At 32.4% G+C, this 144179-nt stretch overlaps 11 protein-coding genes and 1 non-coding gene across 22 annotated transcripts in view; 5 read left to right on the top strand and 7 right to left on the bottom strand.

Annotated features, from left to right (window-relative positions):
* Positions 1-8019: 8019 nt before the first annotated feature.
* LOC150025203 (uncharacterized) lies at positions 8020-12131 on the bottom strand. Its single transcript, XM_090295666.1, has 6 exons — positions 11747-12131; positions 11322-11594; positions 9665-10122; positions 9365-9526; positions 8688-9293; positions 8020-8412 (listed from the first exon to the last, which is right to left on the bottom strand). The coding sequence occupies exons 1-6, from the start codon at positions 12129-12131 to the stop codon at positions 8020-8022; spliced, it is 2277 nt and encodes a 758-aa protein (XP_090151792.1).
* A 3633-nt stretch (positions 12132-15764) lies between these two features.
* LOC137823229 (small nucleolar RNA R71) lies at positions 15765-15864 on the bottom strand. The gene has a single exon (XR_011083088.1). It is a non-coding gene; the product is annotated as a small nucleolar RNA R71 (small nucleolar RNA).
* Positions 15865-52064: 36200 nt separating this feature from the next.
* LOC137820845 (dehydration-responsive element-binding protein 3) lies at positions 52065-53170 on the bottom strand. The gene has a single exon (XM_068625127.2). The coding sequence runs from the start codon at positions 52880-52882 to the stop codon at positions 52298-52300; it is 585 nt and encodes a 194-aa protein (XP_068481228.1). The 5' UTR covers positions 52883-53170; the 3' UTR covers positions 52065-52297.
* Positions 53171-65103: 11933 nt separating this feature from the next.
* Positions 65104-68429, bottom strand: LOC137821659 (uncharacterized). The gene is made up of 5 exons (XM_068626359.2): positions 68240-68429; positions 67885-68075; positions 67371-67496; positions 67194-67264; positions 65104-65513 (listed from the first exon to the last, which is right to left on the bottom strand). The coding sequence occupies exons 1-5, from the start codon at positions 68391-68393 to the stop codon at positions 65261-65263; spliced, it is 795 nt and encodes a 264-aa protein (XP_068482460.1). The 5' UTR covers positions 68394-68429; the 3' UTR covers positions 65104-65260.
* Positions 68430-74134: 5705 nt separating this feature from the next.
* On the bottom strand, positions 74135-77983 carry LOC137821747 (putative glycosyltransferase At5g03795). 3 transcript variants are annotated; one of them, XM_090295817.1, is made up of 5 exons: positions 76910-77983; positions 76686-76816; positions 75533-75881; positions 75140-75184; positions 74837-75028 (listed from the first exon to the last, which is right to left on the bottom strand). In XM_090295817.1, the coding sequence occupies exons 1-4, from the start codon at positions 77621-77623 to the stop codon at positions 75164-75166; spliced, it is 1215 nt and encodes a 404-aa protein (XP_090151943.1). In that variant the 5' UTR covers positions 77624-77983; the 3' UTR covers positions 74837-75028; positions 75140-75163. The 3 variants fall into 3 exon arrangements, with proteins under 3 accessions (XP_090151944.1, XP_068482589.1, XP_090151943.1); XM_090295818.1 differs by lacking the exon at positions 75140-75184 and having other exon boundaries at positions 74135-75028; XM_068626488.2 differs by lacking the exon at positions 75140-75184 and having other exon boundaries at positions 74135-74979; positions 76910-77982.
* Positions 77984-88021: 10038 nt separating this feature from the next.
* On the bottom strand, positions 88022-92406 carry LOC137820981 (putative glycosyltransferase At5g03795). Of its 7 annotated transcripts, none has more exons than XM_068625344.2 (7): positions 92105-92406; positions 91804-91984; positions 91576-91712; positions 90196-90970; positions 89967-90097; positions 89223-89571; positions 88022-89052 (listed from the first exon to the last, which is right to left on the bottom strand). In XM_068625344.2, exons 4-7 carry the CDS (start codon positions 90961-90963, stop codon positions 88387-88389), a joined length of 1914 nt encoding a protein of 637 aa, XP_068481445.2. In that variant the 5' UTR covers positions 90964-90970; positions 91576-91712; positions 91804-91984; positions 92105-92406; the 3' UTR covers positions 88022-88386. The 7 variants fall into 7 exon arrangements, with proteins under 7 accessions (XP_068481445.2, XP_068481448.2, XP_068481450.2 ...); XM_068625347.2 differs by having other exon boundaries at positions 91804-91978; positions 92105-92402; XM_068625349.2 differs by having other exon boundaries at positions 91804-91861; positions 92105-92379.
* Positions 92407-98694: 6288 nt separating this feature from the next.
* Positions 98695-104040, top strand: LOC137822788 (carotenoid 9,10(9',10')-cleavage dioxygenase 1). Of its 2 annotated transcripts, XM_068627786.2 has the most exons (13): positions 98695-98918; positions 99024-99161; positions 99268-99370; positions 100560-100819; positions 101368-101547; positions 101637-101715; positions 101827-101908; positions 102445-102507; positions 102609-102747; positions 102864-103116; positions 103228-103292; positions 103359-103523; positions 103610-104040. In XM_068627786.2, the coding sequence occupies exons 1-13, from the start codon at positions 98808-98810 to the stop codon at positions 103760-103762; spliced, it is 1791 nt and encodes a 596-aa protein (XP_068483887.1). In that variant the 5' UTR covers positions 98695-98807; the 3' UTR covers positions 103763-104040. The 2 variants fall into 2 exon arrangements, 1 of the variants encoding a protein (XP_068483887.1); XR_016515862.1 differs by lacking the exon at positions 103228-103292.
* A 9940-nt stretch (positions 104041-113980) lies between these two features.
* Positions 113981-118726, top strand: LOC137822744 (carotenoid 9,10(9',10')-cleavage dioxygenase 1). The gene is made up of 12 exons (XM_068627728.2): positions 113981-114307; positions 114372-114474; positions 116370-116629; positions 116716-116895; positions 117012-117090; positions 117168-117249; positions 117316-117378; positions 117473-117611; positions 117727-117976; positions 118090-118154; positions 118228-118389; positions 118489-118726. Exons 1-12 carry the CDS (start codon positions 114008-114010, stop codon positions 118597-118599), a joined length of 1794 nt encoding a protein of 597 aa, XP_068483829.2. The 5' UTR covers positions 113981-114007; the 3' UTR covers positions 118600-118726.
* A 7708-nt stretch (positions 118727-126434) lies between these two features.
* On the top strand, positions 126435-127798 carry LOC137823016 (putative RING-H2 finger protein ATL12). Its single transcript, XM_068628086.2, has one exon. The coding sequence runs from the start codon at positions 126519-126521 to the stop codon at positions 127722-127724; it is 1206 nt and encodes a 401-aa protein (XP_068484187.1). The 5' UTR covers positions 126435-126518; the 3' UTR covers positions 127725-127798.
* A 5060-nt stretch (positions 127799-132858) lies between these two features.
* On the top strand, positions 132859-134356 carry LOC137822739 (protein JINGUBANG). The gene has a single exon (XM_068627721.2). It carries the CDS (start codon positions 132947-132949, stop codon positions 134294-134296), a length of 1350 nt encoding a protein of 449 aa, XP_068483822.1. The 5' UTR covers positions 132859-132946; the 3' UTR covers positions 134297-134356.
* A 2522-nt stretch (positions 134357-136878) lies between these two features.
* On the bottom strand, positions 136879-138180 carry TIP4;1 (tonoplast intrinsic protein 4;1). Its single transcript, XM_068627727.2, has 3 exons — positions 137721-138180; positions 137410-137648; positions 136879-137338 (listed from the first exon to the last, which is right to left on the bottom strand). Exons 1-3 carry the CDS (start codon positions 137845-137847, stop codon positions 136964-136966), a joined length of 741 nt encoding a protein of 246 aa, XP_068483828.1. The 5' UTR covers positions 137848-138180; the 3' UTR covers positions 136879-136963.
* A 4365-nt stretch (positions 138181-142545) lies between these two features.
* Positions 142546-144179, top strand: part of LOC137822742 (lactoylglutathione lyase GLX1) — a 3272-nt gene continuing 1638 nt past the window's right edge. Inside the window, exons 1-6 of one of the 2 annotated variants that reach the window (XM_068627725.2) lie at positions 142546-142750; positions 142849-143026; positions 143113-143237; positions 143344-143408; positions 143805-144017; positions 144104-144151. In XM_068627725.2, the coding sequence (XP_068483826.2) occupies positions 142639-142750; positions 142849-143026; positions 143113-143237; positions 143344-143408; positions 143805-144017; positions 144104-144151 (741 nt within the window). In that variant the 5' untranslated portion in view covers positions 142546-142638. The remainder of the gene's footprint in view (positions 142751-142848; positions 143027-143112; positions 143238-143343; positions 143409-143804; positions 144018-144103; positions 144152-144179) is intronic. The other variant, XM_068627726.2, reaches the window with a different exon arrangement.

Genomic DNA, 144179 nt, shown 5'->3' with positions numbered 1-144179 from the left:
TGTCTAGTACGGTTCTAACACAATTTTAAAAAAGAAAAATACATTAATTTTCTAAAAATTCAAACTTCATTGTATAAATTGTTATTATGATTATAAAAATAAGAAACAAATCCTTGTGACCAGTCATGAAAAACATCTTTCTGCTTCAAAAAATAATCTGGAACATACTTGTACACATAAATCTTTATTGTCAATTTATATAATTCATAATTATATAATATATAGATCCGTGTCCTCGTGTCCTACATTTTAGAGATTTTACGTATCTCCATATCCGTGTCTGTGTCATATCAGTATCTGTGCTACATATCTTGCAACTCTTTAACATATATTTTGCTAAAATAATTAATTAAAAACTTATTGAATAACTGAGTAAATATTTTTGTTACTCAAAGTCAATTTTTATAAATATTAAAAAATTCCAATTTTTTTTAAAAAAAATAATCTAATTCTACATTAAAAAATGAAAATATGATGAAATAATATTGTTAGATGAATTACAATATTTTAGATATAATCTGTTTAAAAAATTTAAACTTTATTATGATCTTCACCTTTATCTCCTAAGTAAGTAATACGAGAGTATATTGAATATATTAGAATATTTTATATATAATTTGTAGTTTAAGAAAAATAAAACTATATATTTTTTATGTATGTTGTAAACTATCTTCACAATAGATTAACTTAGATGCTATATTGAAATAAATTAAAAAGAACTTATGAATATATAATGTTATTTTTATAAGTTTCGTTCATATTTAAACAAGTGTCAATGTCATAAGTTTAAACATTAGCGCATGATGGAACTAGTTTAAACTGTGTCAATGTCTTCTGGTTTTAATTTTATATTAAAACAAATAAATAAATATATTTTTTTATATAATTTAGAGTCAATTCTAGTAATTATCCAAATACACACTAAGAATTTAGGAGATACTTTAATAGTACCTATCACAATCATTAGAAAATAAAAAAATACGAAGAGTAATATATATATATATATATATATATATATATATATATATATATATATATATGAAAAATGATATATATAACTCATTTTAAAGTTTTTTGTTGCTTTCAAATTTATATTCTGACACTTTTTCTTGGAAACATAAGGCCATAAAGTTCGTGTGGGTGGAAATTTGCATAGACAACTATGAGAACAGTTGATAATGAATATTAAAATATATATATTTTTTATACAGTTGTATATTTTCATTGGAACCATTTCTAGGTACGAATTCAGCCTTGCCAAAATCTGTTTCCACAAATCCTTTATCATTTTTGTAACTTTCAAAAAAATTATTAAATTATACATAGTTATTATTGTATGTAATATTATATAATATTTTACGTAATTATATATAATTAATTTAATAATAATAAAATATTATGATTAGTGGATTTTTACTTAATTAATTTGTAATTTGAATGAATAAAGTCCTCTATAGTAATAATAAAATATTATGATTAGTGAATTTTTATGTAATTAGCTTATAGTTTAGATGAATAAAGTCTTCTATAATAATAATAAAATATTATGATTAGTAGATTTTTATCTAATTAATTTGTAATTTGGAAGAATAAAGTCTTATATATTTATTATACATTGAAGTGATGTAATAAGAGAATAAGAAATATTTGTTTTCTTATAATTTTTTTATATATTATTTTTTCTTATAAGCAGGTTTGTATTTTAAGGATTTCTTTACATAATCGTATGAAATTGAACATCATTTTCACATTTAATTATTTAGACCTGTTCACTTTATATCATATTCTTTTGAACTGGTTATTAAAATGAATAATCATCTCTTCTTTTGAGAGAAAAGTTAATAGATAGATTCACTATTAATAGGTTATGAACAAAATTATAAAAAAAATTACAATACTAATTCCAATTCAAAATTTAAGATAATAAATATATAACTTTTTATATTGCTTAACTTTCTTATAATCATATTTGCATTTTTATTATTATGACGATCAACACTTTTTTTTTTTTTCAAACAAATATCTCAACTTAATGTTATCTTTCTTTTGTCATAATTTTCTGTTTTTTTTCATTACCATGACCTTTATTAATGTACTTTTTGTATTGATTTCACTGAAATTAGGGTTTAGTGTTGATGAGATTGAAATATTGAATTCCGTAGCAAAGCATACTGCGACATGTTGGAGTATTTATTTTGTTCCGTAGGAATTCTAAAACCTGATTTTTCTAACTTGTCGTACAAACAAAACTTTCAATCACATCAAACACAACCATCAGAAGGGCCACGACTTGACTCAATGCCTCCTCTTTCTATTTTCATGATCGGACGGATAACAACTGTTGGATTATTCAAGATGCAGCAGCATCTGATTATCGACATGCACCATCACAATCATGATCCATGACCCACCATGCATTCTCATCATATATATATATATATAATAACCCAGATGGTGTCTTGCCTTCCATGTCTCTATCCCAAAAAAGTTTTTAATTAATAAATATTCTCTGGTTACATCTGTCATAAATTTTATAAAAATTAATTTATCATATATATATATATAATAATTAAACAGCCCTTTCTTCTTGTAACAATGTAATTAGTAGTAGAATAAATTTAAATTACAGTCATTATTATCACTACTAGTAGTGTTTTATTTTTTGGGTGTATATAATTTCTGTATGTTTCAGAGTTAGAAAAAATCATATTTGTTTGTTAAAAAGATTCATAAATGAATTTGTCTTTTGGCTCCAGAGGCTTGTCTAAGAAGAGCCAGACTGGCATGTGCATTTACTCCTGGATCAAGATTCGTTACCCAGACTGGGGCCCATTGGGCTCGAAGCCCATAATACAAGACACGGTTAATTTAAAGAGTCAACACTTCTTATACCGAAAATAAACCCTAATAGATAAGCTGTCAGTGTCATACGTATATGTATAGCATAAATGGGTTGATAAGAACTTGTGTGGTTCAACTATTACCTCTAATTCTCACATCTTATCAAACTTTCAGATTACAACCTACATTATTGTTCTAACCCCAATAAGAGAATTCAATTATTTTCTCACTTCTTATATCTCCATAACTTTCCTTTAATTTCCAAGAGATTAATCCATACACAAAATTTTTATTTCATTATCGTAATGGATCGTCATTCATAACTTTAACATGAAATTAATAAAGGTTAGATATATTTTTCGTTAATTCAAACTTTAGATATTCTAAATACGTGTAGTAAAAAAATTATTTAAATGAGTTTATTGTCACTTTTTTTACGTGATAAATGATGTTAAAATGTTTTATACTCATCATTACCATGAATGTTATAATATTATAATACAGTTTTTGCTGATTTTTTTTTTAAAAAAATATTAATAATATTCTAATAGTTTTCTTATTATAGATAAAGTTTGAATTAAAAATAAAAATCAAATTCGCATTAGTAAATCAACTAAACCCAACTAATATTGAGTGAGTGAAAATATTTAGGAAAGGAAAAACAACTTTTCAGTTCATAAATTTTATTACGTTAAGAGATTATTTTTTTAAAAAAAAACAACACTTGAAAATTATATAGCTCATTTCTAATTACTTATATAAATTTATTAGTTTAAGAATTAGTTAGAATAAACTATGATACCTATAAAAATTAAATCTATAATTTATTTGAAAACTACTCACTTTTTTTTTATTGTAGACTTAAACTATTACTTTGCTAGAGCCTTGGAATAAATGTTTAAAAAATTAATGAATAAAATGTGTTTCTGAAAATTATTATACGATTACTTAAAAATTTACAATAATAATAATAATAATAATAATAATGTGTTTGTAATTATATCTCTTAGTTGTGTATCAACTACGAAATATTTTCATGAACCACTTTATCTCAGTAAACAATAAGGTAGGATATGTATATATATCCTCATGATTAGGGTTAATGAAATAATTTGTAAAAGATTCTTTGATTATTAACCACTCATGAACAGAGGATGTGACACGTCTTATATATCCAATCATCGACTTAACTATTAGTTATTATTCTTAAATACCTAACTACCTTAAAACTCCAAGAAAGAAAAAAGAAAAACCAACATTGAATAATCATTGTAAGAGTGATGAAAAGTCATAAAGAAAACTTAAAAACCTAGTGATGGAGCTAAGATAAGATGAGAGAAACAGTTAGATGTTTTGAACAGATAATCTTGGACACTGACATAAGATATAGTATTGTAACGAAATAGTAATGTTTGACTATAGGAAGATTTAGACAGTTACTAATGTGAATTAACTTAATAGATATACATATATGCATGCTGTGTATGCAAGCATGAAGTCCTAGAGTGAAGAAAAAATTGCACATGCAGTGACCGAAAGGATAAGCAATAATTGTTGGTGAAGGAGTAGTTTTGCTGAGCATTAATTGCGCCCAATGTCATGTAGTGGCCTTCATTAATTGTGTTCCGAACAACCGAACGAGTTTTGGCTAGGCAAATTGTTCAAAGCAAGGAGAAAATACAAGAAATCTACGTTTTCCTCACACCTACTCTATATTCTCCCCTCCATCTAGCAGAGTACCAAATCCTATTCAATGCAAAGTATTTAATATCCTTTCCCTCTCATTATGGTACAAATGCAGGTGGGTGCTTTTGATCGTGATCTTTGGATGTAAAAGGCAGACAATATGACCATCCATTATAAATTTGCATTTGCCCAATCTATTTATCATCCCTCCCTATATACCTATATACCTTTCTCACTTTATTCTCCCCTCTTACCCTTTACATAAATTATTCACTATGAACTCTTTATTTGTAAACTACTACAACACTAACATAACATTTCATGTTTAAGCTTAAGCATTTCTCTCTCGCTTTCATCAGGAGTTTTTCTTTCTTATTTTAAGATAAAGAGATTCTAAGGAAGAACATTTGTGATGTGAAAATAGTTATCTTTGATTTTTGTGTTGAGATAGTGGGTTATACAGCTGTTGTGTTATTTATAAAGAAGATTTTTATAAGTTCTTCTAGTTGTTGGTGATTTATACTTGGTGGTTTATTTATGTTTTATGTTTTTTTGGAGTTTGTTGTGATGGTATACTCTGGCTGCTATCAAGGGTGGATTCTTGTGGATGTAATATTCTTGGGATAAGGGTTAGTTGGTAGCTTTTGTTGGAGTTTGGATTAGGTTGGAGTGTGATGTCCTATCTTAATTTTCTTTTTATTTATTTATCTATATTTATTTATTATTTTTTACTGATAAAAAAAATTCTCTCTCGCTTTCATGTATTATACTTCTACCATATATGCAAGTCATTAAACAACACATTTGTTGGAAATTCAACGTCGACTAGAAGTAAGGACATTTCAATATAGTATATAAGTAAGTGAAATTTCATCTTATAAGCTAGTTTTATAAGATTGACTTAGTAAATTCACTTTCTAACATGATATCAAAGTCATTTAGAATTTATCATAAAGAGATAGTTTGTTGAGTTTATTAGGTCATCCATTATTGAGTCAATATCGGATCACTCATAAATATATAGTCTCACACACGAGTTGTCAGTCTCGACGTGAGATGTGTGTTGGAGATCATACATTAACTAGAGATAAAACATTTGATATATATATATATATATATATATATATATATATATATTACCTCATCTTATAAGTTGATTTTATAAAATTAAGTTAGATTTAAAATTTACTTCTTAATCACTTCTCATTCATCTTTCAGCTTTGTAGAGACAATTAATTAATTGTCACAACTACAATCGATCAAGAGTTTTTCGTTTAGATAATTGAATGGATACAAAACTCTAAAGCTCACTATTAAGTCTAAAGCCTATTACCTTCTTCAATTTTCCTTCGTGTCTTCCACTCAAAGTAATGGTATGATGGATTTTTCATCTTTTGTTTGAGATCCCACATCGACTAGAGATTAGAGCCTTTCATTGTATATAAGTGGGTGCAAACCTCAACCCTATGAGCCGGTTTTATGGGGTTGAGTTAGGCTTAAAGTCCACTTCATAATATGGTATCAGAGCCATTTCGAGCCTATCCTAGCGAGTGTTTGTGTTGGGCCTATCGTGCCACCCGCTATTGGGCCGCTATCGGACCACCCAAAATATATAGTCCCACGCACGAGTTGGCAGTCTCGGCGTGATGAGGTGTGTTGGAGATCCCACATCAACTAGAGATGAGAGTCTTTCATAGTATATAAGTGGGTGCAAACCTCAACCTCATGAACCGGTTTTATGGGGTTAAGTTAGACTTAAAGTCCACTCTTTCGTAATATCTTTGTTCAATTTGCAACAATATTGACGACAGATGGTGTGAGTGAATACATGTGCTTCGAATTTTTAAATAAAAAAGTCAAGCTTAATCTTATAAATTAGAAAAGTTATTAAATAAGTATTGAAAAAAAAATCATTCAAAATTATGAATATGACAAAGATTAGTTATAATCACAACTAACTAATATTGTATATTAATAACATAATCATGAGAAAATTAATATCAAAATGATAAAAATGGAATAGAGTTTGAGCGTAGAGATTGTAAGTGCATAAAAGAAAAAATATCACGTATCTCCTCTTTCCTCAATAACAGTTATAATGACATAAGCAAACACTCTTATAGAAGAAGTTAAAAGGAATTAATATTCTCTTTTATTTATTTCAATGTTTAAAAATTTAAATAAGAGTTATTTCATAAAGTAAATATATATATTGATTTTTATATTAACAAATAATTCAGTTACGTTATATATATTTTTTTTACTTTTTCTCTCAAATCATACTTTATGATAAACGAAAAAGCCAAATGAAAGGTAACCGTGTGGGCAAGCAACAACATTTAAAATTGCATGGATCTACTATTTAAACAAGTTTCTTGTTAAAAGCAACTTCATTAAAGTGTGATTTTCACTTGCTTTTTTTAACACGTTAGCAAACAATAAATCCTTGTCGAATTGACAATAGGGTAAATTCCAATTAAACTACTTTAGTGGTATTAAATACACACACTTTTTCTAATTTTAAAATTTGCACACTTTTTTTATATGTTTTTAATAAAATAATACATATTTCATTTTTAAATAAATATTCATATTTTTATAGTTTTAATAAAACAATATTAATATTATTTATTTTATTTGAAAGTAACATAACTTCAGGAATGATACAGTCCTTATACAAATCGACATATCGACAAATCGACATATCGACAAATCGATAGAGACCTCCAAAATCTTCTTCTAAAAAAACAATTTTAACTTCCTACCAACAACAACTAACAAAACACCTGCAAACATCAAACCACCAACCAGGAACCTAACCAACAACACTAGAACATTACTTAATCAAATTCATACAAACCAGAATCAAGACACCAATCAGAATAAAAGAAGCAAGTAGAAGGTATCTTGGAAGTTACTGATTTATGGCATAAGCGCCCCAGACATCCTTCTCCGACGCGTCTACAACTTGCATCTTCATTATTATCTATCAATAAAAATCTCATTCTATTCATAATAATTGTAGTGTTTGTCCTAAAGTAAACAGTCAAGACTACCCTTTTCTTTAGGCACAATAAAATCTCATTATGCATTTAATTTATTGCATAGTAACATTTGGGAATTAGAATGAGATCAAGGCATAGTAATGCTTCTTGAAGAAAGATGATGAACAGTGATCGTGGTGAAAGGTACAACAAGAAAAATAGGGATTATGAAAACCCTATTGCAGCAATGTATCGCACAGCAAGTGAAGAAGCAAAGAAAAGAAAAATGTTTATGATTTCTCATTTATTAAAAGGAGGGTACAAGAATATATATATATATATATATATATATATATATATATATATATATTACTTAAAGCGGTGCCAAAAGGGAATGGGCTGCCACTTGGTTACAATAAGAAGAGCCTAAAATAAAAACTATAACTAAGAAACAGTAACTAAAACAGAATAGAAAACAGAATAGAAAAAACATAAAAAACAGAACATGTTAACAGCCCCCCTCAAGCTGGGAGTATATATTTTTCATTCCCAGCTTGGAATGAATGAACTTGAATGTGGTTGGAGGTAAGGGCTTGGTGAAGATGTCTGCTACTTGCATGGTAGATGATATGGGTAGCAGTTTGAGAAGACCAGCAGTGACTTTTTCACGAACAATATGGCAGTCAATTTCTATGTGTTTGGTTCGCTCATGAAAAACAGGATTAGATGCAATTTGTATTGCTGAACGGTTGTCACAATATAGAGTAACAGGCTTGACGTAAGAGACATGAAGGTCCTGAAGGAGATATGTTAGCCATTGTATCTCACAGGTGGTGGTAGCAAGAGCCCTGTATTCAGCTTTTGATGAACTCCGAGAGATGGTTTGTTGTTTCTTAGATTTCTAGGAAATAAGTGAATTGCCCAGATAAACCGAGAATCCAATTATGGATTTTCTTGTGGTGGGTCAGGTTGCCCAGTCAAAGTCACTAAAGGACTTTAATTGGACAGTATTAGAGGTGTGGAAGAAAATACCATATCCAGGAGCAGATTTGAGGTATCTCAGAATTCGAAAAGCTGTTTGTTGGTGAGCCTTTGTAGGTGCAATAACGAATTGACTTAGATTATTAACGCTGAAGGTGATGTCCGATCTGGTGTTGGTGAGGTATAGAAGATGACCAATGAGTCGTCGGTAGGCAGAGGACTCCATTTCAGATATTGGTGTGCCTTCTTCAAAGATAGCCGAGAGGTATGAATCATGGGAGTGGGCATAGGTGCACAGTCAAGCATTCCGGTTTCATGCAAGAGATCCAGTGTGTATTTTCTTTGGCTTAGGTGGATCCCTGTACTGTTGTGGGCCACTTCAAGTCCTAAAAAGTACTGTAGGCCCCCAAGATTCTTTATTCGAAAGTGTTCATCCAACAGTTTGGTAATGTGACAGATTTCCTCAGCATCATTGCTAGTAAGTACAATGTCATCCATATACACAAGAAGAGAAGTAGTGTTAGTGCCATTGTGTTTTAGGAAAAGTGAATAATCGACAGAAGAGATGACATAATTTTGTGAGATTAAAAAGGTGGACAGTTTAGCATACCATTGTTTCTCTGCTTGCTTGAGGCCATATAGAGATCGGTTCAGTTTGCATACACTAGTTGTGGTGGGAAAGGAAATTCCCGGTGGGGGTTTCATGTATACATCTTCATCAAGGTCTCCATGCAAGAATGCATTATTGACATCAAGCTGTTTGAGATTCCATTGGTGGGCAGCAGCAAGTGCAGGCAGTAGCTGAAGAGTGGTTAGCTTTGCAACTGGAGCAAAAGTGTCTAAGAAATCCAACCCTTCAAGTTGGGTGTAACCTTTTGCAACCAAGCAGGCTTTGTATCTTTCGATAGTGCCATCAGAATGTTGTTTGATTTTGTATATCCATCAACATCCAATGCCCTTCTTTCCAGGGGAAGAGAGGCAATGGTCCAAGTATGGTTTTCCTCTAAGGCATTCAGTTTTTCTTGCATAGCATGCTTCCAACATAAGTGTTTAGAGGCTTCCTCATAGGTTTTTGGCTCCATGTTAGATAAAATAGAAAGAATTTTTTTTTTAAACTTTGGAGATAGAGATTAATAAGAAATGAACTTAGAGATGAGATATTTTGTACTTACGTTTTTTGTTGCTGCAGAAGCTGTGTGAAAGTCTTCCAGATGAGCTGGAATTTTTCTTTGTCGCATAGATCTTTTAGGTGGTGTGGCTGTTATTTCTTCAATATCATCAATGTTCTCAGTGAGATGCTCTTCAGATACACCAGCAGTGATTTCATTGGTGGTATGGTCAGTGCCATGGTTTTCATCTGCAATATCAATTTTGTTGTTGGTATGGTCAACCACATGGTTCTCATTAATAGTATCAATGTTTACAGTTCCAGCAGTATAATTTTCAATAGTAAGATCATTAACATTGTCATAGTTAGAAGGAATAGGGAGAGATAAAATGTTTGGACCGTTATGAACATCATTTATTTTGTAGGGAAAGATATTTTCATGAAATACTACATGTCTAGAGATTTCAAGTTTATGATTTTTCAGATTTAGAAAAAGGAAACCTTTAGTGTTAGGTTGAAAACCTAAAAAAGTGCCAGCAATAGAGCGATCATCAAATTTTTTTCGGTTAGCAGTTATAGTGCTAGAGTAGCACAAGCAACCAAAGACACGTAAGACAAAGATATCACACAATTTTGTATGTAGTTTTTCATAAGGTGTTTTATTATTTAAAAGAGGAGTAGGAGTACAATTTATTAAAACACACGACATGAAGGATAGCAAAATTCCAAAACAAAGGTGGTAAGTTTGCTTGAAAGAGTAAAGCACGAGTCACATTAAGAATGTGCTGATGTTTTCTTTCAGCTATACCATTTTGCTCTGGGGTTTCAATACAAGTAGTATGATGTATAATGCCTTTTGAAGAGAAATAGTCTTTCATGGCAAATTCAACACCATTATCGGTTCTTATTATTTTGACATTGTTTTGAAATTGATTTTCCGCATAAGCAATAAATTTGAGAATGTGAGTTCTGGTTTCAGATTTATTATTCATGGGGATAATTGATGTTAAGCGAGAAAAATCATCTACAATGGTTAAGAAGTATTTATGACCATGCATAGAGGAAATAGAGCAGGGACCCCAAATGTCCATATGTAACAATTCAAAATTTTGAGTAGCCCGAGTATCACTTAAAGCAAAAGGAAGTTTCTTTTGTTTTGCACGGTGGCAAGTATCACATACAACAGTTTTATGAAATGAAACCTAAGGGTATTGAGAACTCAAAACACCTAATCTTTCATCAGAAAGATGCCCCATTCTATAATGCCAAAGATTAAAGTTTTTATCAGGACAACTGATGGAAGAGACAATAGTTTTGGCAGCAGTATCATAGAAAGTAGCAGAGTCAAAAACATATAATCCAGCGATGGCATTAGCTATACCAATCCTCTCGCTGGTTACAATGTCTTGTATAACACATTCATTGGAGGAAAAAATTAATCTACAATTGAGATTAAAAGAAATTTTTGAAACAGAAATAAGATTGAAGGCAAATTGAGGAACATATAGAACATTACTGAGGTGAAGTTTGTAGTTCAAAACAACAGTTCCAGAGTAAATTTGCAAACACTTTGTTACCATTGGGCAGATTGATCAAAACAGGTTTAATGCATTTATAAGAGACAAAATTAGCAAGGGAGATGCAAATGTGATCAGTGGCTCCTGAGTCTAAGATCCAACAACTTTTTAGGTATTGTAAATTATTATAAGAAAGAAGTTTACCAGTTGAAGACGGGTCAGCCACCTTGTGACTATAATCAGCCGAGAAAGATCCTATTTGGTTCACCTGTGCTTGACCCACATTACTGGTTTCAACATTGTTTTGACTTTGTTTGAAGAGATCAACAAGAATCTGATACTGCACTGGGGTGAGTTGAATGTTCCCATTATCCTGTTCTTGTTGGCATTTCTCAGAAAAAACAGTGTCAGTAGCAACAATACTATGGACTTGAGTGGGTTTACCATTAAAAGATTTGTATCCAGGGGATAACCATGCTTTTTGTAACAGTTTTCAATCGTATGACCACTCATTCCACAATGAGTACAAATCTTTCTATTATTGTTGCTTTTATAAGTCCCTTTTTCTTTGTTGGAAAACCATTCTTCTTATAACAAACATTAAACATTCTCGGTGTGCCCCACTTTACCGCAAAAATTACAAGTAACAGAAGTGATGCTAGAATTACGATTAGAACTAACACTATTGACATTGGCGATCAACACATTATTGATCAATTGACGTTCTTGTTGCACCAAAAGAGAGAAAATTTTGGTGATAGGCGGTACGGGTTCCAAAAGAAGAACATGAGACTTTATATTATGATATTGATCATTTAGCCCTCGTAAAAATTGCATAACCCTATCTTTAAGTTTTCTTTGATTGATAATAGTCATAACAGAACAAGAACAAGTTATCTTGCAAGTGCAAACAGGATTAGGCCTAAAATTCTCGATTTCATCCCAAATAACTCTAAGCTTGGTAAAATACTCAATTACATATTGATCCCCTTGACACAGGGTGGCAACATCCATTTGTAAATCAGAAATTCTAAAAAGATCCCCTTGTGAATACCTAGTTTTTAAATCATTCCAGATATCTATGGCTAAGTACATCCAAATAATGTTTTGCCTAATAGGGACCGAGACATAATGTACTAACCAAGAAACAACCATGTTGTTACAGCGTTTCCATGCCGAGCATTTTGGGTGATTTGCAGTAGGGCACGGATGCATCCCAAGGATGAATTCGATTTTGTTTTTCGCGCTCAATGCTGTCATCATCGATCGACTCCAAGAATGATAGTTGGTAGAATCTAGGATTGGCGATACCAACGAAATCGCTGGGTTTTCTTTTGGATGTAGAGAGAGGTAGGTCTAGTCTGATCGTTCCTCTCCCATAACTGAAAAGAAGAACAAGAAGAATAAAAAAGATGAACAAGAAGAAACTGTAGAAGAAAAGAACAAATATCAGAGAACGCAGCAGAGCTCTTCAATTGAAGAGATCAAGGTATAGTAATGATTCCTGAAGAAAGATGATGAACAGTGATCATGGTGAAAGGTACAACAAGAAAAAGAGGGATTATGAAAACCCTATTGCAGCAATGTATCGCATAGCAAGCGAAGAAGCAAAGAAAAATGTTTCTGATTTCTCATTTATTAAAAGGAGGGTACAAGAATATATATATATTACTTAAAGCGATGCCAAAAGGGAATGGGTTGCCGCTTGGTTACAATAAGAAGAGCCTAGAATAAAAACTATAACTAAGAAACAGTTACAGTAACTAAAATAGAATAGAAAAAACATAAAAAACAGAACATGTTAACATTTGGTCCTCATAAAACCCCAACTCATTTTAGAAAATGTTTTTTTTCTCACTATAGTCGATGACTTTACTAGATGTACTTGGCTATTTCTTATGAATCACAAATCTAAAACCCAACATCTCTTAGAATGATTCATTACATTTGCACTAAATCAATTTCAGGTAACTATTAAAACTATCCGCGTTGACAACAAATTGAAATTTATTTCAATGCGTAACTTTTTTCTCAAAAAAGGTATTGAATGTCAATGCACTTGTGTCTACACTCCTAAACAAAATGGAGTAGTAGAACGCAAACATAGACACACATTTTAAACACAACAAGAACCTTCCTATTTCAGTTCCATTTACTATTAGAATTTTGGGGGAATGCGTTTTAATCGCCACATATATCATTAATCGTTTGTCATCACCTTTACTAAAAAATAAATCACCTTTTGAGCTGCTATATAATCAACCATCTTCACTTTCTCATCTAACAACTTTTGGTTGCCTATGTTACACAACTATTGTTCCACCTAAGCAAAAATTTGATTCGCGCGCTCGAAAATGCATTTTCATTGGTTATCCTCACAATAAAAAAACATACAAATTATTTGATATAGATGCAGACACTATTTTACAAGTCGAGATGTCAAAAGTGTTTTCCCATCCTGTTGATAAGTGTCTAATTTCAGTAATATTTCATATTAAAATATAGGCACTTATGAGAATTTATTGCTAATTTACATATAAAATAATCCCTAATTTATGAATTTATACCTTTTTACATTTTTTATGATCTTTATTTGAATAAGAGTATTTTATTCCCAAATTTGGTGTTAATTGTAGATTTCTAAGGAAGATTGGAGATTTGGATTAAAGATGAATGATTTGAGCCAAAAAGATAAAGATAGAAGGTCCCATAATGAAAGAAAAAAAAGAAAGAAAGAAAGATTGGGCCTTTTTATGTTTTTATCATTTAGCCCATTAGCGCGACACAATAAACAACCTAACCCTAGAAAACTAGGATAAATAGAGGGCTAGAGGCTCAACCTTAGTGTGTCAGATTGAGAGGAAAACACCATAGAGTGAATTGTAACCCAATTGGGAGAATGGAAGGTGATAGAAGTATGCGTGGCTAATTCTATCCTTTGGGATTGGGAGTAATCTGCTCAAACTCTTATGCATTGAGGTGATATTTTATATATTAATATTCAGTTCTTGATTGATTATTGGTATTGTTGTTTTACTTTTAATTTTCCGTGACAAATTGAGAATCTTAAATCTGACCGGGAGGTATTTTTAGGGTTCGGACCTAAACAACAATACTTAACATATTTGAGTGCTAGGAATAGACTTGAAATGTTAATTGCTATTAAACGTCTGAGCTTCGTTCTAAGTTGTTCTTATAATTATGCGAGGGATCGATAGTTAGGGGACATTCTTAAGGATTTTATATGCGAGGAATCGATATAAATGATTTTTATACGGGCATCAATTTCAATCAAAGAACTTAATATTGACATGCTAATCAAAATACTTGAGAGTGAGAGAGATGAAACTAATCCTTATTTTTCCAATTGAAACAACTAATTCTTTGTTTGTTTGTTTTCTTATTATCAGTGCCAACACAATTAATTCAAAACTCTTTTAATTGTTTTGTTTTTATATTTAGCGATTATTGTACTCGATAATTCACTGTTTCTTGTGGGATCGATATCCGTCCTTAGGGACAATTATTACTGTTGACAAACGCGGTGCACGTGCCGTAAAAAGTCATCAAGTTTTTGGCGCCGTTGCCGGGAAATATATTTGATTTGTTGAGTATAATTTCCTAAATATTGTAAATTTTTTTTTATTTGTTTTGATTTTGTTTATTTTATTAAAATTAGATTTGATTTGATTTTAGTATAGATTTGCTATTTAAAAAAAAAAAGTTATTGATTTTATATTATTTTCTTTTCTTCTCTTTACGTTATTTAATTTAGTTTATTTTTATTTTATTTTGTTTTGATTTTGATTTTGTTTTATTATATTTTATTTTAGTTTTTTTAGGATTAGTTTAGGTAGTTTTATTTATGTTTACGTAACTGTTATTTATTTATTTTAATTATATTTTATTATTAGTTTTAGTTTTTATTTCTACTAAGCTAGTTAGTTAGAATATTAGTTGTTTACAATTATAGTTTTCATTTTTTTTTTAATTTTATTTTATTTTATTTTATTTTCTTTCTAGTATTTATTTTATTTTTTATTTTTTTTAGTACGTTATTTTTTGTTTTTAGAGTTTTCTTTTATTCTGTTTTTAGTTTTTATTTTATCTATATTTTTTTTTGAATATTTTTGTTAATTTTCTCTTAACGTCATTTTAGTTTTTTTTTTGTTATATTTATTTATTTATTTTATTTTTATCTTCAAATTTATTTTATTTTATTATTTTTAAAGAAAAAAAAAGTTCTCTGTTTTTTTTTCTCTCCACTAATATCCTTTTAGGAAGAAAGCAACATGACAGAACAACAAGCACCACCTACTAAGAAGACACTTGGAGATTATGTCATGTACCAAGGACCAAGACATTTTTCTAGTATTGCAATACCTACTACTACCAAGGCCTTGGAAATAAATCCCGATTTTCTCACTCCCATCCGTGCTTTGGATACATTTTATGAATTGGTAGGAACAATGGGTTTTCAATCAGGTGATCTTGAAAATGTTTATATGCGCTTGTTTTCTTTTTCATTGGCAGGAAAGGCTAAGGAATGACTCAAATCACTTCCAAATCAGAGCCTCATTAGCTGGAAGGATGTAGAAGAAAAATTTTTGCAAAGATTTTTTCCAATTTCTCGCTACATCAAAGCAAAGTCTTAAATTTCTATGTTCAAACAAGGAGCAAATGAAGTCTTTTATGATACATGGGAAAGATTTAAGATGATATTGAGAAAATGCCCAAATCATGGGTTTGAAGATATTTCTCAACTGAGCATATTCCTGAATGGTCTCAGATCTGACATAAAGATGCTCCTAGATGCTGCAGCTGGTGGCACAATGATGGCCCTTGATGTAGAACAAGCGACAATAATTATTGATGCATTGGCATCAACTGATTATAAAGCCCAACATGATGGACAAGATCTTCAAAATAAAGGGTTGTTAGAAAATGCACTCTTGGCTAAAAATAAGATTCTGACACAGCAGATTGAGCAACTAACTGCACAAATGGCTAAATTGTCCCAACAATTATATGTTGTTCATTCATCTCAAAGCCAAAGTCAGTCAATCAGGTGTGATTTTTGTGGAGGTGTTCATCCTAATGGTCACTGTTTTTATCAGAACAATTCACCTGAAGTTGAGGATCCATCCATGCTTGAAAGAATGAATAAAGTTGAAGACGCTCTAACAAAGATTGTGAGCGCGCAGGACAATATTGTGAGAGCGCAGGACAATAGCATGGCCATGATTAGGAGTATAGATCCAGATGAGACAGCTGACCAAACAAATTGCACAAATTATGGAGGAACAAAGTGGCCAGTTTTCAGTCAATAGGCAAACCAATTCAAAAGAGCATTGCGATAATGTAGTGGCTGAAAAAGAAGAAAAAGATGAGATAGAGGGGAAGAGAGATGAGAAAGAGAGAAGTGAGGAGGAAAAAATAAAGAAGAAAAGTGAAAATAAGGAGAGAGGAGTTTTTGAAAAAGATTTATCATATCCTCATTCTCCTTCAAAAAGCGAGAAGGAAAGAAAATTCTTTGATAAATTTCTCCCTAAAAATTATTTTACAGGAAATTTGAAGCAATATTCAACATTTGAAAGATTTCGAAAGAATAGGAGCTATATTGAAGAAAAAAATATAGAGTTGGAGGATAGATACAGTGTCATTATTCAAAAAGGCTTGCCTAAAAAATTCAAGGACCCAGGGAGTTTTAACCTTCCCGTGTCTATAAGTGCTTTATTATTAGCCAATGCTTTATTGGATTTGGGAGCAAGCGTAAATATAATTCCTTTGGCAATGCTGAAGAAAATAGGTGATTTGGAGATTAAACCCACCAACATGACTTTAAAGTTAGCTGATCAAGTAACCAAGTATCCATATGGTGTGGTTGAAGATGTTCTCGTCAAGGTGGATAAATTCATATTTCTGGTGGATTTTGTTGTGATGGACATGAAAGAAGATGAGGAGGTTCCCTTGATACTTGGAAGACCCTTTATGAAGACTGCTAGAATCATAGTTGATGTCGACAAAGGAGAACTTCAAGTTAGAACTCAAGATGAGGAGGTAACTTTAAATCTTTTTAATGGTCTTAAAAATTTTAATGCAGGGGAAGAATGTGTACAGAAGGATGGATCACAGAGATATTCCACCTTGAAATAAACAGGCGTCAAGCTAGATGACGTTAAACGAGCGCTTACTGGGAGGCAACCCCGTCCACATTTTAGTTTTATGTTGTTACCTTTGTTTATTTTATTTTTCAAAAAAAAAAATCTTGTATGCCTCCTAATCATTTTGCAGGTTATGTATTTTGACCTGAGGACAGGTTCTATTATTCAGGGGGCAGATCCAGCAAATGAAGCAAGACTGTAGATAAAGATTTTAACAAAAAGTTGGATGACTTCTTCAAAAGAGAGGATTGAGCAAAAATATGGTTTTATCTTTCTAATTATCTTTTCTTTTCAATTATTTGAATTTTGTCTTATTTTATTTATTTTATTTTTCGATTATTTTGTTTTCTGTTTATTTGCTTATTTTTTTAGTTTGTTTGTTTATATTGCTTATTTTGAATAAATTTCATGTTTTGTTAGTTTGTTCGTTTTAAGTCTTGAATTATCTTTTTTGAATGAACTTCAGTTTTAATTTGTTTGTTTTCTAGTTTATTTTTTTCAAATAAAAAAGAACTAGAATATTAATTTTGAATCGTGGAAAAAAAGAATTTGTGTTTAAATATTAAATAATGAGATGAATTAGACACATGTTAGAAAAGAAAATATGATTGAATCCTTATTCAAATGCAGTTAAAAGTATGATACATAAATTTAACAGGATGATTGATTAGGACAGATAATGACAAGAGAAAAAGGAATTAGACCAATTAAACCAAGTGAGTGTGTGAACCTTAAACCGTTTGAGAGTTTTACTGATGAATTGACAGTTGTGGTTGCTTAATTTTTATTTTTGTTGCATCATAAAAGAGCATGAAGATGATTGAGGCATTTGTTTGTGTTAATTAGGAGCCAGGGCCAAAAAACCAACCTTTATATTAGAATTCCATTTTTTTTTATCCCCTTTGGGCCAAGAACTTTTTTGTTAATATTGCACCTTAACCTTTATTGATATAATTTCCTACCCTTTAGCATGTTTAAGGAAGGAGAACATAGATGCAATACATATAGAAAAGGGAATGGTTGGTTCTAATTGTGAAAGTCAAAAAGTTGAAAATAGGAAGAATCTTTTCCTATTATTGAAAAGAAAAAAAAAAGGAACAGGAGAAGAAAAATAAATAGAAAAGAAAGATAGAAAAATTTCATGAAAATCATGAAAAGTCAGAAAGAAAATGAGGGAAAATGTGACATCGAAAGAAAGTGGTAATTAGATAACATATATGTTCTCTATAATTGAATTGTAGATATGTTCTTCTTCTTTAATATGTGCATTTTGTTATCTAAGAAAAACCAATATTTTTTGGAAGCCCAACCTCATTACAACCCTGGAAAAGACCTCAAGATTCATGTTTCTGATATGTTTGTGATTTGAAGATTAAATGAAAAGCAATTGTGATTTGTTATGATTCAGTGAAAATAGAGAGAAACAAACACTTACCCGTGAGCATATGAGAAGACATTCCTTGATGAATTGTCATTTATTTGTTTTGATTTGATTCTGGAAATTGATTGTGTCTATAATTTTCTATATTTGAATTTGGAAGCATCATAAGTTTCTAATTTGATCTGTTGTTTAGCGATTAAGCTGTTTGATATTTAAATTCAAATATATTCATTTACTTTGCTTGAGGACAAGCAAGATTCTAGGTTGGGGAGAGTGATAAGTGTCTAATTTCAGTAATATTACATATTAAAATATAGGCACTTATGAGGATTTATTGCTAATTTACATATAAAATAATCCCTAATTTATGAATTTATACCTTTTTACATTTTTTATGATCTTTATTTGAATAAGAGTATTTTATTCCAAATTTGGTGTTAATTGTAGATTTCTAAGGAAGATTGGAGATTTGGATTAAAGATGAATGATTTGAGCCAAAAAGATAAAGATAGAAGGTCCCATAATGAAAGAAAAAAAAGAAAGAAAGAAAGATTGGGCCTTTTTATGTTTTTATCATTTAGCCCATTAGCGCGACACAATAAACAACCTAACCCTAGAAAACTAGGATAAATAGAGGGCTAGAGGCTCAATCTTAGTGTGCCAGATTGAGAGGAAAACACCATAGAGTGAATTGTAACCCAATTGGGAGAATGGAAGGTGATAGAAGTATGCGTGGCTAATTCTACCCTTTGGGATTGGGAGTAATCTGCTCAAACTCTTATGCATTGAGGTGATATTTTATATATTAATATTCAGTTCTTGATTGATTATTGGTATTGTTGTTTTACTTTTAATTTTCCGTGACAAATTGAGAATCTTAAATCTGACCGGGAGGTATTTTTAGGGTTCGGACCTAAACAACAATACTTAACATATTTGAGTGCTAGGAATAGACTTGAAATGTTAATTGCTATTAAACGTCTGAGCTTCGTTCTAAGTTGTTCTTATAATTATGCGAGGGATCGATAGTTAGGGGACATTCTTAAGGATTTTATATGCGAGGAATCGATATAAATGATTTTTATACGGGCATCAATTTCAATCAAAGAACTTAATATTGACATGCTAATCAAAATACTTGAGAGTGAGAGAGATGAAACTAATCCTTATTTTTCCAATTGAAACAACTAATTCTTTGTTTGTTTGTTTTCTTATTATCAGTGCCAACACAATTAATTCAAAACTCTTTTAATTGTTCTGTTTTTATATTTAGCGATTATTGTACTCGATAATTCACTGTTTCTTGTGGGATCGATATCCGTCCTTAGGGACAATTATTACTTTTGACAAACGCGGTGCACGTGCCATAAAAAGTCATCACCTGTCAACACTCTTAGGCGCAATCTTCACCTCCATTATAAGATATTTTGTCCGCCATTGACATTGACTTACCCACTCCTGTCCAACATTCACTTGATCCACCATCTTCTCCTACTCGTCACAATGCACCTGAACCTCCAACATACCAACTTTCTTCTCCCACGCCAGGAAGTCTTGCACCATTACCGAACCTTCTCCATCCAACTTTCCTTTTCGACGATCAAGTTGCACATCAACCCCACCTTCCTGGCTTCAAAACTACGTAACGGGATCCCAAGCCAATCATTCGACCTCTACCAAGATAGACCGGATGGAACCAGGTATCCTATGCATAATTTTCTTTGTACTTCACGATTTTCTTCTACACATAGTGCCTATCTTGCTAACATCACAACTACCAAAGAACCTTACACTTATGCTCAAACTATCCTTGATCCAAATTTGCAAAAGACAATGGACGAAGAGCTTTCGCCTTGCAACTAAATCAAACGTGGACCTTGACACCGTTACCTGCCGGGCAGAAACCCATCGGATGCAAATGGGTCTATAAAATAAAGTACAACTCAGATGGCAATGTCGATAGATATAAGGCGCGCCTTGTCGCAGAGGAGTACACTTAGATTGAAGGTGTCGACTATTGTGAAACTATTTCACCAACAATGAAATTAACAACTTTGAGGTCTCTCCTCACCATTGCAGCAATCAGAAATTGGTTTATTCACCAGCTAGATGTGCAAAATGCCTTCTTACATGGCAAATTGCATGAAATTATTTACATGGACTTGCCACTCGGGCATCATCGACAGGGGAGAATATTGTATGTCGATTCAACAAATCCTTTATGGTCTCAAACAGGCATCCCGGACATGGTTTTCAACATTTTTTTCATGTGATTAAATCCGCAGGATTTCAAGAGTCCAAGGCGGACTACTCTCTATTCACAAGACAAAATAACTCATCATTTACTGCCCTTTTTATTTATGTGGACGATATTCTTTTAACAATAAATGATTTGACAGAAATTCAGCGTGTTAAAGACTGTATATTACAACAATTTTGCTTTAAAGATCTTGGAGACTTAAAATGTTTTCTAGGGATTGAATTTTCCTGTTCTAAAACTGGTATTTATATGTCATAAAGAAAATATGCGCTTGATATTTTGCAGGATACGAGACTCACAGGTGCTCGTCCAGACAAATTTTCAATGGAGCAATACCTAAAACTCATACCAGACGATGGACGGTTATTAAAACATTCAGTCAAATACAGGCGACTTGTGGGATGACTGATATACCTCATGGTTACTCGACCTGACATAGTATTTTCGGTTCAGACCCTAAGTAAATATATACAAGCTCCATGGAAACCTCATTGCGATGCCGCAATTTGAGTCCTAAAGTACATCAAAGGATCATCAGGACACATATTGCTATTGTCATCCGAGAACAATCTGACATTGACAGCTTATTGCAACGCAGACTGGGGAGGTTGCCAGATAACTCAGAGATCAGTATCTGGTTATTGCATTTTTCTTTGTTCTTCTTTTGTCAAAAAAATAGACAAACGTATCAAGATCATCTGTGGAAGCAGAATACCACATGATGGCCAATACTTGTTTGGAGATAGTTTGGTTACGACATCTATTGCAGGACTTAAAGGTGCCATGTAACTTGCCCGCTCAACTTTCTGTGACAATCAAACGACATTACATATATGAGCAAACCCATTATTTCATGAATGCCCGCCACATTGAGATAGACTTCCACATTGTGCAAGAAAAATTAAAAGTCGGGATAATCAATCCTTCATATGTACCGACACAACACCAGCCCGCACATATTTTTATGAAGACACTGGACAAAACATTTTTTGACGTTGCGACACAAGTTGGGGGTTCATGATCTTCATTTACCAACTGGAGGGAAGTATTAAGGAAATAATAATTATCAAATCATACGCAATTATTGTATGCAATTATTGTATGTTATTGTATGATATTGTACGTTATTATACGTAATTAATTTAATAATGATAGAATCTCATGATTAGTGGGTCCCTACATAATTAGCTTGTAATTTAGAAAGAGAAAGTTTCCATACACTTGTATATATTTCCTATACATGAAGTGATATAAATACAAACACAAGAGAATAAAAAATCTCTTTTTGTTATCATTTTCTTATATATCATTTTCTTTTACACTCCTAACTAAGTAGATGTTGGAAAAAATCAGAATTAATTGTGTAGATACAAAATGAGTACTTGCGGAAGCAATAAAGAGATAATAGAAAATAGAGCGAAATAGAATAATGTACTGAGATTTTTTAATGTGGAAAAACCTTCTCAACTTGATAAATAAAAACTCACGAGACCTAGTCCAGAAAAAGTCTCCACTATAAAAGTAGGATTACAATATTTGTTTCTCTCACACTGAGGATAAGACTTAATCTCACCCAATAAGGATGAAATACAATAACTGTGTAGCCTCTTACTAGGATTTCTAATCTCACACTATGGTGGATATCTATTCTCTCATTTACTCTCTAGGTTGATCTTCTCACTTGCTTGCATTTCTCTTCCTTACAAGTTCTCTTTATATAAAGAATGAGATGAAGACTTCTTCATAAAGAGATAATGGAAAGGCTGGCTACTCGTACGCAGCTGGCTCGAAGACCCCCGGTTCTGGAAGGCACATGAGTCCGAACGCTATGTTAAATGTGTGATCGACACTACACTACGTAGGTACCTGTGCAGGCGAGGCGTCGGTCGATCCTAGAAACGGCGACAACGACGCGAGGAGTTAATGACCGGACATGCTGCAAGCTAGGGATCACCAGGCAACTCTTTCGCTCTATAGGGATTGGGAGGGCATATCACAATTCTTCTTGGAGGAGGGTTGGTTTGCCCGGATTAATGTTTATCACATCTTCAAAATACTTTGAAAAATATTATTTTCAACTTAAGTTGAGATTCATAATCTACAAGATAGATATAGTTTAGAATTATAATCATTAAATATATTAAATGATTTTAAATTAAGAGGTACTCTCGCCACTAATTAATTATCTTCGATAATAAGATCACTGAACTGAGGAAACCAACATTATATAGTCTCCCATCACTAGTCCTTCTCCTGCACCAACATAAGATTCTAAAATAGAATTAAACTTTGCAGACACTTTTTCATCTCTATCCTAAGCAAATCCTTTACTCTGATCTACACAGCAAACATCAAATATAAAATAAAGCAGAGAAAAATATCAATTTAACCTTTTTTTTTTTGACAAATTTTTATTATTTAAACAATACAGTTGTAAAATGAAATTCATACATATTTAATCAAATATAATTTTTTTTATGTCGTAACAGTCAACGTACATACTAACATGTAAGTCCCGAATTATTTCATGAGGCAGTATTGTGCAAGTCTTTGATTTTGATTTGGACAAAGAATTTAATATTGGGGAATGATTTTTCATATTGCATATTTGGGTGAACAAACTGAGTATTTTTCAATGGTTTATGATCATTTGTGTGACCTCAGTATTGTTTTGTATTTGTATTGAATAGTGTCAGAGTTTTCAATTGATTGATGATTTTTATAACTTGATTTAGTTATTCGATTATAATGACAATAGATAATTGAAAGAATAGTTATTTGGGATAAATCTATTTGAGAGAAAAAAAAAATGCATTGAATTCATGCGTTAAATTTTCTTTTAAAAATATTATGTTTGTTAAAACATTATTTTGCCTAATCCTTTTTAGGTTCTCTTATGTTATGATGTCCTATGTGGAAGTAACATTGTAGGGGAAGCCGGCTTAGCGGGTTGACAAATGACGCGTGTCACTTCAGGAGAGTGCCGACAGTCGGTATCAGAGTAAAGTGTGAGCACAGAGAGAAAGAGTGTGACCCGATGCGAAGTTGGTGGCCGGTGACACTCCTATTAATAGCTATTATTTTATAATTATTTAATATGGGATATTTTATAGCTCCAGCACTGTTCCTTACTTCCTTTTCACCCCAACCGAATGGATAGGGTACCCATGTCTTCATGTTGGTCATAGGCTTTTAGGTTCCATCATGATTCATACACACAAAACTACCTATTCTTTTCAACTCTCATTTTTTCTTTCATTTCTTTTACACACCTACTTCCTCACTTCTATTCGATTTTTTTAAATATCTTGTTTTAATAAAAAAATTTGATTTATTAAATTTTAATTTTCTTGTTTGGATAAAGTATTTCTACTAAATTAAAAACATTTAAATATAAAATAATCGTTAATAATTAAAAAATATATGTGATCTTACTTTATGTTATTTTTTTTGTGAAACTTTGTTAAAGATTTTTTAGATTGATCCTACTTTATGAAGTTGTTGGTTGATTTTTTTTTCGAATTTTTGATCGGTGTCAAATGAATTAATTTTTGGCCTACATTAAAAAAAAAAAATCCTAATTAATGTTGATGGAAAGTTTTCCTAGTTTGCATTAGAAAAATAATTTAAATAAACTATTGATAAAAAGTAACATTAGTATTATGATAAAACAATCATTGTAGACGTACTGGTTTCAGACTCAAAGTAACATTAATCTAAAGCAAAAATTAATAATGACCAAAATCAATAAAAAAATTCTAATCCACATGAATTAAAAAAATAGGCATCCAAGTAATGTCTTAGTATTAAGCAAACAACGACATCCTAATCATAATCAAATAAAAAATATCCCAAACATAATCAAATAAAAAATATCAAAAGAAGACATAAGAATTTGATACTATAAATAATTTTAATTTGAAAGTCTTTAATATTAATTGAGTAATCCCACTAATCCTATAAAATTCTAAAATTTTAATTTCTTTTAATATTTTTACCCAAAGACCATATTCATTATCCACAAAAACTATATAAGAATGAATTAGGAGACTTTCTAACTCATTTCTCTCTTCTTCATTTTTTGTACCACTTTCAATTCACATTTTCCTTTCTCTTCAATGTTTAAATTTTCATTTTTTTTGTAGAAGAAATGTACTTAAGTTAAAGCATTATATTACACATATAGGTCCTTTTAATAGAGAGAGTGAGACCGTGAAAATGAAATATCAACGGTTCTAATCGTGAATTACGCAATCAATAAGATATTAGACAGAGTATAACATTAAGGTTACACCAATATAATATTATATATTATCAAATAAGATTACATTACTAATGTTCTTAAAAGTAGCTGATTTTCATATTTAAATACTATTGAAATTAAGTCAATTTTATTAACACTAATTAGTTAAATTTTTAATGGGTACCAACCTTCTTATTTAAACCATATTTAATCAAATGCATCTATGGTTTAATTTCTAAATAATTTGATGTAGAAACACTTTGCAATTATCACTTTCTATTCTCACTCTTTTAATGTAGTGTTAACACAAATAATAGGTAAATTTATTTTTTTTATCATCAATAAATAAATAAAATAAAATGAGACACTACAGTATGTTCCAACCCTTATACAGTAAATTGCTAGGGCCAACCTGCTAACACTTGACCTACAGATATCCATCAGACTCTACAAATCAACAAACCAACCTCAAAGATACATGAAAAGAAAAGATAGGTCCCATCAAAAGAATTCAGTAGTCCTCATAATAACCTATCAAGGTCCTTATAACCAATATTCAGTCAAAAGAGGGAAAACACAATACACACAAAACATCCCCTAGTAACAACTGAAAACTCACAATGACATTACTCCATATTACATACAAGACAATCAAATATCCTCATCCAACAAGAGGTCACAAAGAAGCCTACTCAACAAGAGAGTATGCTTTCTTCAAATCTATAATCTTTACCTGCCATACTAACCTGACCGAGAGTCACATGAAACAAAGAATCGGCATAAAAAATCCAACAATCCTGGACATATAGTTAAAACAGTTTGCAAAACATATTTTTTTTCAAATACTTTATACAACACAGGGGATCCAAATATCAATCCAAACAATAGAGTAAATTTATAGTGACGAGAGTAACTCAAAATCAATTTCTCACTAGTTTGTGTAAAACACACAAAATGACAAATATATAGGATAAACACATACAATAAAAATAATTTTGAGAGTGACAAGTACAATCATATTAATGAAATAAGAGTAAAAGGGTGTCGAATCAAAGATAAATGAAAATGATGAAAATTTGATGTTTAGATTGGCACAATAATTTTATTTATTTTTACATTACAAAATTAGAATTTGAAGAGGGAATTCTCATTCTCCTTCTTTTAATCGTATAAATATCAATATATTTTTCTCTTATGTTTGGATGTATAATTTTTTTATCTCGATTTCTAAATCATTGTTGGTGTTTTATAAATTTAACAACAGTTTAAAGTGATCTTACATCACAATTTAAATTATCTACCATAAATTTAAATATAATTTACTTATTGTTGGTATGTCATTTTAATTTAAAAGTATTAATTTATTACAACACTGAAACTTGAAAAATAGTTATTTAAAAAAAATCAACGCGTTAACAATAAAATTCATTTAAATATTTACGAATACATATTTTTAAGCGCGAGGGACTCTTGACATGATAAAAAAAATACAAATTCTATGTTTTTTATTAGTTAAACCTTTAACAAACTATAACTTAACGTTTCTATTAAAAATTAATATTAAATAACTTTTTTTTTTCTAATATAGGACTTTGTTAGTATTAAAATTTATAAAATATCGTCTTCTTCACGTACCATCCAAATTTGTGTCAAGTTTATGCTATATGATGTACGTACTCACGAAACCTTCATTAAGATTTGTTAAGAGATTATTGTGTAAATTTTCATTTGTCCTTTTATCATTCTCTTTATTCCGTATATGAACCATTTTTCAGCTCCAATGATTAGCCGACAATTTTCACTGTTCCTCTGGCGTCTGTCCTAGGGATGATGAAAGAAAAATTTAGTTTTCTAATAACAACTTGAAATTGAAATTAAAAATATATAATAATAAATTAGGCATAACGAAATAAGAAATTGAATAGGAAATAGAAATTTAATGAATAATATTATTTGATTATATTTTAAGAAATAAGGATTGAATAATTACTTAACTGAGTGTATGCATAAAGTTAATAATTTTGATTAGAATTAATATATTGAGCATAGGGTTAGGGTTTAGAGGTGCAGTGATGATGGATAGGTTGGCATAATTTAGTAAAAATAACAAGAGATGGGGCCATGGGTGATAAGTGTATGGACTAAAAGTGTTAAGGGAAAGAAAGTGGGAATTGAAATGGAATACTGATTGATGTGTACATTGTTAAACTTGGAAAGGGTTTTGAGAAATGCAAAGCAAAGCATGATGATGATGATAATGACTGTGTAACTAATTTCCCCCTTACTCTTCATTTGCTTCTTTGCAATTTGCTTAACCTTCAACGATAGCTACTACTATAGTGTCTTAATGTCATCCAAAATATTCTCTTTTGTTTCTTTCTCCCTTTTGTTTTGACTTTTCAAGATTTGCTTCGATATATTGCGCTAACAAAGTAATATTTTTTTATTCATATATATATATATATATGCATTTATTCATTAAGCATCTTCTTTTAATCATCTTAATCAAGAGTAAATTATACTTACCATTGCCGTACAATTAATTACCATAACATTTTTATTCTCAAATTAAACGTGTATTAGACTAATGGTCAAAAACATTAAATGTTGAATTTTTTTAGTAACGTACAATTATGAGTTTTCTTTTTGTTTGATGAGCCTCAAAGTTACATTTAAAAATTAATATTAAAAATAATTTATAAGGCTTAATTAAGTTTTTTTTAAGACCTATACTTTTAATGACTTTCATATCATATTAAGAAGTGTAATTTAAGTCTAACTCAACCTTATAAAGCTGGTTTATAGGGTGAGGTTTACACCCGCATATATACTATAAAATGTTCTTGTTTTTAGTCAATGTGAGATCTCTAGCAGTGGAGGATAAAAAAACTTATAACCAACTTGCTTACATTTGACTTTAATTCTTATTATGTTGTTATTGTTTGCTCCACCCCATGCTTGTTTTGCATTCTTTTAGCACCATGTTTAGATTTTCGTTTTTGTTTATCCTCATCCAACAACAAAGTCACATCATATTAATCGCAAGATTACATCGTTTAATATTAATACAAAATAATATGTGAAGACAACTACAAGGTGGAAGATTATGCTCATGTCATCTAATTAACAGAAGAAACTAAATGATTGAGATTCAATTGAAAAATATTAAATTTTTAAGTACTTAATATACCTAATTTTTTTTAAAAGGGATTCAATTAAAAATATTCAAATTTACAATGAACTTGAAACCTAGTTAAGTAAATTTATAAATATTATTTTATAATAAAATCGTGAGGTTATTCAATGTGGCTATGTTCGATAAATAGATTTTGTGTTTGGGCTCAGACAAGGATGGTTTGTGGAAAGAGGTTATCGAATCGAAATACGGTGGTTGGAGGAGCTTGAAAGAGAATAGGAGTTCCTATAAGGAGTCTCTCTGGTGGAGAGATCTGAAGCTTTGAAGAGCAGATTTTCGAGATTGTTCTCTTTAAGTAATAGCAAAGACACCTTTTTGGATTCTTTTGGGGAGTGGCCTTTCGGCTCTTGGAATTGGGATATAATTTGGAGAAGACTCAAGAACTTCAACTTCTACAGGTGCTTCTTGGCTTTCGACTTGTCTTGGGTAAGGAAGATTGCTGGGTGTGGATGGACGACGTGACCTCGGGGTACTCGATTAGTTCGGCCTACAATATTTTAAGGAATTCTTGTGATTGAGAAAGTTCATCCTTGTTCGATAGTTTTTGGAAGATCAAAGCTTTGCCTTTTGCTCGCTTTACAACTTGGAGGGTGATGGGTAATACGATCACTTCTAAGGCCAATCTTGTAAGGCAAGGGGTCACAATTGATTATATCCCTTGTTGTATGTGTTGGGAAGAAGAGGAGACAATAAGGTATTTGTTTTTTTGACTGTAGAATTGCTTGGTTAGTTTGGAATCAGTGTTATTCTTGGCTTAGGGTAACGTCGGTAGATCATATTGATTTTGGTTCACATTTCTTACATTTTAATTTGTTTAATGTTTCAGGCTGTGTAAACGTTGCTTGGAGAAGTGTTTGGATTGCAGTCATTAGTGATATTTGGAGGCATAAAAATAAACACATCTTTAAAGGTGAAGTGATTCATCATTATGAAATTTTTTTTCTTTGTATCAAATAAAGGTTTGGTGTTGGATTGCATCTAATTTTGCTTTTGCTTGTTTTTCCTTTTCTAATTGACGTCTTGATCGGTTGACTTGTTTGCTTATGATCAAAAGTCTTTGATAGTTTGTTAGTTTGAGTAGTTTGGTTTGATGGTGCTGTTCTTTTAGGTGTCTTTTTTGGTTTTGAGTTGGTAGATTCTAGCAAGGTTACATGGTTTCTCTTTTGAGTGGAGTTGTTGGTATGTATATGAGTTGAACCACCACTCAAGTTGGTTCATATTTATTTATTCTTTGTGCTGATAAAAAAATAAAATAAAATAAAAATTTATACCTAGTTCTTTATACTAGTAAACTTAAATTAAAATCTCTTTAATATTATTTAAATTCGTCCTACGCTTGTGTTGTTTGTTGAGTAGAAGATGTTGGTGTGTTTACCTATAACATAGGTATGAGTACATTGATGGATGACACCTTCCTAATTTTCTTTCATTTTTTCATTTTTTATTCAATTAATTTATTCATTCATTTATTGGTGAGTAATAAGTCACAATTTAAATTAAAAATTAAAAAAAAAAATAGAAACACAAGTCTATAATCTGTAATTCTCACACTAAAAATCGTATATTATATTTATATTAATTTCTCTTTTAAATACTTTCATATAAAATATCATAGTCCCGAATGATATGTAAATGAATAGTCATGTGCTTCTACAAAATAATATATATTATGGACTTTTTTTTATCAAAATAATTAAACTTTTAAAAAATTACCAAAAAACAGATTTTTTTAAAAAAATTAAACTAAATTTGTATCAGAAACATAACATTAGTTTGATTAAAGTTTTACTTCTTCGTATGGTTTAATTAATTTTTTTCTTTGCCGATAAAAAAAAAAGCAATATTATTAATTATAGAAAAGATTAAAATAGATTAAAAGTAGTTATAATTTTTTAATGTTTTAATTTGTATAAAAGAGTATAATAAAAAATAAACCAACAACAAGAGACAAAAAAGAAAAAAAAAATTGAACAAATATCTTCAAACACAGTGACGACACCAATGACTTCTTCTATCTTAACATATATATCACAGATAAAAGAAGGCTGAGCCTACAAGATTATCTCTGATTAAGAAAAGGGCAAAGCACGTGGTGATAAAAAATTACGCAGGTATAATGCAGTGAATACGTCATCATGTTCACAGTAATTGATATTGATAAAAAGGACAAAGATCCACCACTTCTTAAACAATTGGATCCCTCATCCTATCGCAATCTATAAGCTGAATCACTCTAATGATTTTCTTTCAATATTTTTTTCAAAAACCACTACCAAGTGCTCTTACCATGATCATCATAATCATGAAGTTTTTTTTTTGTTTGTTTCGAATTAATTCAGTTCCTATCTCGCTCTGCGGATTCTCTTCCCAAAGACACAATTTGATATCTCCTTTTTTTCTGCTGCATTGCTATTCCCCTTTAACTTAAATCAATCCAACAAACACAAAGGTTATGAAAAATGTTAAACTTCTATATTATAATATTATAATATTAAAATACAATCTGTGTCTGGTTTGCGGTTGAAACCTACGAAATGAAAAACATCTTCTTTTATCTAACTTTTATGTTTAGAAAAGGGGGTTGTTGTGCTGAATATCGAGGATTGTTGTGCAGGAGTTTGCATTACTGAAAAAACAACAGTTAATCAGAACGTACAAGTTTAAATTAATAGTGACGTGAAACTGGTTATCCGAGTTATGAAGTGGGGGACAAAAAAGAAGACAAGGAAGGAGAACAGGAAAATGAAATAATTAAATCCTTTATGTCTTCTAAAATGATACTTTCTTAATCAGTGGGACAAGCAGGATAAAACCAGGATTAGGATGTTATAATAACATTGTACAGTGGGCATTTAGTTTGATAAACTAGGTTTTGTAATTTTGTGTATGTGATGCGGGGAAATGGGTGTCTATTTGAGGATATTGGTAGACAGCGTGCAATTAGATGGAAGGCAGAAGAAGAGAGAAAACAGCGTTGAACTAGAACTTACGTTCAATGATCATAGACTACGTTACGTATAACATTATTCATCTTTGTTTGTTGTTGGTCGGTCATGCATGTAGCAGATATGTCAACGTGAATAGAAGGAACAACCATTCCTGTTTATCAAACAGTGATATCCACAAAGCAAACAAAAATGGAATGGTTCTTCCCACAAAGCAATTTCGCTTTCAATTATTGAGCTTCTTAAGCCCTTATAAAAATATATGGTATTCTTTATCTGACATGGTGTATATGTGCTTGTGCAAGTTTGTTGAGACAACAACAAGTGAAAAATGTTGACCAATGAACGTAGATGAAGACCAACATGCACAGGGAAAATTAATATATATGTTTAAATAATAATATCAAAGGGTGTAGGGTACTCCTTCCATGAATTTATTAACGTTAGGGGACCATATACAAGACCTTTATATATTCAATGATAAAATTGAATGACGAATTTGTGGCAGACACTGATTGTGATATATTTTGACCCCTCTGCACCATGGTTGGAAGCTCAGCGAACCAACTCTGAAAGACTGATACTACTTGTCACAGGTACAACTTCGACAGACAAATTTCCTTCCACAGGATGGGTAAAATGTCAAAATTTCTCACCACAAAATTAATCAAAATTCACTGTGTCAAATTTAAATCAAATGATAAGTAGTTTTTGAGAAATAAAGGTATTCTTCATGGCAAACTTAATATAAGCGCTGGTGTTTTGAAGAAGTAAAAAAAGGAGATGAAGAGGGTTTAATGCATGTGTTGCAAGAAAACCAGAAGACATCAATCATCAAACATGAAGTATATATCCACAAGGGTTACAACTAATCACTCTTCCCTGCATAAAGTTAAAGTTCCACTGTCTCAATTTTCACTAAAGTTTCAGTACATATATAATTACTATTAGGTGTTGGGGGAATGGGTTGGTAATATGGGTAAAATTTGGAATTATAGGAATATGGTTGTTTTTAAGAATGGACGATTTACTTGAGATTTTTACTCTGGTACAAAAGAATACGTAGTCTTGGGTTACGGTAAAACAAAGATTGATTGATTCCTCTTATCTGGATTGGTGTTTGGAACCTTTATGTTGTATGTTAGGTGATTTATGTTAGGTGATTTAGTGCAAGTTTTTGGCTTCTAACACTAAATGCTTTAAATGTATGGGTTATGGTCATATTGCTGCAAATTGTCCTTCCAAACGAAGTATGTACATGCATGAGGGCATTGTAGTTAGTGAGCATGATTCGGATTCTCCAAAGCATTCATTGCATTCTCATGCATCTAGTGAGGAAGAGAGCGAATGTCCACTTGAAGGGGACTTGTTAGTTGTGAGAAGACTTCTTGGACAAGTTTCACAACCTTTTGATGAAAGTCAAAGGGAAAATATTTTCCATACAAGATGTCTTATTCAAAATAACATTTGTTCCTTGATAGTGGATGGGGGTAGTTGTGCAAATGTGGCTAGTACAAGAGTAGTAGATAAGCTTGGATTGCCTACTATCTCTCATACAAAGCCCTACAAGTTACAATGGCTTAGTGAAGTAGGAGAAATAATTGTTAATAAACAAGTCCTCATCCATTTCTCCATTGGAAAATACAAAGATGAGGTATTATGTGATGTTGTGCCCATGGAAGCCACTCATGTTCTTTTGGGAAGGCCTTGGCAATTTGATAGAAAAGTTTTACATGATGGCTTTACCAACAAATTATCTTTTGAATTCCATGGTCACAAGGTTACTTTAAAATCTCTCTCTCCAAGAGAAGTCCATGAGGACCAAGTTATCATGAAGAAAAAGAGGGAGAGTGAAAAAGATAAAAAAGATAAGAGTTCTAAGCCTACACTCCTTGTGTCTAGGCGTGACATTGAAAGGGAAATAATGGCTCATCATCCTCTTTTTTTAGCCATCCCTAGAACTCTTAGCATAGAATCACTTGTTGATAGTCCTCATTGCTTGGAAAATTTGGTAGAAGAGTTCAAAGATGTGTTTCAAGATCCTCCAAATGGACTTCCACCTTTGAGAGGGATTGAGCACCAAATTGATTTGATACCGGGCTCTTCTTTACCAAATCGTCCCGCATATAGGACCAATCCAAGTGAAACCAAGGAAATTCGCCAACAAGTTGAGGCTTTGATTGAGAAAGGGTGGGTGCAAGATAGCATGAGTCCTTGTGCTATGCCTATCATCTTAGTGCCAAAAAAGGATGGCACATGGCGAATGTGTTCGGATTGTAGGGCCATCAATAACATAACCATTAAGTATAGGCATCCCATACCTAGACTAGATGATTTGTTGGATGAATTACATGGTTCAAAAATCTTTTCAAAGATTGATCTTAAAAGCGGCTACAATCAAATCCGTATCAAACCGGGTGATGAATGGAAGACGGCTTTTAAGACCAACTTTGGTTTATATGAGTGGTTAGTTATGCCTTTTGGTTTAACTAATGCACCAAGTACCTTCATGCGCCTCATGCATCATGTTCTTAGACCTTTCATTGGTAAGTTTGTTGTGGTTTACTTTGATGACATTCTCATTTATAGCTTATCTTTGAATGACCATAGGTTGCATGTTAGGCAAGTTTTGGAAACCCTTAGGAAGGAACATTTGTATGCTAACCTTGCTAAATGTATGTTTGCTCTTGACCATATAGAATTCCTAGGGTTTGTTGTGAGTTGTAAAGGGGTCCATGTGGACAAAACAAAGGTGGTGGCCATTCAAAATTGGCCTACACCGAAATCTTTGAATGAGGTCCGAAGTTTTCATGGGCTTGCTTCTTTCTATAGAAGATTTGTCCCAAACTTTGGTACCATTGCCGCACCACTCAATGACATAGTGAAAAAGGATGTGGTCTTTCATTGGGGAGAAGCACAACAAAATGCTTTTGATACTTTGAAAGAAAAATTGACTAATGCTCCCATCTTGGCCCTTCCTAATTTCACTAAGACATTTGAGATTGAGTGTGATGCTTCAAGCATAGGTATTGGGGCTGTTCTCCTTCAAGAGGGCCACCCCATAGCCTATTTTAGTGAGAAATTGAAGGGAAGTCATCTCAACTATTCCACCTATGATAAGGAATTATATGCACTTGTTATGGCTTTGTTTACTTGGCAACACTATCTTTTTCCCAAAGAGTTTGTGATACATAGTGATCATGAATCTCTTAAATATTTGAAAAGCCAAAACAAACTTAACAAAAGGCATGCTAAGTGGGTGGAATTCATTGAGCAATTTCCTTATGTGATCAAACACAAGCAAGGCAAAATAAATATTGTGGCGGATGCTCTTTCTAGGAGATACACCTTGCTAAATCTTTTAACCTCTCAATATCTTGGTTTTGATCACATTAAGGAACTTTATCATGATGACCTTGATTTTTCTCTCCTCTATCAAGAGTGTCTTAAGGGAGGACACAAAGACTTTTTTATTCAAGATGGCTTTCTTTTTAAAGGAAAACGTCTTTGTGTTCCCCAATGCTCTATTAGATTATCTCTTGTTAGAGAAGCTCATGAGGGGGGGCTTAATGGGACATTTTGGGGTTGCTAAAACTTTGGATGTGTTGCATGAACATTTCTTTTGGCCTCATATGCATAAACATGTTCATAGTTTGTGTGATAAATGCATAGCTTGCCGCAAAGCTAAATCTAAAATGCATCCCCATGGTCTTTATACTCCTCTTCCTATCCCTTCAATGCCTTGGGTAGATATATCTATGGATTTCATCTTAGGCTTACCCAAGACATCAAAGGGAAAGGACTCCATTTTTGTGGTAGTGGATCGTTTTTCAAAGATGGCTTACTTTATTCCTTGCCACAAAGTGGATGATGCATGCCACATTGCAAACCTCTTCTTCCAAGAAGTGGTTCGCTTGCATGGGATTCCTAGGTCTATAGTGTCCGATAGAGATCCTAAGTTATTGAGTCACTTTTGGAAGACCTTGTGGGGCAAGCTTGGAACTAAGCTTTTATTTTCTACCACTTGCCACCCACAAACTGATGGTCAAACCGAGGTGGTGAATAGAACTTTGGGACAACTATTGAGATGCTTTATTTCGGGGAATCCTAGAGTGTGGGAGAATTTACTACCCCATGTTGAGTTTGCATATAACCGAGTAGTAAATTCTACCACCTCTCATTCTCCTTTTGAGGTAGTCTATGGGTTTAATCCCCTAACACCTCTTGATCTTCTTCCTATTCCCCTTCTTGAAGATGTCTTGTGCAAAGATGGGGATGAAAAGGCTTCTTTTGTGAAAACTTTGCATAAAGACATCAAGAAGAGAATTGAGAAGAAGGTTGGCAAGTATGCTGAACTTGCCAATAAAAGGAGAAAAGCATTGTTGTTTGATGAGGGCGATTGGGTTTGGCTTCATTTGAGGAAGGATCGTTTTCCTACTCAAAGGAAGTCCAAACTAATGCCTCGAGGGGATGGACCGTTCCAAGTCCTCAAGAGGATTAATGCCAATGCTTATGAGTTAGATATGCCTGATACATTCTTAGGTAGTCATACTTTTAATGTCAGCGATCTAACTCCTTTTTCTGTAGGTCTCCAGAATTCGTGGTTGAATTCTCTCCAACTCGGGGAGTATGATGGAGATCAAGCTCAAGAGAACATGGAGGCCACTCATCAAGCTCAAGAAGAGGTGGAGGCACAAATGGAGGACGCCCATGGAGGTCAAAGTCCACCTCAAAGGATTACAAGAAGCATGTTCAAAGCTTTGGGAGCTAGAGGACATTTATTTTCTCTTTTTGTAGTTTCTTTAGTTGAAGGTGCTTAGAGGGAAACTTTAGAAACCTCTTTTGTTATAGCATCTTTTAGGCTTTAGTTAGGAGCTTTAGGGGGGTGTATTAGTAGATAGGTGTAGGAGTAGAATAGGGGGTGCCAAAGTGAAGGAAAGGATCACACCTTCCTTGCTTTGCAAATAGGCGCCGGTTCTAGTTTGATTTGGAGGGAATTTTGAATTGTTTTAGCTTTCTTTTTTCAGCACCTTAGGCTATAAATAGAGGTGCCTTCCTTGTAAAATTCAGATTTGAATTCATCTAAAGAAACTATACTCAAAATTGGAGTGAGCATTTGGAGAGCTTTTGAGCCTTCTACTCTAGTCTTATCTTGAAGGACCATGGTTTCCTCAAGTGGCGGCTTGCACACTCATCTAGGAGCATCCATACTTCTAGTGGCGTGATCATCCAACCATTCTTCCATCTTCATGAGCATTCTCTTCTCCTTCCTTTCTTCTTTTCAATTGTTCTTGTTGCCTTGTGTTTTTGATTTGTTTTGGTTCGGCTATTCCAATTTTCCAGCACCTATGTTCTGTTTTTGTTTTCAATTCCTTTTATGTTCGGTTCATATGTTTTCTTGCCTAATTCTGTTCGGTCAATCCATTTTATAATTCCTTTGTTGATTCAATTTGACAATATTTGGTTCATCCAAATGAGTTTGGGATTTGGTACTTGTTATTGGTGAGTTCTTGACTTAGAACCATGATCCAACTCTAAGAAAGTGCCTCTATATTTTCCAGCTCAAGGTGATTCCTAAAAATGTCAAGAATCTTGTTCTATGTGGCTATTGGAATCACATCAGTAGTTTTCTTGCAAGTTTGGGTTGATATTTATGACTTTTGGATGTTTGATTTATTTCTGCTTGCTGGCAAAGATCCTATTTAGTTGTTGGAAAATGGTATTCTGTCTTGTGTTGTGAGAACGTGTCTCCTTTAGAGGGATGATATAATTGTATTTTGATGCGATCATGACTATATCAGTCTTGTCATGTTTATATCACTCTGGTTGATGCTTTGTAAAGTATGTTGGATCCCTAGTTGGTTGGGTTGTCAAGAATAAAGTGTTGGGTCTATTAGTGTCTAAGTTCAAGAGGGGAGGGGTGAATTGAGCTTATAAAATTTTCGCAAGAACACACAATTTTTCAGTATTCCAGAGGCAAAAAGAACAGATTGATTTTACATGAAATAGATTGATTTTTCAGAGCAGTATTGGCACAATCTGAATTTTGTTCACTGTAAAATTGTGATCAACAGAGAATCAGAACAGAACCAGATCAGCTTATTATTGTGAGGATAAAGGATATAGCTATGCTTAGAGATCAACCAAAATTACACAACACAAGATCTAAAAAAAAAATGTTCCTTTCACAGGTTTTAATGAATGGTCAGTTTGTTCACAATTCACTTAAGCCATTATATGCAGCAACCTAGTTTATGATCAGAAACCTTTAACAAGACAAGAAGAACAATTTTCACTTAACCCAGAATTAACAGATTCAATTTAAAAAGAACAGATTTAGTTCTTGACAGGATTAAGCAAAGACAGAAAAGAGTGCAGGGATGAGAATGCAAGATACACACGTTTTTATACTGGTTCACTCATACAGAGCTACATCCAGTCTCACCTTACCCCAAGGTGGAATTCACTAAAAAACAGTGCCAATTACTTACAAAACCAGCAGTTCTTGAACCCTACAAGAACACCACATACAATGCTGAAAAACCCTATTTCAGCACACCTTGCACTCCAAGAAACCCTATCAAGGAGTGACTAACACTTACACCTTTACAAAACAGAATAAAGGAAAGATTACACCTGAAAAGAAGATGCAAGAACTCAAAACCAGTAGTTCAATTTGCTGCAGAAACTGCACCAGCACCTTCACCAAGATTCAAGGTTTCCTAGAACAAGCACACTTGAAAATCTCTTTGGAAACCTTTCAAAAACTCTTTTCAATCTTTCTTCTCACATGGAAATTGTTTGATCTCTGTCAAAAGCGTAATTCCTCAGCACTTGTTCATGTGAGAGAGACATTGTTTATATAGAAAACAGTTTCTAACTTCTTTTAAAAAAACAGTTGAAAAGCAGTTAAGAAAACAACAGATTCAGTTTTGAATCTTAACAGATTTATTTGTGAAAACTGCCAACTCAGCTTAACAGAAATAACTGTCTGAGTGGTACCTTTGGAGCCCTAACTAACTTGTGAAAAACCTTTCAACTCACCAAGGAATAAACCTGTTCTTTCACAGTGAAACAGATTAAAGTATAACGCACAGGCCAGCTCAGCTTAACTGAAATAACGAACTGAGCTTTCCCTTGGTGCCTTAACAGAAATTTAGAAAAGCCTTTTAACAGAGAAGAAATAAACAGATTCTTTCTCCATAAAACAGATTTATTTGTGTACTGTTTTAAAACTGTTAAAAACATTTCAAAAAGCTTTTCAAAAACTATTTAACGAAAGCCTTTTTAACAGAGAAGAAATAAACAGATTCTTTCTCCATAAAACAGATTTATTTGTGTACTGTTTTAAAACTGTTAAAAACATTTCAAAAGGCTTTTCAAAAACCATTTAACCACATCATGTGCTTGATCTAGACTTGGTTAGGCATCTAGGATAGGTTACACAGCAAAAGGCAATCATACACACTTACAAGCCTAATTACAAATGAATCTAAAAACCTATTACAATCTTCAAAGCTCTCAAGCCATTTTCTTCATCAAACACACATCAAGCCTTGGTAGGGAAGAAGCTTCCTCCAGCTTCAACATAAAGAGATTGGTTTCAAAATGGAATGATTTCTCATTAAAGGAGTGTGGTATATATATGAGTTTTTGACCATGATGGGGTTATTTTTTTTGTTTTTTACCAAAATGAAGTCCGTTTAAAAAAAATTACAAATTTAGGCAAGTCGTGCCAATTTGGCACAACTTCATATGCACAACTCGTCCTAATTAGACACGACTCTGCCATGTCATACTGAATTTTTATTTTTAATTTTATTGTTTATATATTGGGTAGTAAGTTATGTAATGTTAAAAATTAATTTGATTATCCAACAAAAAATTGGATAATCAAATTAATTTTTAACATTACATAACTTACTACCCAATACATAATAACTAATTATATCATGTGATAACTGATATATAATTTCCTTAATAACTAATCAAAGTCTTAATGACTAATACTATCATATGATAACTGATATATTCTTTAATACTCCCCCTCAAGTTGGAGAGTGCAAATCAAGAACTCCCAACTTGCTGCATAAAAATTTAAATTGCTCTCTGCCAAGCGCTTTTGTAAAAATATTTGTCAAGTGCATCTTTGTATAAACATAACATGGATGAATCTCATCTGCTTGAAGTTTTTCCTGAACTATGTGACAATCAATCTCAATGTGTTTTGTACGTTCGTGAAAAAACTGGATTAGCTACAATATGTAAAACTTCTTGATTATCACAAAATAACGAAGTCGGTTTGTGCAATTCAATCTTCAAATCCCGAAGTATATATCTCAACCAAGCCATTTCCAGACAAGTATTTTCCATTTGCTTTATATTCTGCTTTTGTCGACGAACGTATACATTCGTTTGTCTCTTCGATTTCCAAGAGATGAGTGATTATTCGAGAAAAACACAATAACCAGAAACAAAACACCTTTTAGTACGACATCCTCCCCAATCTGAATCACAATATGCATTAAGAGTTAAATTATTTTCATATGGTAGAAAAAGTCTTTGACCTGACGTCCCTTTAATATATCTAAGAACCCACAACGTTGCTTCCCAATGTGGTTTTCGGGGTGTGTTCCTGAATTGACTAAGGGTACATACTGAATATACTATGTTAGGTTTGGTAACTGTCAAGTATATTAATCTTCCAACCAGTCTCTGATACTTGCTTGGATCATGAAGTATTTTGCCATCTTCATCTGTCAATTTCTAGTTTTCCTCCATTGGAAATTTTTCTGGCTTCACACAGATAATCCCATGTCTTATAAAATATCCAATGCATATTTTCTTTGAGACATAAAGACCCCTCTTTTGGAACGAGAGAATTTTATCCCCATTCACCGAGGTCTTTAATAAGAAAATGTTTGACAGCAACTTGATTTCATGTAAATCATTACTAGTTAACAGGATGTCATCAACGTATATGGAATAGAAGTAAACTTTTTACCTTGAGAATTAGTAAAAAGTGAATAATCTGCCTTTGATTGTATGTAACCAGTATATTTAACGGTAGTTGCAAAAGTTGAGAACCAATTTCGTGATGCTTGTTTTAAACTTTCAATAGATTTGTGAGCCGACATACCAGATTCTCCCCATATCGCCGAAGAACAAGAGGTAGAGTCATATACACCTCTTCTTGTAATGTCCCATGAAGGAATGCATTGTGCACATCAAGTTGATGGGTATACGAGTTGCGGGAAGCAACAACAGTTAATAAACAACAAAGAGTGGTGAACTTTGTAGTAGGAGAAAAAGTTTCCTTATAGTCTATACCTTCAACCTGGGTAAAGCCCTTGGCGACCAAACGAGCTTTATATCGTTCAATGGTCCCATCAATAACCGATTGGTTCGTGCTCTGGTGGAAGAGAAAACATTTGTCATGTGTTGTTGCGTTCTAGAGCTTGAAGTTCAACAAACATGGGTTGGTGCCAAAGTGGATCATGGTCAACTTGCTCGAAGAAAGATGGTTCTTTTTGTACGGTTAGGAGGGCTAAAAAGGCACGATGATGAGGAGAAAAACAAAAAATAGACAAATGAGAAGAAAAAGGATACCTTGTACCTTTACGAGAACTTGATTGCGTCGAAGAATGATTAATGTAGGAAGACATGTCATAGTATTTTTTCCATGCAGGAGGTTGAATATGATGAGTGGAACGACGGAGAGGAGGTTCATCAAGGGTCAAAATTGGTGACAAATTGGAAGGTTCTGACATCGCGGAAGGTGAGGAAGAAGAGTAGGCAATGGAGAATAAGATGAGGATGATATGGTTGTTTCTAGGGATGAGGTTTCTGGAATAACAACATCAGAGGAAGGTGATAAGAGCCTAATTTTCGTAATATTTCATATTAAAATATAGGTACTTATGAGTATTAATTGTTAATTTACATATAAAAAAATTCCTAATTTATGAATTTATACATTTTTATGATCTTTAATTGAATAAAAGCATTTTATTTCCAAATTTGGTGTTAATTGCAGGTTTCTAGGGCAAAATGGAGATTTAGACTAAAGAATAATGATATATGCTAAAAGAAGAAAGCTGGAAGGCCCAGAACGCACAAAAGAGAGAAAAAAAGTCCAACTGAGCAGCGAGAACGTGTCAGATTAATTGGGCTAATTTTATGTTTTTATGAACAAGCCCAAAGCACAACACAGGAAGTCACCTAACCTTGGCAAATTATGTTAAATAGGGGGCTATAGACACAACCCTAGTGTGTCAGATTGAGAGGAAACCACCATTGAGTGAATTGTAACCAATTGGGAGAGTGGAATGAGCTAGAAGTATATGTGGCTAAGTCTACCCTTTGGAATTATGAGTAATCTATTCAAACTCTTGTGTATTGAGGTGATATTTAATTATGATACAATATTTTGTTCTTGATTGATTATTGGTATTATTGTTTTGCTTTTAAATATATTTGTGACATGTTTGAGGATCTTAAATCTGACTGGAAAGTATTTTTAAGGTTTTGACATAAGTAACAATACTTAACATACTTGAGCGCTAGGAATAAACTTGAAATGTTAATTGTTATTAATGTATGTGCTTGATTCTAAGTTGTTCTTATAATTATGCGAGAGATCGATATTTAGGAAACATTCTTAAGAATTTTATATGCGAGGAATCGATATAAATGACTTTTTATACGGGCATCAATTTCAATCAAAGAACATAATGTTAACATGTTAATCAAAATACATAAGAGTGAGACAAATGAAATATAATCCCTATTTTTTTCAACTTCAAGCAACAAATTCTTTGTTTGTTTTCTTATTGATCATCGTCAACACACTTTTAATTGTTATGTTTTATATTTAGAGATTATTGTACTTGATAATTCATTGTTCGTTGTGGGATCAATATCCGTTCTTTAGGAACAAATTATTATTTTTGACAACATGGTTCACTTGTCGTAGAAAGTCATCAGAAGGTGTAGGTGATTCAGGATTGTGATCAAGTAAGAAGTGTAGGTATAAGTCATTTAATGACTAATAACATCATATGATTACTTATATATTCCTTAATAGGTATTAAAAAATTTGGTATGAATTTTTGTATAAGAGTTGAGACACCTCTGAAATATCTCATTTTATTTTATTTATTCTTTGTTGATAATATATATATATACACACACGAAGTCTTAGTTTATTTTATGGTAAATTCGGTTACGTCATCTTCTCACTTTTAAGATTTTTTATTTACTTCATTTAATTTTTATTTTATTTTATTATTAATTATTGTGAAAATAATTCATTCATATTTATTGGTATAAAATATTTCTTTGACATAAATTTTTTTTTTAATGATACTTTTTTTCTGTGACTGGATGTCCTTATTTAAATAAAATAAAGAAATTTTTAGGAACATGAAATATATTTGAATGAAGGAAAATTACTAAAATTAATTTGCCTTAAATAGTTTATTCTCACTTTTATGTATTCTATAGTACAATGAGAAACTAAAGAAAAAAAATGCATAAATATATTTTAAAAACTTATACACAATGTCTTATAATTTTATTGTTGTTTTTGTTGTAACTTCGACAATATGGTGATTCCACCATATTGAGAAAATAATCAAAGAATGCTTGTATAATATTTTGAAATAATTAAAAATGAATGATAAAAAAACAAAACACCTAAAATAGTAATTTAAAGCTTTCACATGAAACACACAGAAAACAAACAGAGCCCACCACTGTATCGCGTATGATAACGAAGGAGTGTATACGTTACGAATGACGTACGTAAAACCGTATACGGATATAAACGTGTGGTGGATTGAAAGACAACAATGCTGACGTTTATAAAACTGGAGTAATTGAATGGTGAATGATAGTTTTATGATTCCTTATTAATTTATGAGGTGAATATAAAAATAATATAGAAGATATGTAGATGATTTGTTGATAATGGTGTTTATTATTATTTGAAGAAGTGCAGTGTAGAAAGGTATACCTGAAAATTAATTTAAGTAGGTAGCAAGAAACGAGCCAAACCACAAAACAAAGCAATCATAGCATAGGTACGTCCACTGAAATTATTGCCTTTTATAGTAGAAACATGTATTATTATTAATTCATAGATACCAGCTTTATCACATCTTTCTATTCTGGTCAATAATATTTTAGGCCATTTGATTAAAGAAAGAAAAGAAAAATGTATGGTTTTGTTCTTAATGTTTAATATAATAAAGGTGGAAAACAATGATGGTTGCCATACCTGACAATTAATATTAATAAGTAACCACCTCGATTAAACAAACAAACACCAAACTGCATAATATGTCTCAACTTCTTCCCATTTTTGTCTACTCATCTCACTGCGTTCTTTCTTCCAATCATCTTCTTTTTATATATAACCGCCATGGCGGTTGCTCCATGTTCATCATTAGTTGCTTCTGCCAGATTTATAGTTAAATACATATACATTCATTTTTAATTAAATAGTTGTAATTAATTATTTCTGTTTTACAATAAGTAAGACTTTTGCCTAATATGTTTACACATGGTGTGTGTCTGTGGAGAAGTAACCGTACAAATAAGAGTTATTTTTTATTCTGATTCTTTATTTTTCTTAATATAAATGATTCTAAAGAGTAATTGATTTTTTTAGCATTCAATTCAAAAAAGAAAATTTAGAATTAATTCTCCCTGAAGTAGATACAAGATGAACACTTGTGAAAACAATAAGCAAATAATACTATAAGAAAATCATGAAATAAAAACTAATTTTTAGATACCAAAATAATTAGTTACAATAGAAATTAAATTAGAGACCATTTTAGAGACTAAAAGGAAATTTGGTTTCTAAATTAGTTTCTATTATTGTTAAATAGTTTCTAAATTGGTATCTAATTAGCAATCAAGGTTTTAGAGATCAAATTTAGAAACTAAATAATTGGTAGTTAAAACTTTGCCATATAAACTATTTAACAATAATATAAACTAATTTAGAAACCAAATTTTGTTTTAGTTTCTAAAATGGTTTCTAATTTAGTTACTATTGCAACTAATTATTTTGGTCTCTAAAAATTGGTTTCTATTTCATGATTTTCTTGTAGTGAATAATTAATTACTATATTGACTAAATTAAATACTATTTTAAAGACTAAAACATTTTTTGATATCTAAAGTAGTTTCTATTATCTAAAGTAATTTATAAATTTTATTAATAATAGAAACTACTCTAGATACCAATAATTTTTTTAGTCTCTAAAATATTATCTAGTTTAATTAATATAGCAACTAATTATTTTTTTTGTCTATAAAATTAGTTTTTATTTAATGATTTTTTTTGTAGTGATGACTAAAAAACTCATTGTCTTATATTTTTTTTGAAAATGGTGTCTTAATCTCTCTTATATAGAGTTATCTCATTAGTGTCAAGTTTCCCCAACATTTCTCCTAGCAATAACCTAATAAATAGTGACAAGGGGTTTCAAGTGAACATCCCATTGTGGCAAAAATGATGGTATAAGTGGGTCACCATTATTGCTTAAAGGGAAGTATTGACAAATGCTAAATTTCAGTAATATTTCATATTAAAATATAGGAACTTATGGGTATTAATTGTTAAAATAAGTATAAAATAATCCCTAATTTATGAAATTATATATTTTTACATATTTTGTGATTTTAATTTAAATAAGAACAATTATTACCAAATTTGTGTTAATTTCAGAATTATATGGAAGAATGGAGATGATTGGACAAAAGGAGAATATACGAAGCTAAAAAAGGAAAGTTGGAACGCTCCAACACTCAACAAAGCTCGCCAAAATCGCCTAAGCCAAAAACCACCAGTGGATCTCGCTCAAGCGAGCTCAATCTCGCCAAAGCGAGATTGCTCTAGAAGCGTTGGGCCTTTTTACATGAAATTCGCCCAAACGAGCCCATTAACGCCCAAGCGAGAAGTTACTTAAGCCTAAGCAAATTATGTTAAATAGGAGGCTTGAGGCACAACCCTAGACCTCAGTGATTGAGAGGAAAACACCATTGAGTGAATTGTAATCCAATTAGGAGAATAGAAGGTATTAGAAAATCTTAGAGGAGGTAGCCGTCAAGGAGAAATGATGGAAGTCTAGAATCTTCTCTTTTCTACCTCTCCTTGTTTGTAACAGCCAACATGTGTGACAAATTCTACCTTTTGGGATTGAGAGTAATATGTTCAAACTCTTATGTATTGAGGTGATATCTAAACATAATATTTTGTTATTGATTGATGATTGGTATTATTATTTTGTTAGTAATGCTTGTTTGCCTTGATCTCAAAATTTAGATTTGATTGGAATGATAATGCTTATAAGTTTCTGAACCAAATGATAATGCTTAACATATTTGAATGTTAGGAATATATTTGAAATGTTAATTGCTACCAACGTCTGATCTTAGTGATATAAATTATTTTTATACAAACATCAATATCAATAAAAGGATACAATATTGTCATGCTAATCAAAATACAAAAGAGTGAAAAAAATGAACCACAATCCCTATTTTTCCAATTGAAGCAACAAAGTCTTTGACTTGTTTTCTTATTAATCATGGAAATCTTAACAAACTCCAACTAACTTTATTATTCCGTTTAATATTAAGTGAATCTTTAACTTGATTATTCAACTGTTCCTTGTAGGTTCGATATCCGTCCTTAAGGACAAATTATTACTTTTGACAACACGACACTTGCTGTAAAAAGTCATCAAGTATCAATGTGGAAGAAGCTAAAACTTGAAAGGGAGATTGTTAAGAATCCAAGTGGAAGTTTGTATCCCATATTGAGTAGGAATGAAAAACATGAGCAAAAAAAACCCACAAATTTAATGTCTTTCGATGTTGGGTTAAGTATCCTATTTATAGTCTTACAATTCTTCGCTTAGCATCCATTGGGTTTTTGGGCGAGGTTATTACTTTTGTGTTAGGTATGATGATATCACTTGAGTACTTTCAAGTCGGTTAAGCAAAAATTGTCTTTCTCATGAGAATTTTCATGTTCCTTGGGCACTAGTGACCTCTTGCTTAGATATATAGGTTCTTCATGACTTGAGCGCTAGATTGACAAGTTGAGCGATAAGCTCTAGTATGTTTTATAGTTGGTCATTCACCACTCAAACTATGGTGATCACTTAAGGGACCTTATTCTTAATGAGTTGGTTGACTTTGTGTCACTTGAATTGATTTTTAGTACATCGCTTAAGCGTCCATCCATTCACTTAACTGGTAAGTTTTGATATACTTCATAATTGTTATTCATAGCTCAAGATGTGGTGGTCGTTTAAGTAACTTAATTCTTATTAAGTTGGTTGTCTTGTGTTGCTTGAGCGCAATTCTAGTGCTCAAGCAATGATTTTTGTAAAAAATAAAATTTCTTCTCTTCCTTTTCTTTCTTTTATTAATTCTCTACAAAAAAAAAATATTTAAAATAAAATAATATTCAAATAGCATATTTTTAGGTTTTTAAAGAGAAATTGATATATTAAATATAAATAAAATCTTTGATTTTGATTGTTAAATTAACACTTATAAGTTTGATCAACAGGAAATAATTTTCAAGTCTTGAGTTGAATTATATGAATGGTCTAAATCCACTGAAATTATATAAAGTAATTGAGTTGAATTGAGATTTTTTTTAATGTTTTTTTCATAATTTTGCACTAATAATTATTTCCATCAGAAAATTTATTATAACTTTCAGTATTAATTTCATTCCATTGCTATAAGTTTGATCAACACAAAATAGTCATCAAGTCTTGAGCTGAATTATATGAAGGGTCTAAATCTGTTGAAATTATATAAAGTAATTGACCTGAATTGATATTTTGTATTTTTTTTTCGTAATTCTGCACTAATAATTATTTCTATCACAAAATTTATTCCAAGTTTCATTATTAATTTGATTCCATTGCTGATTTGAATTTCGATTGTTACTTTATCATGTATAAACATGTATAATCACTACAAGAAAATCTCTAAATTAAAATTAATTTTAGAGATCACTGTTTGATTAAATTAGAAATCATTTTATAAACTAAAAAAATTATTGGTATCTAAAATAATTTCTATTATTAATAAAAAATTATAAAATAGTTTCTAGATTGGTGTCTAAAGTAATCACTAAGATTTTAGCTATTAATGTTTTAGATTCTAAACTAGTCTAGAAACTACTTTAGACACCAATCTAGAAATTATTTTATAATTTTTTATTAATAATATAAACTACTGTAAATACTAATAATTTTTTAGTTTCTAAAATAGTATTTAATTTAGTCATATAGTGATTAATTAATTTTGGTGTCCAATTTTGTTATTATTTAATGATTTTCTTGTAGTGAATAATAGTATGACAAATAAAAAAAAAAGATATATTTTTTTATCAGTAAAGAATGAATTAAATTAAAAAGGGTCACTTGAGGATGCTTCAACCTTTATAAAAAAAAATACACATATTATAATTACAAAATCAACTAATAAACCATTTGTGAATAGAAAAAAATATTCCAAAAATGATTTCAACCTTGTTACACTCCCAAATCCATTTATAACACATATTCCATATTAACAAAACTACTTCACATATGTTAAAAACAGTGACTTGCCGATTCTTACTCATCTCCAACATTACGCATAGTAAATTGTCAAGTTTTACACCTTTACCGTCTAAGTTATCTTTCATTATTACTCTACTTTTTAACAATCTTCACATGAAAATACGTGAACAATTGGGAGTACTTTACTTTATCAAAAGATTTCATAAAAATATCTCTTTCTCAGTTAAAACATGTAGAAGATTGTTACATGTTGATTTTACTGTGTAAACATACATCTCGTTGTCCTTCCTATGTCATTCACCTTCCCCATTTTTACTTAATTGTATACCTTCTAACTTTTGTAATAATCTAATAACTTGCTATGTTTCCCATTGGAACCGTCTACACCTCCAATGGATGCACCCTATCCATGTGTTATTCATCTAACTTCATATTTCGCTTACAAGATAAATCATATAGCCTAGGAAACCTATTAGCAAGTAGACTAGAAGGATTTAAAGAGGAAAAAATATTTTTTTTATAATAATGTATTGTTGTTTAAACTTTATCTTATTACCACTTAATTTAATGGATAGTAAATAAACTTTCCTGAACATGATCAATCTTTATCATAAGGAGCTGTGATTTTTGTTTGGATTTATAGAGATGGATGTATGATAGGAATTGTATGGAACAATGTTTCCAATGGGTTGGTTCCCACCATATTTCATTGTCACTCAAGAACTAAAGCACTGGGTTGGCTGTTGTCATATTAATAGTGACGGAAAAAGACGAAGCATTTCAGAACTCGACATACCACCCTTACCCTACTCTTCTTAAGAGAAATATTTGTAATATATTTTATGTTTTTCTCCTATATATACACACTACAGAAAAATCATGAAATAAAAACTAATTTTAGACACAAAAAATAATTAGTTGTTATAGTGACTAAATTAGAGACTATTTTAGATACTACAAATTCTTTTTGCTTATAAATTAGTATATATTATTGTTAAATAGTTTCTAAATTGGTATCTAATTAGCTACCAAGGTTTTAACTGTCAATTATTTAGATTCTAAATTTGGTAGTAAAAACTTTGATAGCTAATTAGATAGAATGTAGAAACCATTGAACAATAATGAAAACTAATTTAGAAACCATTTGTTTAGTTTGTAAAATGATTTCTAATTTAGTCACTATAACAACTAATTAATTTTTTGTTTTTTAAAATTAGTTTGTATTTAATAATTTTCTTGTGGTGATACTGTGTAACAGTAATTTTGTTTTTTTTCATAAGAATCACATTTATATATTATCATGCGCATTATTTATTTGTAATGTGAAACAAAATTAATATGAAATACATCTCCTAAGAGACAATTAAAATTTCCATTTACTCAATTTATCATTTTAAAATATTTTAGTTACACTATTTAAGTTTTAATATACTTTTACTCGTAAAATATGTTTAATTCTGATTTAATTAATATGTTTATTATTGTATCATCTACATTAGCATAATTAGTAATTAATGAACTTAAACATTTACAACTTAGAATTACGTGCAATTGTATTTTATGCATTATAAATGGGTTGAGGGTGGTAGAATAATTTTGGGATTAAATTTGATTAAATTAAAAGCTCAAAATTAATAAAATTAAAGAAAAAAAGTGGGAAAAAAAAATAAAATAGTACAAATCAAAATTATTTCTTCGAGAAAATGGATTAACCATTAATAATCTCATTCTCTCCCAAATCATTCTCATCTCACCAAGCGACAAAATACTAAACTCTCATCCCTTATTTGATCTCTTAGTATATGTGGATAAAAAAAATTAGAATATTTCATTCTTTTGGGAAGGTGCTCTCTTTTCTTTCTCCTTCTTAATAAATTTCATTCATGCAAGTTCTTTTTAAGTTTTGTGAAAATCTAGTGAGAGAAAAAAAAGAGTGTAAATCTCAATTAACAGGAATTGTTCTAAGGTAGGATACTGAGTTTTTTAACTAATCAATAATTTTTTTTGGGTGTGTGATTCAGAACCACCATACCATTGTATATTTAAATCCAAAAGGAACTTTTTTTAGATAAAGGAAGCTAAAATCTTACTTATATTTAAATTTCAGTTTTGAAGAGTGTTCTACTTTCAATTTGGAAAATTTCAATTTACATGTAACTTTTGAATTAGACTTTGTTCTTCAAATGAAAGTTTGAATTAAAGGAATTGAGAATTTATAGTGTCAAATTTCGATTTAAATAGTGTGATTTAATGATGTTTTAAGGTGATTGATAGTTATTTTGACATGAGTTATTATTTTGAATATTTTTTATAGCTTATATTTTCATGATGATTTGAGGAACTTGAATTTAGAATTCTCGTGTTACGAGAAGCGGTTGTATTAATTTTGTTGACAGAGTAGAAGAAGTATTCATGATTATACTGACGTAATCAATTATATACGAAGCTGTTTTAAAAAGGTGGAACTTTAATTATTTTATATATATAATTGTGTTGAAATTACTTGAGTTTTGATCTTTACTGTTATACATTCTGATTTTCTAAATTCATTTAGTGGAATAGTTTTGAAAAGATAAATCCTAGAATTTTTTTAGCAAAATTTCGTAAGTGAGAAATAAAAAAAATACTAAAATTTGCTTAATCTATTTTTGTGAAAATAGACTTAAAATTTAACCCAATCTCCTAAATTTGTTTAGAATTTGATTATATTTATTATTAATTGATGTGAAATTTTTAATATATCTCTTGTTGTTGAAGAAAACATGTTAAGTGTGAGATTAAATGAATCTTCATAACAAGTAACATAATAAACTTAATAAATCTTATTATTTCAATATATTCAACTTTAAATTTAATTCAAATCTTATAAATCGATTTGTAATATATTTTGGTCATATTAGGCATCATTTTATATCTGTGTAAAATTGATGGTTACTTGCCAAATTTTCCTTAGTGAATTTCTAAAGAGAACTTATATCTTATTATTTGCTTATATCATTTAAATGACTTTGTTATATATAGTAATCATTTACTTTAATAATTGTATGAATGTGCTTTAAATATGATGTAACTGCGTATTATATATATACATATATATATATATATATTATGGAAGCGTTACAAAAGTGATATAGTTATGATAGTGATGGATGATGTCCTTTAGGAGGGCAGATAATTTGTAATTTAAATGAGAAACTGTAATTTATTTTAAAAAAGATGTATATAATTTTTATTGTGACGTTGGTGTTCTGACTTTTAATTTGGTTTGGAGAAATGGTTAATGATTACTATCGTGGATCCTTCTTAACAGGAAAATCTTTCCATTCAAATCATACCACATTTTCGTTGTGCTATTTGTGGTCTCAATGCCATGTTAAGTCTCAACATAAGAGATTTTTGAATCTTCTTGATAGCTCACTACACATTGCAATGCCCCCCATCATCAAAACTATTTTCTATTTCAGTTACGCAATTCCCGGGGAATCTTCTGTTAACCTATTTCATTACTTTTACCACTATCTTCTATACCATTCAATCTCACAAATATTATACTATTCGGTTAGATCTTAAATCTTATTCTGTCAAATAAAAAATGGATATGAAATGCATATTTATAATGCACTAGGAAATAAGAAGTTGGAAGGAGGAGGAGACATTGCACATTTGAAGTGAGATTGAGAAGGAAATATGGAGTATCAAAAAATGTGTTTACTTAGTGTGTAACCCCTTTGATTATGAATATGAATGAACATGAAAATGAATTTGTCACTGTCCCATACATGTCTTGCTCCAATCATACTCTTCCATCTGCCCAAAGGTAATCACAAATCTTTATGGGTCACACCCACCATCCTCTCAGATTTCTCAGAGCAAAACCAAACCAAGCTGAACACACACACGCATCCTTTAATATTAAAGGCAAAAATCTCTGCCAACGACCACCCAAACCAAGATGATCAAAACAAGCAAAGACATATACACAAAATAAAACCTGTGGCCAAATAACATCATCATCATCGTCATCCTCTTCCTCCTCAATATTCCCATTTCCCCTTTCTATCTCTTTCCACCAAAACGCTCGCATATCGGATATGGCTTACAATTGAATGGATTGCGCAAACTTTACAAGAGTAAACCAGACCAGACGCAGAATAGAAACACAAATTAATGTTGTCCTCTTACTTTATTTGTTCTAGCCATTTACAATTAAAATGAGAGGAGTTAAGGAAAGACACACAGAGACAATGAAGAGTAACAGCCCCTGAAAGAAAAACCACAAGTGGCTGCTCTCACTGCCAAGACAACACACACCAACCAACCAACCAAACCATAAAAAGGGAGATGATTTTGAATATTTATACAACACGAGGTGACAGGGAAGAAGAACCTAGTAATTCCACACCAGACCCTCAAAGACAATGTCTCGTTCGGCGTCAAAATCAAAGGCTGCTGGCTGATACATCCACGTGTCCACCGAGTCCACGAAGACGAACTCCTTCTCCAACTCCACACACCCATCATCAGTGCTTTCCAGGGACGGGAGTTCAACTATCTCAGTCAAGTCTTCCGAGGCACAGGACAGGTCCATTGCCGACACCAAGGACGAGAGGGAGGACGGCTCCATGTGCGCCGCCTTCGCCGCCGCCGCCTGGACGTCGCGGGCCGCCAGGGAGGCCGGGCGTGGGAGGGAGTTCGCCAGGTGGGGGAAGTTCAGAATGGCGGCGGAGCCCTTGATGCTGAGAGCGGCCACATCGTGCGCCCTCGCCGCCATCTCCGGCGTCGGGAATGTGCCTAGCCATATCCGCGACTTCTTCCGCGGCTCGCGGATTTCCGACACCCACTTCCCCCAGTTCCGCATCCGCACGCCGCGGTACACCGGGTGCTTGCTCGAGTCACGAATGCGCTTTATCTTCTTGGTCTCTGGGCTCGCCTCGGTCTCCGACGACGTCGTCTTCTCCGCCGAAACTCTCATTCTTTATAGTCAAAGAAAACTAAAGTATCACTATGTGGTTCTTTCTACAGCGATGGTGGAGTTTAGTTGGTTATTTTTGGAGGAAGAAGAGGAGGAGAAGGCTCTTCTGATTTGGCATGCAAGTGAAATTCAATAGCTACGACTTTCTTTTCTTTTCTTTCTTTGTCACTTCTTCTCAGTGACTCACATAACACTTATAAAGGTTCATGGAGGAGAAGAGGATGGACCCACTTGAGAAAAACGCGACACTCACCCTGCAAACGCATAGTTAATACTAATACCTTCTTCACTCTCCGCTGCCACGCAACCTCCTGTTAACTTTGCTCCTTCCTTTATATATGTTGTGTTTGTATTTATTCATGCTTACCCTTTTTAACCACCCTCCTGTTTTTTTTTTTTTTCACCCTCACTGTTCATCTACCCCTTATCTTTTTGTTACAAAGTTTCACCAAAGCAATGCATATCAAGGCTCTTCTGTTGTGCTTTATTATCGTTTCCCTAAACTCCCTATCGCCAATAATTTGCTATTTTGTATTTTCCACTGTAAAAAGTACTGCTGGCTGCAACAGGTTTGGTTAGTCAAATTTAATAAGGTTGACACGAGAGGTGCCAAGGCTCCACCACCACTTGTGTACTTTTTAATTTCTCAGTCTAGTTGGGGTTTTTTCTATGATGACTATCCCTGCTCATTTTCACTCTTCTTTCGGGATGGGTTAAATTGTGTTCCTTTGTCTTTGCATGTAGACGTAGGTATCCATAACACTGGTTTTATTTATTTATTTATTATTTGAACAACTTGTTGAATGTCAGTGATACGTATTTTTATATTTTGTCACGTCTTCACTGTTTACATTTCATTTCTCTCTCCATATCATCTCTAAAGCTAAAAACAGTGGATAAATCATAAGGTGTTCCCGCCCCAGGGAGAGGTCAAAACAACATGAACGTGCTTCTCCTTTCTTGGGGTACCTCCAACTCTCAAGTAGAAGCCAATGAAATCAGTTGTTCCATTACAAGTCATTAATTCAAGCTTGGTGTTGCTGATTAACAGTGGAAGCATTAGTTGATTATTAGAATTATAAGATTTGGTTGAGAGGGAATGCTGTACTGCTACATGTAATTCGGTATCTGTATAACTCCCATGAATCATCAGCACAGATGGAGTTCCAACCATTGCATGTGAGTGCCTTTAAAACTAGAGAGTCAGGGCCAGCAATGATTTAGGTTTTTGGACCCTTCTTTCAATATTTCTTCCCATTCATTTACCATATATTTATTTGGCTCTCCTCGTAGAAGAAGAAGCAATTATTTCTTCCCTTATTATTCCTACTCCTTTTCGGTTTATTATTACCATGCGATTAGATCCCTCTTAAATTGATGGGGCCAGCCCTGTATTCCTCGGCATGTTGTCCAATTCATGGTCTGTAATTGTCTCCATCTCATCATCACTCACATTTCAGACACCAGAGACGGTAATCTTATGGTACTTTTTTCTCTCATTCATTAGAAAAAGTAGCTTTCAAAATAGTGAAAATACTAAAGAATGCTACCTACACTATGCTTTGGAAAGATAATAAGAAAAAAAACAAATTTTATTGTACTCATATTGTCCTATGGACTGTTTTGTTCCGTGTGCGTCCCAACCGAGTAACCCTTTGTGTTGGCACTGGTGGTGCGCTATAGGTGTTTCCATCTTGCCACGTGCACTTTGTCAACAGTGACTTAACTCTAATAAATGGACGAACCCCACACTTCAAAGTGACATTGCTTTGTCAAACAGGTTAAAGGCCCATTTTTTCCTATCACTCGGATTAGACACGTAACAAATCCTTACAATTTACAGCACCTTAATTCTATTATTGATTAAGTGTGATAACCCTCAAAGTCTATCTATCTATGCCCAAGACGATAGATAACTTAACTTTATAGCCTCTGCCACTGCTAGGGCCTCTCTACATTTTATGCTTTGCTAACGACGAAAATAATCCTTCCATGGTGTTATTGTTTTATACTTGCGTTTCCATATTTTCCCTAAGTATCCACTACCAGACGATCATATTGTACCTCCAAAATGAGCTGTTACCTTTTGTGGTGTACCTGTTAACTTGTTTGGACTTGGACCCATGACATGATTTTTTTTTTTATTTTGTTTGCTACATAGCTCTGGTAACGCAAGAAACTTTTTTCTTCACATATACAGGTACAAAGAAACACTCTTGGAACCGAACCGCTGCCACACATGGCTTTCTTCTCTTCTTTTCTCATCAAATAAGAAAACGATTACAGAAACTTAAATCAGACATCTGGGCCACGTTAAGGCATGGCCTAAGGTCCGACAAGGCCACCCCAGATAAGATCTTTGAGTTGGTGAATGCATTTCGCTTCTGTTCCAGGATTCCTGTGGTTTTGTTGAGAGGTGAACAGCAACAGTGAACACATAATTTTTATGTTTTTGAAACGAACAGTGGACACATTATTGTTTTGACTTTTGAATTCGCTATACCAATGTGAGTGAAACAGAGGACACATTTTATTCATAACCTCGATGCTCAATCTGTGATCTGACTACAATGTAGAAGGTTTAGGCATGCTCACCCAACTTAAATGATAGGTTCTCTACTATCACATATTTCAAGATCTCACTCTCACTCACCATCCTGATATATCGACACAAAGACCTTTAAGCAAGTATCAGCCTAATAGCACAATTAGTAAGAACCAACGCACTAAACAACGTACTAATCATCATTAATAACACTTGGACCTATATGCCTCTAACCTAATTACTCACACTAGCTACTTTAATACTATCACTTTATCACTATAAATAGTTGAATGTTAAAGATAAAAGATAATGAATCTTTTACTTTCAAAATATACTCTTAACTCAGACAAAATTTAACTGGAGTGTCGAAGTATAATTGTAGATATTACTATCGAGCCCCAAAGATCCAGAGATCGAGAATACCACACATAAGAGAATATATGGTTCAGCTGGAATATTTTGGCGTTAATCATGAGCGTAAATATGACATTACAAAAGGCACATGATAACCACTTGAAATATGATGGGCAACGAAAGACGCACGTCAGAAGCAGCCAAGAATCACCAAGACGATCCCGTGACAATGTATTCAGGGAAGGGGTGGTGGATTCTGAAGAGATTTTTAATTTATCACAATTATAGGCTTGGAGGAGGAAGATTAAATCCTTTAGTTTTGCCTACTCTGATTGTGTACTATATCCTCTAAACTGCTTATACTCCTTATGATATTTATACTAGTGTTTGATCCGGTTAGTTGTGATTGCTTATGTGTAATTAGTTTGAGAATTTGTATTGGAATGACGCTAGACAATGATTTCTGTTTATATATGCGGTATAAGAAGGGAAACAAAAAGAAATAAGCATGAAAGGGAATGTGGTAAGGATGGAGAATTGCAGGAAAACTCGGAGCTTTCAAAAGAAAATAGCAACGAGTAGAAGAGGTGCCTTAAAGGAAAAGAGGAAGGATGGAGGACATCATAGAGGAAGGAAGATTCTTAAGCTTGCTGCAAAGTTCTGTAGTTGTGCAGGAACCAAAAATGCAAGATGCTGGGGGTGGTGTAGGGTCAAGAAATATAAACCAGTGTTAGCAGGGGGAGGAAATTAAGCCTTATATGCTCAAATTTTCTTATGTTATATTGTTGTTCAGTAGTTAACACCTCAACTAAGCCTACCAACTTGGCCACTTTGTAGGAAATAAAAACCAAAATTGGTAGGGGAAGGAGAGAAAGTTGTGGCATGCAGTTTTACAGCGTGCTAAATCTGCAATAATTATGTTTTCGTGTTTCTAGGGTCTTGTGTAACTATGGCTTGTTATTGTAGCTCTAGTTAGTGGGGTTCATGTTAATAGTTAGGATTGTGCAGCTCCTGGTGTTGTTTGGGTTGTTTTGAGTTGCATTCTTGGTTTATTATTATAACTCTTATTTTTTGTATACATGTTGGGATACCTCTGAAGTATCCTTTTTTATTCATTTTATTATTTGTTGATAAAAAAAACGATATCGTGACAATGATGTTGGAATTCAGGATGGAGATAAAGACCCTTAGAGAAAGAACACAAAGGAGATGAACACCCTCAGGATGGAAAATACCCACATGACACAAAAACTCAAAACCAGTGGGACCTCCCCCCTGATGGGGGCAGCAAAGGTTTTTGCTGCACTAGTACAAAATATCAAAACCACGACCCCACATTTAAGGCATTTTTACAGTCAGACGCTGTCATTCAAAACGCAGTGGCATTTTCTAAATTAAATTCCTCTAAGAGGGCGGTTCTTTGGTATAGCCGCGTTCTTAAAACATAGTGCTTTATTTAAGAAGGCGACTATACCAAATAACCGCCCTCTTAGACTATTTTTTACTCTAACACAGAACGCACTACTTACGCTTTCATACTTCCTTTCTCAGGACTTCGTTTTCTCTTCTGCTCTTCTGCTTTGTTGCTTCCTCTCGTCTTCCTCGAGCCTGCATTATCTTCTTTGTGACATTGGTAAGTTCGTTTCGAGCTCTCTACTTCTTCTTCACCATTAGTTTGTTTCTTTTCTGCCATTGCTCGAAGGTCACCACTGTTTCATTGTCACGTTGGTGTTTGGGTTTTCATTGTACCCAATTTGGTCCGTCGTTGTCGCACCGCTTTTCACCACCACCGTTGCCTTCACACACAAGGTTAGTGGTGTTTTAAATTTTTTTAAATTTTATTAATTTGTTTATTTTTTATTTATTATAATTTTTACTTTTTTAAAATTTAAATTTATATTATTTTTGTTTTTAGGTTATAATAGAATTATTAAATTATTATATGGTAGATAGAATTATATTTTTGACTAAGATCGTCATACCAAGAACGACTAACGAAGTAACATCAATATTTTCGACCAAGGTCAAATTCACCAAAGTTAATCCTTGTCGAGAATAACAAATGAAAGAACATTAACATTCTCGACCAAGGTCGAAGTGAATCCCTGCCAAGAATGAGAAATGAAAGAATGTTAAAATTCTCAATCAAGGTCGAATTCACCCAAGTGAATCCTTGCCAAGAATAATAAACGAAAAAATGCCAATGTTATCGGTAAATGTTGAATTCACCAAAGTGAATCCCTACCTAGAACAAAAAACAAAAAAGAAATGTCAATGCTCTCAAACAAAGTTGAATTCACTTGTGAATCCCTATCAAAAGCGAGAAATGAACAAGTGTGAACATTCTCGGCCAAAGACGAATGCACCTAAGTGAATCCTTGACGAGAACAACACGAAGATGCTCTCTTTCTTAGCTAAGGTCGTCATCAACCTAACAAATCTCTACCAAGAATAAAACAATAATAAAAATAGAAAAAGTCCTTGGGATGAAACTTCTTATCCAAGGCACATGGTATCAGAAGCCTTGAACTTGCACAAGGAGATGATATGGTATGACGCGTCATTCTTAATTATATCCACATTGATCGCGAGAGATTGAAGTATGGATGTGTGTCGTATATTGAGAAGTACGCTCACAACTCATCTATCCACCCATATAGTCAGACAGTCGAACAAGATTCTCATTGGACTCCTCGACCACACATAGCAATACCTGGAGAGAGGATTCTGCCGCAAAATTTTACCTACTACACCCGACTTACGGCAATCCCGAGACAATTTACTTGTGTTCCTAGAGTCACTAGACCTAGATATACTCACAAAATATTCTGATATCCCCCTATTGATAGCACACAACTTAAGCGAAAATGTACTTCTATCAAAGGAGAAGAAGGAAGACATGGTTACCTCTAAGAAGACTATTCGACTTGTACATTCTCGGGATCTTGGACAAATGAGAAGCAAATAGAGTGAAATGTGGAATCCACAATCCACACTATTTATAGGTGTAGAAAATGGACAAAGATGAACTATCATAATCACCTCAACCATTAGATGACTTCATGATCAATGACCTAGATCGTGCGACTCTTCACATCCATTGATATGTGACACATATGATGGTTTCAATGTTCTAGACCCTTCGCAGTCATCAATTACTCAAGTCTAGAGGGTTAATATACCTAAGAGGACCAAAAACATGTTGACATGATAAAGAAATGACTGTTTTTAAGATTTTCCATCTTTGCTTGAGCCTAGGAGGCCAACACTACAAAAAAATTATTAAATAGAAACTAATTTTTTAGACTAGAATAGTTAGTTACTATTTGACTAAATTAAAAAATTTATTGGTATCTAAAGTAGTTGGCTATTATTTATAAAATTTATAAAATAGTTTCCAATATCTAACCATTAGCTAGTTTTAACTACTTATTACTTTATATTTTAAATTGGTCTTTATTAGTCTTTTAGAGACTAATTGAGAATCTAAAACATTAGCAGTTAAAACTTTGGTAGTTAATTTAGATACCAATATAAAAACCATTTTATAATTTTTTATTAATAATAGAAATCACTTTAGATTACCAATAACTTTTTAGTCTCTAAAATAATATCTAATTTAGTTAATATAGTGACTAATTATTTTTATCTCTATATTTAATTGTTATTTAATGATTTTCTTATAGTATAATGTACTATCAAGATTATTAAAAGGCTAAGATTACCAACCTAAGAGAGTAAACAAGAATCACAAGGTAAACAACATGATTATTAACAACACTAGGACTTAACTTAATTACTTAAACAAAATATATATGAATTCATTATCAACATTATAAATATTATAAATAGGTGAACATTAATCATAAAAAATAAAAAATATGTGACTTTCAAAATATATTCTTAACTCGGCCAAAATTGACTTAAATGTGAGTTTAATTGCAATCATCTTACCCAAAATTTGAATACCCCAAAATCCAAATATCAGAAAATTGATAATGTCCCTCGTAAAGGAAATATTTGGTGCTCCTGGAACACGTTCTCCCAACGTGAGTGTCGTGGGAACATTTGCTAATGAATAAAAATGTGGAAGACATGTTTTTTATTTTCTGAATGCAAATTAGTACACATTGTTTTTAATTCCTCATATTCCAGTTTAACTTATATTCAGTCCATCACTGTTTGTAAGAATCCAAATTATGATATTTGTTCCATAAATTAAATTCAAGTTAAATTTGTGTATAGAGAATGAAGTCACTAAACGCCAAAAAATGTTGTTTATTGATGTTTAATTAAAGTTATAAACCCTAAATCCTAACCTAACAACTTGGATTAGATTAGATATAGTTAAATAAGTACCGTGATTTAACTTCTACTTAACTTTTTGATAAAATCATGAGATCTCCATCTTTATGATGAGGCAAGGTTAGGGGAAAATGCCTAATTTTTGTCTGTGAATTTTAAGCATCTGTTGTAAAGTACGAGAGAATAATTAAGGATATATTTCCACAAGTTTTTTTAACTAGAAAAAAAATATCAAAATTAATTTATCTACGAGTTAAAATTAATTTATATATAATTTAATATGTAAATTCTTTTATACAATTTCTCTAATTTTTTTTTAAAATTTATATAAAGGTTAATTTTAGCAGGTTAAAAAGTCAATTTTCAATTTTATTTTTATTTTTATCCTTTTATAAGAATTTATAGCGAAGTTCCTCAAAACATATGAATTCTTTAAATTTTTAAAAATATTATAAATTATTAAAAACATACTAACTAGCAATTCTATAAAATAGGTATTTCAAAATATTAATATATATATATATATATATATTGTTTGGCTATAATATTTTATTTTCATTTTATTTGACGATTTAAAAGGTAATTTATATATAAGTATGAAATGAAAAGAGAATAAATTGTTAAGATATAAAAAAAACTCTGTTCAAGTTATTCTTATAATAATTTGATTCCTTCTCAAATTTATAAATAAATGTACATATATTATTGAAAAAAATAATTCAGATTCACTTCTTTTTTAAATTTGAATCTTTGTCTGGAAAGAAATTATTTTTAAATAAGAACAATATCACGATTTATTCTAAAATAAAAGCGTTTTTAAGCTTGATTTCCACTCGCATTAAACCATATCTCTTGTCTGCATCCTTTATATTATTTAGTTATTTTTTAAAATTTTGTATTTATTTTAAATATCTTGATTTTTAAGTTATATTCTCCCTAAACTTAAGTTAGTGGGAAAGAATCTGTGAAGCGTCTTCAACCTCTGGATATTTTCGGTTGCACGTGGAAACCAATGAGTTTGATTTGCGTACTCAAAACTAAAGCTATCTATACTTATATATAAATTTTTTTTTATTTTATTTTTATATTAGTTTTTAATTATATATAAATTTTGTTCTTATTCTATTCTTATATCAATATTTATTTTATTGTTTTATTTTGGTTATTTTATTATTTTATAATTACTTAAATTTGAAAGAAATTCTTCAAGAGACGTATACTATATTTATTTGAAAAGAATAAATTAAATAAAACTTTGAATTGAAACTTGATTTGATGGTTAGTTACTTTAATTCCTTCTAGCAAAAAGGTATAGTAGTACAAAAGAAAATGAAATTCTTAGTAGAGGTCTCTCTAAGCTTGTGAATGATAAGAAGATTTTAAATATGGTCAGTTAGCAAGGTTATCTCACTCCCTCTCATATTTTGTATGTAGATGACATATTTATTTTTTGTAGGGGATATTAAGTCTCTTAGAAATTTGAATTCTTTTCTTAAAACATATGGTGATTTTTCTGGCCAATATATTAATAACTCTAAAAGTAGTTTCTTCACCATGGATAATTCTCCAAGATTTGTCACCAAAATTCAAAATATTCTTTCCTGTAGTCATGGTTGTTTGCCTTTCAATTATTTAGGAGTGCCTATCTTTGTTGGTGCTCCAAAGTGTCGGTTTCTTCAACCTTTGGCTGATAAAGTTAAATTGAAGCTAGCATCTTGGAAAGGTAAATCTCTTAGCATGATAGGTCAAATTCAGCTGGTCAATACAGTGATTACTGGATCTCTAGCTTATAGTTTTAATATGTATAAGTGGCATGTTTCACTTATTAAGTAAGTTGAGCAGTGGTGTCGGAATTTTATTTGGACAGGTGATATTCTGAAAAAAGGTATTGCTACCGTTAATTGGGGGAAAATTTGTTCACCTCTTGAGGATGGAGGCTTGAATATTATTAATCTTCATCATGAAAATAATGCATATCTTCTTAAGCTTGCTTGGAACTTTGCTTATAGCGACAAACCTTGGTCTTTACTCTTGAAAGTCAGGGTTATTAAATCAAAATATGAATTTAGAACGATTTATAGATCTTCCTCTCTCTGGCCTGGAATTAAGCAATTTTATTCTACCATACTTGACTATACTTCTTGGACTGTTGGTACAGGTTCTTTTATTAATTTCTGGAATGATAAATGGTGCTCTACTACTTCTTTAGCAAATATTGTAGGGTTATCTGATGGTGTTAGCATTTCGGATACAGTCTCTCAATTTTGGACAGGTTGTGATTGGAATATTCCCTTCTCTTTACAGTAGATGCCTCATTTTTTTAATCATATCATGATTAGAGAGGAACATGATATTCCTAATTGGATTCTAAATGAGTCTGGTCGTTTCACTCTTAAATCGGCTAGGACTTTTTTCTTGGAACCATGAGTTCCAGGTGGTTGGGGTAAATTCATTGGTCTTCATCTATTCCGCCTTCCAAAACTCTAGTACTCTGGAAAAATTTTCATGGGCGACTTCCTACAGATCAACATATTCAGAATAAGGGTTTGCATATATGTTCTATGTGTTCGCTTTGTGAAAAGCAAGAGGAATCTATTCAACATCTATTTTTTGAATGTTCTAACGCATTGCATATTTGGAGTTGGGTACGACAAATTTTTCTTACTTCTCATTTCTCTAATAAGGATGATCTACTTTCTTTTATTAAGAGTGATGGTAGTCCTTTGGTTAAATTGATTAAGCTTGCGGTGATAACCTTTTCTATATGGATGATATGGCGTATGAGGAATTATGCTAGATTTCAGGATAAGATTGGGGTTTCTAAGGCTATTTTGATAATTAAAGATTTAATTTGTCTAGTGGGAAATTCGTCTAAAGCTTCAATGAAGAATGATATGTTGGACTTCAACATGATTAAGTTTTTCGGTATTAAGACTCGTAGTGGTAAAGTTCTTCGTCCTCTTCCTATTAGATGGGAATTTCCTTCACCAGGCTGGGTCAAAATTAATACTGATGGGGCTGCTAGGGGGTATCCTGGTCTTGCTACTTGTGGAGGTATTTTTCGTGGGAGTATGGGAGAATTTATTGGTGCTTTTTCAGCGTTTCTTGAAGTTCAAACTGCTTTTGTTGCTGAGTTTTATGGAGTTATACATGCTATGGAGGAAGCTCAAAAAATGGGACTTGCTAATGTCTGGCTTGAATGTGATTCTGCCTTGGTTTGTGTTGCGTTTACTGCTAGGACTAATGTTCCGTGGATGCTTCAGAATCGATGGAATACTTGTCTTAATTTTTGTGGGACAATCAGGTTTAGGGTAACTCATATTTTTCGTGAAGGGAATGCGTGTGCTGATAAGTTGGCTAATTTAGGATTTATTCATAGAGAATCATTTCATTGGTATAATAGACTCCCAGCTAGTCTGTTCTTAGAATTCTTTATGAATAGGTATAATCTACCTATGTATCGTTTGTGTTAACATATGAGTTTTGGTCTAGTCCCCCCCATATTTTTGTATTTTCTTTCTTTTTTCTTTTTTTAATAATATTTTTTTTCATGTGATGGCAAATGATTGTTGTTACTTGAGGTGTCAGCTTAGCTGAGATGTCAAGTTGCATAGTGATACCTAACACGAAAACTTTATAAAAAAAAAAAGAACAATAAAAAAAAATAATTAAAAAATGAATGTAAACTTCAAAAGCTTAGTTTGTTTTTCCATTCTCGGAAAGATATTTCTTATTGAACTAATGTCATGTCATTATTATTTATTTTGTTATGACCAATCAATTTAGGTGGTATAAATTCTGATTGTTTAATTGTTAATGCACCTCATTTTTTTTATTCTGCTTTTCATTTTTGTAAAGCAAATGAAGGCGAAAAAGGAAGAAGATAGAGAAACAAAACATCTTAAACCGTTACTTGAATATAGAGCATTCAGAATTTTGCACATGTGCAAAATTATCTTGATGTCATTATTGATGTGTGCCGGGAGGATAAATGTGTTTCGAATACAACATTGTTGTAGAGACGAGATTAGAAAAAAAAATATATTTTCTTAAAATTTATTATAGAACTTCTCATCTTATTCTTATTTTTTGTTCTTTTTATTATTATATTCTTCTTTATAACTTTAAGAATGATATTATAGTTTTGTTTTAAAAAATGTTTCATTAAGCAATATTTTTTTTCCTGTTTTTTCTTCTTCTCCCACCCACATTATGCCTTTTTATTACTTTTTTTATTTATTTCATGGTTGCAATTCGATTTTTATTTTTCTTATAAAAATCAAATAAATCATAATACTTAGCAAACTATTTATTTTAATCTCGATAAGAATACACAAATGTTAAAAAAAATGAATGATATATTTTATACAATTTGATTATTTTTATAATTTAAATAATGAAGATATTTGTTAACAACTTTATTTATTTTGAATAATACGCAGAAAGACATTCTGAATATCATCTTTATTTTTATTTGATCATTTCTTTAAAGAAAAATTTAATGTTTATATATATATAATATACATTTATATTTATTTAAATAGATATATGTGTATTCGTATATTTTAAATATCAAATTATCTATATGTATAATAAAAAAAAAAGTAAATACACATGTACAAAAGCGGCATTGTTTCTGTTAGTGAAAATAATGAGGTTTATAAATGGTAATTTTTTCATTAAAATATTGTGATGAAGAGTAGCTTATGCATGGCAAAAATAAATAAGTTTGTTTGTAAATACTTAGTATCTATTCAAGAAGAATTACATTAGTTAAATTTGAGGTATTTTATGAAAAGTTATAACATTGCACTTGTTTCCTGACAATGAAAAGATATTTTTTTTTCTAATTATGTTTATGAATAATGATGTTTATTTATGTAAACGGATGTTCTTTGGTTAAGATGTTTGTTACTAATTGGTTTGAAGAATTATTATATCGATTGGATTAAACCAAAACGTTTTAGGTATGTGAGAAGAAAGAATAGGTAGTCAAATTGGGAAATAGAATAAAATATGTTGGTGAATCCCAAGGCACTGTAAATTGCATAAGTTAAAAACATGGAGAATGTTTTTATCCAAGAACTTTTAGATTGTCTTACAAGGTACAGTAGTTCTTCCTTTATTTTTATTTTTATTTTTTTTGAATAAACATTATGAGTGTTTCCTTCCTCTTACCATTTTCTTCTTTTATGACTTAAAATGAAATCATCATCATCATCACTCTCATTCACAATCCTTTTCTTGGCTTTTATGTCGCCATTCTTTGATATCGGTTGTTGTTGTTGTTTCTGTGAAGTTGCAGTTTTAGGTGGCGGTTTTGATATCTTCACAGGAGTTCCTGTTCGAAGCTCCTTTTGCTTCCTCTGTTTTTTCTCAAATGCTTTCTTAGCTTTTTCAGGAGATAGCAACCCATGTTCCATTAACCTGCAAATTTACCTTAAGATTTGTAACTTCTGAGCAACACTTAATCCACAAGAAATTAAGAAAATGAAACTACAAGACTCCTAATACAATACAATACAATACAAAGCACCATAGTTCAAGAGTCGTATATTGCTTAAACAAATTCTCTGTTATGAAAGAAGCATTGAATTTATGAGGTCATAATTTCAATCAAAATTCTGCTTTCAGAAGAATGAATATATTAGCAAATTATAAATTTGGTTTTTGTTAAAATATTCTTAACGATATTCCTTGCTAAAACAATGTTTCTCCTAGTAGGATACCTTATTAACAAAAGTTGCCCCCAGTAACTTTAAGGATCTTTCATGCTCCTAGTAATTTGTATTTATAATTTGTTCTGTATGCTGATAACCTTTCTAGTCACCACTTACCATTAGAGAGTCAAGTTGCTAGTTCATTTAAAGTTAACATAAAAATTTGGTTCAAGAAAGCATAGGGAGGTGTCATAATGAAATTGTGCAAGCAGTATTTTTCTTGGAATACATACTGTTCTGTGATAACAAAGAGGTTTTCTACCTTACAGAATGTATTATGACATAAACAGAATGATGATGAACTAGTCTGTAGATTTTACAGAGATGGCATAAATACACAAAAACTCGTAAGATAAGGTCAAACAAACCAAATGAAGTAATTTTTCCCAAAAAAGGAATAAACAAAATATATAATCTTGTAATTTTCTCAGGAAAAAAAATGTAACTTTTTGGTTCTTCTGGGAGAGGCAGATAATCTATAACGAATTCAAGTATATGGGCAAGTAACACTCCAAGATCTCAGGGGTATGTCGCTGCCAATTGGTCATGGCACAATGGAATCGGCCAACAAAGAATTTTACAGTCGTCATGAACCATCGATCCTAAAAGCTTAAGTTATCAGGTAAAGATTTATGAATAATTCTATGATACATCTCAAACAAATCCCATTATGCAAGAGTCTTACATGCTTGAGGGGTGGACACTGGATAATGTACAAGTTACTTGTGCCAACATTTTACATTTTGTTTATCAAACTCTACATCACTTAGTCATAAAAGCTATAATATTCTATCATGAACTGATAAGCCCAGAAGCTTAAAGCTATTATTAAGAATTTGAAAGATCTTGTTCTAACTTAAATAAGGAAGTAAGGATCTTTTATAGCTCTTTCTAGTTTATTTCAGCATTTAAACTTATGAATAAGCTATTCTCTTAAAAAAGCTCATCGAATAAGTATCTAACTAAGTTGTATACCTATCAAGATACATGTCTGAGGAAACAAGTTCGTCAGGTGAACAGATAGTTCTAGTTGTTTTTCTACAACAAATTTCACTCTTTATGAAATGAAGAGAAGCAAAGTAGAGGAAAATGGCCTAGCATACTTTATCATGGTGTTGTTGGGAAAACAATTAAAATTTTCAATTCCAAATCTTTCGAATGTTTTTTAGAAAAAGATAAAGACTTCTTACTCACACTTGTTGATGATGTTAGTGATACAAATGGAGACCGTAGCATGTTGTTAACCAAAGTCACTTATCAGTAGACAGTACAGGATTTTTACAAACAATTAAGGCAACTTGATGCAATGGATGACAAAAAAAACACACATCTAAGAACACGAGTGAAAATGGGTGCTTAATAATAGCTTGATTGATAGAAAACTCACCAAAATTCCGCCATTTCACTTGTTGGTATCTGTTTTGACAATGATTCATAAAAGATCCTCAGGGGTTCTTTCTGTTAACAAAAATCATAAAAAAAAACACAAGGATGTGTGTAAGCCGATTCCATATGTAGACTTTGGTCTGTGAATTCGATGACCCAACTAAGGTAGATTCAATACCTGTTCTGGAGGATCATGTTTCTGGCCAGGCAGACTGTAGACTTTCTTTTCTCTCACTTTGGAAGTTGTTTTCTTTATTATTGTTTTCGAGGATGCCGATGATGTTGTGGTCGGTTTTGATTTAACCTTCAAGTTTATGCAGCAGAAAAGATACGTTACAATAAAACCCTTTCCAATTGAAATTAACTGGTTATATTTGAACAATAAATGCTTTATGGTACCATGTTTTTTAAGGAAAAAAAAAGAGTAAATTCATATATAACACAAATCAAATGCAAGTTCTCCTAGATCATATGTATTTATTGGAACATCATGGAATCCTGAACCCTAAACAGTAAGCACAGAAACATCTAAAACTAACAGTCAATGCAATTTCCAACAGTCAACGAAGATCAGCTGCTGAATTCAGAACCCATAAATTCAAAATCCTAACTTCAAACCACCCATATTCAATTCAATAATTAAAAAGAATTGGGGTGTTCTTATTTTTAACTTTTGTTGAGAATGATGATACCTCAGATTTTGTGACGGTGGTGGTGACAGACTTCATCTTAGAAACAGGTGTGTGTTTGCTTGAGCTGATGACCTTCTTCTTGAGAGCTAAAGAATCAATCTTTGGCTTGGAAGAAACATCTTGGCCACTTGATTTGGCCCTCATCATAGTGCTTTTGATCTCTGTAGCCATAACACGCCTTTGCCAATTACCTACAATAGTCTATAGATTAGATCCAATTCACACAATTCAAAGCCTGTTCATCTCAGATTTGTTCTTATTCATTCCATCGCCACCTTTGGATTTGGCTTTCTCAGTGAATTTATTAACTTTGCTTTGTGAAGATACAGAACACAGAGAGAAAAAAGAGGGTTACCTTGAAAAGTAAAAACAAGAACATAAGAGTGCGAAAGGGATTTGATTGGAAGTAGCAAAAGAGTAAACACAGGTGGATTCAAAACGGGGTTGGATCTTGGAAGACCATGAAGAACAGAAAGATCTTTAAGGTGGGGACCACTCTTTATTTGCATTTTCAAACATTGTTTTTTTCACTGATTTTTACATATGGTGGACAGAACACGTGTAACACCTTAAGTACACATACGCCTTCATGTCTCTTTCTTTCATAAAAAAAACATTATTTGTATTTTAATCTTCAAATTTAAGGTAATTTTGATTTTCATCTTTACATTTTGGGTAAATATTAAATTTGAGAGATTAGTATAATTTTTAAGATTTATAATTATGGGTTGAATTTAAAATCATTTTTAATATTTTAAATTTAGCTTTCGGAGACTAAAATATTATTTCATTAATTTTGATAAATTAAAAAAACTACTATAAATTTTGAAGATCAAAATTAAAATTATCTAAAATTTCATACACCCAAAAATATAATTAAAAAAGTATTAAGGTAATTGTGCAAATTTATCGATTTATTGTATTTACTTATATTAGCGGAAATACAAGTGCTATTGCGTCAGTGTATCCGTATTTTTCTCTTTTATTCAACTTTTATAATGATAAAAATTTAACACACCTACAAAAATAATTTTGAAATAACATGTAAAAGAAAAATCATGAATTGATTAAACAATATTTTTCTTCTTCTTCAATTTTTTTCTCTTCTTTCATTGGTAGTTTTGAGATCGAGAGTGTGATGATGTTCACGTTAAGGTTGGGAATGACTTGATGATAGTACAAAAAATATAATGATTTTACAAAAGAATATAGTTGTTTGAAATGGAGTGAAGGGAGTGATCGAAAATAAATGTTATTTTATTTGATTTGTGAGATTTGATGTGAAACGTGTCAAAGTATGTTCTTTCTTTCTTCATATTTTGTCTTAAAATAAGGAATTAAAGGAAAAGTGGGTGAATGAATATAAAAACTGTTTATTAATATTAATTTAAAAAATTAATAAATGATTTTATATTTTAAGTAATTTATATGAAATTATAAAATACTCCATTATATTAATAAAATGAAATATATTAAATAAGGGTTTAGAATCAGAAAAAAAATGTGTAGACCAAAAAGCGGTTATAATGGAGAATCCCCTTTATATATAGGTATATATTAGTAAAAATAGTAAGTGACCGTCATTTTTTATAATAATAAAAATATAATATATTTTAAAAACATATTATGATAATATTAAAATGAAAAAGTATTACCAAATTTATATTAAATCCATATAAATATCTATTATTCATTTGTGGATACTTTTTTTATAGGTAGTAAAATCAATAAAGTTAATTATGTTTATAAAGATAAAAATAGTAAAAAAAGTTATATAAAATAATTACAAACATAACAAATAAAATGGTAAAATAAACATGAACACACTGCACAAATAATTATAATTATAAAGACAATCTTTCTTAATGTTATATATAATAAATCTAATTATTTATGATTGAAAACATATTCTAAGATTTTTTTGTATGTGAAGAAAATGTATGGGTGATTCCGCATAAGTTATAAACATTTTGTATATTGAATACTTGAAACTTTTTCATATGAATATTTAGAACTTTTCGATAAAAAAAGTAAGAGTAATTCAACATCAATAAATTATGAATATTTAAAAAAAATTAAGACAACAACACAAAGTTTCAAGACAATAAATACATAAACTCTTTTTCTTATATATTATTTTTAGTTAGATCAAACTCATACTTAAAATCCAAAATTGATATTAGTTTTTTTTTAATTTAAATTTTTTTACATTAATAAATTATAAACATATATAAAATCAAAACATAATCTTCCGCCTAAACTTTTAACTTATCTTAAATTTCTAATAAAAAATTACAAAAAAAATATCTGTTTCTTTTAAGTAGGGATGTTTCAAAAATTCATTCCTTCTTCTCTTAATATCGTAATAATAATGATCATAAGAAGTTTATTTACCGCACACGTATGGAGATAACAAGTTTCTCTTTAGTCGCTATTGGGAGAACTTGCAGTGAAAACTTTACTTTTAGTTATCAACGTGTATAGGTAAACAGTGTGATTGTGAATGTAAAGTACCCCTTAAATAGTTGAGAAAATCTATCTTCTAATAACAATTATTATAATTATATTTTTGAAATAAAATAATAATATTATGGTTGTTAAATGGAATTATAAAAAAAATGATAATATAAAATATTTTCCGGTAAGATATTGATAGAAATTTTTATGAAAATCTGGTAATGAGTATCTGCTAAAAAAGAGATAAAAAATATCAGGTATTATTTCAAGCCAAAATCTTATATAAGATTATAAATTACAGTATTTTTTTTTAAGTAAGTTGTGTTGTAGATACTTGATAATTGTGTTTTTCTATGAGGATCGGATACTTCTTCTTAAATGGTGTATTCGTGTCGGACACACGTATCTGTGTCGACACTCGTATGATACTTATTGGTGAAGTGTTTAATTCAAAAAAATATTTGTTGGATTTTTGAAAATTCTAGCACGATTCTAACACAATTTTAAAAGGTATAAATACAATAACTTTCTAAAAACTCAAATTTATTGTATAAATTTTTATTATGATTATAAAAATAAGAACAAATTCTTTTGAACCCGTCATGAAAAATAGTTTCCTGCTCCCAAAAGAATCTGAAACATACTTTTACACATAAATATTTATTTTCAATTTATATAATTCAAAATTATATAATATATAGATCCGTGTCCCCGTATCCTACACTTTCAAGATTATACGTATCTCCGTATTCGTATCCGTGTCGTGTTAGTGTTCGTATCCGTATCTGTGATACATAAGTTTTTAACAAATTATTGAATAGATATTTTTTTTTTATCTTAACTACCTTGTTGATTTTTTTGCAATCATTTAAGTATTTATTTAACAGTTTAAATAAATAGAACATTATGATAGATTATTTTGAATGATTTAGTTTAACTAGGTGAAAGATTGGAAAACCTGCTTAATATAAAAACAGAACTACGTAATAAGTTTTTATTATCATAAATAAGAGAATACGTTTATATGTCCTAAAATAATTTGATTAATTATTTTTTAAAATAATTTAGAAATTTTTTCATACAATTAATTTGGTTTAATTCAATACTAATTTGGTCTTAATTTTTTTAAAAACAATCATATATATATATATATATGACATTTCTATCTATCCCAATAAGCTACAAAAAGTTTAAGATGAAGAATGAAGAGATTAAAGATAAAAAAATTAATAGAAGTTGTTTAATTGAAGAAATATATTAAAAAAATAAAGTGAAAATAAAGGATATTTAATTGAAAATAAATAAAATTGTAAATAATACAAAGGTTAGTTTATTAAAAATATTTAATTTAAAATTTTCTATAATTATTTTTAATGTTAAATTACATTATTTTAGTAGTGACGTTATTTTAATTATTTATATTATTATAAGAAAAGGAAAATACTGTCCTAAAAAACGAAAATAAAAGAATTTATAATCAGCATTTTGACCCATAGTCACTAAAAATAATAACATCTCATTGCAATATAATCAATTATATTAATTATAAAGAAAGATTTTATTTTCTATAAAGAAAAATGAAGATCTCATTTATTTTTACTTTAATATTTTATCCATTTTTTTCAGTCAAGATGAGGGTCATTGTCAGTCATAGATTTCATAAATTTAGAAAACTCTGATTCTGAAAATTTATCTACATACGACGAATTTTAGTGCTAAATTCTGGAAATAATTTTTTTACTGTATTTACTCTTTCTAATATATTAATTATTTTAACATCTTTTCATAATTTTTTTATGTCAAACCAAATAAGTATGTTTCTTTAATTATATTAATTCTTTTAACTTCTTTTCATAATTTTTATGTCTAATCAAATAAGTACGTTTCTTTAATTAAGTTTTTATCTAAGAGATTTTTACTTTGTTTAATGTTTAGTGGATGATTAAATTTTTTTTAATCAATTTTAAAAAAAAAATATAGGATGACTATAAAATTATTATAGTATTACAAGTCTTACGTAAGGCGTTATTGATTAAAAAAATTATAGAATGATTATAAAATTATTATAATATTAAAAGTCTAACGTAATTTAGGAATTAAGGTTAAACATAATTTAAATACATAATTTAGGAGTTAAAGTTAAGTATAATTTAAGTACATAATTTAGGAATTAAGATTAAATATAATTTAAATACATAGTTTAAGAGTTAAGGTTAAACATAATTTAAATACAATAATAAAGTTTTAAATTCTAAAATAAACAATATTTATATCAATATTATCTCAACAAATTTAACAAATTTGAAGTCTCAACAAATTTGAATTCAAAACATTGTATTTGAGTACCTCCAATACATCACTTACTCTTAAAATATTTATCAAACCACTAAAAAAGAAATTTACCAATTAAATTGATATTTCTTAAATATTTTTAGTTCATATTTTTATATTTTACTTTTTACTTGTATTTGAAATTGTTCTTGTTAGGGAGATAAGATCTAGAGAACTGTTGACTGACTTCGTCTCCTTCCTTCCTATCAGGCAGTCTACCAGAACTTCAGTTTGCTCCTTCTTGTCTTAGTGCTACTCCTTCAGATCTCGGTCGCTCTATCTCAGGTGAATGTCGAATGGGGTACCTGTTGAAAGCACTTTAACGCTCAAGTCAGCAAAAGGGGTATTCGGCACTAATGACGTATCTTGTTTTTGGAATATGCGCTATTTATATTATTTTAATGGACTTACCTTATTGGGTCGAATTAGTGGAGTGGGTGGATCACACTTAGGGACGTATTACCTAGTTCTTAATGGTAGTTTGGTTTTACTGACCTTGATTTGAGCATTAATGGATTGGGTGTGTCGGTCGAATTACACGGACGTACTGGGCTCCATCAGCTCGGTCAAGGAGACCGAACTATGGCATGGACGGTCCATGCCAGTACATAAATTTTCTTATGATGCACAAAAATCTTCAAAAACTCATGACACTTGTACCAGTATGGGCGAGGCCGACCCTTGGTCAATTGTTCCTACTAGGGAGATGGGACCTAGAGAACTATTGAAGTCTTCTTCTCCTTCTTTTGGTCGGTCAGATTGCTGGGTGATGAGCTGGGATTCTTCCCATCCTCCTGCTTCTCCTTCGGCACTCGATCTCGGGTGAACACCGGATGGTGGGGTACCTGCGAAGGCACTCCGATGCAAGTCAGTCAAGCGGGTGGTCAGCTCTCAGGTAGGTGAACAGTAATAAATGACATACCTTACTCCTTGGGAGCGTGCTATTTATATTATTCTAATGGGCCTACCTTGTTGGGCCCGCTTATCGGAGTGGATACCGCTTAGGGTTGTATTACCTAATTCTTAATGATGGATTAACTTCATTGACTTTGATTTGAGCGTTAACGGTAATAGGGGTCGGCCGTCGGCCAAGTTCTCCTGGTCTCGGTTGTCTCGACCAAATTCCCCTGGTCTCGGTCGTCTCGACCAAGTCTTCTAAGGTCTCGGCCAGGTAGACCGTCGGCCTCGTCGTCTCGGCCAAGTAGATCAGGTCTCGGTCAAGGAGACCAGGGGTCGGCCTCGCCTATACCGGTACAACACTACTTTTGCATCCAACATTATTTTTTGGTAAAATTTTGCGTTTAACAGTACTGCATGAAATTTAAAAACATGGTCCTGCAAATCGGAAACAAGGTGTTTGAGCTGCTTCTTCATTTATAAGCAGTTCATGAATAGCAAGTGAGTTTTCTGTTCTAATGTCAATAATAAACACGACTATATTCTGGCTAAATAACTTGAAAAGTATTTAAGACAACGATCTTCATGATTTCACTTCAAACAATAACATCGTTCTGGACAAACACTATTATGCGTTCTGCTCTCCAATCATTTTCTTCTTGCTTCATTTGTATAACTCATGCCATTTACCAAACACAAGTTATCAATCCTACAAAATGAGCTTTCTACTAAATTCATACATGATCATGTCTGGTTTGTTTGAAAAAGTCTATTGTACCAAATTGAATGAAGAAGCATATGAAATAAATCATACTTTACAGGTTCAGCATGCCAGATAAAATGCTCTTGCACCTTTTTCACCCTCTTATGCATCTCTAAGTATCTCTCTTCAGAAATGGATAGCAGTATGTTCCTCAAATTCGGGATATCTTCCTCCGCGACAAACACAGCAAAAGATTCCCAGTTCAAAATCTCAAACAAAGGAGGAATAAAATTGTCAGATATGATAACTGGAATGCACTCGTGGAATATAGCCTCTACCACACGCGGGCTATTAACCTCGTGACCTCTTGCACAGATGCAGAATTTGCTACTCTTCATGAACTGGATGTAGTTTCTATTGCCCCTGACATGTGGCAGGGTCTCAGATATTATCATGTCAGGTTCTTTGTTCTCCCAGTGATTCAACAGAATAGGCCGAACATAACCATGCAATCCTCCTGCAAAAAAAGCCAATATAGGCTTTTGAGAAGGAGGGTTGCCTCCAATATTTTTGACAGGATTCTCACTCGACCTTATGTATGTTTCTGGAAGAGAAACATCCTTGCCTATCTTGAATCCTACTTCAATGTCAGCATTGCAGAGTGCTCTGATGCAACTAAGCATGCGCCCTCTTGTTTCTGCAGGAGCCTGAGAAATGGTGCTTGTTAAATACTCTTCCACTCAATTACTGGTGATACTGCTTCAACAGAAATTAATGATTCAATCATAATGGTGTAGGCATGTGAATGTTGGAAATACTAGTCCATAACTAATAATATGAACTGCTGCAATTGCTATTTGTCACAACCTTTTAGTGCAAACATTTTACAGGTTACATTGGGGGAGAATTTTCCTGAACATGAGTGAGACTACGTTACAGATTGCAATTTAAGTAAGAGGGAGAATGGAACAAAGGCGCACATGTAATCTTTAATGTAGCACCAGACACGACATAGACAATTTCACGACATAGACAATTTCACACATGTAATCTTTAAAATATAAGATAAGGGACACACAAATTTATATATTACATCATTATAAATTGTATAATAAGGAATCATTATCATTATTAAAAAAGACTTTAGTTAAAATTCATTTGAAAAAAAATTAATAACTTTTACAAATTTCACACAAATGAAAGGGAAAGGAAAAAGCAGAAAATGCATTAATCATAATTTGCATAAACACAGAATCGTACCCAATCATGGCAAGCAACGACAAAGTGATCTGCTCCAGAAGTTCTATTCCAGAAAGGATACTTTCCAGCAATCATGCTCACAAAATTTTTCATGTACTCAATTAAGTTGGAACGTTTGTGTGAGTTACGTACATAGAGAGTTTGCTGCAACAATCTAGAACTGAAAGGTATGTAAAACAAGTGAGCTTTCTCAGGGTCCCCAGTGACAAACTGTTTGTTTGCTTCCATTAATTTCATGAACCATCCTTCAGATGCATATATTCCATCTAGTAAGGGCTCGTGAAAGATTGGTCTATCTCCATCCGGGTAGATGTAAACTTTGAGCATCTTTTCCATTAGTTCATAACTTCTGCAGAATGCACACATTGTTAGTTGAAGTTCCAGTAGGAAGAGCATTCACAGCAAGGTACTCAACTTATAGGAGGCAAAGGAATGCATACAAATTAATTAAACAATATGTAAACAGAATCTTCCTATCTTAAGTCTTGTTCTTTGTGCTCTTTCCACGTAATAACTTGATGTAACCTACTTACATATCTTTGTGTATGTCATATATTCTGCTAATTTAATTGTGTTGTATGTGACACGGAAAAAGCTAGCTTGGCAATGAATGACACATTTCATTGAAACCAAATTAGCAAGTGCAAACTTCAAATGTTCAATTATCAAACTCAGAGGTATATGCAGGTGAAAAATCTATAGGAAATGGTGAGCTTAAACCAGATTCATGCATTTATACAATATTCCAACAGGTCAACCCCTTTTAAACTATGAAGCACGGACACAACGACACAAACACTGTGTCTACCTTCATTAACAATATTTTGGAGGAGGGATGTAGCAGAAAGAAATGTTTTTCTAAATTCAACACTTCATTGGAGTGTGTAAGAAGTGTTGTAGGACACGGAGCTACGTCATTGGAGAGCCCTGTCGGTGCTTCATAGATTTTAAACGCAGTCTTCCATTAAGATATACATTAAGCTGCTTCTTTTATAACTGATTAGATTCAGTTCACTCTTCAGAAATAATTAGTTGATAAGTCAGATCAGGATAATAACATAATTCAATCAGAATTTGGGCCACTCAACCATATTGCAGTGGTTTGGCTCAATAGTAGATTCCGCGCACTGAAAACGATATTTATTTACCATACCTTCTGAACATGGAGACATTCCTGTATAATGGTGGGTAAAGTCTTGAATCATTCACAGTGATGGGTGCATTTAAAATCTCTGACTTTGCATGCAATATTTCTAGATCAACAGCTGAAGACCTTGCTGGTTTCTACAAACAATAGCTGAATAAATTAGAAAACTCATCTAATGATATAATTCAATCTACACTTGCATACATGGCCAATCATCATCCTAAACATACCTCCTGCTGGGAATAAGCATGATTATTCTGCAACAACAAGTTCATCTCAGATATTGAAACAACTTTAGATGGTCTCCTTTTGGCATTCTTTACACTCACAGGCTTACCATTATTGACTGTCATGTTGCTACTACCATGCAAAGAACCTGAGTTTCCATCCTTGGAAACCGAACCAGTCGTATCCGATTTCACCGAAGTTGCAGCTGAAATGACAGATACCACAGGACTTCTTGAATCCGTTTCTGAATCTAAGGATGTTCTGTTGGGCAATGGCACCATAGGTTGTGGCGATGCAGCCCCTTGTGATGTCAAACTAATCTGCATTCCCTGAGCACTACCCATTGGAGAACCATCATTTCTGGTTGTGAAATTGACAACACTATCAAGTCCTTTAGCTTTCTCTGGGGCAGGGGCAGTAATTGAATCTCTACCATTCTGAAAGAGGGAGCCCTGAGGATTAACTGCATTATCTTGCAGTGCATCTTTAGAGTTTGAATTTGAACCATTTAGGAGCATGTTGTTACCCTCAACTTTAGAATTAGCCGAAGATGTATCCATTCTGAAACTACTAATCTTGGTAGTAACAGTAGATAAGAATTTACTACTAGGAAGTTCAGAGTACTGAAACATTAAAACTATAGCCACTGTTATTCCTACAAATGAAACTAATCTCGTAGTTTCAGCCTTACACAGAAATCTAAACCCCCGATCCATGAAAAAATCTCTGAAAAGAAAGGAGGGCTGGCTAACTCATCATTCTAGAGAGATCAGAGAAAGAAATGGAAGCAAACCCATAGAGATTGACAGTTACAAGTTAATAACTTTTGAGAAGGTTTTCAATTGGGAGGTGAAAGTGAGAGAAGAGAGTGATTTATTAGTTTAGAGAAACAGAGGAGAAAGGTGTAACAGGATGATTGGAGTAACGGAACGACAAAGGGCATAGGTTGGTGATGAGATCTGTGTCTGTGATTATCTGTGTCGTACGTTAAGGATTAGGAAAGGAATGAAGGAACATAAGAATGGAAGATCAGAGTAAATTAAGGAACCAGAATGCGAATAATTCCGACACAGTCCAAATTTTAATTGTGAAATCATATATTTAAATAAAAAGAACATATATTTTTACTATACCTTTTTATCAAAGATATTTTATCTTATTTATTTTTACTACTAGAACAGATGCCTTTTCAGTGTATCCACTTTTCTTCCTTTATGATAACAAAAAAATAAAATTATTAATTATTAAAATAAAAATATTATTAAATTTATAAAAAAATTATGCACAAAATAAATTATTTTTGTTATAGTTTTATTGTAAATATTTTATTTATTGAGAATAGTTAATTGAGTTTTTAAAAAAACCTATATATAAAAAAGGGTAGAAAACATAAAAGGGAAAATGAAAAATATTTGTGTAAAAAATTAATTATAAAAAAATCTTGTTTTTTAATGATATAGATACCTTATAAAAAACAATTAAAATCTTCTTTAATTTTAAATTTTAATAAACAATTTGATAATTATAAGTAAATCTATAGCGGTTTTTTATAACTGCGAAGTGATAAACCACTTTTATTTATTTATTTTATAATTTTTTACAAAAATCTTCTTATCTATTGATAAACTATGTAACATAGACACTGACATGGATATTAATACGACACAAATATGGACACGAAAATATCTAAAATGTAGGACACGAGAATACAGATCTATGTATTATATAATTATGAATTATATAAATTAATAATAAAGATTTATATGCATAAGTATGTTTTATATTTTTTTGAAGCAAAAGGATGTTCATGATTTGTTCAAAAAGATTTGTTCTTTATTTTTATAATTATCATAAAAATTTATACAATAAGTTTGAGTTTTTAGAAAATTAATGTATTTCTTCTTTTTAAAACTGTTACAATTGTCAGAACTCTAACAAATATTTTTGGATTTGGACATTTCACCGTCCTACAAGTGTCGTAACTCGATATCTGATACGTGTGTCTAACACGGACACACCATTTAAGAGAAGTGTTCGAGCCTCAGTATATTTCTCTTACTTTTATTTGTTATTTTGTTAAATAAAATTTAAAGACTAGAGACACATTTTGACAGTTTGCAATACATATTTTTTATTTGAAAATGTATCCGAAAGACATTTAAAATAATTAACTGATTCCATATTTTGATGATTTCTATTTTTGATTATGGTTCGTAGCAATTTTTTTGATGTTATGTTGTATGCACTTGGAATCAAATCGAAAAATGTAAGAATAGAATAATTTGGTTAATTTATGATTAATTTTTATTTTAAATAATAATAAAACAGGAAATATTTTCTAACTGGGGAAGTATTTTTTATGCAAAATTCATTGAAAAAAATATTAAAATTATTTATGTATTATTTAAATTAACTCTTTAGTTATATCAGGAAAAAATTGAAAATTTTAATAAAAAGAAATAATTTGTATTGATGTTTTAAATAATTATTTATAATTGAAATTTTGAAATAATTGTTTTTAATTATAATTTTTAAATAGTTACTTAAACAGAAACTTTTATTTTGAATTAAGTTTTCAATTAAATAAAAAAATGGATGAGATCTGACGATTAAAAAATGAGAAACATGTTGTGTCTGTTGAGCCTTGTATATCTATCGAGACCATATGTCTGGGTCGATCTCCAACCGAGTCGTCTTCCTTCTATATGTATTCATGTTTATTTTTGGATTTGCACGTCTCCTTACCCTTTGATAACTTCACGATAGTCGTCCTTCAGGCGCTAAATGTGGCTCCCACATAGCTTCACTCAAACACCTGGGCATCCATTCAGGCCTTCTGCTTGATATGTGACGTTCTCTGTCTGCATCCTACCCCTTCATGCTTTCTGAGTTATTACACATCCCACCCGGGCGAGCCTGTTCTGTGGCATTCACTGATCAGTCAGTCGGGTAACGTTCTTTTTGGTTCTTTCACCACTTCATATAAAAACTTCAAAGAAAAAATTCTTCAAGGTTATCATCCAAATGGAGGGTATGCCATTCTTTTTTTATGAAGTCGTTCGATCGAGGCTTCCTATGTTATGGACTGGGAAGCTCAAAAGTTCAAGGAATGGCCTCGTCCAACCTCGAGTGCCGAGGAGCAAAAGATTCCCTCTCTCTTTGATATGCTCCTGAGAAAGCTTCCCACACGGAAGCTGATAGTCATGTACACGTCATCACTCCGCTGGCTGGTTTTTAAGGGTATGCTAGTTTTCTTTTAACCTCGGTCGGATGTCTAGTCTTGAACTGACGCTTTTCTCATTGATGCAGATATAATGAATAAGGAAGTGCCCTTGTCGAATGACCTGCTTAACAATGGGGTCGTCTGAGCATTAAGGCCCTACCTGCATGGAAGGGGCTGATCGCTTGTGTTGGTCCTTTCGGCAAGGGCAAGAAAAGAGTGAGGGACGGGGTAACATCCCTACAACTACCCGCTCCCCGGGCACGATGTCGACACTTCCCCCTCCACATCGACTCCCCGTCAACCAATGACTTCAACAGGCCAGTCCCCCCTCCCTACTGTCGAGCTTGCCCTGGAAGTTTTGATGTCACCCCTGTCGGTGCTGAGGGTGACTTACAATTCGCGAAGGGGGTCCAGATTGGTCTGGCCATGCCGACGTGAGAGCTCATCTGGGTCGTCCCCTCGGACAACCTGCTCCAAGGCAACATCAAAATGATGTGACGAGCACTTGTCCTGGCCTACCTGGGTTCCGAGGACCGGAGCCGTCATGCTGAAGAGATCTCTCGGCTCGAGCACGAGCTGGCTAAGGCTTCAGGGAACTTGAAGCAATCTCTTGCGACCAACACTACCTACTCGGAGAAGCTTCCTCGGGAGGCAGTCGAACGAAAGATTGCCCAGGGTCGAGCAGCTGAGCTCAAGTGAAGGGAGGCAGAGAAAGTGACCGAGATTGCTCGACTGAAGAAGGCCTTAGAGGAGGCAGATAACAAGAACTCGGTACTGCTTGCCAAGAACTCTAAGCTATTGCTCGATAAGGGGTCGATCGAGGCGGAGTTGGACAAAATTATTGACAACACCAGCGTCTGAAAACTTTGATCCCAACATGAATGTGTTCGAGGGTTGGATCTTGAAGAGTGCAGTGCAACTTGCGCCGATCGAGGGTGCTGAAGACGAAGACCTCTGAGTGTTAGGCTTTAGTTTTTGTTTCCTTCGACTGGGATGTGACCTTTTACTGCTTTTCCTTTGAGGTCGGGGTGTGACCTCCTCCTCGCTTTCTTCATATATGAAACGGTCGTCTTCTTATATATTGCAGCTTATTTGAACAAAGAAAATTGAACAAGTTAAGCTCCTCGATTGGAATAACTTAATTGAACAAAGAAAATTGAACAATTTAAGCTTCTCGGTTGGAATAACTTAATTGAACAAAGGAAATTGAATTAGTTAAGTGATCGGTTCGATTGTGTTTGTAGTGCGTGTTTTAAGGTTTCGGCAAGGTATGCCGGTTAAGGCTTTATCCAGACAAAACTGAGTTTTGGAGGTGTCGATAGGGTATGCTGGTTAAGACTACGTCCTTGACCGCTCCAAATTTTTGTGGTGTCGGCAGGGTATGCCGGTAAATGCTACATCCTTGGTTGCACCGAGTCTTAGCGGTATCGGCATGGTATGCCAGTTAACTTCATCCAGACCGAACTAAAGTTTTGCGATATCGGCAGGGTATGGCTTCATCCAGACCAAATCGAGCGTTGAAAGATGAGTGAATTTGACTTTAAATTTCAAAAAGTTGGAGAGAAAATGTCTCGTTAAAACCTGTCCGACCGAAAACCCTCCTTAGAAAAAAAATAGTTGGGTGAGGAAAGAGTGTGTAAGTTTTATTGTTTTTAACTGTAATAAAACTTGAAATGCGTGAGATTCCACATCCTCGACACAATTTTTCCCGACAACCACTCTAGGTGGTCTGCCCCCCAACTGCAACCTCTCAGATTCGGAAGGGTCCTTCCCAATTGGATGAGAACTTACCTTCATTCTTCCTCGCTTCGCTTCTCATTCGCCACACAAAATCTCCCTTCTGAAAACTCCTTGGTCGAACCTTCGTGTTGTAGTGCCTTGTTGCCCGAAGCTTGCATATGGCCTCCCGAATCTTGTTTTTATCACGAAGCTCGTTGATCAGGTTCAGGCAACCGAGAGACTCTCTTGATTTAGAGTTAGGTCAAATAGTTGCCTTCGGATGGTAGGCTCGCCTACCTCGACCGGAATCATTGATTCGATCTCGTACATTAGGCTACGGTGTTTCTTGTGTGGACATCTGGGGTGTACAGCAGTATGCCCACAAGACTTCCACTAGATCCTTGGTCCATCGGCCTTTCACCTTGTTGAGTCGCTTCTTCAGCTCGTTCAAGATGACCTTGTTTGCAGCCTCGACTTGCCCATTGGTCTAGGGGTGTTCGACCGAGGTTCTTGTAGAAAGACTGGAGCCCTCGGTCAATGAATTGTCAGTTGTTATTAGTTATTATTGTGTGCAGAACGTTGAACCGACATACAATACTTCATCATACAAAATTTAGCACGCTCTTGGTGAAAATGGATGCGAGTGATTCAACCTTGATCCATTCAGTGAAGTAGTCCACTCTGACCAGGAGAAATTTTTTCTGACCCTTCCTTGTGGCAAAGAGACCAACAATGTCCATCTCCCAGATGACGAACGACCATGGGGATGTCATACTATGTAGTGCTTTCAGCTTTAGGTGGTGTAGGGGATCGAACTCCTAACATTTTGTGCATTTCTTCACAAACTCTACATAGTCTCCCTGAACGGTTGGCAAGTAATAGTTGATCTTGAGGACTTTGGCAGCCATTGTCCATGCGCCCAAGTGGTTGCCGCATATTTCCTCATGGATTTCTTTGAGGACATACTCGGCCAGGTCCTTGGTGATGCATTTCAGCAATGGTCTTAAGTAGGCCGTACGGTAGAGATCCTGGTTCAGCATGGTGTACCTGGAACACTGTTGCTTCATAACTTTCTCTTCTTCCGGCTTGCACTTGCCATGCCCAAGGTATCAGATGGTTGGGGTCATCCAGGTCTCGACCTCGACGTCGGTGATTGCTAGGCATTCGATTTCAGCCACACTAGGTTGTCTTAGCCAAATCTGCATAAAAGACCTGTGGTGGCTCTTCTTCTTGGTCGTTGACAATCGAGATAACACATCGACCTTCTTGTTCTCTTGTCAACGAATGTGTTCCACCGTTACCTTCTGAAATCGAACAATGTTGTTGTTGACCGTATGGTAGTACCTTTGGAGCAAAGGCTCATTTACCTTGAACTCCCCTTTGATCTGGTCGACCATAACCTGGGAGTCGCTCTTGCAAGTTACCTCGCGAGCTCCCATATCGTACGCCAGGTTTAGCCCGACGAGGAAAACCTTGTACTCGGTTTGGTTGTTGGTGGCCTTGAACCCAAACTGGAGGGCTTGCTCCAAAAGAAGATCACCAGGTCCTTCGAGGACGACTCCCACTCCACATGCGGTCTTGTTTGAGGAGTTGTCGACATATATAGTCCATCCGGCCAAGAGGTCCGACAGAGGTGTGAGCTTGGCGGAGAAATTGGCCAAACATTGAGAATTTATGACACCTTTTGGCTCGTAGCGGATGTCGAATTCGGAAAGCTCTACGGACCACGCTATCATGCGCTCTGCAAGGTCGAGTTTAGATAAATTTTTAAAAATAATGTAGTCAGTTTTTACTGTGCTGCGAGTTTACTGGGCGCGCCTCCTTGAACATTGAGAGCTTTTGAATGATGATATCTGGGCTCACCCCCAACATATCAGATGTTGTCCACGTGAAGAGGTCCACATTCTTCTTCAACGTGACGTGCATTAGCTCGGCCTCGACGGCTGTTATAGTTGTGCCGACATAGGTGTTGTGTTCTTCGTCGAGAAGGGGTTGTCCTTGGTCGTTCGAGGATCTAGATCCATCAAAGAAACCGTGTGATCCATCGATGCAAGCTCCACTTGTCTATGAGGAGACTTTCGTCTCTGAGAGGACTTGTTCTTAGGGGACCGGTTGTATCGCATTTGTTCCACCCTAAGGTTTTCGGCGTAACACTCTTGTGCAAGTTTCTAATCTACGTGCACCGTGAGAATGTCCCCTCACAATGATGGAAACTTCATTGTCAAGTGAGGTGTTGAGACGATCGCCCTTAGCCGGTTGATAGGCGGTCGTCCCAAGAGGATGCTGGCATCAATCACCAAGTACCAGATCTTGATGGTCTTGCTAGACTTCCCTTCGTCAAAGGTGGTATAAAACTCGATGTAGCCTTTAGTACCAACCCTCTCGCCTGAGAAGCCGACAACATGGTCATGATACGACATCATCTCAACCTATGGTATCCTCATCGCCTTAAAAGTTTTCTAGTAGAGAATATCTACTGAACATCCTTGGTCCACCAACGTCTTCATGACGGTGAACTTGTCAATGTCGACTGAGAACACCATGGGGTCGTCTTGTGAGGGATCGACACCCTTAAAGTCGTCGTTGGTGAAGGTGATGCGTGACATCCTCGGTCGGAATGACACTGCGTTCACCTGGTGCACTGCTCTAAGGTTCCTCCTGTAGGTGTTATTGGAGCTTCCACTGCCGACAAACCCTCCGACGATGGTGTTTATGATTTCCCAGTCACCCCTCCTCTCATTCTCCCTTGGGAGGTCTTCTCTTCTTGGAAGGTCATCCCTCATCGGTCGACGCTTGGGTCGGCGATCATCTCCTCATCCTCTTAGAGGAAAGTAATTCTTTCGTTTTGTGGTTTCGCCTCTCCGGGGGGACCGTCTTGTGCCTCGGCCCCCCTGAACGAACCGTCGTAGATGTCTGACCTGGATAAGCTCTTCTATCTTATCCTTGAGAGCCTGACATTCCTCGGTGGAATGTCCGTTGTTCTTGTGGTACTGACATCGTTTATTACGGTTGGCATTTTCCGGACTTGATGCCTTCCTGGGTGAAGGGATCAGCTCAGCGTTGAGGGTCTCGTCCAAGATTCTTCCCCTCTCGGTCGTCTGGGGGGTGTATCTTGCAAACCGACTGCCCCGGTTTTCTTTGCGCCTATCTCCCTGAGCGACTGATCGACCCTGACGCTCCTTCTCCTCTTTTCCCTTCTCGCCACTGACTTCCACTCGGGCCTAGTTACGGAACTTTCTCAGTTCCTCCAACTGCATGTACTTGGCAGCTCTCTTCCTGAGCTCGTCCAAGCTAGTGGTCGACTGCATGCAAAAGTTGTTAGCAAACGGTCTGACCGTAAGGCCGGCAACATGTGGTGCATGGCCACGTCCGGACTAAGGTTCCGGATGCTCATTGCAACCTTCCCGAACCTGTCGATGAAGGTCCTCAAGGACTCTCCCTTCTCTTGGCGGATGCCAACCAGGGCAATGGACGTCAGGGTGCGATCAGTTTGTGGCAAACTGCGTCTCAAACTTGGACATCAGCGTTGCAAAGCTATCGACAGAGTTGGGAGGGAGCTTGGTGAACCAGCTCAGAGCTCCTCCCTTCTACGATGTGGGAAACACTCGGCATAAGACCATGTCATCCGAGGTGTAAAGGCTCATGTGCGTAGTGTATGCGTCCATGTCTTCATTTGGGTCGGTCGTGCCATCATAGTGATCCCTGTTGAAGCCCTTCCACTTATCCGGCAACGGAACTCCGATGATAGAATTGGTGAAAGGATGTTGGCGCACCGAATCTAGGGTCCTGGTCGTGTGGACCGACTTGTTAGGACAGGACTCACCATCCATCTCCTGGGTGGGGATCTTGTCCTTGGTTTCTTCGATTGCCCTCGGGTTGGGAGGGGATGTGATTGACCTACCGATAAGGTTAGTTGGCATAACGAATGGTCCTCCCTCGACCAACTTCTTCTTCATATCCTCATTCTCCCTCCGGAGAGCTTGGATTTGCTGCTTATTCTTCCTTATAATCTCTTCATTCCTCCTCTTCAGCTCAGTCATCTCTCTCTGCAAAGACATCAACTAGTCAGCTTCGTTCATCCTCTCACTTGTCATGTTGCGGGTTAATACCGTTTACTAGCGTTCTTCACTCGATTTCTCTCAATCCCACGGTGGGCGCCAATTGTTCTCGAACGGGGGTTGGGCCCAAAGAACTATTGAGAGGATTCTTCTTCTACCTTCGGTCGGTCGGATTCAACTTCCTTTCTTGCAAGCTCCTCACTCTTTTTTACTCGTCTTACTTCTCGGTCTTCTTATAATCCAGACTCGGAGAGTACTTGCAAAAGGCACTTCGACGCTCAAGTGAGTAAAGGTGTCCGACACTCGGTTATTAAAGCCTTGTAGATGATGGCGTACTTGAACCTTGGAATGTGTGCTATTTATATTACTTTTGACGGACTTTCCTTATTAGGCCAGATTAGGAAGTTGAAATGCATTTAAGGGTGCCTTACCTAATTCCTAATTGTGGATTAACTTTACTGACTATTTTAAGCGTAACTGGTTCTGAGATATCAGTCAGTCCATGACTGAGAACCGAGACATATAATCAGTCATACGACCCTTACCAGTACGTTAATTTTGTTATGCAACTCAATTAAATATAATTCAAACAAATCCTATCCAACACAACTCAATCATAATTGACTATTAGATTAAGTCATTAAAAAATAACCTTTGAATAAAATGCAATACCTTGAAATTTTTAATTTTTTAAGATAACTATTATACTTTAGAATATATATATATATATAATATTTATATAATAAAAATATAATGATTTTTATAGTAAAATTCTTAGAAAACTAATACTTTTATTATATAATTTGGTTTAATTATTCGATTTAAAATTCATAAAGATGTTATCCAATAAAATTTAATTGTGTGTATTACAATGATCAAATTCACCAAAAATGTTATTAGGCTAGATTGAGTTAAGTGGGCTTGGTGCAAGACACTTACACCCCAATATATAAATTAATTGATATTATTATAATACTTTTATAAATATTTAATGAACTAAATTACATATTTTAATAAATATAAGATGAAAGGAAACATAATTCACTCTATAATATAGCATAAAAATTAAATATATAAATAATTAATTATGTGGACAATAATAAAAAAATATCAAAGTTTGCAATAATCTTTTTTAACAATGTCAAAAGGCATTGTACAACAAAGAGTCCTGATATATTGACATCTTCTGACAATAACACACATTTGAAGTTGCAAACATGACAATGACGTGTCAGAGTGAGATTGCGCGCGAATGAGCAGCGCAAGCTTTCAAAATAGGGTAAAAAAGAATATATTACATCAGTTCTTAGTAACAACTAGTGTAATATTTTTTTTTTACTCAGAATAACCCATATTACACCGGTTAAGTCATCTAACCGATGTAATATATGACCCATATTAAAAAAAAATGATTTTTTTTTCATAAAAAGTGGGTAGGTCATAAATGTCACATAGGTAACAACTTACAAACACACAGGTAACCAGTTTTGCGTGTGCCAGTATATGTGGAGGAACCTGAGGCTGGGTAACCAATTCTGGTAGGGTTATTACATCGATTAAGTCATCTAACCGATGTAATATATGATTTTTACATCGATTAAGTCATCTAACCGATGTAATATATGGTTTTTATTAAAAAAAATGATTTTTTTTTCATGAAGGGTGGATGACCATAAATGTCACTTAAGTAACCACTTTTAGACACACAAGTAACCGGTTTTGCGTGTGCCAGAATATATGGAGGAACCTGTGGCTGTGTAACCAGTTCTGGTAGGGTTATTACACCGATTAAGTCATCTAACCGATGTAATATATGATTCTTATTAAAAAAAATTGATTTTTTTCATGAAGAGTGGGTGGACATAAACGTCACATAACACACACATGGGTAACCAGTATTGCGTGCGCGTCACATAAATAACTACTTACAGACACACGGGTAACCAGTTTTGTGTGTGCTACGGGTCATATATTATAATATAGAGTCAATGTCACATCCTTACCAAATGTCATGTCTGCAGCGTCAATTAATGTCACACAAGCGATGTCAGTATTAATAAAACATATTTATACAACAAAATGGGTGTTGTGATAGTATATTTGACCTTGTTATGTTGAGCATCTGTACTTGCAATCTTACATTATCAATCAGCACACAACACAAATTGTGTTGTGCATAACTAGCAGAAGGTACATAGAACAAAAACCTGCACTTGCTTGTCAGTGTTATGTTACTTGTACTATCACCATTAATTGAACAAATAAAATCTGAATTTAACCTATCACAGACTACCAAACATTTATGTATGAATAATACAAGAGAACGTGGCAGTAAATATACAAATTTAATTACATAAAAAATTACACAAAAACGACCTGACCTGATTAATTGCCAACACGTCTGTTCTTGTCCTCCAAAGAATGTTTTGCTCCTTAAAGAAAAACTTCTTTCAATCTACTTTGACGTCTCCAAGATGATCTATCTAGCTTTTGCTGTGAAAACTCTGTTGTACCAAATGGAATGCAGTATCATGTGGAATATATCGTACTTGACAGGGCTTCTGTGCCATAGGAAATGCTGCTGCACCTTTCTCACCATCATCTGCATTTGAAGATACCTCTTTTGTGGGATGGAAAGGAGTATACTCTTCAGATTTGGAATATCCTTCTCCAACACAAAAACAGCAAAGGATTCCCAATTCAACATCTCAAAAAAAGGAGGCACAAAGTTATCTGATATAATTACTGGCACACATTCAAAGAAAATGGCCTCCACAACTCTTGGACTATTGACTTCATAGCCCTTCGCACAAATGCAGTACTTGCTGCTCTTCATGTACTGGATGTAGTTCCTGTTGCCCTTAGACCTTGGCAGTGTCCCGAAGATTTTCATGTCAGGGTCTTTATTTTCCCAGTGCTGAAGCAGGATTGGTCTAAGATAACCATGCATACCCCCTGCAAAAAACGCCAGAGTTTTCCTCTTTGAAACTCGGTTTCCACCAATGTTTCTAGTGGGCCTCTGAGCATTGCGGACATAAGTTTCAGGAAGAGACACGTCCTTCCCCAAGACAAAACCTTCTTTCACATCAGCATTGCATAGGGCTCTTAAGCACCTAGCCATGTCTTTCTTTGTTTCTTTAGGGGCCTGCATAGTGTAGGCAAGAGGCATATTTCATGAAAAGATACGACAGAGAAGACTAATATGATATTTAACAATGCATGCCATAAAAGTGGTAGTAGTATCAATGATTGTCAAATAAGAAACTGATACAGAAGAAAAGACACATTCATTGAAGTAGGGAAAAGCACATATACCCAGTCATGGCAAGCAACTAGGAAATGATCAGCACCTCCAGTTCTGTTCCAGAAATTATGTTTACCCGCAATCATGTCTACATAATTTTTCAGATATTGAACCAGGTTCCTAGAACTATGTGAATTCTGTACATATAAAGTTTCCTCTAGCATCCGAGAACTGAAAGGTAAGTAAAATAGGTGGGCCTTCTTTGGGTCCTTGGTCACAAATTGCTTACTAGCTTCCATCTGCTTCATGAACCATCCCTCGGAAGCATAAATTCCCAGAAGATACGGTGAATGCATTATGGGCTTAGCTCCTTCTCTATACACATACACTTTGAGTGTTCTCTCCATTAATTCATAGCTCCTGGCAATTAGACAGCGAAGAGATAATTAATACCAATCTTAAACAAAAAGTATATCTCTATAAGAATCTTGCTTCATATATCATTGTTTCTTGCTGCAATTTATACAAATGCACATATCTGCCATGTTTTTGGAACAATTATGTTTCTCTGAATAGCCAGCAGAAATTTTAACATCCAGAAATTGAGCAATTTTATGAATTATACTAAATCTTGTACGATGAATTTACTTGTTATGACTTAACGGAATGACAAATAGCGACTCTCCCTCACTTTCCATAAAAATTACAGCTCATACTATCATCACAAAGTTATCCATAAGAATTGTTCTTCCCGGAGATGCTTCTGAAACATGTTTTTTGAAACAAAATATAGAACCACAATGATCAAATGATACCTCTTGAACCTGGAAACATTTCGAAACAGCGGAGCATAAAGATTTACGTCATCATTTATAATTGGTGCATTTTCAATCTCTGATCTGGTCTGCAGCAGCTCTTGATCAACAGCCAAAGACCACCTTGGCCTCTAGAAAGAAGGTGGAAACGTTAGAACAAAACTCAAGAATATGATTAATAACTTAATAAGTCATAAAATGAAAAAAAAAATGGCATTAAATCATTTACCATAGAACGATATGAGGCACGGTTCTGAAGCAATAACTCATTCATTTCAGAGATTGTTGTTACTTCTAGAAGTGGTATTTGAGAACCTTTAGTCTCCTTAGGCATACTGCTGATAGAAGAATTATTTCCTACTAGCTTGAACCTCTCATCCTCCGTGAATTCAGTTTCATCATAATCATTTGATAACATTGGAGGCGTAATATTTTGGCTCACATTTGTTGGACTTGGAGGAGCCAAATGAGAAAGGGAATGAGACACATTATTGTTGTAAATACTCAGTCCTAGATTTCCTGTCCGATCTGTTGCAGAACCATTATTTGATTTCTGAGTACTTTCTTCAGTGGAACTTTCATCAGTTACACCAAATTCTAAAGATCTGCCTGATTCCCTTGCTGGTTCCGAGATAAAACCGGTGCTTGAAATAGTGTCTTTTACCTCAGAAGTCTTGGTTATATTAACAATCTCACGGGCATTTTCGCCAGTTGAATTTGCTTGATTAAAAAAAGTCATATTTTTAATCGTTTCGGAGTTGGATGGTACATCTACAACTTGGAATCTAGTGCTATCCAACGTTGGTGTCATGTTGCCAGAGAATACAGTGGGTTGAACAGCACCATACGGAAGTTCCAAATACTGGAATACTAAAATTATTGCAATTGTAATGCTGATAAACCCTAACAATCTCTTTTTTTCCAGCTTAAATATTGAAAACAACTCTTGACCCATTCTGCTAAAATTACTGAACAACTGTCGCTGTCCAATCGCCATGGCAACTCTGCAAAAGAAAATGGTACAATTTTGTGTAATTTGTGAGGGATTTTCAAAATTAATAAAAGGCTGTATCTTTTCATAAGTATGTATATATTCATAGAACATATAAATATTAAAGGAAGTTATTGTTGTGTAAAACACCATTGTTGATAACCTTGAAGTGTGTAAAACAGATCAAGGGAATTCCCATCATATTTTGAAGGGATTGACTGTTACACACTTTAAACCCAGTTTACACAGATTGGTGGAGACAAAATGAACCTAAATAGTTAGTGTACATGCGCATTGGAATACACTGTTTAACTTCTCAAATGCACCCAATTTAAATGCATGGTGTCACAAAAAATTGGCATTAGCAAGAAGGTAAAGTAAAACAGACTCTCGTTTTGCCAACTTCAGAGATATCAGTGGAATAAATCATCGTGCAGCATTCCACATATGAATTCCCTTTTCTATGAATGTCCTAATTAAGAAACTAATCCACCGTCTGCATGTTTACTCACAAGTCTACAACAAGTGAGATGGTCATTTGAAGTTGAAGTTCATAGAAGCAAATGGCCCTAAACTAAAAAAACACTGTGAAAGGGGTGAGGGAAAAAAGTAGCATACAAATTAACAGACGCAGTGCAAAGTTCAAAATTTCAGAACCAGTGCAAAGTCGGTGTCCTCAAAACCCATCTCTCTATTCTGATGCTACCCTCATGAACAGTAAAAGTCCAGCTCCAAATTAATTGCTTCTCATTCTCCTACAGAAAGCATAAAACGATAAAGAAAATCAAATAACTAGGACAGAAATGAAGGAAAATGAGAATTGAGAACACAATGAGATAACTTCACCAACAAAAGAAACAGCATTCAACTCCTCCTCAGGTTGCTCTAGTACAGTCACAAACACCTGGTAATCACTTCACGTTTCAGTTAACTTGTGGATTTCAAGGGCCAGTTGTAAAATTCGATTCCAAGATCATTTTAATTCCTCTCCCCTCTTTTAGGAAACTTCAGATCGAGGTCCCTGCTACTATATTATTAAATATTTACTTTTAATTGGGATGTAAGAAATTAAAATAAACATTCTAGCTGTTCTATGTTCCAGGTTGAACATAAAAAAAAGCAAGTAAAATAATGTCAAAGACTGTACCTGCCATTTAAAGAAGATGTTGGAAGATTCTTTTCTTAACTCTGGTCCTTCATGTTCGAAGTTGAAGCGACGAAGCAAAACAGAGACTGACTTGAACTTGGTGGACCGTGATCCCTTTAAGACGCCGAACGCCACCAACTTCAAAGATTCAGCAGCAGCCAAAGTTTGTAGTTACTCTCTTCCTTCTCTCTCTTTCTTCATCAATAACTGTAAAAAGTAAAAACACTACCTCCACTTTCAAAACAAACGACAATTTGCAATTACTACTCTGTGGTACCTTGTCCTATGGGTCGCAGTCATTCAAATTTGAACATTATCATAATTGTTTATTTTTATTCGCTAACGTTTTGTTTGTTTTTATTTGGCTATTATTTGATAAAATATTGTTTTCACTATTATTTATAAATATTTTATTTATGTTTTTTCAATAGAAGAATTTTGAGTATCATGATGAGTTTAAGAGCGGTGGGTCCTTAATATAAAATCCATTTTGGTAATTGATTAACCCATCATCACGTTTTTTTCATTTCACATGACAACTTCTTGTCGTGTACATGTGACGTTTTATTTACATAAGAAATTCATATATAAATAGAAAATGATACTTTCATAAATAAATCATAAAAATATATAATAAAGATTAAGTTTAGAATTAAATATATGAAAAAATATTAAAATAATAATATTGAGAATGGTTAAGTATAAAAAGTATGGGTTATGAATGTATTATTATTCTGTATAAATTATAACAAACCTTCCAAAAAATTAGGTATTTATTATAAATTATTAAGCAATTAAATAACATCAATAAATAATTATATGTTAGTTTAAAATTAGAATGTTGTGTAATGATAGGAATGACTTAAATATGTATTTAACATTTTTATGGATATGTTTTATTATACAAAGATGACGAGATTTAATAAAGAAAAATAGTTCGAATACGTTACAATTTAAATATTTATTATATTAACGTTCAAATGAAAAATATTAGACTAAATTAAAATTTTCGTTTTTTTTTATTTTTTTATTTCTGATTTGTGATTTTAGTTCTTATTTCTTTTCCGTGGTTTTAGTTCATAAACTTTAAAACAACTGTAATTTTTGTCTAATTTTCTAATTTCCTTAAGTTGATTTTTTATTTTTAATTAGTTGAGATTATATTCTTGTTGTATAAACAATATTTTGCTTGATGAAAATTGTTGAAGGAATGTCTATAAAAAGGGTTTAAGACCTCCGGTAAAGGTATGTTTTTTTTTCTGATAGACTGAAACAGTATTTATAGTTTGAATGCTCTCACGGACTTGATCGTCGGAGTGTGATCAACATCTAAAGCCCCTTCTGTCACAAAGTAACAACATCTCGGAGCATCCATTGAAGACAAATCAAGTGGAGCTCACCATCTAGTCCGACCGAGGTCAACCGACGAGAACATTTGGCGCCCACCATGAGGCCCGATAAAACCTAATCTCACCCACATTTGCGACTGAGCATTCCATGTAATGAGGAACACGAGGCAAGGATCAATGGGATCTGAAGGAAGCAAGGTCCCCGCCTTGCAACAAATCATGGAGGCCATGAGGGCTCTCCAGGAGGCAAACGAAGAATATCGACGAGAGCAAAAGCGAATCTGAGAATAAGCCAAGGCCGAGCAAGAACGGCTACGAGCATAAGCCCGAGCTGACTAAAAGCGCCTTCAGGCTCACCTTATGGCAGAGATTGAGGCCTCCTGAATAACTGTGGAGGAGCATGCACAAACCAATGAGGTGTTGCACAAGACCAACGAGGAGCTACAGAGGAGCTTGCGCCAACAGGGTCGACGTCCCGTCCCGGAACGTTCCCCATATTTGTCATCCAAGGATGATGCCAAGTCGTTCTCTTAGCAAATCATGGACGAGCCTGTGTCAATAACACCCAAGATCGCCTTTTCTCTCTGGTGTAAAAGATCCTAAAAGTCATCTAAAGGCGTTCAGGGCTCAAATGATCATCTCTAGGGGGTCTGATGCAATTCGATGTAAGATGCTCAAGGGTACATTCACAGGGACAACCCTGCAATGCTTTAGTAGGATCCTAGATGGACACATAACCTCTTTCCCTCAATTCTCTAGACTGTTTAAAGAGTGGTTCTCGACTAACAAGGTCAACCCCCCATGATTGTGTGATATGTTCAATGGCAGACAAAGCGAAGGAGAGTCGGTAAAAGGATACTTGAATAGATTTTGTGCAGTCTCAGTAAGACTTCGAACCCAGGATGAAGAGATGGTGGTGGTCCCTTTCGTACAAGGGATGACAACAAGCCCGTTCAACGATTCACTAATAACTAATAAGGAATCCGAGGGAGACGTTATTTGATGTACGTGAACGAGCTACCGCCCATATCGAGGTTGAAGAGGCCGTGCTTAGGAAAAATGGCAGCTCACGGTCGAAGCAACCCAGGCACAAGGAAAATAGCCGAGATCGTTCCATCAAGAGCAATGAGGCATCCATCGAAAAGAGAATGAACCCGATGTATGTCTTGTATGTCGCCAAGAAGGATGAACCTAAAACAAAGGCCAGGGAGGAGACGGAGATCAGACCCAAATTCCGAGTATCTTGTAAAGAACTCTTAAGCATGCCAAGGGTAGCGGATAAGCAAGTACTTAAGCGTAGTAAGCTCGGTTGGATGAAGTTATACCCAGCTCGGCCTGGGGCAGGTGTGGGCCCAATGGCACGTTACGAGGTAGACCTAGATGATTGGTAGCCTATACGTAAAAGATAATTAAAGTAAAAATAACAGAAGGAATAACTGAATTAGTTAAAGTGTATATATCTTTTAAATACAAATGAAAGTTGTTAGCAATGATGTGACATAACACCCGAAAAACAAAGGTGCATGTTAACATAATGTTTTACTGTTGAAATTATATGCTTGTTGTTGAGATTATATTCTTGTTGTTGAAACAATATTTTGGTTGATGAAAATTGTTGAAGGAATGTCTATAAAAAGGGTTTAAGACCCCGGGTAAAGGTATGTTTTTTTCTGAATACTTTAGACTAAAACAAATTTTATAGTTCAAATGTTCTCACTGACTTAATTGTCGGAATGAGATCAATCGGTAGAACCCTTTCTTTCACAAAGCAATAGCATCTTAAAGCATCCATTGAAGATAAATCAAGTGGAGCTCACCACCTAGTCTGACCAAGATCAACCGACGAAAACAATTGTTATATATAAAAAAGTTGTGAATAACTCGATTTTACTTAAGAATTTACTTAAGAATAATAATTTTTAAGTAAAATCTATATATAAGTGCTTATTTATCTATGAAATTGGAAATTATTACTAAGTAATAACAAATTTTGTATGATTGTTTACACCTACCCATTTATCACAAGCTTTCCATACCTACAGTGCTATCTTGCACTCAAAGAATAAGTGTGTAATGGTTTGTTACATTTCCCTGCACCTCTGCATCCAATTTTGTTTTGTGGTTACCTTATTTAATATAACCTTCCAAGCATAGTATTATGTTGATGCTAATGCCTTTATATTCCATAGTAAGGTGAAGGAGTCAATTGGTTCTCCTGTGTTGCTTTCTTACAGTTTTGTGTAAGCTCCCTTTACCATGTATAGATCCTCCTATTCATCTCTCCTTTGACCCATATTATTTTCCTATCCTTAGATTCTCATCTCCACAAAAATTTTCTTGTTTCTTGGATCTAGTTCTTGACTTGGTAAGTATTTTATTCTATTTATTTTTTACTTTGTTTCCATACATCTTTGTAAGAATATCCTCCATTTCAACCTAATTAGCCCATTTCTTATTAATTAATTGAATATCCCTATCTACAATTACTCCAATGGTAACGTCCTCTTCATCATTTACATCCATTACAAGAAGCATACTTCCATAACACCATAGTAAAAATCATTAGGACATAATTCAATCCAGTAAATATAAATAACTAATATATTTATTATTAAAGTATAGGCTCTTATTATATAACAAATACAAATTCTAAAAAATCTCTCACATGTAACCATAATTCTTCAAACAAATTGCATCATGAATTTCTTAAACACACTTATGCATGTTATTTATTTTCACTTTTCCAAAAAATGTTCCATATCATATATTATATAATTCAACCACTGAAACTTTCAGCATTCAAATATGATTAAACCATGATAATCATTATTATCAATGTATTGGAAGTGTAAAATAAATAATGTAATTTTTAAAGGAGAATTAAAGGTAAGGAAGTGTTTGCTTTGGTTCAACTTAAAGTTTGGTCTTGAGGTTACATTCAAGTCATATTCTGCGCATTTTTCCTTTTCTGATTGGTACCTTGATCATTTGGTTTGCATTGGGATGATATCATGATTCCCCTTTTTAGGTGTATGAGTGAAAATCTTAGGTAATTTTTTTTCTCAAATTTAGATAAGAGGAGAAGATTAAAGGTTGAGTTTCATGCATAAGGTTGAATCACCCCTAAAATGGTTCATATTTATTTATTTTTTTATTATCGATAAAAAAAATCATTATTATTAATACATTTATCACAAATAAAACATGAACGAGTAACCTAAAAATTACATGCAATTTAATTTTCTATGAGATTAGTTTAAAAATTCTTAATTGTAATTCAAATATTGCACATAAATAAATAAGACTATTAATGAACTGATATTTAAATTTACCTTTCGTAAAATATCAAATACATGAACAGTAAATATAAATAAATAACTATTGCTGATAAAAAAATATAAATAAATAATAGAGGGAAATTCTCATTAAACCAAGTCAGCGAACATATATGAAACACGTGTACGTGTAGAAGTGTTTCATATGAGCAACATATGTTAATGAAACTTTAGGACATTTTTATTGTAAGGTTCATATATAAAGTTATGAATTTAATATCTGAATTTTATAAAAAAGTATTTATTGAAATAGGTTGATATAATATAAAATTTAAAAGACCTTATATTATAAGAATAAAAAATGTTTTTTAATTAAATTGATTTTTTTCATCGACAATAAATTAAATTAAATCGGTTGACTTAAAGGTGGTCAAACCCTCATACAGAGAATAAAAGATAAAAGTTCTTTTCTACCTTCGTATTTAAAATCCACAGATTAATCATCTACTTCCTTTCCCAACACTAATAACTGAAGAATAAAACAACGCATCAACCTTAAATCGAGTACATATATACCAAGGGTTAAAGACATCATTCAGAGAACGAGAAACTCACTAACGGTATCTTTGATTTGATCCAAGACCAAACTTTGACCTGTGCAAGAGAAAATACTTCAATATGATCAACCACTCCTACTTTAAACAAACAATTATTCCTGTGTCTCCAAATCTCACTGACCAAAGCTATCCAAATATTACCCATAGTAAGATTAACTGAATTAGGTGCATCCAAAATCTTTAAATGTTCAAAATGTGACCCGAGAACAATAAGATCAACCGAATTCATTCCTAACCATTCATAACATAGGTCCCAAATTAGCCAAGCAACCTTGCAACCGAAGAATAAATGATTTGTTGTCTCCTCTGATAACCTGCATAAGCTGCAAAGATTACTCTCAATCTATATCCCTCGTCTTTTCAGATTTACCTGGGAGGCTACCTTGTTTTCAATCACCCTCCAAGTTCTGACATGAGCTGAAGGCAACGCTTTAATCGCCTAGAAAGATTTGTAAAATCTTGAATCTTCCTCTTCGTCTTCTCCCTTTAATAACCCGTAAGTAGACTTGACTGAAAACACGGTTGTCTCACTATCCTTCCTGACCCATTTATCCCCTATCTCTGACTCCATCCTCCTATTAGAAATCGTCTCTAAAAGCTGATTTACTTGATCTCCTCCCAAACGAACCCGTTCTCCACCTTAGTTAAATTGAATATATATATACATGTATGGCATTCAAATTTTAATATATAACCATAAGTGAAAACCATTCATAAAATATTAATCCAAGAATCTAATAGTTGTAAATTTGTAATCCTAACAGTTAAATAATGAAAATCACCACTTGTTGTAATAAAACCATAATTCTTATTACCTTTATTCAATATGAGAAAACCAAATTTTTGTATCATTATTTTACGATACCTAACTTAATAGAAAATATTATTTTTACATTTGTATACTGAAAGACATGTGACATTCAATCTTTCAAAATTTATCCACCTTCTCACATGAGTCTACATTATTAAATAAAACTAATAATAAATATGGATTAATTGTGGTAGACTTGATAACTACAAACATGAACAAAAGATGATTATTCTTTCTCAACTTGTAACTCTCTAAATGGAGAAGAAAGAGTATCATTGAATATGATATATTTAGATACCATAACCAAAGTTTCTTATTAATTATTAACTCTTCTAGAGTTCCTATTATATCGAAGTGAACCACTAATGCTATCATCACTGAGCCCATTGCTCAATCACATTTTTACACCTTGCTCACTTCACTTAAAATACAACTCATTATGATATATATTATATATAATAACTACTGCATTTATTACTAAAATATAAACTCACGTTAGGTAGAGAAATATAAATTCCCACTAGATTTCAATTTCAGTACACCATATTTAGATGTCCACGATATGCCAGTGCTTTCTAGACATAGTTTGGTACATGTGTTGAAGTTAACCCAAAGTGTGAGAAGCACCAAGCTACTTTAACCAACACATACATGGCCACTTCATATAAAGCATTCCCATTGAATTGCTCCATTCAGAAAAGACCCTCCCATGTCTCAGACAAATCTCCTCACTTCAACCTTCCACCCTTCCCTGCCTTTAAGGTAAACATAATATCTAACTATGTATGTATGTATCCCTTACGACACATTGGTTTTTGTTTGCTTTTTCCACTTTAACTGTAAGTAAATGTGTGATTTATTGAGTAGCCACTCAAGAAAATTCTGCCTGGAGTCCCTTTACAAATTGATGTTCAAAAGATTATCACAGACACTGCAGCTAAATTGCTTGAGGCTTTCGTAGATTCATTCTTTGAATTTGTTGACCAACCGCTGCTTCCATCTCAGGTACCTATGTACGATAAGGAAGTGTTTCTGCTTCATTCATGTAAAAAGCACAACATATATAGGTTCTTTTAAGCCTCTAATCAACATTGTTCCATTAACTGTGCAGAGTAACTTTGCTCCGGTGGAGGAGTTGGGTGAAGCCATACTTGTTACCAGCATCCAAGGACGAATTCCAGATGATTTTCCAGAGGGTGTCTATATTAGAAATGGTGGGGATTCCTTTGAACTTTTTGTATTATTAACTCAACATCATTTCGATATATAAATAAATAAGCCCCCTAGGCCCCTAAGTTTATATGTAGCATAGTTATACGCATGTATATTATTGCAGATCGAGATTATGTGCACACACAAATGGTGTGGAGATCCTGAGAAAAAAATATTTATGTATTGGAATGAAAAGTCAGCGGAAACCTAGTTTAGCAGTGAAAGTATGTGGTGCTGCTGCAGGTGGTAGTTGAATATCAGATGCTTTTGAATTTTTTTGTTGATGTCTTCCTCTTTGTAATAGACACTTTGGAGTAGATGTTTCTTGATCCAAGTAGTGTCCTGTAATAGCAACCTGGCTTAGAGGAATATATGGATGTTGAAGCTGTTTTCTCTTAGGAATATGCTTCTAGTATGTGCTTATCTTGGAAGAGGTTGATTAGGATAACTTTTTCTTTGTTGGTTGAAGATCCCATGTGCTTATTTTGGGAGTGGTTGATTAGGATAACTTTTTCTTTGTGTTGGATTGAAAGGCAAAGATATTTGATATATATAAATATAAATTTAACTCTTAGATTTTATAAGATTAAGTTAAGTTTATTGTCTTTTCATAAAAAGATATAAGAGTTGGAGTATCAAAGTTTTCTGTACATATTATATCATTTTATTGGTAAAAAAAAACTTAGACTCCTTGGCATTTTTCCTTCTTTGTACTTAATAATTCAATAAATTCTATAAACTCCATTTCTGAGAGAAAAAATGAGAATTTTACATTGCTTTCAGTCCTTATATTCTTCTTCTAATAAGATTGCGGAGAAAACAGTGAAAACGACATAAGCTACAGTTGCAGGCTGCAATACAACATAATCAAAATGTCAAGGCTAGTGTACAGTAAGATAGGAAGTCACTGTTTGATTAGATTAATTAATTAGTTAATCTAGGAGCATACTAGAATCCCCATTAACATCAGATAAGTCTGCTTTTCATTTACTGATTAAGTTCATTATTTAATTCTTGTGATCACTGTTTCAATTTTATAAGTAAAACCTCTTAAAGATATCTACATGTATAAATATTATGGATTTGCGCTTAATATGAGATTTTGCTACACATGTAGAAAACTAAGTCATATATTCAACCCAACTATTTTTAAAGTTCAGTGTAGAGTGCTAATGGGTACATATTTTGCAGGACCAAATCCACTTTTTGGAGGGTTAAAATCAACAAATTCTATCTTTGGGAGGTCAAGTCACATTTGGGTGGAAGGAGAGGGAATGCTTCACGCAATTTATTTTAAAAGGTCAAGTGAAGGGAGGTGGAAGGTCCTTTACAACAACAAGCACGTTGAAACCGATACATACAAGATTGAAAAGCAACTCAGCAAACCATCGTTTCTACCGGCCATTGAAGGCGACTCACTCGCCATTTTGTCTGCTTATCTGCTAAACTGGGTCAGCCTACTAGTTGTTATGATTCTTAGCACACTAAAGTACACTTGCTTGCAAGAAATAATATAATGAGGATCTCACTAAAATTTGGCAGTAGTACACATAGAAAGCTTGTTTCTTCTCAACATTCATGCATTTACATGTCTAATTATCAAACTCATTTGTGAAGTGTTGGAAATCTAACATGGACTAGAGATTAAAGTCTTTCATTGTATATAAGTAGGTGCAAACCTCAATCTTATGAGTCGATTTTATGGGGTTGAGTTAGGCTTAAAGTTCACTTCGTAGTAGTATGAAGAATCAAGCAACAATTTGATGAAATTTTGGACGCATTTAATTATTGATGTTATGGAATAAAAGGTAAACAAAGAAATGAAGGAAATAAAATACTGAAATAGGAAAATATATTAAGTGAAACAAACAGAAAAAGATATTCATTATCTTTGCATTTATGCAGTTAGTTGCATTTATGTGCAGTTAGAAAAAAACACAATATCAAATATTGGCATGCCACAATTAGTGACATCTTGTAGATTTTGTGGATTTAACAGTTGCGATTTGGCAAAGCAAACAAGTACATCAGCAACACCAATGTGTTTGAGCATTCTGGCAAGTTTTACTCGGTTGCAGAAAATCACATTCCTCAAGAGATTGATATCTTCACACTAAAAACTTTAAGAAATTGGGATGTCAATGGCGCCTGGGATCGTCCTTTTACCAGTCATCCAAAGGTTTTTCTTTTTATGCATATCAACAAATCAATAGTTTTAGCACTCTAAATTGTATTCTTGCTCTCAAATTCTTTGATGTTCTATCACAGAAGGCTCCAGATACGGGGGAGCTAGTTACATTAGGAGTTGCAGCAACCAAACCTTTTGCAGTTGCTGGGATTATTTCTGGTATTCCTTGTATTGTAAAAGTAAAGAAACAAAGTGTATTCATTAGTTGCTTGCAGTAGTGAGTAATATCTGAGATTTTAAGTACATGCTTCTTTTCCTCTCCTTTTTCAGCTGATGGAGAGAAATTGGTTCGAAAAGTTGACCTCCAACTCAATAGGTCCACTCTTTGTCATGACATTGGTGTTACAAAGAGGTAGCATTGCTGACTATTGTGCTAGTTTTTTTATCAGCAATAAAAACTGGGGTGATCCACCCATATACATATATTTCCAAGTAATTCTACCAAAAAAACCTACCTCAATTGAGAATGGTTCCCATGTTAACACAAAAATATATCAAAAAGCACTACATTCATAAACACCCTGCCCTTCAGCTAGAGTTTGATTACTCAAAAACACCTGATAAGGTACACACCCTTCAGTCAGAGCTTTTACAAAAACAGAATGGCCAAAGTAAAAGGGTAGATCTGCACTAAAAAAACTGCAGATTCTCAATCTGTAGTATGTTGAAGCCAGCCTATAGCAACAGTATTGTAACAGCACAAGAATATGAGGTGCCAACTCCAATGTTAACGTGCGTTGTGTGTTCAATAGAGGCATACTTGCAGCACTAAAAAAACACAGAAACCAAGCAATAGGAGGCCATAACATGCAGACTTATCCCTTGGAGTTAATTATTATTTAAAATCTGCATTATAAAATATGTATTTTGTGGGTTTGTGTTTTTCAGGTACAATGTGATCATGGATTTTCCTCTAACTATTGATCTAAACAGAGTTCTTAGAGGAGGCCAGTGAGTGCATCTCATTTGTATGAGAGATCATGCCTTCAATTTAATCTACGATGAAGTTATACAAAAATATCCTTAACTGAGTATCTCTTGTCTGCGTGTAGATTAATAAAGTACAATAAGGAAGAATACGCAAGGATTGGGATACTGCCACGCTATGGTGATGCCAACTCAATCAAATGGTTTGAGGTGGAACCTAATTGCACTTTTCACATTATCAACTCTTTTGAGGATGGGCACGAGGCAAGTTATATGAATCTCTTGTGTGTAACCAAACATGCACTAAAAGAAATTATTAGATTTGTGATCAAAAGGGGTGCGAAAAGATTTTGAAAATATAAATGAATGTGTATCAACAGGTTGTGGTGAGGGGTTGCAGATCTCTAGATTCACTAATTCCTGGACCTGTCCTAAGTTTGAAGGAATACGAGTGGTTATCTCGCTGTTACGAATGGCGATTGAATATGCACACTGGAGAAGTCAAGGAGAAAGATATCTGTGGAGCCAACGTAGTTTATATGGATTTTCCTGTGATCAATGGAAACTTCATAGGAGTGAGGAATAGATATGCATACACCCAAGTAGTCGATCCAATTGCAAGCTCTACTCAAGGTACATTATTGAAGATTTTCTTGTCTTTTTTTCCCCTCAAGAATTATAAATAGCCTTTCATATTTGTTATATAAACGTTCTATAACATGACTATGTCATTGGGTCATTTAGACGCGCCAAAATATGGAGGCTTAGCAAAACTCTACGTTGAAGGATCATGTACAGAGTTCTCCATGGTAAGAGAATGCTTGCACAACACGTTTTACTGATATCAATTTCATAACTTGGATTTTGTGATTCAGGGAGTCAAAGAGCAACCTGAAGAGCCTATAAGAGTGGAGTGCCATATGTTTGAGAAGAACACATTTTGCAGTGGGGCTGCCTTTGTCCCCAGAGAAGGGGGTCTTGAAGAAGATGACGGTTGGATCATAGCTTTTGTTCACAATGAAGATACTAACATATCAGAAGTGAGTTGATATTACTCCTTAGCCTATGATGGGTCTTGCTGAGTATTACACATACACTAATCACCTCTTATCCACTTTTCTTTCAGGTTCATATAATCGATGCAAAGAAGTTTTGTGGTGAAATGGTTACCAAAATTACCATGCCTCGCAGAGTACCATATGGGTTTCATGGAGCTTTCATGCAAAATTCGTTTCAGGCACAGGAGCACAACAGTGTGTATCACCAACAAGCGCCTTAAAAACCTGTATTTCTCCAAAAATTTTCCTCCATCCAAGCTGCCAAATACAGTAACGCCAAGTAAAGTCTTAATTTTGTATCTATTACATCATGTTCATAGATCTCTACTTGCAATATCCATTTCCTCTTATGGTTCGCAGTGAAGATGCTTTCTTGTAGATGTGTCTATACATATTTTGTGCACAAATGATCTGCATATTACTAAATTATTAAAATCAAATTATGAACTGAATGTTTAAATTATAGAGGGTGTCAAAATATGATTTTTGCTTTTTGTTAGACTGTTTAAACAGTTCAAGTTGGATTATATCATGGTAGACCAAGAAAAAAAACCTCGAAGAAGCATTTGCAGACCGTGGCAATCTGATCATGTTGTCGGTGAATGATTTTATGTATCTGGGGATTTTTATGTATCTTAAACTGAAACAAAAACTGATTTTATGAAGCTTATAATCTTTTTTTCCATCACAATCTAGCTTTCCACAGTCACACTCATATCAGTGTAGGCTACATCCATTTGCTGAAATATCTCATGATCTTGTTGATTTGTAGGCTACGAATATATTCTACCTTATTTCTGTAATGATTTGGAAATATGTTTCATTCGGCAATGTTATATAATACTGGCCCAAACTAAGGACAGAATTAATATAAACTATAATATGTACATTTTTTAAACCAAATTTGAAGTTTTATAATAACTTATATTTTATGTATTATTAAATACAGCATATATTATTAAGGTAAAATTTTAAATATCATTGGATAGTAACGGTTAGGAAGGTAATATATTAACACCATAATCAGGGAAAACATACACCTTACATAATAATAAATTAATATTTTAATACTTTTTATTTTATTTTTAAATTCTCTTATATGCATTCTCTATTTTGATCATTTATATATATATATATTTAATATTAAAATTTGAATAAATATTATTATTATTATAGTATATTTTAATAAATATGAATATACATGAGAAGACATATAAATTAAGTGCACCTACTCTATTGATGTATTGGGAAGGAAATGTAGTCAACATATTAGTTATATATGGTAAATTTACAAATATTTTTAATTTTAAAAATAGAGAAGAAAAAAAAAAGCAGTTTCCAAAACAAATAGACCAAACTCAAAATCAAACTGTTTCGTGATTAATTTGAATCAAATTGAAAATTAAAAAAGTATTAAGAAGCATCATGTCATAATCAATCAGATTAAAAACACTCCGTGTAAACCCACACAAATTTTATAAATTCAAAACATTATAGCAATTGAAAAAAAAAAATAAGTCTAGAACAACAACCTACCAATTTCTCCACTCTCTCTGAATAAAGTAGTCCACATCTAACAAATAATAAATAAAATAAATTTTTAAAATTAAAAAACCGCTTTCTTAACTGCTTTGAAGAAAATGTCAAATTAGTGTTTCACAAAGAAAATTACCGATTATTGTGATGGTGCCCAGAATCCCTTTTGTTAATTTCTTCCCTTCCATCTAGTCACAAACTTCAATTACAATTTCATAAGACAAAGTTCAAATTAGAGTTCCACAAAGATTAATCAAAACATAAAAAAGATAAAGAGAAATGAGAATGAAAGTATGCTTTTAGAGGAAAGAAAAAAGAAAAGAAAATAGAAAATAGGATAAAAAAAAGTGGGAAACACTACTAGAAAATCATTAAATAGAAACTAACTTTAAAGATTAAAAATAATTAGTTATTATATTGACTAAATTAGATATTATCTTAGAGACTAAAAAAATGATTGATTTTTAAATTAGTTTTTTATTATTGATAAATAGTTTATAAATTTGTATCTAATTAGGATTCTAAATTTGGTAGCAAAAACATTAGTAAATTAGATACAAATTTAGAAACTATTTATTAATAATAGAAACTAATTTATGAACCAATAACTGTTTTACTTTTTAAAATAGTATCTAATTTAGTCAATATAACAACTAATTAATTTTTATTTAAGGATTTTCTTTTAATGAAATCTGAATATTAAATTAACCATTCAATTATTTTGAAAATGAAGGGTATTATATTTCAAATGAACGCATCACATGCCATGTAAATAAAATGTATTTTTTTTATCGTAGTTACTTACTTCAATCTTATAATCAATGGTGGAAGAATTTTCTAGGCAAATAAACAAGTTACACATAGGGAATTCATATGAATGAGAATAGAAGAGAGAGAAATTTGGAATACAACTTGAAATCAACGTATGTGATAGATTATAACAGTCAAACAGGGGAGGAGGAGGACGTTTACATGTCACTTAGCGCATTTAATTAATTTTTATAAAAATATATAATATCTCTTTGATACCAACAATCTGAAGTATTTAACCTATGTAGCATAGACACTGACACGGACATACGTATATGATATATGAATATGGAAACACGGATCTATATTTATATAATTATAAATTATATAAATTGACAATAAAGATTTATGTGTACAAGTATGTTCCAGATATTTTTTTGGAGCAAAAAGATATTTTTCATAATTGGTTCAAAAAGATTTGTTTTTTATTTTTATAATCATAATAAAAATTCATACAATAAGTTTGAGTTTTAAAAAATTAATGTATTTTTTTTTAAATTGTGTTAAAATCGTGTTAAAATTGTAAAAAATTCTTTGAATTGAACATTTCACGGATATTATTCTATGAGTGTCAGTGTCGAATACGTGTATTCGACACCGACATTTAAAATAAGTGTTTTGAGCTTTATTTTAACTCCTTCTCGAAACATTTATTTTTTTGTTGTTGCTATTTTCGCATCTATAAGAAGATTCTTTGCTCTCTACAGAGGGCAAAAAGAAGTGGAGAATATATACGAAACAACAGTAAAATATATACAGGGTGACATTGTATTGTATGTTAACCCACAACGTTGATGTTGACTTCAAAGCAACTTATTAAGAGCCAAACAATGACTTTTTTTATTTTTTCCTTTTTATTCTTAACAATAACCTCAAGTTGTCAAAAAAGATGATAGTTTCACATCCATAAATTAAAATACATCCATTATACAATTTATAATATTAAAATTTTAATTAGATTTATTTTATTTTTAACTTAAAATAGCAATGTATATTATTATATTGTTAAATAGTTGTTAAGTGAGTGGAATTTTTATTGAAAGTGTAAAGTACAATTTTTCATCGAAATTCTTTCTTAATTAATATGCAAGTGAGAAGAACAACATAGAAAATATAAGACAAAGTTAATATTCACTATAGTGTGAGATTATAAATACTAGTGAGAGATTATAAAGAAAATATTGTATTACATCATTTGTCGAGTAAGATTAAGTGTTACCTTTCGAGTGAGAGAAATAAATATTGTAATCTTATTTTCATAGTTTCACATTTTCTGGAGTAGGACGGTGAGTTTTAAATTCTTAATTGAAAAGATTGAAGATTTTCAGTATCAATATTTTATTTTTTTCTATTTTTTATTGTTTATTTATTGCTTCTAGACATGCCCATTTTATATCTACACCAAAGAAATTATTTTTCAACAAAAATACAAACAATCCGAAAAGGACAAAACATTTATTTTCTTACAAAAACATGCTTCCAAAACCATTACTGTACTTTAATAATATCCATCAATTGACTAGAATTAAGAGAACCATGGCAAAAGACAATTTTGTTTTAGAATAACCACTACTTGTGTTAAAATAATTACTTTGCATTGTCCTTTAAACTAGTATAATAATTCTAAATTGAGATCAGTTTAATGAGTTTCAAATTCTAGCAGTTGTCTTCATCAACATGATGCTTGGAGAATAGCATATATTTTTAATATATTAACTTGGTTATAGTAACATTATTTTTTTTATCAAAATATCTCGATGTTTATAAAAAAAATGATAAATAAACAAAAAGATACTTTAAAGACGAATCAATCTTTATACAAAAGAATGAGAAACTCAAGAGTATCTTACATAACACTACAAGAAAATCATCAAATCGAAACCAATTTTTAGAAACCAAAATAATTAGTTGCAATAATAACTAAATTAGATACCATTTTAGAAACTAAAACAAAAATTAGTTTCTTTTTATTATTGTTAGTTTCTAAATTGGTATATAATTAGCAACCAAGGTTTTAACTACCAAATATTTAGTTTCTAAAAACCTTTGTTGCTAATTAGATACTAATTTAGAAACTATTTAACAATAATATAACTTAATTTAAAAATCAATTTTTGTTTTAGTTTCTAAAATGGTCTCTAATTTAGTTACTATTGCAACTAATTATTTTGGTCTCTAAAAATTAGTTTTTATTTCATATTTTCTTGTAGTAGTGTAACTAAGATAACTAAGGACAAAGTCTAGCTTGTTTAGGCTTCTTTAACCGTTCTACCATTACTCTAGCAGTAGCATAACCCAGTATCCATTGGTTTTTCAAATTTTTTTAGTAGCAACCATGGCAAATTAAAAGGGTTTTAAGCACTTTTCAGACAATTTTTCTGCATAATTTTGCAGCAACCATGGCAAACCAAAACCAGATTATGTTCTTTGTTTGGTTTTGTTATCTTGAATGTCTTAATTTTTATGTGATTATTGATTATTGTACCAAGGTTAAAACATTCCTAAAAATGTTCTTGTTAATTTTATTTTATTTTTTATTGATAAAAAGAAGTAAAAAAATAATCCAATATCCAAGACAAATTAAAAAACCTTGAAACCATTTAGCTCCAACAAGATCTTTCCTGTCTTCTCAAGTAGTACAGGAACTTGTTTATACATTATAAACCTCACTAACAACATTAAAACTGTTAATTAGCCAACTAATTTTTTGTTATTCCATTTCCTAATGACAGCAGCAGATTTACTTTGTTCTCATGAGTGAGTTGTATGGCTTCACTCAGAGCAACCAAAGCTGGGACAATATAAGTAACATTTTTGTGGAGAAGTTTAATTATTAACTATTGATACCTCTAAATTAAGTCAGGAGGAAGGAAGAGAATTGTTGGAAATTTCTCTTTAATTTAATGGAAGATTATGACCAATGAATATTGATAACTAATCCATTAAATATATTCAATGATGGTCATTCAAAAGTTTTTTGAAATTGTACACGACAAGAAAATCTGGAATTACATACCGATTATTACATATGAATAAAAATCCGTATATAAAGTCAATTTACATACGGATATTATCCGTATATAACATATTTAAAATTTAATTTAAAAAACAGAAATTATTATATATGGATATAATTCGTATGTAATTTATTTCAAATTTAATTAAAAATAATAAAGAGTGTTACATACGGATAACTTATTTTAAATTTATTTAAAAAATAACTAAAAATGTTAAATACGGATAAATTTGTATGTAATTTATTTCAAATTTATTTAAAAAATAACTAAATATATAATTAATATTTATAATATTAATAATAATAGTGATAATAAGTATAATAAAAATCATAAGATGACAAAATAAAATTTCTAGTGTAGTGGTTAAAGCTTATTTGATACCTCAAGCAAGTCCCTTCCAATGCAGTTTGTTTTCAACATTAATAATAATTATGATAACATATATAATAATGGGAAATAATAAAAAAAATTAAAAATAAATGTAATGAGCATTAATTTTTTTATGATAAAAATATTCATCTCATTCTTTGTCTAAGCAAGTAAGAAGAAGAACATAAAGAGAAAAAAGAGAATACCCCAAATAGGATAATTAATTCTGAATTTTTTCAACAAAACCTCCTAGAAAATATCACTCTAAACCTTCACTTTAGTGTATCCTCCTCCTTCTACTCCATATCCAAAAACGTTGCTTTTGCAGCTGCCAAAAGCATACACTCACGGAACTATGCAGCAGAAGGAACGGTTATAGCAACATTATAAGCCAAAGTAGTTTTGTTAATTACTATTTGTAGATTAGCTTATTATCTTGGCTTATACAAAAACCAAATAAAGCCAAATCCAATAACTACATTCAATAACTTGGTTTTTAACTTTCTAATTTGATTCGTTTTTGTGCTTATTAGAAACAATGAAGTGGCAAATAAGATACTTTCCAATTAATGCAAGAAAAAAAATTGTCTTCTTTGGATGTAGAAAACATAAGAAAACAAAACACAGCTCATATCCAAACAAACCAACAAACAAACCACACGGGAAGCATCACAATATTAACTCGGAAGAGAAAACAAACACCAATGATAAATACATAAGCCAAAAGCACATGCATCATTGTCACATGAGAGAGGAGCGCGTGCATTTTTCGTCATAATATATGTTAATCTATGGTTAAGAAGAATATGCAAACTTTTTTAAATAATTTTTTAGATAAAGTATACGAAGTCACAATTCCATCATTTCCTGTGACACTCTGATTCCACTTCATTGATATTAAGATACTCTCTTTTGTCAATATATTCAATTAAATTATTCCAATGGGTGACATCCTAATTAAAAAATATATAACCCAAAAAAGTACACTTCTCTATTTAACCTTTAATAAGCATATAACATAAAGGAATTTATTGAAAAAGTTTGAGAATGAATTAAAAATATATAAAACTATAAGAATATAAAGTTCAATTTATAAAAAAAAAAACTTTTTCTTTATTATTTTCATCGACAAATATGTATACTTGGTAAAAAGTTATTGATGTTTAGATATTATATATATTTTAAAATTTTAATCCCATGAGTTCATAATATAAAACTTTATATATATTAGATAGAAATGGGAAATGGATTGTTTTTTTATAAGAGTTTCGATATATTGACACCGTTTGACAGTAACACATATTTGACACTTCAGATGTGACAATGACGTGATAAATTTAAAATATGGTAGTAACGCGAATAAGCAGTGAGGCGCGAACTTTAAAATAGGGTAAAAAGAACATATTACATTGGTTAAATCATCTAACCGGTGTAATATATGACCCATATTCAAAAGCTTTTAGAATTTTTTTCATGAAAAGTTTGTGGTCATAAACGTCACATAAGTAATCACTTACAGACAACCGGGTAACCATTTTTGCATGTGTCAGTATATGTGAAAGAATCTGTGATTGGGTAACCAATTTTGATAGGATGTGTATCAAGTTCTGCCATGGGTGTAATATATGACCTATATTACATCGGTTAAATCATCTAACCGGTGTAATATATGACCCTTATTAAAAAAGAATTTTGAATTTTTTTTCATGAAGAGTGAGTGACCATAAACGTCACATAAGTAACCACTTACAGACACACGACTAACCAGTTTTGCGTGTGCCAGTACATGTGGAGGAACTTGTGGTTGGGTAACCAGTTCTGGAAGGGTCGGTATCCAGTTCTGCCATGGGTGTAATATATGACCCATATTACACCGGTTAAACCATCCAACCGGTGTAATATATGACCCATATTCAAAAACTTTTTGAATTTTTTTTCATGAAGAGTGGGTGGCTATAAACGTCACAAAAGTAATCACTTACGAGCACACGAGTAACTACACTACAAGAAAAACATGAAATAGAAACCAATTTGAGATATAAAAAATAACTAGTTACTATAGTAACTAAATTAGATACCATTTTAGAAACTAAAAAGAAATTGGTTTCTAAATTAGTTTCTATTATTGTTAAATGGTTTCTAAATTGGTATATAATTAGCTACCAAGGTTTTAACTACCAATTATTTAGTTTCTAAATTTGGTAGCAAAAACATTGGTTGTTAATTACATACCAATTTAGAAACCATTTAACAATAATATAAACTATTTTAGAAATCAAAAAAAAAATTTAGTCTCTAAAATTGTTTCTAATTTAGTCTCTATTAGCAACTAATTATTTTTTTTTTCTAAAATTGGTTTCTATTTCATGATTTTCTTGTAGTGTTAGTTTTGCTTGTGCTAGAACATGTGGTTGGGTAACCAATTATGATAGGGTGGCTGTAATACATGGCCCATATTATACCGGTTAAGCCATCTAACCGGTGTAATATATGTGTTTCCCGTTGCTTTTTTCTCCCTCCCTCCGACGAAGTCGCTGCTTCTTTCTCCCTTTCGTTCGACCTTCCCTTTTGTTCAAAACTTTCTCGCTTCCACTTCCGCACCTGCACTCAAACGCTAAACTCTTATGCTCTTACAAAACTGTCACATCACTCCCACAAAATTACAACAAATTTCACTGTCACATCCTCATCCAATATCACGTCTGCGATGTCAAGTTTATGTTAGTTGATATAGAGAGTGTCAACAAAACATCAAAATTGAAAAACGCAACTTGGAGAGGAATATTCCAATCCCAGAGAAAGCTCCATATGCAGGTAGAAAGATACAAGAAATACAACAATTTAATTAAAATTAAAGCAGTCTTATTTTTTACACTATTATAATTATATATTAAATTTATTTATTTTTATAATTACTGTATCAATTTGACCTGAGTAACAGTCTCATTATAAGTTATACAGTTTCGTCAGAATATTTATGTATGTACTAGTAACGTCAGAAGACTATACTCCATTATTATTGTTATGAACATGTGGGTGAGTTATATTTTCTCTAATTTTTAGTTCATGTGTATTAAAATATAGGTTGATCCCCCTCACAATATGTATAATTTTTTTAACATTTTATTCTTGTATAGTTATTTGTATTGAATATTATTAAATATTTCTATTTATTATTTATTAGTATTATACACGTTAAGTATGAATATTAATTTTATTTTATGTTTCATTTTAATTTTTATTAAATAGTAAATCATTAATATTTAAGATTTTTTAATAATTTTGTTAATAATTTTCAAATTTTCTCCTTTAATTCGTACGAGTATGTCTTTTTTTATACAACACAAGTTAAATATTTTTTTATCAATAAAAAAAATGTGATCTTTAATGTTATTTAATTGCAACACTCTTTTCATTAAACATTATTATTTTTTTAATATTATGTAAATGTTTTTACTATAGTTTTAACTAAATGCAAGAGCATCATAATTAAGATTCATAATTATATAATACTTCATTTACACTTCAAAATATTGATATAATATTTTAACTATTTTTTTAGAACTTGAAATTTTAAATTTATTATTATTTTCATGTTCATCAACAACATACATTAATGATTTTTTTATATAAAACTAAGTTTAAACTTAAGACACTAGTTATGAAGATGATCTTAAGGGTGTATTATTGTCACTGATGAAAAAATAAAATTTAATGATAATTTATTATGATCATTTTAACTCAACCATCATAGTAAGTTAAGCAATTACGAACTTGAAAATATAAAAAGAAAATGTGTCGATTCAAATTAAAAGTGACATAAAAAGGTCTTCTTAGAACATTTGTTTTTGTGCTCCACCATTTTTATCTCTTAGTTAGCTCTTTTATATATATATATATATATATATATATATATATATATATATATTCTCTTTTAGTCACCACCATTTCACTACAAGATCGCTACAACAAGACACTAGCAAAAAATTATTACTCACCACTGTGACTCTATCATTTTATTGGAAGGGATTAATAACTATAATGTATATGATAAACTTTTATTTTCAAATATTTAACACAATTACAGATTAAAATCAAAGACGAGTAATGAATTGTTTTCTTTTTAAAAATAAAAATAAAAATAATAAAAATATTTCAGGAATATACAAATCCTTATACAATACAACAGGACATAACTAGATTTTCTATCATTCCGAAAACAATAAGAAAACATACTTATAAATAAATAAAAAAACTAGTATAATCCGCAAAAAGAACTACTCTATCATAATATCTATTCTCAAACATTTATATACAAAGAAAAATGATACATTGACAACCTTACTCTACTATACAACCCTCTTTATGTTTAAAATTTCAAATTTTACATAAAATGACAAAAATATTTTTTTTTATATTATTAATAAGAAATTGTATAACGGAACAAGATGTCAATATATATTGTTCATATACAAAACATATAATTATTCGACCAATGTCAAACCCTAACAAACCCACTGATAAAGTTTTTTAATGGCTTTCATAAATATCAATTTAAATTAAAAATAAATAAAAATATTACACTATACCTTTAATGAATACTGAATTGTAAGACATTGATGGATATGGTAAAATTATCTGTCTTTAGTTAATGCAAAATATTGAGTTTGGTTTAGTATTTATATTGAGGTGGTAGAGTGTGGTAGCGTTGTGTCCAGAGACAATTCATAATTAATGGAAACGCATATGTCAGCTTCATTCACCACTCTCTCACCTAATCGCTCCATTCAGTCCATTACTCTGGGACTTTCCTCAAACTCAATTAACTCTGCCTCTTCATTTTTAAAACCTAAGTCACTTCCATATATAAAACATTCATGTTCACTTCATGTGCAGCAGATCTTAAGAGCCATACCTCAAATTCCGCTCCAGATTCATGTTTCCAAAGCCATCACAGACATTAAAACCAATTTTCTTAACGCTATTGTGGATTCAGCCTTTGAGTTTGTCGACCAGCTAGTGCTTCCGTCTCAGGTGGTTCAAGTGTTTTACTCATCATTATAATATGCATGAGTTTATTAATTATAGTATTTTGCAGGCTAACTTTGCTCCTGTGGAGGAATTAGGAGAAGCCATGGATATCACTGATATTGAAGGCCACATACCACGTCATTTTCCAGAAGGTGTCTACGTTAGAAATGGTACGTACATTTGTTAGTAGTTGGTTATTAATTCTGATTTTATTATTTTTAAATTATTTATCGTTATTATTGTATTAATGATCAGTTTATAGGCTGTTAATATTTTTATTTTATAGGTTTCATAATCTTATTATATATATTATTGAAGTAAATCAAAATAAATAAAAGAATCAGTCATGTAGTTTTGCAATCTTTTGTAATTATGTTTAATTAATTTTTACGACTTTTTACCTTATGATATTTCTTTCAATTAGTTTTTAAACTACTATCAATTTTTTAACTCTATCTGGATGCATAGAATTTAAAGAGAATCAAATTGAAAATAAATCTTGTATGTCAATTTCATCGATTGAAATGTCTGAGTATTAGTTTTTGAATAAAACTGATATAACAATAAATAAGAGTGAAATCAACGTTTCAATTCTCAATTTGTTATGTCACAATCAAGTTTCTTTACAATAGAATTACTTTAAAACTAGATTATTATTATTATCAAAACATTATTTGTGATTATGAAATTGTAATCATTGTTCGATTGATTGTACATTTAACAGTTTGCCATAAATTATATGAAGTGTTTGCATCATAATTGTGTTGGGAAAATTTAGAATTAATTCTCCCTCTTTGATGTAGATACAAGATGGATACTTGCGAAAATAATAAACAAATAATAGAAAATAAAGCAAATAGAATAATGATACATAGAAATTTTGTAACGTGGGAAAACCTTCTTCAAATTGAGAAGTAAAACCCACGGAACCTAGTACAAAGTAAAATTATAATATTTTGTTTCTTATCAGTGCACTCAATCTCACCTAACAATGATGGAATACAATTTGTCAAATGGAATACAATCTCTCTAGCATCTTACTAGGATTTCTAATCTCACAATTATGGTGAAAATGTCTCTACTATGAGAGTGGAATTACAATATTTGTTTCTCCTCACTTTATGACTCAATCTCATCCAACAAGGATGAAATACAATATCTCTCTACCATCTCACTAGGATTTCTAATCTCACCATTATGGTGAAAATGCCTCCACTATGAAAGTGGGATTACAATATCAGTGAGGATAACACTCAATCTCACACAACAACAAGAATGAAATACAAAGTCTCTGTAGCATATTACTAAGATCTCTAATCTCATCATTATGGTAAAAATGCCTTCACTATGAAAGTGAGTTTACAAAGTCTCTCTAACATCTCACTAAGATTTCTAATCTCACCATTATGGTGAATATCTACTCTTTCTTTTTCTCTCTATCACTACAAGAAAATCATGAAATAAAAACCAATTTTTAAAGACCAAAATAATTAGTTACAATAGTAACTAAATTAGAGACAATTTTATAAACTAAATAAAAAATTGGTTTCTAAATTAGTTTCTATTATTGTTAAATAGTTTCTAAATTAGTATCTAATTAGCAACCAAGGTTTTAGAGACCAAATTTAGAAACTAAATAATTGGTAGTTAAAACCTTGGTTGCTAATTAGATATCAATTTAGAAATTATTTAACAATAATAGAAACTAATTTAGAAACCAATTTTTTATTTAGTTTCTAAAATTGTCTCTAATTTAGTTACTATTGCAACTAATTATTTTGGTCTTTAAAAATTGATTTCTATTTCATGATTTTCCTTTTTAATTGACTTAATTGAGGGTATCAATAATTCAATTCCTCACAATAATATTATCAATATTCATTGATATAATCTCATATTAAATTAAAAAAGGGATCTCCGAACAAATTGCTGTTAATTAATCACGAACACACGTCTTTAATCAGAATTTACTTTTACACACCGTGGCAGGGAAAAATAGTTAAATCGAAAGCTTTGTACTTATTTAATTGATCATTTGTCACTTGGCCCACCACATGATGTACAGGATCAAACCCACTCTTTGGAGGATTGAAATCATCCAAGTCTATGATGGGGAGGACAAAGAGTGTCTGGGTGGAAGGAGAAGGAATGCTTCATGCTTTGTATTTCAAAAGGAAAAATGACGGCTGCTACACCATCTTCTACAACAACAGATACGTTCAAACTGTAACATACAACCTTGAGAAACAAAGTACCAACCCTTTGTTTCTCCCTGCAGTAAAAGGAGATTCATTGGCTGTTATGTGTTCTATGCTTCTAAACTGGGTTAGCATTTTTTTAATAATGCATATGTACCAAAAACAATTTAACTTTTATATTATGCATGCATGTAAGATTTACTATTTTTACAGCTGAGATTCGGAAAACTAAATAAAGATTATAGCAACACCAATGTGTTTGAGCATTCAGAGAAGTTGTACTCGATTTCGGAGAATCACATCCCACAAGAGATTGACATCTTCACACTAAATACTTTAAAATACTGGGATGTCAATGGCGCATGGAATCGTCCTTTTGCAAGTCACCCCAAGGTTTCTTTCAATTAATAATATCTGCATAAGATACAAGAGTTTCTTCCCTAACTATACAGAAAAGTCAGTTTACTTAATGATAGTTGAAATTTTCTCTTTTTACACTCTTAATGCAGAAAGTTTTGGGTACAGGAGAACTGGTTATTTTTGGAGTAGATGCAACTAAACCTTATCTTGAAATTGGAATAGTTTCGGGTATGTATTCTTTAAATTCTTAATAACAAAAACGGATGTAATATCGATAACATACCCATCAGTGTAACCATTTTCAGCTGATGGAAAGGAACTGGTTCATAAAGCAGATGTAAAACTAGACAGAAGCTGTTTATGCCATGACATAGGTATCACAAGCAGGTATAATAACATTCATTACAAACAAAATAATGAAACTAGTGCATTCATTTATGTTTTTGTTAGCAGGTATATAGCGATATTGGATTTTCCACTGATTGTAGATTCAAACAGACTACTTAGAAGAGGCCAGTGAGTACATATATTTAGTACTCATATATTGACTATGATGATAAGGCCTCGCAGAATATTTGTAGGTTAACTATTTCCATGTTATTGCACGTAGATTAATCAAATTCGACAAGGAGAAATATGCCAGGATTGGGATAATGCCGATCTATGGTGATGCTAACTCAATCCAGTGGTTTGAGGTGGAACCTAATTGCACATTTCATCTCATCAATTCCTTTGAGGATGGTCATGAGGTCGTATCTTATCCACAAATCATTGATATTAAACAAACTTACCCAGAATTTCTTCAGATACTCGAACAAGTTAGCAATTGGCTGCAAAGTTGAGAAATTTTCTACATTGTAGCAGGTTGTGTTGTGGGGTTGTAGAGCACTAGACTCAATAATTCCAGGACCTGAAGATGGTTTAAGGGAATCTAAGTTATTCTCTCGGTGTTATGAATGGAGATTAAACATGAAAAGTGGGGAGGTTAAGGAGAAATATCTCACTGGAGCAGAAGAATTTATGGATTTTCCAATGATTAATGCAAGTTTTACAGGAATTAAGAATAGATACGGATACACCCAAGTGGTTGATCCCACTGCAAGTTTTGCTGCAGGTAATTCTTTAAAACAAAGTTTCACTATTCTTTAACTATTCAACCATTGCAAGTTGCAACAACCTTATTTACCATGAACCTAGATTCATAATTCATACTATGTTTCATGTTAGATATTCCTAAATACGGAGCTCTAGCAAAGCTATACTTTGGAGAACCATGTTCAGAATCACCTATGGTAAATATTATTACTTTCCTTTTGTATATTTTTTTTTTCTTAAAATTATTAAAAATTCAAATGTGTAAACCAGGGAGAGACTCGAAGAGAAGAGCTTATAAGGGTAGAATATCATAGGTTTGAAAGAAATGTATTTTGCACTGGATCTGCCTTTGTCCGGAAGGAAGGTGGCGTTGAAGAAGATGATGGTTGGATAATCACTTTTGTTCACAATGAAGATACTGGGATATCTCAAGTAGGTCAATAATAGTTAGTGGCAAGTATAAATTAATTAACTGATCTATGATCCTGCTAAACTCAAATTATCTGCTTAATTTCTTTATTGTTTTTCTAGGTTCATATAATTGACGCAAAGAAGTTTTCAGGAGAGGCAGTTGCCAAAATTGCAATACCTTGCAGAGTTCCATATGGATTTCATGGAGCTTTTGTGTCAATCTCATTTTAGCCGTGGTGGGTTGAGATGTGTTGTTCGAGTTAATTAGTAACTATTGTCACTAATGTTTGTTTTATATATCGTGTTATTATCCATTTTGCTATCATTATTTAAAATAAAATATTAGGTTTATACTTTTTTTTCTTAGAGTAATTAGCAGCTTTTCTTGTTTTGCTTCTTTTTTTTTTTTTTATATAGTGTCACTTTTGTGTTTTTGGTGGTTGATTATTATACAATAAATTTATAGATATAATATATATATATATATATATATTTATTTTGTACATCTCATATTCATAAAGTATATATCTTACTTTACAAGTCAATTTTATGATATTGAATTAAATATAAATTAACCTTTCTTCAATTCTTTTCACAATATCTTAAGACGAGTATAATACTTATTAGAAAGGTTCAAATTACCTTAGTCACAATTTTAAATCTGGTTGAAGATCTTTAATGTAAATCTCTTAAAAATGTGAGAAATTATCTTTTTATATTTCAAAAAGTATAATTATATATCAACACTGATATGATTCCAATAGCAAGATGTAAATGATTATTTGACATTCTATGGAATCAATTTGAGTTGGAGATAGCTTAGGCACTTTTAATAGAATTGGATCAATGTTCTATGTTTCAAGAACTCACCAAAACTTGCACTAAACACCAAACTCACATAGAAGATCCATCTATTGCCAATTGAACTGATTAAAATGTATAGAAAGGCAAATGAACCGATTCAAACTCTTAAGAAAGCAAATGAACCGAACAAAACATGAAAAGAAGCTATTGAACCGAATTAAAACAAAAGCAATTGAAAATAGCCGAACATAAGTGCAAGAAAAGGAAGATGAACCGAACAAAAGAAACTAAGACATGTTTATGCTTCATATGAATATGGAGATAAAAGAAAGAAGAACTTATGGAGATGAAGGATTTGGTTTGATGATCACGCCACTTGGATGGTGAAGGCTCCAAGATAAGTGAGCTAGTGCCGCCACTTGAGAGAACCAAATGCACTCAAGATAAGACAAGGTGAAGGAGAAGACAAGTTCTCACAATTCTCTCTCAAATTGAGTAGAGTTTCTCTATTACCAATTTCCAATCTCCATTTTACAAAGGCAAGCACCTTTATTTATAGCCTAAGAGGTGCTGAAATGAAAAGCTAATTAAACTCAAATTACCCCCTAAATGACATAAAAGTGGCGCCAACTTAGAGCATGAGGAAGGTGTGACTTCCTTTCTTAGTTTGGCACCTCCCTATTACGTCTACACTCCTTTACTAAGCTCACACCCCCCAAGCTTCCTATAATTTTCCTAAACTAAAGCCTAAAGATGATTTTACAAAGGAGGTGTCTAATGTTTCCCTCTAAGCACCTTTCTAAACAATATTCTCTATTATTTACAATTTAAAAGAAACTATAAAGAGAGAGATATTTAATTGAAGTCCATTCTTGAAAGCTTGTAGACTTCTTTGGCGTTAGGCTTGATCCTCTCTTTTTGTCTTTTTTTAATTTTGAGAAGACTAGAAGGAAGAACTTCAAATGTGAGGGTGAATGCCCTCTTCCTTCATTAATAAAAGCCTCATTTATTTGATTATCATCATACTCCTCGAGTTGGAGAGAATTCGTCCACGAATTCTGAATCCCTGCACATAACAAAGTCATTTTATTTTTACAATTAAAAGTGGAAGAAAAAGGTAAACATGACTTAGCATTTGTAAACAAAAGGGATTTCAGAAAAGGAGGTTCTAGAAATCGACCAAGTTGGAAAAATTTGTTTAGGAATAACAATATGTTTTGGAAAAAGACCTCTTAAATGGTGAAAACCATTAGGAGGTATGAAATCATCCCTAACATTTTTTAACCAAGATGGTGTTGAAATAGGAACCTTGGATAATGAAAAAGATAAGGAAGGAAAACACCTTGGAGGTGAAAGGATAAGACTCGTGTCAACTTGGCCTTCTTTGTCTTTGTCATTGTTACGTGAGGTAGGTCTTGTTTTACCTTGTTTGTCATTAAGGTTTTTTTGTGGACAATGAAGAGCTATGTGCCCAAAACCTAAACATTTAAAACATTTTATATTTGAAGTTTTGGTAGGTGACTTAGGAGTAGAAGAAGTTGTAGTAGAAACTCGTTTTGTAGACGTGGTTTTCAAAAGATATAATTCCACCTTGATGGCTATGCGAAGCACTTGCTTCAAAGAAGAGTACTCATTTAATTCTATAAATTCTCTAATATCTCTTCTTAAACCACGTACAAACCATTTTATCTTTGACTTTTCATTAGCATGCATATTCATTTTAGTCAAAGTTGTTTCAAAATCTTTAAAGTATTCATCTACCATCCTATGTCCTTGAGGAAGCCTTTGGAACTTCAACAAGTGTTCCTTCCTAGAAGGAGGAACAAACCTCACGCACATACACTCTTTCAAATCATTCCAAGAAACCACGGGAGGTTTATTGCGATATATAATGTCCATTACAATTTTATGCCACCATTCTTTGGCATAGTCATTAAATTCTAAGGTGGCTAGCTTATATTTGTGCTCATCTAGGATCTCATGGAGGTCAAAAATCTGTTCACATTTAGCCTCCCAATCTAGATACACATTAGGATCACTATCCCCATTGAAACTAGGAATTTTGACCGAAGGGAGCTTGGCCTTTGCATCTCGGTAATAGCCATCTTCACGTTTATCTTCATGAGCATGAGGTCTATATCCATGAAAGTGGGGTTGAGGTCTCCTTCTTCTATGTTCTTCTTCACGGCCATAATCATTGGAAGAACCTCTAGATGAAGGTGTATGAGAATGACGTTCTTCTCCATTGATTAATTTAGAGGACCTAGTTTGCTTCATTTCATTTCTTTGTATTCTTTCCTCCAACTTTCTTATAGCTTCATCTTGGAGATTAATGGTTCGTTTTGCTTTTTTTAATTCATCAAGAGCAGAAGCTTTGCTAGAATAATGTTGTTTGGAAGAACCACTGCTGTAATATGAAGCCATTGTAAAAAGAAAACAGCAAACAAAGTTAAGAAAACAAAGTTAGCAAAAATAAATTGGAACCAAACTGCTGAAGTGAAGTGTCACTTAAATCACTCCAAAGAAAGAATACTCCCTTGACCAAGCTGATCTTGAGGCCTTGAGTAATCTCAAATGAAATATGTCAAAGCAAGAGCACACAATCTTCAAAGTACTTCACCACAAAACCAATGAATAATGAAAGACAAGCAATAAAAGGCTATAACAAAAGGAATACTAGATGTATGACAAACTCAAAGAGTAATGAATAAAAGACAACCAAGAACATAAGGTACTCAATGAAAAAGAAGGCACACAAAAGATACCTAAAGAAAAGCACTAGAGTAGATGAAGAAAACAAAAAAACAGAGCTACTGGAAAATATTTTTTTTATGCAAACTGTGCTTAATGTTCACTAATTTAACTGGAACGATATAAAGCGAACTGGATTATGAAATTTTAACCACAGAAAGTTCAAGATCTTAGCTCGACAATGGCACTGGAATTACTCAAAAACAGTAAGCCAATTAATTGAGATAAATTTTCGAAAATCGCTGCCAGATTATCGTATTTTTTTCGGCAGAATTGTACACTTTTTGTTTTTGATTTATCATTTTTTTTGTACTTGGAATTTTTAAGTACTTCTTTTTTCTACTTTCTGATAACACTTTAAAGAACACAAATCCAGAATTTCAGAAATTTCCACTGAGTAAATCAATTGCAATAAATCGAAACAGTGAGCACGTTCTTCAGAAAAAAAGAGGAATCCTAACAGGAATGAAAAACAGAATTAAGAACTAGCAAAGACATAATGGAAAATGATGTATAGGAACTTGTATAGGTCTAAAATACAAGTATGAACTCAATACTAAAACAGAAAATGCACAAAGGATCAAGAATTAAACTCAGAAACTGTATTACACCAAAGCAAGAAACAAAAAAAATTCAATAAAAGTACTACAAGAAGTGATGAAATTATTGGAAAAACATGACTATGACAAAACTTGTATGGATACAAAAAGGAAAAGACACAAACACTTGATAGGCACAATTAAGAAAACAACAATAAAACTCAAAATAAGCCTAAAAACAGAAAGGTAAACAACAAGAATTATAGAGCTCTTGAATTAAAAGTGCAACACAATTCAAAATTAAACAAGAACAAACATAAACTCTAGATACCACATGATATGATTCCAATAGCAAGATGTAAATGATTCTTTGACATTCTATGGAATCAACTTGAGTTGGAGATAGCTTAGGCACTTTTAATAGAATTGGATCAATGTTCTATGTTTCAAGAACTCACCAAAACTTGCACCAAACACCAAACTCACATAGAAGATCCATCTATTGCCAATTGAACCGATTAAAATGTATAGAAAGACAAATGAACCGATTGAAACTCTTAAGAAAGCAAATGAACCGAACAGAACATGAAAAGAAGCTAATGAACCGAATTAAAACAGAAGCAATTGAAAATAGCCGAACATAAGTGCAAGAAAAGAAAGATGAACGGAACAAAAGAAACTAAGACATGTTTATGCTTCATATGAATATGGAGATGAAAGAAAGAAGAACTTATGGAGATGAAGGATTTGGTTTGATGATCACGCCACTTAGATGGTGAAGGCTCCAAGATAAGTGAGCTAGTGCCGCCACTTGAGAGAACCAAATGCACTCAAGATAAGACAAGGTGAAGGAGAAGACAAGTTCTCACAATTCTCTCTCAAATTGAGTAGAGTTTCTCTATTACCAATTTCCAATCTCCATTTTACAAAGGCAAGCACCTTTATTTATAGCCTAAGAGGTGCTGAAATGAAAAGCTAATTAAACTCAAATTACCCCCTAAATGACATAAAAGTGGCGCCAACTTAGAGCATGAGGAAGGTGTGACTTCCTTTCTTAGTTTGGCACCTCCCTATTACGTCTACACTCCTTTACTAAGCTCACACCCCCCAAGCTTCCTATAATTTTCCTAAACTAAAGCCTAAAGATGATTTTACAAAAGAGGTGTCTAATGTTTCCCTCTAAGCACCTTTCTAAACAATATTCTCTATTATTTACAATTTAAAAGAAACTATAAAGAGAGATATTTAATTGAAGTCCATTCTTGAAAGCTTGTAGACTTCTTTGGCGTTAGGCTTGATCCTCTCTTTATGTCTTTTTTTAATTTTGAGAAGACTATAAGAAAGAACTTCAAATGTGAGGGTGAATGCCCTCTTCCTTCATTAATAAAAGCCTCCTTTATTTGATTCTCATCAAACACTATGAGAAAGGTTATTTTTAACGGAGTTATATTTAACATTTTGATGGTTTTAACCTATGTTAATTGCATTATATGCAGTTTGTTTTTCTCCTAGAACATCCAGTGTCATTAATAGATTACTGACGGTTTTAAATAACTTTTGAAAAAACTAGTATTTTTCGGCGTTTCATGATCGATACCACAAATTCAATTACGCTTCAGCAGAGTTAATGAAGTTAATCAGCAATCAAGATTTAGGTAATACACTTCTAAACATGATCAAAGCTCTCTAATCTGACACAATAAGAAATACCACTAAAATAATATAAATAGCACAAATTCCAAGGATCAGGTACGTTATCATACAGTGCTTTGACTACCGAGTGTGCTCTGACTATCGAGTATCAAATACTAAAACTGACTTGAGTGTCGGAGTATCTTCTGCGGATATCATCTGAACCGGGTTACAAAAAGACCGAAAAATAGAACAAGTAGAAAGAATGAGTTTGCGAGAGAGAAATTGAAGTACATGCCGACCAAGAAAGGATGCCGACCAAGAAAGGAGAGAAGGACTATAAATCTCTCGATCCCAACCCGTTCAACAACTCTACCATGTAAATTCTTCCTATTTTGTATAATCAAGTGAACGGTTATAAAAGGTGTTTCCATATCCATTAACACCAAATTGGATGTTATAGCATGGGTAGTCAGAATTTTCTGTGGTCCACCAAACAATTTTACACTCATTTCAACTCTATCTATCGATTAGAGTGCCAACACTATATGGAGAAATTAAAAATATTCATAATGGGAAACACGATCCTCGGTCTTGATGATGCTTATTAATTATCATTATTCTTTTATTTTCAAATTTAATTAAAAATTATACTTTTTCTGTTTAATGTTTGACATTTGTGTTGTTCTAATTAAAAACATAGAATAGTTATATGATTTTATTATTTATATTATAATTGAAAATTTCTTTTAAGTTGTAGATACGACAAAAGACAATTAAAATGTAAAGCGAATTGGTCATCATTAAACTTTTTTAATATAAATTCCTTAATTAGACTAATTTAAGAGAGTAAGATTTTAAAATTTTCATAACTGGATGATAACATAATTTTAATTGAATAAAATTAAATGATTGATTGAATGTTAGGGAGTTTAATTAAACTCCAATTATTTAATTCATTCAATTTATAATTGTTCATGCAATTGATACATATTTAGTTATCTTATTGTTTTATTTCTTATAATTTGGAAATAATATTTTATTTATCTAATGATCGCACAAGTCATTGTAAATGCAACCTAATATTTTGTTAGTTATACGATTTTGTACTCTTATCAAAATATTCTAAAAAAAAGGGAAAAAATCTTAGAGATATTTAGATAAAAAAAAAAAACACTAATGAAGATATCCCTAGTAATTTTTATATCTTTTAACAGGTGTAGCTAAAGTTTAAGTTAGGAGAAGAGTAATCATAAGATTAACCCCGTATGATGTAAACTCTCATTGTTAATTCACGTTTATTTCTTTTGAATTGATTACTTGTCTCTAACTTTAGTCACTTTATAAGCTACCCACTAACAGTTAATCTTGAACTTCTCTTAACACTTGGACCATTAGAAAAAGATTAGATTAAGAATAAATCATAATGGTTGAGAATAATTGACAAAAAAAAATCTAATAATTTGGAGATAGGGAAGGATTATATTAAAAGTAGATTTTAAACCTAATTCAATCCCATAAAATCCGTTCATAAAGTGAGGTTTACACCTACTTATATACAATGAATTGTCCTCATCTCTAGTTGATGTGGGATCTCCAACACACTCCCTCACGCCGAAAGTGAAGGCTCGTGCGTGGGATAACATATGATGGGTGGTCCGATAATGGCCCGATAATGGGTGGCCTGATAAACCCAACAAATATTCGCTAGGATAAGTTCGAAATGGTTCTGATACCATATTACAGTTAATGAAGATGAATATTCATTGTCTGATGTGGTACATCAAATGGAACGCACGTAATCGCAGTGGAGAAAGGGAGGTTCTGATGAACCCTAATTGCAAATGAAAAAGAGATAATGACTTAAACATAAAAAAAAAAAACAGAGAAAATAAAATACAAAAGAAATTCTTATTTATTTATGTATTAAAGAGTAAAATACATAGTATATATAAAAAAAAATTAATACCTAACTAAAACAGACAAAAAAAATTGGGTCAAACAAACAAAACTCAATAACTAAAAAAGAAAAACTAAATATGGTAAGTAACAATTGAGGTAATAATGGTTAACATAAACAAACTATGCATGCTAATCACATCTTGCGATAGTATGATATGTCAATCATGGAGACATTTTTTCAGTCATAGAGAGGGCTCCAAGCTGATGCATGCTTTTGTATTCATCTACCAGAAGATATTCTAATTAATTGTCAAAGACAAGCACTACCAAACAATAAAAGCATGCAGGGTAGGGACTGTTATAGTAAAATAAGACAGAATTGAATGCTTAACAACTTGTATCCGTCCATTGGACTAACACCAGTGGAAGTATGCTATGCCTATCCTGTAGTAGCAGTCATTTCTGATTTCCTCTCACTAATGTTTATTTAGGAAGAAAAAAATCAAAAAGAGAGAACCAAATATGGTAACATCTCCACTTCAGAAGATGTGTAACACCATCATGTTCAACCCCTTTAAGAACCATTTGCCAATAATGTTCATGATGCTTTTTTCTTTCCCCTTCAATGTTCAATCTCAAGACAAGGAAGACGAAGAACAGAACCTGCCACAAGACCCTCAAACCGTTCATCCAAGCAAGGGGGTTGTGATAGCAGTGCTCTCCACCATGTTTGCCATTACACTTATCTTACTTTTATATGTGAAGTTCTGTAGAGTCAACCCTCATCAACTTCTTACCCGAAACTCAAATCTCCAAAACTCTCAGGGCCTATCTCGATCAAGTTTAAGAGTTTGTGGTATTGACAAAGAAGTAGTTAAAACCCTTCCTTTCTTCACGTTTTCATCCCTGAAGGGGTTCAAAGAAGGCCTAGAATGCACCGTTTGTCTCTCCAAATTCGAGGACACGGAGACTCTAAGATTGCTTCCAAAGTGCAAGCACGCTTTCCACATGAATTGCATTGACAAGTGGTTTGAAAGCCACTCCACATGCCCTCTCTGTAGACGCAGGGTTGAAGCAGGGGACATCAAGAACCTCAACTACTCCCTAAGCTCAAGCTTCCTCCGAGTTCCTTCAAATCTCACCGAGGATCTAAACCTTGAAATCTTCGTTCAGAGAGAGCCTTCTCATCAAGGGTCATCGAGAAGAGGCTTTAAGGATGCGGGGAAGTGCAAAAAACAAGAACTGCTTATTGGTGATGGCAGTGGCGGTAGTGGTGCCACAAAGTGGAACAAACATGTTCATGTGACAAACCATAAAATAACTATCTCTGATGTTTTTACGAGGAGCAGGTGGAGTGATCTTAACTCTTCGGACATGTTGTCGTTGAGCAGCCAGATGCTTAATGATGTTAGCTGCAGGAGATTCTGTTTCAGTTCTCTGGAATCCACCGAAGACGGTGGAAAGGTTCACGGAACTTGGCGTTGTAAGGAGGAAGGAAAGTGGTTTACTGAACTGAATCCTAGTGAGAAGAGGTGCATGTCTGAGATTGTCAATGTTCCGAGGTATGCAGAAATGGAGAAGGAGAATAGGATCGGAGGAAGTGTGAGATCTAGTGAGAGATTGGGGAGAATTTGGTTGCCAATTGCACGAAGAACGCTCCAATGGATTGCCAAACAAGAAAGGAATCGGAGTGAATTAGAATACAAAACCCCTGCTTCAAATGTTTGATGTTGCTGCAATCTAAGAAGCTAAGACACGAGACACTTAAATGGCTGTGTTGTGTTTGATGAAACTCATAAGACACATATATAATTTAAAAATATTTATTTGATTTATGATAAATTTATTACGGTTCTAAGATAATTTTTAAAAAAAATTACATTAATTTTTTAAAAATTTAAATTTTATTGTATAAATTATTATGATTATAAATTTAAGAAACAAATTTGTGTTTCTTGTCCTACATTTTAGAAATTTTAAATATCTCTATGTCTGTGCAACATAGAATGCAATGAACACACTTTTAAGAACAAATTTTTTTATATTTTAATAAATATTAATATTTTAATTTTTTTTATTTTTTAATTTTAAAAATTATTTTAATATTTTTCAATTTGATATATTTTTATTAAAGAATTATTTTTTTATTATTATAAATACTAATATTTTATTATAGATGTAAGGTGAAAGAAGATGTAGAAATATATCACCCTTTTAAGAAAATGATGATGATATTTGTGTTTGAAAAAAAAAATGATTATTTCCCCTCACAAAATATTAAATAATCAATTTTAACTGTTACATGTTTTTTATTATTATTTTATTTCAATTTATTATTTATGTTTTAAATAAATCCCACACCTATTCTGTTAACTTCTCTTGTCCGTCTAACCGCCATTGTTCCTTCTTGTTAATGGCTCTATTTGCAGCAGTTCATGCTCCTTTCGCTCTCCTCCGTTCGATGCCTCCTCCGTTAGCGATCGGCTTCATCTTTACGATCTTCGAGTAGGTAAACTGGAACTCAAACAGCATGCTGAGGAGCAGGTACGGCACGCTGGACTCAATGATTATCGCGGTACAGTCAGCCTCGTCGGTGATGGCAACCCTCTCGCGTGACAGGCGCGTGTGGTAATTAGAGTGGCGGTGGTGCTTGAGGCCCGGGTTCAGGCCAGGGTATTTGGGGCAGGGATTGGCGGTGATGAACGAAAGAGAAGTACATGAGAGTTTATTTTCAACAAATTTTATTTAAAATATAAAAAAAATAAAAAATGGCAGTTGTTTGAGGTTTATAGCCGTAAAACTATCATAATCCTTGAAAAAATAATTTTAAGTGAATTTTCCATTAGAAATCCGATTATAATCATCACATATTCCTTCTAGAGTCACTAAATTTGCAACTCTCTAAGTTGAATGAATTTTTGTAGTTAGTTCGCACTTTCCTACTCTCATGCTTTCTAAAGAATTCATTTAACTCACTTTCTTCTCACCTCATAGTCCACCCTTCACCAACACGAACATTCACTTTTCATATTCAGAAAAAGTTTCACTGGATATATGCAGGAAGTGTATTGTGGGTCATCACATATTCTCTATAGGATCACCATATTCTCTTAGTTGAGTAAATTTTGTGTCTACTTCACACTTCTCTACACTCATGCCCTCTAAAGATTTCAATTAAACTACTTTGTCCCTAACTCATGTCCCACTACAATCAACACCAACACTCACTTTCCATTTCTAGAAAAAAATTTCCTGGATATGTGCAGGAAGTGTAATATGGATCACCACATATTCCCTATAGGATTACCATTTGATAATATTCTCTAAATTGAGTAAATTTTGTGGTTACTTAACACTTTTAATGAACTCATTTAACTCACTTTTTCCCGATCTCATGTGATTTCCAACCTAAACCCTTTATGCAGCTGGAGCAAAACCAACTCTGGAAAGTGTACCAATCCACTTCAGATTTTCTGTGAAGATGTTATACGGGTTACATTTTTTGATATCCCACGGCTTTTAGTTTGTGTGATGGGTCAGATTCAATGCAGAATTTTATGAGTGTTTCTGCAATATCTATTTATGCAGCTAAAATATAAACTATGCTTGCCAAACTCATGTAACATCAGGGTGTCCTCTTTACAGCTTCTCGAGTAATGCAGTAGTTATAGTTTGTTGTAGATGGTCTTGCAATGCAGCAATGGTAAGGAGGGTGGGTGCTCATGCATTGGTTGTGATATTTCTGAATTTTTTTATTATTATTTTATTCTTTGTTGACTTGGTTACGCAAAACTTAGAAAAAAAAAGAATTGGGAATGATCTTAATTTAAATAGTATAATTATTATATGTTATAAAATAATATTTATTTTCATATATTTTTATATATATTATCAAATTTTCGCTCCAACAAGTTATTTAAAATTAGTACTCCTTAACCATTCATATATATTATCAAATTTTCGCTCCAACAAATTATTTAAAATTAGTACTCCTTAACCGGTCCATATAGAAATTTGAACTTCATAGAAGAATTTAATAATTTTAATTCTCAATCATTTTTTATTAGCGGAAACAAATTAAATAGAAAAAACACATGGAGTACTCCATTATACAAAACAAGAAAGAAAGAAGAATTATTGAGACTAAATCATCACCTTGTTTAGAGTCCTATACATACACAAAACTAAAAAAACATGAATGAGAATAAACATTAATATGTGAATTTAACTCTAATAATTATTCTATTTTTTAATTTTAAATTAATGATATTGAGATGTTAATTTTAGCAACCCTACATATCATTTAAGATTATTATACGTCAATACCAAACTACATATCTTAGCGAATGAAAGACATGTCCTTAATGTTTTTTCATATCATTTTTGTTAATAACCTATGTAATTTTTGTTTGATCGTTCATAACCTATATGTAGTTTTTGTTTGGCCATTCAGGGATAATGTATTTTGCCTTCTTTATTTTGCATATTCGTGACCTTATTTATTTACTATATATTACCGTATTAGAACATAGAAATAAAATCTCCTTGCAATAATAGATTTTTAAAAAATAATTGAGATGACTTGTCAATACCTTCTTATCAATTTGACTATTTGGAGTAATTTCAAACTATGAAGGAATGTATTTTCTCCTTCTCTTTTTAACGCTTAGAATATATCCTCTTGTTATGTTTCTGGATTAATTTCTATTTTTTTTACTTGCCCATTTTATATTCTGATTTTATTATATTCATGAAAGACATTAATTTATGCAAAAAAAAGTACTGAAAAATAGTTTGCACATCACACATTTCATGATAGGTTTGAAATTTTCACCCTAAGAAAACAACAGATATATATCATCCTTAAACACGGTTATGGAACACAAATAGATAATTTGTGATCGTTGAAACTTACAGTGGTTTCTCTACAAAGGAAAATATAAATAGTACATTTTTTAATGAAACTGTATCCCAAAGTACATACAGCATGGCAAATTTATTTTCTCTATTCACACTGCATTCATTCCTTATTCATTTCTACCAAAACTTTCTTGCTGTCTGTGTTTAGGATTAAGCATTTAAATCTCTTGTATATAAATAAATGAAAATAAAAAATAAGATAAAAAATATAATATTACGAAGTGGACTTTAAGGCTGCGTGGAACAACATATTATGGGTGGTCTCATAACGACCCGATAGTAGGTGGAACCATAGGCCCAACAAATACTCGTTAGGATAAACTTTAAACGGTTTTGATATCATATTACGAAGTTGACTTTTTGTCTACGTGAGATAATATATTATAAGTGGTCTGATAACGACTCAATAGCAGGTGACCTGATAAGCTCAACAAACACTCGCTAAGATATGCTAGAAATAACTCTGATCTCATATTACGAAGTGAATTTTAAATCTAACTCAACTCCATAAAACTGGCTCATGAGGTGAGGTTTGCATTCACCGATGGAAGATGTACCATCTCCAACATATAATTATCAGAAACTTTTGTGTTTCACCACTGTAATACTTATCTTAGTAGTTCACGTAGCAAAACCCGAAATTTACCTCGTGATATATTTTAAATTTTTCTTATGAAAATGTAGATTGTTGGATGTAGTCTCATCCACCGCATCAAATGCCGACAACTGTTTAACTTTCGATGCTATAACAGCAGTTGCAACTCAACCAACCAACTCTGACACCAATTTCAGTCTCAGCCGCACTCTGTTCTTTCTTTCTCACCATACTATATATACTATTGTAGCACCATAACTCAACACCCAATCTCTTTTTTATAATTATAAAATAGAAAGAGAAAAAAAAACACCATACTAATATAAACAAGATGATAAACAAAAATAAGAGGTGAATTTATAAACTTCCATAAGAATAGTATTTTCAAACAATTCATAGTGGACTTAATTTTCTGGTGACATTTTCATAAGGTAAATATTAAATGTATAGTGGTTTCTACTTGGACATGTGACAAGAAGTTAAGCAATAAATCTACGAAATTCAATAGTAAACATTAAAATTCCACCATCCATACCAACAGAAAGGAGAAAGTTCAGTGATGAGCTTGATGACAATGATGAGAACTACCCCATTCATATCTCCACCTTTCTGCTCCCTCTCTAGGCCACACGACAAACCAGTTCATAGCAAGCAGAAATGTCCAACCAAGCCATCAAATTCAGAAAACAGCTATTCTAAATCACTCCCTTCTATATTAACTATATATGTTGAAATACCAAGAACTTATTCAATTCATTAAGATATTATAATAGTGTCCAAAACTCTTGGAACCTCCTTCTTAACTGCCAAAGTAAAACTAACTACTTTATATGAGTTTTATAGTACTTATTAAAGAAATGACAGTAAATAGATGTAACAATATTACATATATTATCAGTAATTTTAGCAATCTATTTTACACTGTAAAAAAAAAAAACAAGTGTGATAACATTCAAACTAAATTCTACTTTTATATTAATGGAAAAAAAAACATTTTTAAACTAATTAAATATATAGTGCTTAAGGGCATAGCTGCATGCTAAAATTTGGAGAATCAATTTATTCAGAGTTTTCCTCTTTCATGAGTTGAATATAAAGCTGTTTTAGGTGATTGAATCTTAAATGTAAAATTAAATATTTATCGTATAAAAGAGAAATGAATAATAGGTTGCTTATAGTTGCAGGGGCATGGAAAAGAAAAAGAGAAAGTGAAGCAAAGAGGGGTCACATGGTGGAATGATGCAGAAGGGAGCACGACAATGAGAGAACAGTTGAGAAACATTTATACCTTAATAAATACACTCCACCCATCGTCCAAACCCTTATTACGTTTGTTATAGCCCAACTGTGAGGGATAATTTGTAATGTCCCAATTACTACTATAGCTACCACTTTTGTTTCTTTAATTCAAAGCACATATTCTTCCCAACACGCCATGGATTTCTATGGCAAGGCCACCCTCCTCAGCCTCATGGACAACGAAAAGCCAGAACCACCGCAATCCCCTCTTCACCTTCATCTCCAAACCCACCGAGAGATAAGCGAACAAGACCTTCAGTTCAGTCCCCCAAGGCCTTCAAGCTCCGACGGCATGTTCCCTATCATGCCGGATTCACCATGGACACTTTCCCCTATCCCAACCCCCTCGTCCTCTTTGCTTTACCACTGCATCGCTTCGCTCCACCGCCACGAAGGTAACATCTACGCAATCGCTGCTTCAAAGGGTTTGGTCTTCACCGGCTCCAACAGCAGCAGAATCCGTGTCTGGAAGCAGCCGGATTGCATGGACAGAGGGTATCTCAAAGCCAGCTCCGGTGAGGTCAGAGCCATTCTCGCTTATAGCAACATGCTTTTCTCCACGCACAAGGACCACAAAATAAGGATATGGACTTTCACCGCTTCGGATAGCTTCAAGTCCAAGAAACTAGGCACTCTCCCTAGAAAAACCTCCATCCTCATGTTCCCCTCCAGAGGGAAGAACACGCCCAAGCACAAAGATTCCGTTTCTTGCATGGCGTATTACCACTCCGAGGGTCTCCTTTACACCGGCTCCCACGACAGAACAGTGAAGGCGTGGCGCGTTTCCGACAGAAAATGCGTTGACTCGTTCGGCGCACACGAGGATAACGTCAACGCCATATTGGTGAACCAGGACGATGGTTGTCTTTTCACCGGTTCCTCCGACGGGTCGGTGAAGATATGGAGAAGGGTGTACACTGAAGACTCGCACACTCTCACCATGACTCTCAAATTCCAACCCTCCCCCGTCAATGCTCTTGCGTTGAGTTGCTCGTTCAACCACTGCTTCCTCTATTCGGGTTCCTCCGACGGGATGATAAACTTCTGGGAGAAGGAAAGGTTGTGCTACAGGTTCAACCATGGAGGGTTCTTGCAGGGTCACCGTTTCGCGGTTCTTTGTTTAGCCACAGTAGGGAACATGATATTCAGTGGGTCAGAGGACACCACCATTAGGGTGTGGAGGAGAGAGGAAGGAAGCTGCTACCACGAGTGTTTGACGGTTTTGGATGGACACAGAGGACCAGTTAGATGCTTGGCTGCATGCCTCGAGATGGAAAAGGTTGTGATGGGGTTCTTGGTGTACAGTGCTAGTTTGGACCAAACATTCAAAGTCTGGAGGATTAAGGTTTTGCCGGATGAAAAAATGTGCATGGACTACAGTGAGCAGTGTGAAGCCCAGAGGGTGAAGATTAGGGACTACTCTATGAGCCCCGTTCTCTCGCCTTCATGGGTGGAGAAGAAACTTCAAGGTAGCTATTTTCAGTAGGATTAATGTAATTAATTACTCACTAATAATCATCATTAATCAATAAGGATAACCACAACTAAGCATGTCTCTTTCATCTCTTGTCACGTCTTCTTCTTGCACTTACGCTTAGCTTAGATATAACAAACTATATATATCTATCTATATCTATATATATACACACACATGCATATGTAAGTGGTAGTGTCTGTTTCAGTGTACTTTGATCTGCTTTATGAACACTTACGTACCAACGCTGATCCGTGGTGGTGAGGTAACAAACTACTGCAGAGTGCAGACTTGCCATTAATGGTTCTCTTCGTCACAGCAGCTCACTCGTATAACGATACCCATTCCGTTTCTGATCAATATGCCACAATTCCTGTCAAAATCTGAATGTTTCCGGATACTAACCAAATGGAGTGAAATTTTCTAATTTTACGTAGTATATATTAATAATTTATATTAAATTGTCAAATTATTATTATTTTGAAGATATCAATATCGTCACTTTATACAATCTATATGACATCCTACTCCAGATGTTAGTAATAAAAAGAAGACAACTGTTGTAATTTTATATTTTTGACACCTGGTGTTTACCTCTATAATATAATATTAATATTTGTAATAAAAAAAATTAAAAAATATTTTTAATGAAAATATAAACAAAATGTAAAATATTAAAATAATTATTAAAATTACAAAAATTAAAAATAATTAAAATATTAATATTTAGTGAAATGTAGGTGGAGTAATCCGTGTCAAACAATCATTTTCCTACGCTAATAAAAAGCTTTTGTTTCTTCAATTAATTATAATCAAATCAATGTAACAGAAAAATATTAGTATTATTTAATTTTTTTACCAACCATCTATGAATTTTAAACTAAAAATTGATTATAAAAGGAAAAACTTTTAAAAAGAAAAATATTTTACCTACAAAAATGAAAAGAACTGAATTATATCTTCGGAATGAAAGCTAAAGAAAGGAAAATAAAATAGTTATCTGCAAAGTTATCTTGAAAATAAAAATTATAAAAAATATTTATTAAAGTAAAAATATGTTATATGAATAATATTATCAAAAGTTTAAATTTTTATAGATTTTAATGATCCACTCAATTTATTTATTTTTATCAGTAAAAATAATAAATAAATATAAAACATTTAATGAATGTAGAATCTTATAAATTATGATTATGTTTGAGATTATGATTATGATGTAAACATGACTTCGAAAAAAAGTTCAAAGCATTATATATCACCCAAACATTTTAAACATTTGCGAAACTTACTTCTAGCTATTGACATAAAGAAGACAAGAGAGCATTAATAGTCTTAATTAAACATTAACCAAAAATCAAACTACCCACACATTTAAAGAACATTTAAGGGCTAGTCCAAGAAAACAACTCAAGAATCCAACGTTTAAGAAGGTCTCAATCAGCGGTAGCTAAATTTGTGATAGAAAAAAAAATAAAAGTACATAAAAATTATATTATATTGTAAGAATTCATAAAAAAATAGTCATTCTAGTTTTCAATTTTTCTTCTTCCCCGTGCAAGTTATTATTTTGTTTAAAATGAGCATATCAGTAAAATTTATAAAAATTATGTAAGTTAAAGTTTGAAAAAAAAATAAATGACAAAATTATAAAAAAGATAATAATTTAGTAACAAAATGTTTTATTAAGACCTAGAAGGTAAAGGAAAAAAACTTGATACACGAACAAATTGCCACGTGTAACTGAATATATAAATAGATTATTTAGTTTCATATTTAATTTCAGTAATACACTCATAATTGCTTTATAAAAGGACGATGTGTTTAATAATAACAATTGTATACAAAAAAGAAAATGTGGCGCCGGGTTTGGCTTCGTGAGACTACGCTGCAGTAATGTACACATCATAGAACAATCATTTTTTAATGTTTTAATTTTCCAAATACTTCATTTTATTGTTATAGGTTAAAATATAATTTACTTTTAATACTATATCAAATTATCAATTTCCTTTATAATCGTCAATATTTATTAAATCGGTTAATATACGCAAAATCTGTCTGATTAAATCTCATCTACCTTACCTCAAAATTGCACACATATTCTTAATTTAATTTCTAAGCATGTTTTAGATAGTCTTTATATAGAACCCTCTTAATTTGGTTTATAAATAAAATATTTTTTAATCTGGTTAAATTAAGAATATAAAAAAAAAAACAATTACATGTATAAGAAACAAATGAAGCTTATGTAATGAGGTGATTAAGAGTAGTAAGATTGTGTGATTTCATCTTACCATTTTCTTTGTTATAACATTTCTTGTTGCATCAGGTTTATGTAATTTGTTTTTTTTTCTCGTATGTCAATATAGTACTACATCACTCAAAAGTCGAGGTCAATGGCAGTTTATATACTTCCTCAACTTAACGTGACGTCTTTTCAGGATAAAATTGTGACGGAGTACGAACCTCTAAAACAGAAAATACTTCGAATGCGGTAATTGACCCTAACGATGTTATCTCTCATACCTGAGGACGGAATAGTTTTACTAATACTTGCAGAGAAATATGTCTAAAACAAGATTTAAGATCCAGGGTGAAGTTAATGGTTGATCTTATTTTGGGAGATATATTACACATAAAGAGAAGTTTTAAAACAAATAGTGTTTGATGATCTACTGATTAGAATTCTTCATCACGAGGAAGAGGAGCGTGAGATCGATCAATGAAGAAAGTTTCATAGATGAAACCAGCAAGCCCACCACCGATGAGAGGCCCAACCCAGTAAACCCAATGATCGGTCCAGTTGCCAGTAACCAAGGCAGGCCCAAAAGAGCGCGCTGGGTTCATAGAAGCAGCGGAGTAAGCCCCACCAGCGAGGATGTTGGCCCCCACTACAAACCCAACAAGAGTTGGGCCAAGCCCAGCAAGTGGGCCCTTCTTTGGATCCACCATGGTGGCATAGACAGTCAACAGCAAAGAAAAGGTCAACACAATCTCCCAAATCACCCCTTGACCATACCCAATTCCGGCGGCCAGCGTATGAACCGGAGTTTTCTGCAAACGAAGAAACAGTAAACAAAAATAAATAAATAAATAAGAGAGATCTGACGAGCTTCGTTCGTTACCTGTCCTCCAGAAAGGAAGTAAAGGAGATAAGAAGCTGCGGCGGATGCAACTAATTGATCAATCCAATAGAGGATGGAACGGAAGACGGTGATGTGACCGCCGGCAAGGAGGCCAATGGTGACGGCGGGGTTCAGATGGCCGCCGGAGATGTGGGCGGCGGAGATCATGACGGCCACCACAAGTGCATGTGCGACGGCCACAACAAACAGCCCCACGAGTGCATCCCCACCAAGCTTCTCTGATACACATATGTAACGTTAGTATGAATGATTATTGCGTTGCGTTGTTATAGAGTAGAGTAGATACATACCAGTGAGCATGGAAGAAGCAACGCCAACAAAGACGAAGAGGAAGGTGGCGATGAATTCAACGACAAGGGCTTGAATGCAGTCTGGCCGAGTGGCCTCTCTGGCGCTTCCGAGAGCGATTTTCGCCATGCCTCTATCTTCCACAAACAATTTCCACACTCATCGTAAACATGCTGCCATTTTATTTATATGCCACCGAAAAGCCCTGTTAATGCAACCCTATTGGACTTCACCCGTTGACCACCACCTTTATTCACTAACAACAATTATATATATTAATAACACCATATTTTCATCACATTTTCCCTTTTCTAAGCCCAATTATTGATGCATCTTATTATTATTACATTGATAAAATAAAATTGTCAACCAGTGTTTCTTTCACATGAAATGTCTAAATATTTTATTGTTGATAATTAGGTCTAACGTTGTCATTGCACATGGTGGCTACTTCAGCCATGTGTGAAAGAGTTAAGGTTGGGTTTAGTTTAGTAATAAGTAGGCATGATGACGGTAGTGCCATGCCTCTACTTTCTCTTCTCATGTCACTTCATGGCTCATTGTACCACATCGACTTTGTATTTTTAATGGACCTCTTTTTCTTTGAAAGCGACGAAACCTAATCATTTCTTTAATAACATCGACCTCAGGTCAATGGATTTTTAGGCATAGCCTTTTTTCTTTAATTACTTTAAATGTAATTAATTGATTAAAAACATAAATGCTATTAACTATTCATAAATGAGTTATTGTTCATCCAATTAAGCTCAATCCGATAAAGGTCAATAACTTTTCTTCAATGTCCTATATTTTCATCCTTGTTTCTTAAGTTTAAATTTTTAATGAGTTGGAAACTTTCTAAACTAGTCTCCTTTTAAATTGATTAATTCAAAATTATGAATTATATTTCAGATTTCATAATTGAGAGAAAAATTTTAAATCATGTAATTAAAAAAATAAAATATATTTAAAGATGTTAAGGTATAATTTTATAATTTTAATTGTTCTGTTAAACTATAGCACATTTCATATGGAGGACTAGAGAAAGAAATAGTCATGCAAGTTTGTAAAGGGCATTTCCGTTGATCCTCCTTGAATTATTGTTTTAGACTCACTGTTATAACCATTTTTTGTTATCAGGAATCATCTTAGAACTGGTGGAAGAAGTTGATTTTTATAGTTGATTTTCATTCATGTTATTGTGTATGTTTATTTTGAATTGACATTCTAGGAAGTTTCTGGATTGTACAATCCATATATTTTTCAAAATTTGTATATAGTCTGAATTATACAATCTAGAACACATTTTTAGATCTGCAATTACATTTTGAATTGCATAATTCAGAATGTATTATCTTATTAGAAAATATATTTCTGATTACACAATTCCAAATGCAATTCCATACTTGGAAATGTGTTATCAATTAGACAATTTGTAATGTATTTTTCAATAACGTAATATATTATGATTTGTACACTTAAAATGCATCTTTTGAAAAATAACTTTACTAAATTATTTTTTTATTGATATAAGAATTATGTAATATGTAATTTTGACTAGGACAAGAGGTGGTGCATCTTAAGATAATGGTAAATAGAGAGTTACGGTCCATAGAAGAGATTATGAACAAGTTGTTCATGGTAGTGGTGTTGATGTGATCAATGCATATGTAGTAGAACATGATGAGTAAGACAAATTCTCTGGAGACATTGTCACCCTCATAATCAAGATGATAGAGACAAACTCGTGTACAATAGAACCATACTAATCTGGTAAGTTATTATAGTATTATATATGTATTATTTATTTACTTTTATTGTTTATTTTAGTATATTCACTGACATATGTTATTTGGATGACTACAAGGTATATTCAAGAAGATTGTCAAAGTATTACAAAAGTCGTTGATTGTGGACAAAAATGTTTAAAGATACTTCAGCATGGGAAAGAACCTAGATTGCCCCCTATTGGCCCATGAAGTGATGGATGAAGGGGTCATTTATATTGGATGTTCACATATTATACGCGAAAGATGACTTAAGTCCAATAGTTAGCTAATTATGTTGTGCATTTATATTTTTTTTGTTTTCCACTTCAAGGAAAAATTGTATGTGAATTTAAAATCATTTTAATAATATATTTCATTTAATTTGAAATTGTGTTATATTTTTACTTTATACAACTTGTTATTGTTTTTTAACATTATTTATTTTGACTTCATATAAATGTATTCTATAAGATAGTCGTAAATCACAATACATTTTTAACTAGAATTTATTTAAATCAATAAATTAAAATAATCCACAAAATATACAAGAATCAAGTCAATTAGCTGCGAGACTAACAAATATGGATAGTAATTGGATAAATACTTGCATCCAATTAACGTACGTCTCAGTATAACCACAACATTCATTATTAATACCAACATATCTAACTCGGTCAAACTCTTCAATCATATGCATCAAAACATATTTAGATACGAACCATTGCAATCTTTTATGCAAATATTTAAACCACAATGTGTAGATTCTTCTCAAATGATGCCTTAGTTTCATTTTATAGTCTTATGACGTTGTTTACTGCATCCCAACAAGTGTGCAAGTCTCTCATGTTATTTTAAAGTACTCACATCAATTTCAATTAATAGTGCATTTACAAAACAAACAAGAATATCAAATTGACAAGTTTTACCTGTTTATTAACAATAACTAATGAATACAAACTAACATACCTATTTGATGTTGTAGTCCCCAAACGCTTCACCTTTTATATCCATGACTTAACAGATTTTTTCTTGTGCGTATGAATTATATATCATTAATATATTCAGAGAATGATGATCATAGCAAACAAACAACTTCAAAATGTCTCACACACTTCATAAATGTATCACAAATTTCCATGCATCCATAATAACTTTTCAAGCTGGTATATATCCATTAACATTTTACACTTTGTTTTAATCTTTTTATTAATATGAAATTGACATATAATGATGGAAGCTTAAAAAAATAATACTTAAATTTATTAAAACAAGATCTTTATCACTATTGGAAGGAGCACATTTAATCTCAAAAGTAAACCTTTAAGTTCTTTAAAAGCCCAAATAAGTTATTTTCTTGCTCAACTATTTCATAGTTTATAAGTGGGTGCAAACCTTACCTTTTAAGCCAATTTTATGAGGTTAAGTTAAGCTTAAATTCCACTTTTCAATATGATATCAGATTCATTTAGATTCTATCATAGCAAAATTTTGTTAGGTTTATCAAGTCATCCGCTATCAGACTGTTATCGGACTACCCATAATATATAGTCTCACATAGAGTTGGTAGTGTGTTGGAGATCCCACATCGAATAAAAATTATAACATTTTATAGTTTATAAGTGTATGCAAACCTCACCTTATAAACCAGATTTATGAGATTGAGTTATGTTTAAAGTCTAATTCTTAATAAACTGCTAACAACTCAATAGTAATGTATGTGTTTGTCGGCTTGTGACCTCCAAATCGTGTTTGTAGTTCCTTTCATTTGCTTTGTTAGAATGTGTCATATTTTTTACATAAGTGATATGAAATTCTACTCACCTTGTGTATTCTAAAAAGGCAAATGTAGTTTTTTTGAACCAATTCATCTTCAATTGTCACAAACTCTATAATATCATATTCCTCCATACAAGATAACTTATCTATTTTATCTGATATTTTAGTCAAAAATCAAGATTTCATCTTTATATTCAACAATAATTGCTAAAAGATATTTATGGAATGAGTGCAAAGCAATGTTACACTCGACTATGATACAAACATAAAAATAAATTAAAAATGTTAAAATAAAAAAAAATTGAATATAGAAACATTTTGAATATAGAATATAAATTTTTATTTTGGATTATATTTTAGAATATACAATCCAAAAATATAAATTTATTTTTTTAAATATACAACCCGCAATACAAATTTGTATTCATAAAATTTTATGAATTTTGAATTATAGATTTGAAAACTAAAAAAATTAAATGTACAACCACTCAACACCAACACAATTAATACTCACTATGATGGATTTAATTCCACATGGATAAATTGAAATTTTCAAATTTATTGGGGGTGTAGATTGAAATTATGGGGTAGAGAGAGAAATAGGCTGTTTTTAAACTATATCGGGCCAGTAGTCCAATTTATGATGTTCCAAATATAACAGCCCAATAAGATGGAGACGGCTTCTTCCTGTATCTCCATCACTTCTTCAGCCACCTCCATATATTTTTAAATTCCCAAAATTATTCTTCAATAAAAAAATAAAATAGAAACAATGTTTTATATTACAGATTATGTAATCTGAAAGAAAAAAATTACAATTTTCAGAGATTATGTAATCCGAAACTTATTTAACAACTCAAAATATTGGATTATGTAATCCAAAACTTATTTAAGAAGATAAACCTACCAGATTAAGTAATCCCGAAGTTAAAAATTACCATTTTCAAATTACGTAATTTGGTATTGTTAGTTTTTAATTTTTTACTTCCAGATTATATAATTCAGTATATTTATTTTCTTAAATAAATTTTGAATTACATAATCTGGTATTGTATGATGTCAAATAGGTTTTGGAGTATGTAATGCAGAAGTTATAATTTTTGACTTCTGAATTAGGTAATGTAGAAGCTGTAATTTTTATTATATAATCCATATTGTTAACATTGTTTTTTTCATTTGAAGGGTAATTTTGGAAATTTAAAAATTTATGGAGGTGGCTGAAGAATAATGGAGGTGCAGGAAGAAGAAGCCTAAGATGGATATAGCAAGAGCCAATTGGAACATAGCATATTAAAAGTCTTACAGATAGGAGAGACAGATGTTGGGTGGAATTTGACACTGATTTACAGACAAAAGGAGCATTGTTTGATTAGCAATGGCATCATCCTTAATGTTACCAACTGCTTCAATGCTGAGACCATGTACCACTTCATCGCCTACTTCACGAAGACTTGCTCTCTTTCACCTTGTCACCACTGGTGGTATTGGTACATACATGTACTTTCCTTCTCCATTTTACCCACAAACTCTTCAAATCATTAGTTATAACTTGGTTCTCTGCTATATATTCCATTTGGTTATTCAGCTCTCCCACAATTTAAGTTGCTTGGTGCAAAAGGATCAGAGTTGTTGAAAGTAGCAGAGGCTACTGCTGCAGAAAATGTAGCCCAACCAGAGAAAATTTTGTTTGATTGGGTTAAAAATGACAACAGAAGATTTCTCCATGTTGTGTACCGTGTTGGGGACTTGGAGAAGACTATAAAGTATGCTATACTTGAATTTGAGAAATGATACTTCATTGATACTTTAATGTAAATGTTTGGAATTTGATTACATTGCTGGGATGCAGGTTCTACACTGAATGCCTTGGCATGAAGCTATTGAGAAAACGTGATATACCTGAAGATAGATATTCTAACGCTTTTCTTGGATATGGGCCCGAAGATTCTAATTTTACAGTTGAACTTACTTACAGTGAGTTCTGATTCGAATGCCACTCTTTTCTGTGTGATTATTTTGTATGCTCGAACATCATCACAAAATGGCTTCTCATCATTCTTACTATTTATGGAGATAACAGATTATGGAGTGGATAACTATGACATTGGAAGTGGCTTTGGTCATTTTGGTGTTGCAGTTGAAGATGTAAGCCATTTAATGAAAGATAATGATGCAATATTGTTTACAACTGTCACTGCATATGCAATGCAAAACACAGAATCAGTTTAATTTTCATTAATCCATTCTGGGTTTTGTTTTTCTTGAATGTGGAAAACCAACTTATCTCCAGCTGTGATTTTGAATTTTCAAGTTCCTTGTTGTTTATATTTTTTTGGTTGCAATTGTTGAATGACTTCAGAGCCTTTATCTACAATTAATTTAGTCTTTAGTCAAGCTGTGTTGTTAAATGCTTTTGTTATCGCCAAGGAATGAAATTGTTATTCGAATTTACAACTATTTTTGGTGTCAGTGTTAATCTATGCTTTATGAATTGTTCTGAGAAAATTAAGATTGTTATGGTTTTCTACTGAAACTTCGTAGATTTACAAGAGAGTAGATATAATAAAGGCAAAAGGAGGAAAGGTTACAAGAGAACCAGGGCCTGTTAGAAATGGCAGTTCAGAAATTGCTTTCATTGAAGATCCTGATGGTTATAAGTTTGAACTTTTGGAGAGAAGACCTACATCTGAACCTCTATGCCAAGTTATGCTTCGAGTAGGCGATCTCGATCGTGCCATAGCCTTCTATCAAAGAGTGAGTGGTTTTTACTACTCTAATCGTGAAGGTTCCTTCATCACTATGACCTTACTGTTTTTCCTTGTCTTTGTTTGATTTCAAAGGCTGTTGGAATGAAACTTCTTCGCAAGAAGGACAATCCTCAGAACAAGGTAACTTAACTTTTACGTGTGGCTATTT

This window comes from Phaseolus vulgaris, chromosome 9 (genome assembly GCF_051622355.1).
Source record: "Phaseolus vulgaris cultivar YP4 chromosome 9, ASM5162235v1, whole genome shotgun sequence".
Lineage (NCBI taxonomy): Eukaryota > Viridiplantae > Streptophyta > Magnoliopsida > Fabales > Fabaceae > Phaseolus > Phaseolus vulgaris.
The sequence above is the reverse complement of the archived record's forward strand: the minus strand, read 5'-3'. Positions and strand labels throughout refer to the sequence as shown.

Coding starts and splice junctions, on each gene's coding strand:
- LOC137822744 (XM_068627728.2), top strand. CDS start 114,008: ATGGAAACGCATATGTCAGCTTCATTCACCACTCTCTCACCTAATCGC. Junction 114,475..116,369: donor AGGTGTCTACGTTAGAAATG/GTACGTACATTT, acceptor CATGATGTACAG/GATCAAACCCACTCTTTGGA. Junction 116,630..116,715: donor GTTCTATGCTTCTAAACTGG/GTTAGCATTTTT, acceptor CTATTTTTACAG/CTGAGATTCGGAAAACTAAA.
- LOC137820981 (XM_068625344.2), bottom strand. CDS start 90,963: ATGGCGATTGGACAGCGACAGTTGTTCAGTAATTTTAGCAGAATGGGT. Junction 89,572..89,966: donor AATGTTTCCAGGTTCAAGAG/GTATCATTTGAT, acceptor TCTAATTGCCAG/GAGCTATGAATTAATGGAGA. Junction 89,053..89,222: donor TAGTTGCTTGCCATGACTGG/GTATATGTGCTT, acceptor TACACTATGCAG/GCCCCTAAAGAAACAAAGAA.
- LOC137823016 (XM_068628086.2), top strand. CDS start 126,519: ATGGTAACATCTCCACTTCAGAAGATGTGTAACACCATCATGTTCAAC.
- LOC137821747 (XM_068626488.2), bottom strand. CDS start 77,623: ATGGATCGGGGGTTTAGATTTCTGTGTAAGGCTGAAACTACGAGATTA. Junction 75,882..76,685: donor AATGTCTCCATGTTCAGAAG/GTATGGTAAATA, acceptor TGCATTCTGCAG/AAGTTATGAACTAATGGAAA. Junction 74,980..75,532: donor TCGTTGCTTGCCATGATTGG/GTACGATTCTGT, acceptor ACCATTTCTCAG/GCTCCTGCAGAAACAAGAGG.
- LOC137821659 (XM_068626359.2), bottom strand. CDS start 68,393: ATGCAAATAAAGAGTGGTCCCCACCTTAAAGATCTTTCTGTTCTTCAT. Junction 67,497..67,884: donor CCACCGTCACAAAATCTGAG/GTATCATCATTC, acceptor ATAAACTTGAAG/GTTAAATCAAAACCGACCAC. Junction 67,265..67,370: donor AACATGATCCTCCAGAACAG/GTATTGAATCTA, acceptor TTTTGTTAACAG/AAAGAACCCCTGAGGATCTT.
- LOC150025203 (XM_090295666.1), bottom strand. CDS start 12,131: ATGGATGTTGCCACCCTGTGTCAAGGGGATCAATATGTAATTGAGTAT. Junction 11,595..11,746: donor TGTTACTTGTAATTTTTGCG/GTAAAGTGGGGC, acceptor TGTTACAAAAAG/CATGGTTATCCCCTGGATAC. Junction 10,123..11,321: donor GGCTGACCCGTCTTCAACTG/GTAAACTTCTTT, acceptor GCACTTTTTTAG/GTTTTCAACCTAACACTAAA.
- LOC137820845 (XM_068625127.2), bottom strand. CDS start 52,882: ATGAGAGTTTCGGCGGAGAAGACGACGTCGTCGGAGACCGAGGCGAGC.
- LOC137822788 (XM_068627786.2), top strand. CDS start 98,808: ATGGCCACTTCATATAAAGCATTCCCATTGAATTGCTCCATTCAGAAA. Junction 99,371..100,559: donor GGGTGTCTATATTAGAAATG/GTGGGGATTCCT, acceptor CATATTTTGCAG/GACCAAATCCACTTTTTGGA. Junction 103,117..103,227: donor AATTGCAAGCTCTACTCAAG/GTACATTATTGA, acceptor TGGGTCATTTAG/ACGCGCCAAAATATGGAGGC.
- LOC137822739 (XM_068627721.2), top strand. CDS start 132,947: ATGGATTTCTATGGCAAGGCCACCCTCCTCAGCCTCATGGACAACGAA.